At 40.1% G+C, this 144,179-nt stretch overlaps 2 protein-coding genes and 1 long non-coding RNA gene across 8 annotated transcripts; 1 reads left to right on the forward strand and 2 right to left on the reverse strand.

Annotated features, from left to right (window-relative positions):
* The first annotated feature begins 15,161 nt into the window (after positions 1–15,161).
* LOC131704992 (uncharacterized) lies at positions 15,162–108,565 on the forward strand. 2 transcript variants are annotated; one of them, XM_059006832.1, is made up of 21 exons: positions 15,162–15,277; positions 35,490–35,535; positions 37,235–37,458; positions 43,417–43,462; positions 43,821–43,997; positions 50,678–50,901; positions 68,345–68,379; positions 68,936–68,974; positions 72,698–72,729; positions 72,810–72,870; positions 72,964–73,174; positions 94,462–94,590; positions 95,609–95,756; positions 97,310–97,407; positions 97,902–98,059; positions 98,745–98,831; positions 98,931–99,141; positions 102,950–103,078; positions 104,073–104,220; positions 106,337–106,434; positions 106,922–108,565. In XM_059006832.1, exons 2-21 carry the CDS (start codon positions 35,505–35,507, stop codon positions 107,081–107,083), a joined length of 2,448 nt encoding a protein of 815 aa, XP_058862815.1. In that variant the 5' UTR covers positions 15,162–15,277; positions 35,490–35,504; the 3' UTR covers positions 107,084–108,565. The 2 variants fall into 2 exon arrangements, with proteins under 2 accessions (XP_058862815.1, XP_058862816.1); XM_059006833.1 differs by lacking the exons at positions 35,490–35,535; positions 37,235–37,458 and having other exon boundaries at positions 15,181–15,277.
* Positions 15,272–16,025, reverse strand: LOC131705001 (uncharacterized). The gene is made up of 3 exons (XR_009310114.1): positions 15,971–16,025; positions 15,856–15,928; positions 15,272–15,758 (listed from the first exon to the last, which is right to left on the reverse strand). It is a non-coding gene; the product is annotated as an uncharacterized LOC131705001 (long non-coding RNA).
* A 13,072-nt stretch (positions 108,566–121,637) lies between the features above and the next one.
* On the reverse strand, positions 121,638–137,868 carry LOC131704997 (galactose-specific lectin nattectin-like). Of its 5 annotated transcripts, none has more exons than XR_009310111.1 (7): positions 134,887–137,868; positions 132,309–133,625; positions 128,381–128,505; positions 124,945–125,085; positions 124,718–124,832; positions 124,390–124,501; positions 121,638–122,631 (listed from the first exon to the last, which is right to left on the reverse strand). XR_009310111.1 is itself a non-coding variant. In XM_059006845.1 (7 exons), the coding sequence occupies exons 2-6, from the start codon at positions 132,364–132,366 to the stop codon at positions 124,497–124,499; spliced, it is 444 nt and encodes a 147-aa protein (XP_058862828.1). In that variant the 5' UTR covers positions 132,367–133,625; positions 134,887–137,868; the 3' UTR covers positions 122,646–123,028; positions 124,390–124,496. The 5 variants fall into 5 exon arrangements, 4 of the variants coding, with proteins under 4 accessions (XP_058862827.1, XP_058862828.1, XP_058862826.1 ...); XM_059006845.1 differs by lacking the exon at positions 121,638–122,631 and adding an exon at positions 122,646–123,028; XM_059006844.1 differs by lacking the exon at positions 124,718–124,832.
* Positions 137,869–144,179: the final 6,311 nt, after the last annotated feature.

Consider the following 144,179-nt stretch of genomic DNA (forward strand, 5'->3'; position numbering starts at 1 on the left):
AGCTGAAGTGAAGTACAATAGCCTACTGCCCACCACTTATCAAGGTTCAAATAAGTTAGGAAAAGCCCATCTTGTTTAAAACGTTTCACATTTAAGGATAAGAGTGCCTGCATTGTGCCCAACATGTCTGGTGATTAAGGGGTTTGTTGTTCAGGCTGCCTCAAAACGGTTTTGAAATTCTATTGCTCTCGATTTTTTTCAACTAAGAGTAATGCCATGCACTGTCTTTTTGTGCCATAACTGTTTTGGCAGTTCAGAGATGGATAATGAAGAAAGATTCAGAGATAAGTGGGTCGAGTTTGAAGGAGGAGTGGAATAAAGTACTGGCCTTAATGGTTCAGTTGAAGCACTGCACACAGTAAGTTTGAACATGCTTTTAAACCAGTATTTTCACCAGCAGTAGACTACCACTAATTACATCCTAAAGTTGACATCCAACAATAACATGTATTGTGTGAATGTTTATCCTGAAAGGTAACTGAATGAATGTCACAGGTGTACAGCGATTTCCTTTTTCCCTGCAGGAGACACAGTTTCAGGAGGTTTTTTCATCTCACTGCAAGAATGTCCACCCTAAGGCAGCCAATTACATTAAAGAAAACTGGATTACATGTGGTCAGATGTGGTCGTCCTTTGGAAGGCGGTTCTTCCATGAGGACAGTGAAACAAATAATTTAGCTGAACGGTAAATAATTGTGAGAGTACTGCTGTCAGAACTTTTGGTTTGAGATTAATATTGCTAGTTGATTGTAGCCTTACCTGAATGCTGTGAAATATCAGTTTGCTGGACGTTTGACCAACCCAAGGGCAGAGAAGGAGTCAACAGGTCTGAGGGCAGCTGAGGAACTTCTACAAAATGGCTGGATAGAGCGATGTCACTGGATGGATGACTACAGCTGCCTTGTACCGTCAACCAGCAGAGAAAACTGGTGGTACACTGTGGTTCTTCCAGTGTACACTTGTGAATGTGTTGCAGCTTCTAATGGAGGTATTTTGTTTCTTCTCATCTGCATATTATTGACATACATTCATTTTATGAAGTGTGTCCATGTGAATACAGCCTTGTTTATTTACAGTATATATACACAATATGTATTGTAACACAGCGGGAGGGGGTTAATCCTCCCTGCCTGGGAAACATGTGCGAATGCACATTTGTTTTAATTTAATTGTTCTGCTGTATTGTTTAATTTAATTTGTTAATTGTTTTATTGTTTAATTATCCCCTGCATCTGGGCGGTAATTGTAAATTAGGACCAGGTGCAGGGTATAAAAGAGAGTCGGTTAGTTTGCTCAGGGCTGCTTAGGAGAAGGAGGGAGAAGGGGTGCTCTGCTTCCAAGCAGTCACTAAAAGGACAAAGTAAGTTTTAAGAACAGAGTGTGTTTGGTGTTTAGCGGGTAAACGGCGTAGACGTCCTGCTGTTTAGTTGAGGTTCTTGCGGGTTCAGTTAGTGCTCAGTAGAGCTAGGTTTATTTTGTGTTTTGTTTATTTTGTTTGTGAATTAAAAATAGCGCAACAGCGCGTGAAAAATCCATTCTTGCGTCCTGGGTCTGATTTTAAAGGGGCAACACAGTATATAATTTTATTTTCATTTTCATGTTGCACAAAAATGTAACTGTAGCATTGTTCATAGGTCTTTGCACATCCACATTGCTTTGGAAGCTGCAAAACAAAAGGGTCTTGACGTGGACTCCATGCAGAAGAGACTTGTCCAGGAGTTGCTTCAGCAGGGAAAGACTTCCCAGTGCAAAGACATGGTCTTAGTTGAGAGTTGTTTTTCAAATGTGTTTAGCTGCATTGATGTTAAGTACAAAAAATGTTCCTGCAAAAAAAAAAATATACAATCCTAAAATAAAATTGTTTTCCGACTGTTAACAATGCATGCAAATTCGAATTAGCTGCAGAGGGGGAAAAAAAATCCACTGCTCACATGCTACTACAAGCCATCTTAACTCTATTAGACCATCTCTGGAGCGAAGCCTTGCTGATGATTTGTTTCTCTTGGTTCAGGATGTCCCATATTAATTCAAATACTCTACTTATCACCCCTGACCCCATCCCATGAGTGGCCAGGTCAAATTGGCCAGTGCATTCTTGATAGCGTTGCTCTGATTTTGTTGAGGTGATCACTACAAATAAAATACAAAATAATTTAATTTCAGTTAATGACAGAATTCAATAGGAGGATATGAAGCACAGAGAAAATTGACAAAAGGAATTGAAATCTTAAACCAAAATATGTCCCCGTGAATGTAGTTACTTGTCATTAACAACAAAAATATATTTGTATAAACAAACCTTAACCTGATGACAAGTATTATTAAAGTATGTCGTAGCTACTGTACCTGGTTTCCATCACATTGGCAATGTGTTGAGCTGTGGGAGCTCCTTTGGGGACCACCTTCTTCACCACCTCCTCCACTTTGATGTACTTCGATGCCAGCATTCCTAGGTGATCCGACAGGGCACTGGCATCCCCTGACATATTGACTTTTTGTAATCAAACCACTTAAACATTGAGAGCTAAGGCTGAGAACAATTTCAGCCTAGCTATCATGCATCAATAAACTGATTTCCAAAGGAAAGCAATTATTTTGGTTTTAATATTTTAAATCCATTGATCCATTACTTAATATAGGTCTAATCAGAGCCTTATATACCTAAGGCTCTGGGTCTAATACAAGAATTAGCCAGTTTGCATTTAGGGCCTACCATTTAGCAAACGCTGTTATCCACAGCGAATTACAAATAAGACACAAGATATATGTTTACAATTGCTACGTCTTAGATTGATTACATTTAGCTGCTTTCCATTTTTATACATTACCAATGAAAGACAAAAGTTGAAAGCATTTATGTTGTATTTGAAACACAATGAAATTAATAAATAAATTGAAGGGATCCACAAATGTAGTTTTCTTTATTAAATTCTTACCTTCTGTGATACGACTGAGGGTAGTCAATACCCTGGTCGATTTTCCAGGGACTAACTTATGTTTACCCAGCTGCTCTTCTAGAGATCTTCTTTTCTCTGGCTCCCTACTCATTCTAATGTAACCTGTTAGAGATTTCACCGACATTGATTCAGGAGGAGAAATTCTCCTGATTTCTCCCACTGTTATCACCTTCTTTATGGCTCTTCCATTTTTTAAGTTGGGGTCCAGAAGGGAAATCACCTCGGCAAAGGTGAACTGGTCTTCATCCTGGACTCTTACTATTTCTGCCTGCGCCTGCTCCTCCGTTTCTGCCTTTCTGCTACCTTCTTCACAATGTTCCCTGTCTTTTTTTTGCTTGTAAGCTTAGCTTTTTCCCTTCCCTTCCTTGCCATAGCTTTTTCTACTTCTTTCATCTGAGAAAGAGCTGGGCTCATGTTCTTCAAAAAAAAAAAGACACTGCAAATGTGATACTGTACTTTACAATTAATTTATTACAAACACATTTATTAAAAATGTATCACAAACTTACAAGTGTCATGTCAGTGCCATAAACTGAGACCAGGCGTTGTGTATATCAAGCATCTCAGAGTAGGAGTGCTGATCTAGGATCCAGTTTAGCACATAATGAATAAGGTTAGGATATAGCCTTGGGAAATCAGATGCTAGATCACTCTGAGATGCTTGATACATACAGACCCAGATCAGAAATATAAAGACCCTATAAAGTCTCTGTGCATGTTACGACCCCTTCAACTCACATCGGGTTGCACGAGGGCACTTCTTAGTAACATTAGACTTGCTCTAACACCGGTTGCAATAGCACTTCGATGTATTGGCACATGTTCAGATATGATCTGACCATTTTCTGTATATACTGCTGTTCATGTGAACTTATGCACTGTTGTATATTGTTGTGTATATATAGATATATTTCTATAATATAAATGTTGTACATTTTTTGCACGGTAAGTCGCTCTGGATAAGAATGTCTGCTAAATGACTAAAATGTAAATGTAATAAAACGGGGTGATGTTAGCTAACGTTAACGAACAAACTCACCTGGATAAAAAGGAACAGCAACACAATCTCAGGTCAGAACAGAGAAAAGCGATTTCAACACTGATGCTACTAATTATGCTCATTATTTGGGATATTATTTAATCTAACGTTAGCTAACGTTACCCAGTTGACCACATTAGCTAGGTACCGGTGGTGCTTGCTAGCTGGCTAGATAACACTAGCTAGCTTCTAACATAAGTTAGCTAATGTTACTACTTCAACTTATCCGGGGGACGACTAACGTAGCAAGATATGTACAAGCATTGTTAGGTCAAGTCGTTTGTTTTTAACGATACTACTGCTAACTCACCTGTCCTCTCATTCGCAACTCGACTTGCTCTCAAAAGCGCACTCTCGTTTGGCAATGCGTTGGCTGATGACGTTTCCAGCTCATTTTCTATTGGCCAGCTGACCACGTCAATCAAACAACGAATTTTCAGGCAATGCGATCCAATCTGATCTGGTAACCGCGGCTACGGGCAACTTCATCCTACAGCACTGGAACCCACTCACTCAGTCAGTACTGATAATGGTGTGCTGCGCAGCGCCATGATGCTCCAACAGAGGGGACAGATGGAAGGCAAAGCGAACTTTTCATTTCCCTAAAGAAGAAAAGAAATGTAGGGAATGGGTCAGGAGTATCAATAGAGCAGGATCAGATGGTGTGAAGCTCTGGATGCCTGGCTATACCGGGATCCAGGCTATGTGAGGTCAGTAATGTTAGGCCCTATAGTTTATCCGCTTGCCGATCACTTTAGTACTTCCATCCAAATAAACAGATACTGTTATCGTCCCACACATGACTAAGAAATCCCCTTCCCCCGCCCCTAGTTTTCAATAAACCTTGTAGTTCTATTTGAATATCGAATATAAAACTATTTACCTACAATCTGATTGATCGCAATACGAAGAATAATTATTAATATCTTTATTTATTTTAGCGCCCTTAACAACAGACACGTTACTATATTGTTTGTTTTCCTTAATGTGTGTGTGTGTGTGTATATATATATATATATATATATATATATATATATATATATATATATACAGCTCTGGAAAAAATTAAGAGACCACTGCAAAATTATCAGTTTCTCTGGTTTTACTATTTATAGGTATGTGTTTGGGTAAAATGAACATTTTTGTTTTATTCTATAAACTACTGACAACATTTCTCCCAAATTCCAAATAAAAATATTGTCATTTAGAGCATTTATTTGCAGAAAATGACAACTGGTCAAAATAACAAAAAAGATGCAGTGTTGTCAGACCTTGAATAATGCAAAGAAAATAAGTTCATATTCATTTTTAAACAACACAATACTAATGTTTTAACTTAGGAAGAGTTCAGAAATCAATATTTGGTGGAATAACCCTGATTTTCAAGCACATCTTTCATGCGTCTTGGCATGCTCTCCACCAGTCTTTCACATTGATGTTGGGTGACTTTATGCCACTCCTGGCGCAAAAATTCAAGCAGCTCGGCTTTGTTTGATGGCTTGTGACCATCCATCTTCCTCTTGATCACATTCCAGAGGTTTTCAATGGGGTTCAGGTCTGGAGATTGGGCTGGCCATGACAGGGTCTTGATCTGGTGGTCCTCCATCCACACCTTGATTGACCTGGCTGTGTGGCATGGAGCATTGTCCTGCTGGAAAAACCAATCCTCAGAGTTGGGGAACATTGTCAGAGCAGAAGGAAGCAAGTTTTCTTCCAGGACAACCTTGTACTTGGCTTGATTCATGCCAAAGCTGCCCGATTCCAGCCTTGCTGAAGCACCCCCAGATCATCACCGATCCTCCATCACATTTCACAGTGGGTGCGAGACACTGTGGCTTGTAGGCCTCTCCAGGTCTCCGTCTAACCATTAGACGATCAGGTGTTGGGCAAAGCTGAAAATTGGACTCATCTGGGGGTGCTTCAGCAAGGCTGAAATTGGGCAGATTTGTCTTTGTGAAGGACGCATGAATCAAGCCAAGTACAAGGTTGTCCTGGAAGAAAACTTGCTTCCTTCTGCTCTGACAATGTTCCCCAACTCTGAGGATTGGTTTTTCCAGCAGGACAATGCTCCATGCCACACAGCCAGGTCAATCAAGGTGTGGATGGAGGACCACCAGATCAAGACCCTGTCATGGCCAACCCAATCTCCAGACCTGAACCCCATTGAAAACCTCTGGAATGTGATCAAGAGGAAGATGGATGGTCTCAAGCCATCAAACAAAGCCGAGCTGCTTGAATTTTTGCGCCAGGAGTGGCAAAGTCACCCAACATCAATGTGAAAGACTGGTGGAGAGCATGCCAAGACGCATGAAAGCTGTGCTTGAAAATCAGGGTTATTCCACCAAATATTGATTTCTGAACTCTTCCTAAGTTAAAACATTAGTATTGTGTTGTTTAAAAATGAATATGAACTTATTTTCTTTGCATTATTCAAGGTCTGACAACACTGCATCTTTTTTGTTATTTTGACCAGTTGTCATTTTCTGCAAATAAATGCTCTAAATGACAATATTTTTATTTGGAATTTGGGAGAAATGTTGTCAGTAGTTTATAGAATAAAACAAAAATGTTCATTTTACCCAAACACATACCTATAAATAGTAAAACCAGAGAAACTGATAATTTTGCAGTGGTCTCTTAATTTTTTCCAGAGCTGTGTATATATATATATATATATAATCACACACAGTCACCTCCAAAATTATTGGGACCCTTGATAAAGATGAGCAAAAAAGGCTGTATAAAATAAACAACAGGTAATGAGCTATATTTTATGCTCAAATATATGGGAAAAGCATATTCTTTTATTCTAATACAATTGCTCAGAGAAAAAGTTTCTTATTAACAAGGTCAAAGTGCCGCGTATTTGTTATTGTTTTGTATTTATATTTTAAAAACTTCGTGAGGATGTGTGGCTGGTCAGCTACTGATTATTTAACTAGCTGACAGTCATGCATCCTTACGAAACTCGTGCAGACTGTGGCCGAGGGGTAATAAGATAATTAACAGCTAGTTAACCCCTCGGCCAGAGTATAAGAACCTGCAGCTGTCCGTGCTGCGGGGTAGAGTGTACAGAGGAGAGTACGGGGAGCGGAGAGAGAAAACAAATTAAAAACAACTGCTAAGTATCGTGCTGGTGGTAAAACCAGCACGCTTATTTGTTTATTTCTATTTGTTTGGCCAACGCGCCTTTTTGTTTTGTTTTTTGGTCTGTTTAAATCTTTTGGTTTATTTATTGAATAAATACGCTGAGCGCCGTAGCGCTGCAGCTTCACCACTGCCATTCCATCCGTTCATTGCCTTTGTTTACTTCCTGGTCCATGACATCACTACCCACACGTCACTGCAACAACAGCTCGGCCACACACCTCTAAAGATTTTCATAAATCAAACAAATTAAATCTGCATTAACTTTCTACTTCTTTAAGTTCATCTCAGTCTTAAGGAACTGTATTGTGGCCTTCCATGGCTTCCTGTTTCACTGGGTTATAAAAATGAGGTAACACGCATATGAAATTCATTTGTCATCCATCACCATGGGGAAAGCCAAAGAACTCACAAATGAAAAGAGACAAATGTTTGTTGACCTTCATAAATCAGGCAATGGGTATAAAACAATAGTTAAAAATATACCACTTACCACTATTAGGGCAATAATTAAGAAGTTCAAAACCACTGGAACAGTAGTAAGCTTGCCTGGTAGAGGACGCAAGTGTATCTTGCCCCCACGCACAGTGAGGCAGATGGTTCGGGAGACAAAGGGAAATCCAAGGGCCACAGTTGGAGAATTACAGAACTTGGTTGCATCTTGGGGTCACCAAGTCTCCAAATCTACAATTAGATGCCACCTCCATGCCAATAGGCTATTTGGAAGGGTCGACAGAAAAAAGCCTTTATTGAGAGCAACCAACAAACGTAAGCGCCTGGAGTTTGCTAAACGGCATTGGCACTTCGATTGGAACCGGGTACTATGGTCAGATGAGACAAAAATAGAGCTCTTTGGCCACGCACACCAGCGGTGGGTTTGGTGTCGAAAGAAGGATGCATGTGTAAAAAAGAACCTCATACATACTGTAAAATATGGTGGTGGATCTTTGATGTTATGGGGCTGTTTTGCTTCCACTGGTCCTAGGGCCCTTGTTAAGGTCAACGGCATCATGAACTCTACCCAGTACCAGGACATTTTAGCCAAAAACCTGGTTGCCTCTGCCAGGAGGCTGAAACTTGGCCACAAGTGGATCGTCCAGCAAGACAATGACCCCAAGCACACATCAAAATCCACAAAGAAATGGTTAATTGACCACAAAAGCAACATTTTGTAATGGCCATCTCAGTCTCCGGACTTGAACCCCATTGAAAACCTGTGGTTTCAATTGAAGAGGGCAGTCCATAAGTGCAGACCGAAGGATATCAAGGATCTGGAAAGATTCTGTATGGAGGAATGGTCTAAGATCCCTCCCAATGTGTTCTCCAATCTCATTAAACATCATAGAAAAAGACTCAGTGCCGTTATCCTTGCAAGGGGAGGGTGCACAGAGTACTGAAAACAAGGGTACCAATAATTGTGAGACTTCATTTTTTTTGGAAATAAATTTATAATTTGAGAAATGTGTAATTTTGGTTGATTCCATTGAATCATTAATAAAGTCAAATGTATTCCACATGTTGGAAAATTACAATATAGCTCAGTACTGGCATTATTTATTTTATATAGTCTTTTTTGCTCATCCATATATATGTGTGTGTGTGTTTTATCTTTTGTTGTTGTTGTTGTCACAGTTTAATAGCCCTGGGGGGCTCCTTCTCGATGCTGTTCCTGATAAGAATCATGCTTCTCGAATATTGTCTAGCTCTACCAGATCTACCAAAGCTAGTCAACAAGCAGCAGAACAATTACTATCAATTGTTGAATTCAAATGATAATTCTTACCATCCTGTGGAAAATGAAGTTGCTCAGGTAACCACTGCTTACATTCTGGAATTGCATGCTGTTACTTCTAGATAAGTCTAAATCAATAAAGGAAATTATTTTTATAGGTTCCTCAATTGAAAAAAGTAACTTCTGGGTAACATTTCTTTTGTGAAATACTTTCCAAAAACAATATTTGTGTGTGTAACAGGGCGAGGAGCCCTGTAAAATGTATTATTTATTTATTTTTTGAACGGGGTCTCCCCCTCCGCCCCTGTGTTATTTTGTATTTGTTTGTTTATGTATTTATTATTCATGACGGCGAGTCGCCGTGTGTTGTTATTTCTGTATTTAGTTATTGTATTTAAATGACGACGAGAGCCGTGCGCCGTAGGTTTTGTTTTATTTAAGTGTGTTCTAGCAGAGTCGAGATTGGTGCTCGTCCTCTGCCAGGAATAAATTAAAAACCACGTGCAGAAGGTGGCCATCTCCCGAATTAAGTGATTTAATTTGTTGCTAATCGGGAGATGGACACCTGCATAAAAGCCTGCAGCTCGCTGCACTCGAGGTGGGTATTGGAGCGGAGAGCGCGAGCGAGAGAAAAAGAAACTAAAAGAAAAAACGTAAAGGATCAGTGAAGGCTATTGCCCAGCTTGATCGTGTTGTTTGTGTTTGTGATTATTTTTGTTTAACATTTTTATTTTCCTCTGTGAGCAAGTGTTTTGTGTTAAAACGCCGCCGCGTCTTTTCCTGTTTGAATTTTTAATTGATATCGATATTAAATGTTTTTATTAACTGCTGTTGCCTGTATTGACTGTTTTTATTAATTATTTTGTATTTGCTTTGTCTTGAAACTATTGTAAGGCGCTATATGAAATAAAGATGCATTATTCTAAATATATAATTGAATTTTATGGCCTGTTTAATACCTCTACCTGTTTAATGCAACTAATGAAATCGCACTTTGTGGTTACTGTGATTATTCATAACCCTTTTTTTAAAGACTTCAAAAATTAATAATAAATAACAAATGAAGAGAATGTGTGTGTGTGTGGGGGGGGGGGGGTATCATATAGAGTGATGAAGATGTTTCTCTTAATTTATTACAAATACTGTACTACTTTTTGTTTTGGTGAAATGAACTGTTGTGAACTTAAAGCCCATGGTGAAAAAGGATTTTAGTACTGCTACTACCCTATTGCAGCCATTCTCAAACGGGACCATGTATACATTACACAATCACACAAAAAGTCTAGTGAGAAATACAAACATTTACAACATCATCTAATTGACAATTCATGTATTATTTTTTAAGAAAAATATCTGAACGGTAAAATTCCATTTCTTGTCCTTAAAATCAATATACCCTGACTGCGTAGTAAAAGTATAATAATAATAATATAAAGTTTGTTTTATCCATTGTTTTTATTTCCCCGTTAGCTGTTCTGTGTAATGTAAACCTTTGATTTTTACTATTTCAGTTATTTATGTGGATGAAATTTGTAATTAATGGCAAGAAACATTTCACCAGGACAGACGTTGATAGGTAAAAGCATTGCAAGTTTTTGACAAAGTCCCGCATAAAAGATTAATTCTCAAACTGAACGCAGTAGGGATTCAAGGAAATGCATGCACATGGATTAGGGAGTGGTTAACAGGTAGAAAACAGAAAGTACTGATTAGAGGAGAAACCTCAAAATGGAGCGAGGTAACCAGTGGTGTACCACAGGGATCAGTATTAGGTCCTCTGCTATTCCTAATCTACATGAATGATTTAGATTCTGGTATAGTAAGCAAACTCGTTAAATTTGCAGACGACACAAAAATAGGAGGAGTGGCAAACACTGTTGAAGCAGCAAAGGTCATCCAAAATGATCTAGACAGCATTCAGAATTGGGCATTCACATGGAAAATGAAATTTAATAGAGAAAAGTGTAAAGTATTGCGTGCGGGCAATAAAAATGTGCATTATAAATACCATATGGGAGATAGTGAAATTGAAGAAGGGAACTATGAAAAAGACATAGGAGTTTAATGTCTTCATCTAGACAATGTGGGGAAGCTATAAAAAAGGCTAACAAGATGCTCGGATATATTGTGAGAAGTGTTGAATTTAAATCAAGGGAAGTAATGTTAAAACTCTACAATGCATTAGTAAGACCTCACCTAGAATATTGTGTTCAGTTCTGGTCACCTCGTTACATAAAGGATATTGCTGCTCTAGAAAGAGTGCAAAGAAGAGCAACCAGAATTATCCCAGGTTTAAAAGGCATGTCGTATGCAGACAGGCTAAAAGAATTGAATCTATTCAGTCTTGAACAAAGAAGACTACGCGGCGATCTGATTCAAACATTCAAAATCCTAAAAGGTATAGACAATGTCAACCCGGGGGACTTCTTTGACTTGAAAAAAGAAAAAAGGACCAGGGGTCATAAATGGAGATTAGATAAAGGGGCATTCAGAACAGAAAATAGGAGGCACTTTTTTACACAGAGAATTGTCAGGGTCTGGAACCAACTCCCCAGTAATGTCGTTGAAGCTGACACCCTGGGATCCTTCAAGAAGCTGCTTGATGAGATTCTGGGATCAATAAGCTACTAACAACCAAACGAGCAAGATGGGCTGAATGGCCTCCTCTCGTTTGTAAACTTTCTTATGTTCTTATGTTCTTATGTTCTTAAGTGCACTCTCAAACGCGCACTTCTGGGCTCCAGACTAGAGCTCCATTGTTAGCCCCGCCCATTTTGTGACATCATTGTCCTATCCTTATTTATATAGTCCTAGGGATGGACTCGCATAACAGTCTCGCGTTTTGATTGGTCCATTTGTGTCACATGAATATGTCGTCACACCAGTGGGAAACATTGCGATTAAAGAGAGAGATAGAAAGAGAGAGATCTGCTTTCCACAACCTTTCAATTAAAATATAATATGGTATTTTGCTGTATTGATATAACAAACTATGGGTTATTAGTTTAATTAATTATCAAGTTATGCATGAATGTAAGAATTGGCTTTCTGTGGTGGTGTACTTCATTTCTTTCAAATAGCATATTATTATCGTTTGCGTGATATATTTTAATATAAAATGTATACACTATTGCAGTTTTGTTAGAGGATACATTAGTTTATCTCTAATATAATCACAGTTTTACATATAGACTGCCCCTGTTTTCATTTACGTCCCAAATTCTGGACCGCTTTGCTTTTCAGAGAATGTCCCAAATTCTGGGCCGATTTGCATTTTCGAATTCAGTCCAGTTTTTGGGACTCAGCTGACAGCCGAGTTTCTAAGTCATGCATGCACAGTTTACCACAAACCACCATGCAACCCCTGCACGCAGACACCACTATGCAACCCCTGCACGCACACACCCACCATGCAACCCCTGCACGCAGACACCGCCATGCAACCCCTGCACACACACACCACCATGCAACCCCTGCACGCATACACCTAGCTATACATTCCTTGAACAAAACTGATTGCTTTACACTCACTGTAAAGAAGATGTTGTCACTACACTACATTCCGCTTGTTTCATAAAATAAGTACATTCTGCCTGGAGAAGCACATAATAAATGCAGAATTAGCAAGAAACAATAGAGAGATTCATTAGGTGTTTGAATTAAAAAGGGCGCATGTGGCAAAATGGTGAGTGGATACAGGTCAGTGCAGTGCAGGTACGAATCACACAGACAATTACTAACAGGTGCAAGGGTGTTTATTGATAAATTACAATGTCCAGAGCCTTAAATGCAAATACCTGTAAATAATAATGTTGGAAGTGATTACAGCGGCGTGTATTGCTTCGGTTTTTGTAAACTCCCACGGGTTTGACCCGCAACCAAAAGGTCTAGTTTTATCACCCACACAAAGACACAGACACAGACACAGTTCCTAAGGTGTGTGATTTAAGTGCTTGTGGTGAAAAGACAGTACGTTGTGAAACAGGGAAGTGCTGGTGTCCGGATTTGTTGCTGGCCTGCGGCTGCAGCTCCGGATAGTGTTAGTAGTCTTAAAACGACACAAACAGAACAATGTTACAAGACAGACTAACAAATACAACACTCACGGTTCTCACAAATTGCAGGGTTTCCTTTTGGTTCTTTCTAACCATTCACAAAGGAACAGATCAAGTACGCTACCCCCTATTTATACCCTCGCTCATGACCCCTAGGTTAACGAGCGCATCCGCTCCTCCAATCCTCAGATGCCACACCGTTCACCGTCTGTGTCATTGAGTTTGGATACCATAGCTCCGTCCCTCTCCTAAATGACCGACTTCCACCTACCCTACGGAATAAATTGTCGTGCCATTTAATTAAGGGTACTCTGTTCCTCTTACACCGTGCCCTCACAGGTCAAGAGGGAGATCTAACACCAAGAATCATTCGATCTCCGTCACAGCGCAATATAAATCTGGTGATATGGAACAATGAATCTGCTAGCAGGGGTCTCCAATCCTGGTTGAGGAGGGCCGGTGTCCCTCCTGTTTTTTGTTCCAACTGTACCCTAAATTACTTAGTAACAAACGCGTGCGCTAGGAGGCTGAAAATTGCTACAGAGCACCTGTAGTACATGAATCCAGAAGCACCTGTCCTCAGGTGGCACAAATCACACTATCGTCTTATGCTTAAAAGCATCACTTTTAATGCATATTTCTGGAACAGAAGCACCTAAAACCACCATTCAAATGGTTCTAGACTCACGGGACCAGCCTGAATGTAACATGCCCGGTTCCGTAGCAATTCTTTGCAAAAAATATTTTCGGGTGTTCATCACCATTCATGTCTATGGCAGTGTTAAAAAACACATTTTCAGTCATATCTCTTGAACCAGTGCACCTAAAACACTGTTCGAAGGGTTCTAGACTCAGGGGACCAGCCTGAATGGCACCTATAACCGTGTGACTCCTTGTACGGGGGCCCCGTGGGGCCCTGCCACAAAAAAATCAAGTTCCTAACTCCCACAGAACCTTAGATATGCCCCGTCAAAAATGTCCAAAAACTACCCTTCTCTGGGTCATATCTCCATGACCCCGGGGCCTAGAACCCGGGTTGAACTTCCTAGGGTCATGTTTGGGGGCCCGCCTGTTTTCAAATGCTACATTTTCAACAATTTTTCAGATTTTCATCATGATGTCGTGTCAAGGTTGGATTTCCAATAGCTTTTGAGCTCCAGATTGACATGTGGAGGGATCGACAGGTGGACCCCCGTACCAATTTTCAAGTCTCGGGGATCCCCGGAACCCGAGATATAGCACCCTTGAAAATGGGAAATCCCATTATAAAACACCTTCGGGGCAACGCTTGAAATGCTCTTTGTATGACTTGCAGTGACTGAGATACACACTGAGACATACAAACACACACACAGTCTCAGTGTGTGAGTGTGTCTTGGTCACTTCAAATCATACAAAAAGGATTTCAAATGGAACAAAGCGATCAAAAAAAGGCGCCAAGTCAGAAGCAAGAATTGTGTGTATCTTGGGCCCCAGCACCTTTCCAAGTGTGCCTATTTGCTTGACAAGATTGGCCTAATTGCTTCTCCTAACTTGGGCTTTTATGTTTGATATCACCCCTTTAAACGGCTGTTGCGTATAATGATAATTGATGGACATTACAAAAGCAAATGAGATGTCCTTTTTTTTGTTATACCATGTTCCTTCTCAAAAGTGTTTTAATATTAGCCTTTAATAAAGGAAAACGACTGCTTTAATTAATGTTCATGTATGTATTTCATTGTAATAAGAAATACGTTTATTGGGGCTGAATTCGAAAATGCATAATTTGGGACGTTATCTAAAAACCAGAGTGGCCCAGAAATTGGGACGTAAATGAAAACAGGGGCAATCTATATGTAAAACTGTGATTACATTAGAGATAAACTAATGTATCCTGTAACACAACTGTAATAGTGTGGAAGACATATATTTGATATTAAAATACATCGCGCAAACGATTATAGATATGCTATTTCAAAGAAAAATAACACCACCACAGAAAGCCAATTCTTACATTCGTGCATAACTTGATAATTCATATAAAGTAATAACCCACAGTTTATTATATTAGTACAGCAAAATGCCACATTATATTTTAATGGTAAGGTTGTGGAAAGCAGATCTCTCTCTCGCAATGTTAGAAATGCCTGCAAGCTTTTCCACTCGTGTGACGACATATTCATGTGACAGACATGGACCAATCAAAACGCGAGACTGTTATGCCGTTCCATCCCAAAAACCGGGCCTGCGTCATACCTCGTTCTGGAGCTAGTCGTAGTAGAACGCATTGCAATGGCTTTCTGTGCGACGAGTGCAACTGCTCCGGTTAAAAAACACAGGTATTAAATCACGCAAATAGTGGAAGGTAAGCGTTCACTGTTTATATTAAAATTGCAGTATGGTTTTGAAATAATATCGATTTATATACTTGTGTTCACGTAACACTGCAGCTTCAGGTCTGATTGGCAGGATATGTGTATACAAGAAAATATCTCCCTTTCTACATTTTTCTAGCAACATGTAGACTAGCGTCCCCTCGGCTTAAAGCACCTGAACCTCATGTGCACTTGCTGCTTTTTCCTCTGCTGTTACTGCCAGTGAGATGACAGGACACAGTAATTAAGCACACTAGATGAGAAGTGTAGGAGGTGTTGGAATTTAAACACTTCCATGTTGTGTGACGCTTGTTTCTGCACCTTGTCTCGTGGTTTGAAAGCTTTGCACTCTGTCGTTGAATTCTTCTCTCCTGAGTTCTGAGAGCACAGTATTTAGAAAGCTTGACTTCCCAGAAGCCTTAGGGTGTGGTTGGTGTTTTTTTTATTTCTTCTTGAAGTTTCATGTAAGCACTGTAAAACAAGTGAAAATGAAAAGAAATAACAAACTTTAAAAAGCTCAGTCTTACAAATATTTCAGAAAATACAAAAATAAAAAAACGGATCTTACTCATCACTAAATTCAACTTCACGCCATGGATTAGTGAGAAGTGGTTTCGGTTTCGGTTCTGGTTTCGGCGGTTCTGCAAAACAGGGAGAGATACATAAATACGCACATGATTTACCTCTTGATGGCGATCCTCCCATTGCAGCAGACATTGCGATGAGGATATGTATTGTGGAAAGTGCTCCGAGGTTACAGAAGTAATGATGAAATTAAAGAAAAACAAGAGATATGAAGCAGGCCCAGTCTTGGGGATGGAACCGCTTAACAGTCTCGCGTTTTGATTGGTCCATGTGTGTCACATGAATATGTCGTCACACCAGCGGGAAAGTTTGCAGGCATTTCTAACATGGCGATCAGAGAGAGAGAGATCGAGATCTGCTTTCCACAACCTTTCAATGAAAATATGTAAAATATTTATATGAATTATCAAGTTATGCACGAATGTAAGAATTGGCTTTCTCTAATGGTGTACTTTATTTCTTTCAAATAGCATATATATATATATATATATATATATATATATATATATATATATATATATATATATATATATATAATTAGTTAATGTGTGTGTGGAAAAACTACATTGCACTGAAATAGATACATGAAAATTAATTAAAGCAGTCGTTTTCCTTTATTAAAGGCTAATATTAAATCACATTTTTGAGAAGGAACATGGTATTCCAAAAAAAAGGACATCTCATTTGCTTACGTAATGTCCATCAATATATAGTGAGGGGTAGGGGTTTATCAGAATTTCTGGGTTTAAGAGACCAGTGCCCTTCAACAACTTAAAATAAATCCTATTGTATTAGTCAACATTTTCCTTATCTATTCCTGATAGTTTATAGTGTAGGTCGGGTTTTCAACCTTTTTTTGAACCTGTACCCCTTCTATTTGGAGGTTTCAGCTCGAGTACCCCTTTACAATTTTTGCTCAACCCCCCCTCCCCCCATTTGGGTGACAAACTGCTGGGTTAGGACAGAAGAACAAATGATTATTATTAGTTTATTTAGCAGACGCCTTTATCCAAGGCGACTTACAGAGACTAGGGTGTGTGAACTATGCATCAGCTGCAGAGTCACTTACAACTACGTCTCACCCGAAAGACGGAGCACAAGGAGGTGAAGTGACTTGCTCAGGGTCACACAATGAGTCAGTGGCTGAGGTGGGATTTGAACCAGGGACCTCCTGGTTACAAGCCCTTTTTCTTTAACCACTGGACCACACAGCCTCCTATACAAACAGTAGGCTTCATTCTTAAAACTATTAATTACAAGTATTTGGCTGCACGTAATTAAAAAGACAAGTATTTGGTAATTCTTTGGAAACAGTCGTATTCGCTTTCTATTCAGTAAAGTTAGTATAAATAATACAAAATAGTGTGCACTGTAAATGTTTTTTTTTACGTTGACATTTACTTACTATCTCCGCATAATTGTGTGCCATTTAAAATGTTTACCTCAAGATAAAACTATAATAACTACTAACAATGATAAACGTTTTTATTAAAGCCAACATAAAAATTATCCAAAGGGATTTGGTATAACTTTCTGTCACTTCGCACTTTCTGTAGACTCTTGTGTTTTCTTCCTTTGTTTTGCAAGTAAGTAATGTATGCATTTCATCAAACACCAAAAACAAATTCAAACCGCCGCTATTGCTGTTAGGAACGCACTTACTGTGACGTCATGTATATTAAACGATTTATTGATATTTTAAAATGGACTAGCCGCACGCGTCGCAGGCAGAAAAACAAAAAAAAACAAATTGAAGACCGCAGGCACTTTTATCCACGCATATTTGTTACAGCACATTCGATTTTTAATGACAATTAACCTGTTTTGTCAACATGGAAATATACCAGGGAACGCACTTATTGTGACGTCTGTGTCATTTTATATTAAATTATTTATTTCTATTTTAAAATTAAACATTTGCCTGCAAAAAAAAAATCTTTATATAAAGAGAAAAAAAAGTCTGGTCGGATTTGAAACTATGACCTTCAGTTTGCAAGCGTGTTGTGTTAACTGTCAGTGCTACACGATTAGTTGAGACAAGCAGTATTTTGAAAGATGAAGTCAGCCACCTGAGAATTCTCCGGACTTTGTTCGAGCCATCATTCTTTTTCATCCTCATTATGAGATTTTGAGCTGGAGCTCTGAAAATGTTTGGTATGGTGAAGGATAGCCTGCATATTTGGTACAAAGTAAAACATACCTAAATAAATGCATTAATATAAATATTTAAATTAATAGATAAATGAATACATAGACATTTATGTATTTATTTATCTTGATCTTTATTTATTTCGTTTTCACTATCATAAACAATGACAGTACTGTATGAAATGAAAGTAAATATTCAACAGTTCTTGTTCAATTGTATATTAGTTAAGATTTCTTTACATAAACGTTGTCATGCTTTCGTATAGTTTTACTTTCAAATTAAAAAATATATTGTAACGACCCGGACAATTTCTTTGTTGCAGGACTTGTTGTTTGTTCAGTTTGTCTCGTCTGTCTTTTATATATGTTACATGTAGAGAATGGGGAGAATGTGTGTTGTTTACTCTTTGACGTGATTTGACCTTTTTTTTCCCCTTTTAAGAATTCTTACTGGTACATGTTAAGAAATACATTTTCAATAGTTTGTTTACAAAATACAGTACTAATATGAATTATATACAGTATTTCTTTGTATATAAATGTTTAACATCTTCCGTTAAATGGACTCACAATTAAAGCAATGTATATGACATATTTGGTATAAAAGTATCATAACTTTGTACGGGGATTAAAAAAAACTTGTTCTACGAAGCGTCAGTAACTAGAATCTGTAGATTTCCTGTAAAATCAGCTTCAGCGAGTGACAGCTAAACGGTTAAGCTAAGGAGACTCCACTAAAAGGACTACGCTGTGCAATCCTACTTGCATAACGATTTCTGTTCAGTTTTCAAGTTGCCTAAAATTACAGGTAGATGGATGCTATTTGCAATTATTGTGCTTTTAAATGTTATAAATGATGATGGTTTCCATGACTTCCTATTAGTAAAATAATAAATGTAGCATAATGCACTCTTAACGGTAAAGGCATATTTTATGTAAGGACTGGGAATCGCCAGCCTGCTTAATTGTGTTAAACTGTATTACAGTATACTGCAGTTTTGATAGACCAAGGCTGACTGAGAAATAGCGGTATGTCGGGTTTGGTCTGTGGAAAAGATGGCAACCCTAGCGAGTACTACTTCCTAAACATGAACACGTTACAATATACTAACTAAATGAACAGATCAAGCTCATTATGATAGTTTGCAAAATTAGATGAAAACTTTCAATACAATCGGGATACATAATCATTATTTACAACATCTTGTTCCTCTCGTTACTTATTAAAACTAACTTTATTATTATTATTATTATTATTATTATTTATTTCTTAGCAGACGCCCTTATCCAGGGCGACTTGCAATCGTAAGCAAATACATTTCAAGTATCACAGTACAAGTAATAATACAATTAAGAGCAAGATAAATACAATGACTTTGGTTCAAGCAAGTACAAGTGTGACAAAATACAATTCAATAATACAGCAGATAACAGTGTCAGTGATAGTTACATCAGGATATGATTAAATACAAAATACTACAGATTAAACACTTGGCAGATTACAGAACTCTGAAGTACAGGATTAAATGCAGTAAAATAGGAGGCAGATAAGAGCAAGTAAAGCGCATTTAAGGAAGGGTGGTAAGTGTCCCAGGGGAAAAACAGAGGAGTTCTACAGGTGCTGTCTGAAGAGGTGAGTCTTAAGGAGGCGCCCGAATGTGGTCAGGGACTGGGCAGTCCTGACATCCGTTGGAAGGTCATTCCACCACTGCGGAGCGAGGGTGGAGAAGGAGCGGGCTCTGGAGGCAGGGGAGCGTAGAGGAGGCAGAGCCAGTCTTCTAGTGCAGGCGGAGCGGAGAGGTCGAGTGGGGGTGTAGGGAGAGATGAGGGTCTGGAGGTAGCTGGGTGCAGTCTGGTCAAGGCATCTGTAGGCGAGTACAAGAGTCTTGAACTGGATGCGAGCGGTGATATACTACTAGCAAATGTTGTGAAATGGAAGTATAAACTTCATGGTATGAGCGCTAATGCGTCTGCCCTGCAAGCTGCATCAGAAGCATGTCTTGGGTTTAATTCCCACAACAGGGTTTATATTGCAAACTTATACAATTAAATGTGTTTTATTTATGTGTAACAAACACATTTTTAATGTGAAAAAATGTAGTTGATATGAATGTTCAATAAAAGTGCCATACATACTTTTGCACACATAACTTTAACATGCATACTGTTGATGGAAGAATATGAAATCATGATTGAATTTGGATATGTCAATTACATTATGCTGAATCAATTACTCGTTCTTTCTGATCAGGGTAGGATCAGCCAGGCAGAATATAAGAAGGAAAATATAAACTAGACCACACTACTATGTTGGGCAATGAACATCGTTTTATTAAATACAGGTGGTAACTATACTTAACAAACAGGGCAGATCTAGAATACACAGTCACGGCATGCGGTTTGTACTGTCCGTTAATTAAAACAATAACTAAACACAGAATTACAATTTAAAACTAAAGGGCAGTGTGGCTCAATACTTGCACAGAGACAGGGCTCATGAAAAATAAAACCAGTACAGCCCATCTCCAGCACTCCTCTAAAACCCCACCCAGAAGAGACTGTCCTGCGCTACCACAGAGAGTACCTTGTGCCGTCAAAGCCCCAGAGAGAGAGATAGAGCCCCGTGCTGCCAGAGGCCCAGAGAGGGTGCCCAGTGTCGCCAGAGCCCGAGAGAGAGAGAGAGAGAGCGCCCAGCATCACCAGCCTAGAGAGAACACCTCACGCCGTGGCTGCAGCACCCAGCCCTAGCCAAGCCGGGTTCCGAGGTTGCTGTTGGGGCTGTGCTAGCTAGTCTCTGCCTTGCTGTGTGGAGGGGGACAACGGTCCCAGAAAGCCCAGCCAGGAGAGGACTGATGTCCAGGACTGGCACGGAGGTCTGGGATTGGTGGCTGCCCTGGAGCCCCGTTATGCGGCCTAGCCCCTGAAGTGGTCATCACGTTGCGTCGCCCTCAAACGTGCCACCAGGACCCATCCGTTGCTGTCCTTCGCCCTGGTAACCACACAGGCTGCCACACCAGGACCAGGTCAGTGCTTCCTGAAGCGTTTGAGTGGGGGGCAGTGTTGAGGCGGGACAATTTGGGACTGCTTGGGACTGGACGCGGGGGGGGGGGGGGGGGGGTGGTGGTGGTGGTGCAGGAGTGAGAGTTTATTGCTGTGAGTAGTAGCGCGTTTTGTGTCCAGGCAGTGCTGGTGCACTGTCTGGGGCGTCACGTGCACAGTGCAGTTGTATGTAGATGGGGGTCTGTGTTGGCTACACTATGATTTGTGGTCGGTTCCGCCAACCAGCTGTTTGTGTGGGACAGAGGGTCTAAGCAATTAGACCATGTGTGTGTGAGCCAATAGGGCTCAGGGGGGATCACTATTTAGGAGCTGCCTCCATGCAGCTTGGGGTCGTGTTGTGGTTTTCATGTAGCTGTGTGTCCTGGTGCTGTCTATCTGAGCTAAACCCTTTAAGAGAGCGTCTATTTGTCTGCTGTTCAAACGCTTCAATACAAATAGCAGTTTTCAGTGCTTTAAACTGCATCCTGTGCCATCTCCATTTCTTCCTGCTGCGGACCTGATACGCTGCCACAAAAATATATAGCAGATTGTTAAGTATCTGGAATGTGAATTGAATGCATTGATTGCTAGATTACTATTTCTAGTAATCGGATAAGGTGATAAATGACAAATGAGTACCGGGTGCTCTTAATAGATCTAATGAGTCCTGCTTTCAATACGCTCTGATGAAGACAACATGTCGAAACGCGTCAGCGTACCTGTTTTTACCTTGTTTTAATGAATAAAGTATGAATAATTGACACACTTTTGGGATGTAGACTTTTATTTAGCGGGAGTTGCTGTCTTTTCTCTTCGGCGGTGGCAACATCTAAGTGTTTCCTATTTAACGTTTCCTGGGACGAAGCACCTCGTGTCTGATTTAAATGGACTGAAACATCTCTGTAGTGCCGGCATCTATATTTTCTACTAATAATATTTATACACACATACATACATACATAAATACATACATACATACTGATGCACAAAAGAAGCGCAACACTCGGGTCTAATGGATTTAATCAAATATTTTAAACATAGATACCAAACAAAATCACAGAAAATACAGTTCAAAGAATCATGATAAGTTTTCAGTATAAAACTTGACACACTGTCAAAATGAAAACATTACAAAGTTAGTATGACCTCCCTGAGCATGAACACAATCCTGGCAGTGTTGACGCATAGACCTGATCAGCCTCTGGATAGACTACTGTGGGATGTTCCACCGCTTTTCCTGTGCAGCTGCATCCAGCTGGTGAAGGTTGGCTCACCGGTTGGCTTGAACAACGTAACCGTCCTGGACCGTTGTGGTGACCCTCTGCCTTCCAGGACGTGGCCTGTCTCTCACAGAGCCGGTTTCCTGGTTTCTCAGGACTAGTCTGCCGATTGTTGAAGCAGAACATCTCATTTTCCAGGCAACCTTCTTTCATTTTGGCAATTAACTAAAATCAAATCAGGCACAATAAAATGATCAGATCAAATGCATGAAAAACACAAGCCAAGTTAGTAGAAGCAATTGGGGCAACATTGGCCCCCACTGCTTTGTCAGTTGTGCCTATTTGCTTTGTGACGGGCAAGGTAAACAGTAGCCTAGTCTGTTGAGAGTTAAGATGTGAATCTGTGCGGAGTAGCGGTTATGTAGTTGGAGTGAAAGTATGACTAGTTAGGGCTCAAATCTTGCCATATACATATATATAACCGCTGTGCTACACAGATTCACATCTTAACCCTTTCAGCAGACTTGGCTACTGTTTACCTTGCCCAGCACAAAGCAAATAGGCACAACTGACAAAGCGGTGGGGGCCAAGGTTGCCCCAGTTGCTTCTACTAACTTGGCTGGTGTTTTTCATGCATTTGATCCACGTTTTATTGTGCCTGATTTGAGTTTGATTAAGAATCTGTATAAATAGCCATTCAAAAAGATATGATTTTAATTAACGCTTGAGTAATGAAGATCACCTGGTTGCTATGGGCATGATTGAAGGTGGCCTGTCAGTGAGAGAAGTTGCCTGGAGAATGTTCTGCTTCAACAATCGGCAGACTAGTCCTGGGAAACCAGGAAACCGGCTCTGTGAGGGACAGGTCACGTCCTGGAAGGCAGAGGGTCACCACAACGGCCCAGGACCGTTACGCTGACTGTTGCGTTGTTCAAGCCAAGCGGTGAGGCAACCGAGACCAGCCAACCTTCGCCAGCTGGCTGCAGCTGCACAGGAAAAGCGGTGGAACATCCCACAGCAGTCTATCCAGAGGCTGATCAGGTCTATGCGTCAGCGCTGCCAGGTTTGTGTTAATGCTCAGGGAGGTCATACCCAATACTAACTTTGTAATGTTTTCATTTTGACAGTGTGTCAAGTTTTATAAATAGGAAACACTTAGATATTGCCACCGCCAAAGAGAAGACAGCAACTCCCGCTAAATAAGTCTACATCCCAAAAGTGTGTCAATTATTCATACTTTATTCATTAAAACAAGGTAAAAACAGGTACGCTGACGCGTTTCGACATGTTGTCTTCATCGGAGCGTATTGAAAGCAGGACTCATTAGATCTATTAAGAGCACCCGGTACTCATTTGTCATTTATCACCTTATCCGATTAGTAGAAATAGTAATCTAGCAATCAATGCATTCAATTCACATTCAAGATACTTAACAATCTGCTATATATTTTTGTGGCAGCGTATCAGGTCCGCAGCAGGAAGAAATGGAGATGGCACAGGATGCAGTTTAAAGCACTGAAAACTGCTATTTGTATTGAAGCGTTTGAACAGCAGGCAAATAGACGCTCTCTTATTAAAGGGTGTAGCGCAGATAGACAGCTCCAGGACACACAGCTACATGAAAACCACAACACGACCCCGAGCTGCATGGAGGCAGCTCCTAAATAGTGATCCCCCTGAGCCCTATTGGCGCTGAGCACTCTGGCGATGCTGGGCTCTCTCTCTGGGGCTCTGGTGCTGGCAGCATCGGACACTCCCTCCTTGGCGGCATGGGATACTCTCCCTCTGGCAGTGCAGGACACTCTGGCAGCGGCTGTGGTCTCTGGCAGCGACTCGACAGCCGCCTGGATGAACCTCATCCCACTCCCTCTCTGAGCGCCGAGGCTTCTCCTGGCACCACACCCCCAGCTGTGCTCTCTCCCACTCATCCGGTGCGGGGCTCTCTGATTCGACGGGTGGTAGGAAGACAAATAGGAAAGAAAGAGCCGCTGAATTTAAAGGTGTATCTCCCTGCCTGCGCTTTTGGTCTCCATTTTGTCATGTATGTGTTTTTAAACTACTATTTTAAAAGGCATTGGGGTTTTAGAGGAGTGCTGGAGATGGGCTGTTGGATTTTATTTTTCGTGAGCCCTGTCTCTGTGCAAGTATTGAGCCACACTGCCCTTTAGTTTTAAATTGTAATTCTGTTTTTAGTTATGGTTTTAATTAACGGGCAGTGCAAACCGTTTGCTGTGACTGTGTATTCTAACTCTGCCCTGTATGTCAAGTATAGTTTACCACCTGAATTTAATAAAACGATGTTCATTGCCCAACATAGTAGTGTGGTCTAGTTTATGTTTTCCTTCTTATGTTCTGCCTGGCTGATCCTACCCTGATCAGAAAGAACGAGTAATTGATTCAGCATAATGTAATTGACATATCCAAATTCTATCATGATTTCATATTATTCCATCAACAGTATACAACAAATACATACAATAGAAACTGTCAACCAATATATATGCATGTTAGTTATGTGTGCAAAAGTATGTACAGTGCCGTATTTTCCCCCTGTCTGATTTTCTGCATTTTTGCATATTTTTGACACTGAATGTTATCAGATCTTCAACCAAAACCTAATATTAGATAAAAGGGACCCTGAGTGAACAAATAACACAAACATTTGATACATATTTCATTTATTTATTAAAGGTTATGCAACACCCAATGCCCCTGTGTGAAAGTAATTGCCCTCTTAGACTCAGTAACTGGTTATGCCACCTTTAGCAGCAATAACTGCAACCAAACGCTTCCTGTAGTTTATTGATTAGTCTCTCACAGCGCCGTGGAGGAATTTTGGCCCACTCCTCCATGCAGAACTGCTTCAACTCTGTAATATTTCTGGGTTTTTGAGCATGAACTGCTCATTTCAGGTCCTGCCACAACATCTCAATGGGGTTTAGGTCTGGACTTTGACTAGGCCATTCCAAAACTTTAAATTTCTTGTTCTTCAACCATTCTAATGTAGACTTGCTTGTGTGTTTCGGATCATTGTCTTGCTGCATGACGAAGCTGCGCTTCAGCTTCAGCTCATGGACGGATGGCCTGACATTCTCCTGTAGAATTCTCTGATACAGAGCAGAATTCATGGTTCCTTCAATGATGGCACGGCGTCCAGGTTCTGATGCAGCAAAGCATCCCCAAACCATGACACTACCACCACCATGCTTGACCGTTGGTATGAGGTTCTTACTGTGGAATGCAGTGTTTGGTTTTCGCCAGACATAACGGGGACCATGTCGGCCAGAAAGTTCCACTTTTGACTCATCTGTCCATAGAACATTGTTCCAGAACTCTTGAGGATCATCCAGGTGCTTTTTGGCAAACTTGAGACGAGCATTCATGTTCTTCTTAGTGAGCAATGGTTTCCGCCTTGCTACTCTGCCATGAATCCCATTTTTGCCCAGTGTCTTTCTGATGGTGGAGTCATGAACACAGAGAGGCCTGCAGATCCCTGGATGTTGTTGTAGGGTTCTTTGTGACTTCCTGGACGATTTTACGCCTTGCTCTTAGAGATTTTGGCAGGATGGCCACTCCTGGGAAGTGTCCCAAACTACTGTCCCAAACTTTCTCCATTTGGACAGTATGGCTCTGACTGTGGTTTGGTGGAGCCCCAGAACCTTAGAAATGGTTTTGTAACCCTTTCCAGACTGATAGGCATCAACAACTTTTTTCCAGAGGTCTTCAGGAATTTCTTTTGTTCGTGGCATGATGTGCCTCTAGAACCTGTGTGCTGACAACTTCACTCTGATGGTAAGGGCCAAAGTTAGTCAGATTTATATTGGGCAGGGCTGGCCCAAATCAGGCCTGGTTGTTAACCAAAGTACTCAAACAGCTGACCCAAATTATCCCTTTAATTGGGTTGAGTTAACTAGGGGGGGTAATAACTTTCACACCTGAAGATTGCATGTTTGATTACCTTGCACACCAAACAAATGAAAGAAGCACCAAACTTTGGTGTCATTTTTTCTCTGACTCCCTCTATGTACTAATACAACCCACAAAAAATCTGATCAAATACAATGTGAAAAATGTGCAAAAATGCAGAAAATCAGACGGGACAAATACCTTTTCACGGCACTGTATGTTCAGTAAAAGTGCCATTCATATCAACTACATTTTTTCACATTAAAAATGTGTTTGTTACACATAAATAAAACACATTTAATTGTATAAGTTTGCAATATAAACCCTGTTGTGGGAATTAAACCCAAGACATGCTTCTGATGCAGCTTGCAGGGCAGACGCATTAGCGCTCATACCATGAAGTTTATACTTCCATTTCACAACATTTGCAATTAGTATAGCAGTAAAGTTAGTGTTTATAACAAGTAACGAGAGGAACAAGATGTTGTAAATAATGATTATGTATCCCGATTGTATTGAAAGTTTTCATCTAATTTTGCAAACTGTCACAATGAGCTTGATCTGTTCATTTAGTTAGTATATTGTAACGTGTTCATGTTTAGGAAGTAGTACTCGCTAGGGTTGCCATCTTTTCCACAGACCAAACCCGACATACCGCTATTTCTCAGTCAGCCTTGGTCTATCAAAACTGCAGTATACTGTAATACAGTTTAACACAATTAAGCAGGCTGGTGATTCCCAGTCCTTACATAAAATATGCCTTTACTGTTAAGAGTGCATTATGCTACATTTTATTATTTTTACTAATATGAAATCCTGGAAACCATCATCATTTATAATATTTTAAAAGCACAATAATTGCAAATGGCATCCATCTACCTGTAATTTTAGGCAACTTGAAAACTGAACAGAAATCGTTATGCAAGTACCTTACATACTGTTCACGCTGTGCTCCTCTTTGCACAGCATAGTCCTTTTAGGAAAAAAATATATGAAAGCATGATGATGTTTATGTACAAAAATCTTCACTAATATACAACTCAACAAGAACTGATGATTTATTTTCGTTTCTTACAGTATTAAATGTCATTGTTTATGAGAGTGAAAAATAAATAAATATCAAAATAAATACATAAATGTCTATGTATTCATTTTTCAATATTTATATTAATGCACTTACTTACTTTTACCAAATATGTAGGCTATCCTTCAGCATAGCTAATTCTCAGAAATGATGTTCTTTTTTTGTCCAGGGGGGACCACAAATAGCGTTATTCTCATCGACCAGTATAGAGACAGGAATCGTACTTCCTTGTGCCAGTAGGGACCACAATAACCGTTCACACTTCCAGGAAACCAAAAGTTTCCAGAGCTCCAGCTCAAAATATCAGAATGAGGAGGATGAAGGATAATGGCTCAAATAAATCTCAAAAATAGTCTGGAGAATTCTCAGGTGGCTGATTTCATCTTTCAAAATACTGCTTGTCTCAACTAATCGTGTAGCACTGACAGCTAACACAACACACTTGCAAACTGAAGGTTGTAGGTTAAAATCCCACATATGCCAGACCTTTTTTTTTTCTTGTCACAAGAAGCACAAGCGTGTTTTGGTGTGTCAGCCGAGCGTTGCGTGTAAGAAATTGCGAGTGATACTTTTTGAGAATTGATGCTCATCGTCATTGGGATGCAAATGTGGTGTAGTCAGGTAAGGTTTACAAGTGGCATCATAGTGTCTTCATCACCTTCTTCTAGGGCTTTTGGCAAAGACATTATTTTCCGGTACACTGTGACCACAGTATAAATATTGTCAACAAATTTTCTTACATGAGGAAAATGGCAGCCGAGTGTATGGAGGTAGCGAAATGATGACTTACAAGTGCTCCCGGACATGTAGCATGTAATGTGATGGCCAGCTTTGTTGGATGTGTGAAAAACTTCATTGTCACAGTCATCAAATTTGTTCATAAATGCATGTGCATGTTTTGGGTCTGCTGAAACAATGCTGTCAAGACTGTTGAGTACACAAGGAAAAGATCAGTATTGGAGTCACTTCGACAGATGTTTTCATGGCATTGCCTTATGTGTAAGCATTGTTTTTGCTTTGGTTGCTCTCGTTCATCACTCTTGTCTTCGTCTGGCAGTACCTCGGCTGAGCGTTGTTTTTGAGGTTTTTCGGTGGCACGTCAGGAAAAATCTGGTCTTGTCCTTTTTCATTCATAGGAATTAATGACAAAAGAGTAGTGTCTTACATGGCTTCCCAAAAGTAGGCCTCTGTGTTTGATGTGTGTTGACTTGTGCCACATCTTATGCCTGCCTTTTGGGAGATATTTCCCTTATAGCTATTTTACTAAGAAGGGCATCTGTTTTGTTTTGTAATGCAACAAACTCTCGGACTAGACTACTATGCATTTTCACTAAAACCTGGAGAGAGAGTTCAAGATATGTTGCTGTCATGAGTTTGGCAGAAGGACTCCTGTCTTTCATTCTTCACAAGTTGTTTGATGTAATGTTGTTTTTGGAGATTGAGACTATTTCTATTTATTCTGTAGGTTATTTTTTTGACCCTGTAAGAAGTGTTGTGGCTTTGTCTTCTATTATCTCTGTAAAACAATGTTCTCAGCATAATGTGCCCTGGATGAGGTTTTCTTTCTCTGTGGGTTCTGATGGTACTGTTTTTTTTTTTAGTTCTTTGTAAGCGAGCGTTTGTAGCATATATAGTTTTTTGGCCTTGTTTCTTTTTGGCTCTGGGTCGTCACTGTAATGTTGTTTTAGCTTTGGCTGTGGATTGTCATGGTAATGTTTCCTCTGCTGTTCTAGCTTTAGCTGTGGGATATGTAGCAGGGCTGATGCCCTGCACAGGGAAAATGTGTGTTTTTTGTGGGTGTTTTAAACTGTTTTGGTGTTATGTACATTTAATTAATTAATTAATTGATTGTTTGAAAGCCAGAAGCTCCGTGGGGACAACCTACCTGTTGTGTTTGTTCGCGGGGAAAGGCAGCGTGTGATTGGCTGTGCCGATACCTAACCAGCAGGTGGGCGTGTCCCGGCAGAGTTGCGGTTAGTTTAAAAACAAGCCACGGAGGTTCTTCTGGGCTGCTGAAAAGCCACAGGACTCGTGACAGTCTGCTGGGCTGCTCCAGGAGGATTGGAATCCCCCTGGTGAAATACAGGAACTGAAGACCGCTGACGGCTGGGTGTTTAACCAGGGTCAGGGTGGCAGTGTTTACAGAAGAAACTGCAACCGCTGGGGGCCGAGTGTATATCTGGGGTCGGGTAAGAGCAGGGACTAGCTCCAGGATTTAATGCCCGCCTGTATAGTGAGATCACAGCGGGTTTCCTGTTTTAGTGAGAAGCGCTAGCCGTCTTCACGGCACCTTTTATTTGTAGTTATTGTTTTATTTTTGCCTTTTTCTACAGCGTGCTGTATGTCCTCTGTGCGCTACCTTTGTTGGTAGCATCACATGACTGGTTCTGTTTATGTATGTATGTTTGAATCAACACCAGCCGTCCGTGTCTCTCCCATTCATCCCGCAGCGGTACCCACGCACATGACAGGTTTCACCTGTAACAGTTTTCATGATAACATTTCCGCTGCTCTTCTCTCTTTGGCTGAGGGTTGTCACGGTAACGTTCCCGCTGCTCTTTTCGCTTTGTCTCCTGGTGCCGTTGATCCTGTTTTTGCTGCTTTTGTCTTTGAGAGTGTGGATTCCTGATGGCTGTGTTCTAGCTGTTGTCTTTGAGAGTGTGGATCCTGATGGCAGTGTTCTAGCTGTTGTTGCTTTGACTCTGGGTTCTTACGATGATGTTCCTGCTGCTGTTTTCGCTTTGCCTCTGGGTTGTACTGAAAGCAGTCTTCTTGCTGTTGTCTTTGAAACATTGATGGGTGTGTGTGGCAAAGTGGTGAGTGAATACAGGTGAGTGCAGAGCGAATATAAGACAGACAATGATTTCCAGGTGCAAGGGTGTTTATTGATTTAATTAACAATGTCCACAGCCTTATGGCGAACACCTGTAAATAATAATGTTGGAGTGATACAGTGGCGTGTATCGCTCAGTATTTGTAATTCCCTGGGTTTGACCTGTAACCAAAAGTCTAGTTTTACACATCAATACTAAACACAAAACACCAAACACAGTTCTCAGTGATAGTGAATACGTGCAAGTGGTGTAATACAGTTCCCTGTGAAATGCAGGGGTGAAAGTGATGTCCGGGTTTATGCTGGCTTTCGCTACAGCTCCGGATCGTGCAACTGGTAGTCTATTAAAAAACAGACGACAGTTAACAATACACTAACAAACACAAGACAAAACTCACGGTTCACGATACAGCACACAGACTCCTTGCAGGTTTTCAACAGTAAGCATTTACCAAGGAACAGATCACGTATGCGAAGTCCCCTATTTATAGTCTCGCTCATGACCCCTAGGTTAACGAGCGTATCCGCTCCTCCAATCCTCAGATGCCACACTGTTTACCGTCTGGGTCACTGAGTTTGGATACCGTAGCTGTGCCCCTTTCCTAAATGACCAACTTCCACTTACCCTACGGAACAAATTGTCATGCCATTTAGTTAAGGGTACTCTGTTCCCGTTACACAGTGCCCTCACAGGTCGAGAGGGAGATCTAACACCAAGCACCATTCGATCTCTGTCACAGTGTGCTGTTGTAGTTTCATTTTTTGTGGCTCTGGTTCTTGACAGAGTCATGCTATCTTGCGCTCTTTTGTGCTTTTTTGTGCATGGGAATGACAAATAGGAAGTTTGGCCTGTGGCTCATGGCTGATCCTGGTGCTGTGTTTGATTGACTGGGTCATGGTGGTACTGGTCAATGGGCTTTGGTCGATCCAGCAGTGTTTGATAGACTTGGGCACAGTGGTACTGGTCAATGGGCTTTGGTTGATCAGGCAGTGTTTGATGGACTTGAGCACGGTGGTACTGCTGTAGCAGTTGTTGGTCTTGCTCTGGTTCCCAATGTGTTATTGTACTTTCTTGAACTGAGCTGCTTGTTTTTGGTGACTTACTGTTGGTGTGCAATTATCTTTTCCCTGTTTGTGCTTGTGACATGCTGAGTGGTGTGGTGCAGTATAAAGTGAATGTCCAGACTGAATTCTCCCAATAACAAAAAGGTTTTAATAATTAACAAACAAAAAGATCATAAAGTAAATCCACTTGGAAAAATAATAAGCCGCCCCTGTACCAGCGATGGTAACGGGACAAAACTCAATAGCATCCACGCCAAAACAAAAGTAAACAAAACACACGCCAATAACCACAGTCCTCCGTGCACGAAAATGTGCTCTTCTCTTCCAGGGTTTGTGGTGCATGCGCTGTGCTGTGAAGTGCTGTGCGACGAGGGGCGTGCTCTGGGGTAAGTGCTGGCTCGCTGGCTACAGCCTCCCGTCCTCCTGCTCCTCTGTTAACACACAAACAAAACACGTAATCACAAGAACACAAACATCGGCTCCGGCCGGTCGCTCTACTTTCTCGGTGCAAGGGGAGGTACTGACGTAGCTGCTTCCCCTTTGTACCCAGAAAACTCCTCCCTGTAGTCAACGCGTCGCCATTGTTTCTCCCATAGAGGGCTGCCCCGCAGCTGACTGCAATGGAATCGTCCTGAGTACTTGCAGATACGTGCCCCTCCTAATATGGTCACCTTCCGGTTTCCACCTACCACCGAGGTGGCAAATCTAGGAGGCAGCATACCCTCACCTTTACACAGCACCCTTTCTAGTTGGGAGGGAGATTTACAGTATTGACCCTTTCTCTCTCTATCACAGTGCTGCATACAATACTCATGTCTTTGTTTTATTTTGGCTTTTAAGGTAAATGGCTGATAGTAGCAGTGTTTCAGACCGTTGGAAAATTAAAAGAAAATATCATAGTTAATATTATGAATGTCTATATTCATATGTACTTCAATGTGTGTGTGTGTGTGTGTGAGTGAGGGGGAGGGGGGGGGTGGTGGGTTTTTTTTTTTTTTGGTTAATTTTAGAATGTCCAATTATTTTACCCCATTTTATCCCCAATTTGGAATTGCCAAATATGCAACCCGGCTCAGCACTGCACCCCCACACTCTCAGGAGAGACGAAGACAAGCACATACGTCCTCCGAAATCGGTGCTATCGTCTGAATGACAGTGTTGCAGCCCTGCAGATGCCCGGCCAGCCACAGAATGCACCAACCCCTTCTCCAGAATGCAGTATAATATGACATTGCAATATCCGATTAGAATGGAGCACAGTGAATAGTGATAGTTATTTGTACTTGGTGTATTAGAGGGCTGCTCCTCATGGAATTGGTGTGGAATTTAGAAATCAGTGAAATTTAAGCCTTTGCACAAAACTAATGGATTCGAACCCGGGACATGTAGAATCCAGTACAGAAGCGCTACCTTTTACGCCATTTACACCACGAGAACACAAAAGTTGCTCTTAAATGCATGTGTGTTACTTGGTGCTGCAGTTTTTAACCAGTAACAGACTTTTGTAAATTAATTATGCGATATCCCGAAAAGTTTTGATGTGATTTTGCAAACTAAGAGAACCGGGTACACGAAACGAACACAACAGAAAATGCACGAGAGACAAAAGCATCAATGAACAGGTTCAGCCTATGATTCAACCTCTGCTCAGCCGGTCCCGCGTCGGTTACGTCACAGGCGAAGCCTGCGGCCACGTCCACAAGCATACATACATACATGCATACATGCATACATACATACATACATACATACATACATACATACATACATACATACATACATACATACATACATACATACATACATACACATATATATATATATATATATATATATATATATATATATATACATATATATATACACGCACACGCACACGCACACGCAGCAGCAGCAGCAGGTCAGAGCTCCCCCATTACAACAAATACCCCCACCATTTACAGCCAGACCAGTGACACGCAATGTAATGTAATGTAAGTCAGGAATGAACCCTGGTCGTGCAGATTCCAGTACAGACGCGCTACCTTTATGCCACGAGAACTAACACAAGAGTTGCTCTCAAATGCAGCACCAAGTACCATGTGTGTTGCTTGGTGCTGCAGTTTTTAACCAGTAACAATTAACAGACTTTTATAAATAATTGATGTATTATCCTGATTACCCATATATTATTAATAATAACAAGAATAATCTTTATTTTATAAAGCACCTAAATGTACGCATCTCAAAGTTCTGTACAAACACAAAAAAACACAGAGAACCATATATACATACAGCATATTAAAAGTTTTCATCTGATTTTGCAAACTATCAGCTTCATCCATTCTTTTACATTACATTTTATTTGGCTAATGCTTTTATCCAAAGTGACTTACAATTAGTATTTTTTTACATACAAATCCTGGTACCCATTTATTTCTTTGCAGATGCCCTTATCCAGGGTGACTTACAACTGTTACAAGATATCACATTATTTCACATTATACATACTGTATATCACATTTTATATACACTACCGGTCAAAAGTTTTAGAACACCTCCATTTTTCCAGTTTTTATTGAAATTTATGCAGTTTAATGTCTCAATGTACTCTGAAATTAAAGCATAGAACAAATAAACAATTGGAGATAAAAAAGAAATCATGGAATCGTTTTGTTTAACAAAATTTAATCTAAATTTTTGACTCAAAGTAGCCACCTTCTGCAGATATAACAGCCGAACACACTTGTGGCATTCTTTCTACAATGGAAATCAAATATTGTTCGGAAAGTTCTTCCCAACACTGTTGCAGAAGTTCCCACAAATGTGTTGCACTTGTAGGTTGCTTTGCTTTCACCCTTCTGTCCAGTTCATCCCAAACCAGCTCGATGGGGTTTAAGTCTGGAGACTGTGCTGGCCATTCCATGATTTGAAGCCTACCGTCTTGTTCTTTTCTTCTAAGGTAGTTCTGACATAGCCTGGAGGTATGTTTTGGGTCATTATGTTGCTGTAGGATGAACCCCTGACCAACTAGGCGTATACCAGAGGGTATTGCATGGCGCTGCAAAATGCTGTGGTAGCAGTTTTAGTTCAGGGTGCCACTCACTCTGTGCAAGTCGCCGACTCTGGATCCAGCAAAAGAGCCCCAGACCATCACGCTTCCTCCTCCATGTTTGACAGTTGGTGTCACACACCGAGGAACCATCCTTTCGCCTACTCGACGGCGTACAAAAACCCTGCGTGATGAACCGAAGATTTCAAATTTTGATTCATCGGTCCATAAGACCTTCTTCCATCTTCAGTAGTCCACTGGCGGTGCTTCATGGCCCAGGCAAACCTCTTTTTCTTATTTTGCCATCTTAGCAATGGCTTTCTTACTGCCACTCGACCTGTCAAACCTGCAGCTCGAAGTCTTCTCTTCACAGTTGAAACTGAGACTTGCTTAAGAGCGTGTAGTAACACAGTCTGTTCCAACACTGCTTTTATACAGACAGAGGGTTTGTAAGTAATCAACAAAAGTTGGGACACCTGTAGGAATTGTTAGCATCAACTTTTCAAGGCTCAATTTACTTCCATTGCTGCAGAACAGCTGTAGGTTGTTAACCCATTACTTGTTCCCTGAAAAAGGCCTTTTTGTATAACTCTGAAATGTACATTATTTTTCAGTTTTTGGTAACCTAAACTTTTTTTTTTAACCTCTGGCAGTTTACCGCTTACCTTTGTACCATTTCAGGTTATTCACTGGACTTGAACTGCTTAAATTTCAATAAAAACTGGAAAAATGGGGGTGTTCTAAAACTTTTGACCGGTAGTGTGTGTGTGTGTGTGTGTGTATGTATGTATGTATGTGTGTATATATATATATATATATATATATATATATATATATATATATAAATAACATTTTTTACATACAATTACCCATTTATACAGTTGGGTTTTTACTGGAGCAATCTGGGTAAAGTACCTTGCTCAAGGGTAGAGCAGCAGTGTCCCCCACCTGGGATTGAACCCACGACCTTCCGGTCAAGAGTCCAGATGTACAAGTAGAGTTGGTAATTATTTTAGTTCCGTACAGTAATATAGGGCAGTATTTATGTCTGATAGAGACATTTCTAAATAAATTGACTGACAACGTGAGTTGCCGCTCAAAAGATAGACAACGAAACTTAATTTTTTTAAATACTGCAGAAAACATTGACCAGTCTTTATAAAAATAGCGACGTAGCATTTCACATGAATGGCATCTAGTTTAATTCAGTAGTGTTAAGAGTTGTAATGTTCTTATATTCTTAAAGATTAACATTGAGGGTAAATGCAAAGTTTGTGTTTTTTCTTTATAGGAGAGGAAGAACAAAATGGCATGGGTTCAAACCAGAGAGTTTAAAGGTAATGTCATTTATATGTACTTCATAAAATAAAACTATATTGGGTGTGTTTTTGGAGTAGCTGGATTCAGCTCTGTAAATGTTCCCTTCTTGTCTGATCAGAATCAAGCCCAAATTCAAGGGCAGGTGGAGCGCTGACTCAGGAATAGAAACATCCTGGAGATATAATAATAAAACAAGAGTCAATTCTGAGGATGTAGATAATTGACCAATATACATCTCCCTGGCTGAACATAATAGTAAAAGGTTTGCACTGACATTCCAAAACTGTCTTTTCTGTATGTTCATGAATTTACCCGGGTTTTTCATGACATTAAGAGTGCACTGAATAGTGCTGGAAATATCAGTAAGTATATTAACCATGTTAATTGAACATCTCTTTAATAAAGCTGCAAAATGCATAACCATACCTGTCACATAGCTGAACTGGAAATGGATGAGCCTCTAATATATTACATTTTTTGAAGTTTCATATCCAAGGCTTTCAAATCCTTGTTATTGCCTCTTATTGGCAAATTATTGCTAGAAACAGGTAAACAACAAGACAATTTTTTATTTGTACAGATGGCACAAGACAGCTACCGTATTTCAGTTTGAAAATCGAAGCCTCTCATTGGCTGAACAGGTTAACGGGTAACAAGGAGGAACACCGATCTCCCCGATGTGGAAGGGGAGGGAATGGGATTGCTTGACAGTTTGCAAGTGCAAGCATCGAATGGCTAAAAATCACATCGAATGACAAAGTGCACACTGAATGGATAAAAGACATTGAATGTATAAAGCTCATATTTAATGTTTGATGCTAGTTTTTAACATTTGACTGTTTTATTTAACATTCAATGCTTGCATTTAATATTCAATGTTGAATTTATTATTTGATGTTGAAATTTAACATTTGATGTTAAACTTTAACATTTGATACATTAATTTAATATTTAATGCTAGTATTTATTATATGATGCTAAAACTAAATATTCGATACTTGCTTAAATTTAACATTTAATTAATTCATTATTTAATTTGTTACTTTTACCTCCCATAGACATATACAGTAAAGCATGGTTTATTTAAATTACAGGTACTAGTATTTAATTTTATTTTTTAAAAGCTCTGTACCAGCATAGTGTATGATGAAGCAAATAAAGTAGCTTTATATCAATCCAGGCTGTCTTTCCAATACAAATGCAGTACCTAACGTGGGTATTTGATTTAATATAGATTTATTTCTACTGTATTGAAGTCAATCTCGGTACCAGCTCAACAGTGGCACCAGCCAGATTTAATTGAATTTGCAGTTATTGCTGCTAAAGGTGGCGTAACCAGTTATTGAGTCTAAGGGGGCGATTACTTTTTCACACGGGGGCATTGAGTGTTGCATAACTTTCTTTAATAAATAAATGAAATATGTATCAAATTTTTGTGGTGTTTGTTCACTCAGGGTCCCTTTTATCTAACATTTCGGTTTTGGTTGAAGATCTGATAACATTCAGTGTCAAAAATATGCAAAAATGCAGAAAATCAGACGGGGCAAATACTTTTTCACGGCACTATACATACACATCAAATCAGATATGCTTCACACTCATTTATTTGTCAATGAAGTCAAAATGTTATAGGGTCGGATATGTGAGTGCTGACTGTAGAAAACGTGGATGGGTTGTACATTTTTTTAATTAAAAACAAGTTCTGTTTTGTTTAAGATTCCTATGCTGCTGTGGTTGTATTCAGGAAATTAACACCAAATGAAAAACCAGACTCCAGTGATCTCTACTCCACACCCCGGCCCTTGGAGATCCCTGATGGGTTACTCATCGTTGAATGCTACTGGTTTGAAAATGACTGTAAGCAACAACAGTGTGACTGTGAGGAAAACGAGAAGTCTGTGAAGAAGCTTGTTCACTTAATAAAAGGAGAGCTGCAAACAGTAAGAAGCTTCAAATACAATTGTCATTCTTTATTGTTTGATAAGTCTGTGTTTAGGAGCTGCTCTGCTGTTCTAGCTGCCTGCAACAGACATTATATTGTCTGATCTGCTTATTCTATCTTTGGTTAGGTGAGTTTAGATAAAAGGGTAATTGGAAAGGGGCTCAGGAGGCTGAGAAATAAAGTATATATAAGTCTGTAATATGCTTTTGCAGAAATCAGCATGCAGGGTTTCTACTGGATGTTTATCCCATTTTGTGTAGTCTTGTTGACTGACTGGACCCCACACCTCACTTCCATATAGTACAATGGGCTGGATAACACTGTCAAATATTTGTATCCATATTCTAACAGGTGTATTTATTTTATAAAGCCTCATTTTGATGGCATAAAAAGCTCTGCAGGCTTTTTCTTTTAATGTATTCATGGGGCAGCAGTGTGGAGTAGTGGTTAGGGCTCTGGACTCTTGACCGCAGGGTTGTGGGTTCAATCCCTGGTGGGGTGACACTGCTGCTGTACCCTTGAGCAAGGTACTTTACCTAGATTGCTCCAGTAAAAACCCAACTGTATAAATGGGTAATTGTATGTAAAAATAATGTGTAAAAAAGAATGTAATTGTATGTAAAAATAATGCGATATCTTGTAACAATTGTAAGTCGCCCTGGATAAGGGCGTCTGCTAAGAAATAAATAATAATAATAAAATAATATTCACTGCCGGGTTAAAGCTCCCTGATGCATTCATGGTCATGTCTAGGTTTGTATATTGTGTGGTGTGTTCTAGGGTGGAGTGGTGTAGAGTGAAGAGGTACCTGCTTCCTTGAGATCTGGCCTTTTTTTGGATGATCATCATTTTGGTATTTTTCATGTTTAATGTCAGGGCCCAGGTCTGACAGTACTGCTCTAGCAGTGACAGGCTCTGCTGCAGCCCCTGTTCAGTGGGCGACAGCAGGACCAGGTCATCTGCGTAGAACAGGAATTTCATTTCTGTGTCGTGTAGAGTGAGGCAAGGGGCTGCAGACTGCTCCAACACCGTTGCTAATTCATTGATGTAAATACTGAACAGTGTTGGACTCCAGCCCTGTCTCACTCCACGACCCTGTTTGAAGAATTCTGTTCTTTTGTTGCAAATTTTTATTCCGCACTTGTTTTCTGAGTACATTGACTTTATTATGTCGTAAACCTTACCCCCTACACCTCTTTGTAGAATGTTATAATTTAAACCTTCATGCCAAATGGAATCAAATGCTTTTTTAAAGTCTATAAAACAAGAGAAATGGTCCTTTATATTTTTGTTGTACATGTTTGTTGATTAGGGTGTGTAGGGTGTAAATATGATAAGTGCAGTAATTTGGTAGGAATCCAATCTGACTCTTACTCAAGACACGGTAAGGAAGGCCAGTATTCAGGTCGTGAAGATACTGCAGAATACCTTCTCCAGAGTACTGCTTGCACAGATGCCTCGGTAGTTGTTGGGGTCGAATTTGTCTCCACTTTTGTAGATTGGGGATATAAGCCCTTGGTTCCAGATGTCAGGGAAGCAGCCTACATTTAGTACCAGGTTGAATAAATTCAGCAGGGCCTCCTGCAGTTTGGGGCTGGTGTGTGTGTGTGTGTGTGTGTTTATATAATATATATATATATATACACAGACGTGCTCAAATTTGTTGGTACCCTTACAGCTCATTGAAATAATGCTTCATTCCTCCTGAAAAGTGATTAAATTAAAAGCTATTTTATCATGTATACTTGCATGCCTTTGGTATGTCATAGAATAAAGCAAAGAAGCTGTGAAAAGAGATGAATTATTGCTTATTCTACAAAGATATTCTAAAATGGCCTGGACACATTTGTTGGTACCCCTTAGAAAAGATAATAAATAATTGGATTATAGTGATATTTCAAACCAATTAGTTTCTTTAATTAGTATCACACATGTCTCCAATCTTGTAATCAGTCATTCAGCCTATTTAAATGGAGAAAAGTAGTCACTGCTGTTTGGTATCATTGTGTGCACCACACTGAACATGGACCAGAGAAAGCAAAGGAGAGAGTTGTCTGAGGAGATCAGAAAGAAAATAACAGACAAGCATGGTAAAGGTAAAGGCTACAAGACCATCTCCAAGCAGCTTGATGTTCTTGTGACAACAGTTGCAAATATTATTAAGAAGTTTAAGGTCCATGGAACTGTAGCCAACCTCCCTGGGCGCGGCCGCAAGAGGAAAATCGACCCCAGATTGAACAGAAGGATAGTGCGAATGGTAGAAAAAGAACCAAGGATAACTGCCAAAGAGATACAAGCTGAACTCCAAGGTGAAGGTACGTCAGTTTCAGATCGCACCATCCGTCGCTTTTTGAGCGAAAGTGGGCTCCATGGAAGAAGACCCAGGAGGACTCCACTTTTGAAAGAAAAACATAAAGCCAGACTGGAATTTGCTAAAATGCATATTGACAAGCCACAATCCTTCTGGGAGAATGTCCTTTGGACAGATGAGTCAAAACTGGAGCTTTTTGGCAAGTCACTTCAGCTCTATGTTCACAGACGAAAAAATTAAGCTTTCAAAGAAAAGAACACCATACCTACAATGAAACATGGAGGAGGCTCGGTTATGTTTTGGGGCTGCTTTGCTGCGCCTGGCACAGGGTGCCTTGAATCTGTGCAGGGCACAATGAAATCTCAAGACTATCAAGGCATTCTGGAGCGAAACGTACTGCCCAGTGTCAGAAAGCGCTGTCTCAGTCGCAGGTCATGGGTCCTCCAACAGGATAATGACCCAAAACACACAGCTAAAAGCACCCAAGAATGGATAAGAACAAAACATTGGACTATTCTGAAGTGGCCTTCTATGAGTCCTTATCTGAATCCTATCGAACATCTATGGAAAGAGCTGAAACTCGCAGTCTGGAGAAGGCACCCATCAAACCTGAGACAGCTGGAGCAGTTTGCTCAGGAAGAGTGGGCCAAACTACCTGTTAACAGGTGCAGAAGTCTCATTGAGAGCTACAGAAAACGTTTGATTGCAGTGATTGCCTCTAAAGGTTGTGCAACAAAATATTAGGTTAGCGGTCCCATCATTTTTGTCCATGCCATTTTCATTTGTTTTCTTATTTACAATATTATGTTGAATAAAAAATCAAAAGCAAAGTCTGATTTCTATTAAATATGGAATAAACAATGGTGGATGCCAATTACTTTTGTCAGTTTCAAGTTATTTCAGAGAAAATTGTGCATTCTTTGTTTTTTGTGGAGGGGTACCAACAAATTTGAGCACGTCTGTATGTATAATATATATAATATATATATATATATATATTATACTTTTTCTCAGTTTTTTAAATACAAAAATTTTAAATACAAAACAGTAAATAATGCCAAATGGGACTGGTTTAAATTTGTGTGTTTAAGCCTTTTCTTATATATATATATATATATCAATCCTTATTGTTAAAAGCACATTAGCATATGCAAGACGGGCGGATCTGTTGTTAAAAGCACATTAGCATATGCAAGACGGGCGGATCTGTTTTTTTCAGCTGGGTGGCGACAGACGTTTTGCTGGGCGGCCAGCCCAGGTGAAAAGGCCTGGGGAGAACCCTGTAATGTTTCCACTGCTGTTCTAGCTTTAGCTGTGGGATGTGTAGCAGGGCACTGGAAAATGTGTGTATTTTGTGGGTGTTTAAACTGTGCTTTGGTGTTGTGTGTATTAATTAAATTTAATTAATTAATTAATTAATTAATTAATTAATTGTTTGAAAGCCGGGCGCTCCGTGGGGACAGCCTAGCTGTTGTGTTTGGTTGCGGGGAAAGGCAGCGTGTGATTGGCTGTGCCGATCCCTAACCAGCAGGTGGCCGTGTATTGGTGGAGTTGCGGTTAGCTTAAAAACAAGCTGCGGAGGTTCTTCTGGGCTGCTGAAAAGCCACAGGACTTGTGACAGTCTGCTGGGCTGCTCCAGGAGGATTGGAGTCCCGCTGGTGAAATACAGGAACTGAAGACCGCTGACGGCTGGGTGTTTAACCAGGGTCAGGGTGGCAGTGTTTACAGAAGAAGAAACTGCAACCGCTGGTGAGCGAGTGTATATCTGGGGTCGGGTAAGAGCAGGGAATAGCTCCAGGATTTAATGCCCGCCTGTATAGTGAGATCACAGCAGGACCTCCTGTTTTAGGGAGCAGCGCTAGCCGTCTTCACGTCATCTTTTATTTGTAGTTTTTGTATTGTTTTATTTTTGCCTTCTGTACCGTGTGCTGTATGTCCTCTGTGTGCTAACATTGTTGGTAGCGTCACATGACTCTTCTGTTCATTAATGTATGTATGTATGTATGTATGTATGTATGTATGTATGTCTGAATCAACACCTGTAACAGCTCTCATGATAACATTTCCGCTGCTATTCACTCTTTGGCTGAGGGTTGTCACGGTAACGTTCCCGCTGCTCTTGTCGCTTTGTCTCCTAGTGCCGTTGATCCTGTTTTTGCTGCTTTTGTCTTTGAGAGTGTGGATTCCTGATGGCTGTGTTCTAGCTGTTGTCTTTGAGAGTGTGGATTCCTGATGGCTGTGTTCTAGCTGTTGTCTTTGAGAGTGTGGATTCCTGATGGCTGTGTTCTAGCTGTTGTCTTTGAGAGTGTGGATTCCTGATGGCTGTGTTCTAGCTGTTGTCTTTGAGAGTGTGGATTCCTGATGGCTGTGTTCTAGCTGTTTTTGCTTTGCCTCTGGGTTTTACTGAAACACTGAGGCATGATGGGTGTGCTGTTGTAGTTTCATTTTTTGTGGCTCTGGTTCTTGATAGAGTCGTGCTATCTCCGCTCTTTTGTGCTTTTTTGTGTATGGTAATGACAATTAGGAAGTTTGGCTTGTGGCTCATGGCTGATCCTGGTGCTGTGTTTGATTGACTGGGTCATGGTAGTACTGCTGAATGGGTTTTGGTCGATCCGGCGGTGAGCTTCTTGTTTTTGGTGACTTACTGTTGGTGTTCAATTATCCTTTCCCTGTTTGTGCTTCATATAATACTCATGTCTTTGTTTTCTTTTGAATTTTAAGGTAAATGGCTGATAGTAGCAGTGTTTCAGACCCTTGGAAAATTAAAAGAAAATATCATAGTTAATATTATGAATATGTCCATATTGTTATTCAAAGTAGTTTAATCTGCAATTTTATTGGCAATTCCAAAATGGCACAAAAGAGCGGAGATAGCATGTCTCTAATAGAGACAAATACATTTAGAAATAAATTAACTGACTGTGAGTTGCCGCTCAAAAGATAAAGACAACGAAACTTAATTTTTTACAATACTGCAGAAAACATTGGCCAGTCTTTACAAAAATAAAGAGATGTAGCATTTCATATGAATGGCATCTAGTTTAATTCAGTCGTATTAAGAGTTGTAATGTTCTTGCATTAGGGTTGCCACCTTTGAGATACAAAAATACCGGACGCCCTATCCCCTCCTATTGTCGTCTTCTTCATTTGTCTCTGCCATTGTGACTAACGTTACAGTAAGCTACGTAATAGTTTCGCGCTTAGCGTTACAGTATGCTACGTAATAGTTTCGCGCTTCTTCATTCAAAGGGCTGTCAAACTTAACAGCAGCGCGCATGCTCATACCCGATAACACACAGCGGTGAGCACACAAGAAAAACATCACGGTACAGCGTTTTGGTGGCTTACGTTGTTACCTCAATTCTTTCTGGTGCATTTACACACCGCTGTGTTATAGTATTTGAATTTCACTCATACAAGCACAACATGTTATATTAAATTGTTTATTGTAACACATTTAAGAACATATCTAATAGATTAGAATGCTTAGAATTACCGGACATCTTCCAAAAAAAACGGACAGGGGGTCAAAGTAGATAAAAATACCGGACAGTCCGGTAAAATACCGGTGGGGTGGCAACCCTGTCTTACATATTCTTCATGATTAGCATTGAGGGTAAATGCAGTTTTGTGTTTTCTTTATAGGAGAGGAAGAACAAAATGGCATGGGTTCAAACCAGAGAGTTTAAAGGTAATGTCATTTATATGTACTTCATAAAATAAAACTATATTGGGTGTGTTTTTGGAGTAGCTGGATTCAGCTCTGTAAATGTTCCCTTCTTGTCTGATCAGAATCAAGCCCAAATTCAAGGGCAGGTGGAGCGCTGACTCAGGAATAGAAACATCCTGGAGATATAATAATAAAACAAGAGTCAATTCTGAGGACGTAGATAATTGACCAATATACATCTCCCTGGCTGAACATAATAGTAAAAAGGAAAGTATTACAATTATTAAAAGGAAAGGTGCGGAAAGGAAATTGGCTGTGCTGTAAGAAACTTTTGTACATTTATATCAATCGGCTATTTCTTTTTGTTTCTGAATTTTAGTGTGTGAACATGGAGGACGAAATACAGAGATCTGTAAACAATTTACAAGGAAGATTGAAGAAAAAGGAAATTTTAAAGTATCAGTTCGCACTGACATTACGTCTTTTCTCTATGTTCATGAAGTTACCCGGGTTTTTCATGACATTAAGAGTGCACTGAATAGTGCTGGAAATATCAGTAAGTATATTAGCCATGTTAATTGAACATCTCTTTAATAAAGCTGTTAAATGCATAACCATACCTGTCACATAGCTGAACTGGAAATGGATGAGCCTCTAATATATTACATTTTTTAAAGTTTCAAATCCAAGGCTTTCAAATCCTTGTTATTGCCTCTTATTAGCAAATTATTGCTAGAAAGAGGAAGCAACTGAACACTTGTTTATACAGCCACTTTAAATAACACAACCTCCCCCTGCAGCGAAAATGTAAATTCAATTAAATCTGGCTGGTGGTGCCACTGTTGAGCTGATACTGAGATTGACTTCAATAGAAATAAATCTATATTAAATCAAATACCCAAGTTAGGTACTGCATTTATATTGGAAAGACAGCCTGGATTGATATAAAGCTACTTTATTTGCTTCATCATACACTATGCTGGTACAGAGCTTTTAAAAAATAAAATGAAATACTAGTACCTGTAATTTAAATAAACTGCTTTACTGTAAATGTCTATGGGAGGTAAAAGTAACAAATTAAATAATGAATTAATTAAATGTTAAATTTAAGCAAGTATCGAATATTTAATTTTAGCACCATATAATAAATACTAGCATTAAATATTAAATTCATGTATCAAATGTTAAATTTCAACATCAAATAATAAATTCAACATTGAATATTAAATGCAAGCACTGAATGTTAAATACTACCACCCAATGTTAAATGCAACAGTCGAATGTTAAAAACTAGCATCAAACATTAATTATGATCTTTATACATTCAGTGTGCCTTTCATCCATTCGATGTAGGCTTTATCTAGTCAGTGTGTCTTTTATGCATTCGTTGTGCACTTTGTCATTCGATGTGGTTTTTATCCATTCGATGCTTGCAATTGCAAACTGTCAATCAATCCCATCCGCCCCGCCCGTTCCCACCCCTTCCACATCGGGGAGATCGGTGTTCCTCCTTGTTACCTGTTAACCTGTTCAGCCAATGAGAGGCTTCGATTTTCAAACTGAAATACGGTAGCTGTCTTGTGCCGTCTAGAAATAAAAAAATGTCTTGTTGTTTACCTGTTTTGTGTGTAGAAATTTGCACTATGCATTTTTTATATCATTTATACGACTTTCGTGATCATTTACTTTCAACTTTCAAGTTTTGAAATCGAAAAAATATATAAAAAATAGTCTACTTTGAAATCGGCACAATCGTTTATAAACAGGTAGATTGCATAGTTAATACATTAAGCATTCATTATTCAAAGATTGTTTTAACTGCGCATGTCAAAGACGTTTTTAATGAAAACAAACTAGAACTGATTTATACACATCACAAAGAAATCATGCCGTCCTGTCGAAAAAGTTAGTAAATGATTGCAAAATGCAGCCGACAACTGCTGCGCGTGCACATCACTCGTATTTTATCACAGAGACACGAGCAAAAGAAAAATTAGATGTGCCTGTAGGATGATCTCATTTTACGCATGCGCAATTAGCCAGGGGATACAGATTTTTGAGGGGATACTGAATTGGTTACAACACCTGTTAACTCACGAAGTAACTCAGAAATGACTTCAGATAAAACTTCCACCAACGGGCCGTTCGCATAAATTCTGCTTGCCTCTGAATTAATCAAAATACTTCAAAGCCACTCTAAAATGTACAAAACGGTATCATCACTGGTATTAGTTTCTAGCATATTTCTCGCTAGAATAATTTTTTGTCGAGTCTAGTTCTGTAGCTGGGTCGCTACGTCGGGCCTAGCAGCTTCAGCCATGTGAACCTAACAAAATAAAATAAACGTTGTAAAAAAACCCACAAGCCTTAATAACGTTATTTAATATGCACATTTTTACACACAAAACAGGTAAAACAACAAGACCCTTTTTAATTTCTACAGACGGCACAAGACAGCTACCGTATTTCAGTTTGAAAGTCGAAGCCTCTCATTGGCTGAACAGGTTAACAGGTAACAAGGAGGAACACCGATCTCCCCGATGTGGAAGGGGAGGGAATGGGCGGGGCGGATGGGATTGATTGACAGTTTGCAAGTGCAAGCATCGACTGGATAAATACCACATCGAACGACAAAGTGCACAACGAATGCATAAAAGACACATTGAATGTATAAAGATCATATTTAATGTTTGATGCTAGTTTTTAACATTCGATGGTAGTATTTAACATTCAATGCTTGCATTTAATATTCAATGTTGAATTTATTATTTGATGTTGAAATTTAACATTTGATGTTAAAATGTAATATTTGATACATGAATTTAATATTTAATGCTAGTATTTATTATTTGATGCTAAAATTAAATATTTGATACTTGCTTAAATTTAACATTTCATGAATAGTCATTCATTATTTAACTTTTGTTACTTTCACCTCCCATATATGTCTACCTTTACCATCAATAAAAAAAAAACAGGATATTTGTGGGGTTCTGCATTTTTGCACATTTTTCACATTGTATTTGGTCACAGATTTTTTTTTGGTTTGTATTAGTATATAGAGGGAGTCTGAGAGAAAAAATGACACAAAAGTTTGGTGCTTCTTTCATTTGTTTGGTGTGCAAGGTAATCAAACATGCAATCTGCAGGTGTGAAAAAGTTATTGCCCCCCTAGTTAACTCAACCCAATTAAAGGGATAATTAGGGTCAGCTGTTTGAGTACTTTGGTTAACAACCAGGCCTGATTTGGGCCAGCCCTGCTGTCCCCTGATAACACTGTTACTCCTGCTGCCCTGTCCTCTCTCTACGTCCTGTCCCATACCCCGCGTCTCACCGGACGGGGAGGTGGGACGGGTCTTCTCCTCTCTCCCTCCTTACTCTTTTCTGTCCCCTCCGATCTCACCTCCCTCTCTGTCACTACCTTTGAATTTCATGCAGTCCAACTAACCTCTCCCTGTCAACTCCTGCTCATTGTTCTGTACCGCCCCCCTGGGCCTCTCACTCACTTTCTGGATGAACTCGACTATCTACTCTCCTCCCTCCCCTCTCTGTCTACCCCGACTGTCCTGTTGGGTGACTTCAACATCCATCTCTCCAACCCCAGCCACTCTGCTGGATTCCTCCCTCTCCTTCACTCCTTCGACTTCTGTCTCTCTCCGTCCCCTCCTACCCACAAAGCTGGCCGTCAACTGGACCTCACCTTCTCCAGGGCCTGCTGCCCCTCCAACCTCTCTGTCACCCCCCTGGACCTCTCTGATCACTATTTCATCTCTTTTTCTCTGTCTCTCCCCCCTCTCCCTGCTCCTCCTACCCCCACTGTCACCTCTCGCCGTAACCTCCGCTCTCTCTCCCCCTCTGTCCTTGCCTCCACTGCTCTCTCTCACCTCCCTCCTATCGACTCCTTTTCACAACTCTCCGTAGACTCTGCTACCTCCACCCTCTTCTCCTCGCTCACCTCTTCCCTCGACTCCCTCTGTCCCCTCACCTCCCGACCTGCTCGCCCCTCCCCTCCCCATCCCTGGCTCTCCTCTGTGCTCCGCTCGGCAAGAATCACACTGCAGTCTGCTGAAAAGAAATGGAAGAGAACCAAACTCCCTGCTGCCCTAGACCTTTACCGCACTCTCCTCTCCTCCTTCTCCTCTACTCTCTCCTCTGCTAAATGTGCTTATTTCCAATCTGTAATCCAAGCCTCCACTAACAACCCACGTAAACTATTCTCTACCTTCTCCTCCCTCCTAAACCCTCCCCCCCTCCTCCTCCCTCCTCTATCTCCCCTGACGACTTTGCCTCCTTCTTCTCTTCTAAAATCTCAGATATCCGCAAACTCTTTAACACCTCTCCCTCCCCCGCACCCCCTCCTGCTCCAACCCCTACACCCACTACATCCCCTACTAACTCGCCCTCCCTCTCCACCTTCTTGCCCCTCTCAGACTCTGACCTCTCCTCCCTGCTCCAGGGTCACAAACCCACCACGTGTGCCTTGGACCCCCTCCCCACTCACCTCTTTCAAGCTGCTGCTCCTGCTCTACTCCCCTTCATCTCCTCCCTCCTCAACACCTCTCTACTTTCTGGCATCTTCCCCTCTGCCTTCAAAAAAGCCTCTATCACTCCCCTCCTCAAAAAACCTACCCTTGACCCCACCTCCCTCCAGAGCTACCGTCCTGTCTCCCTCCTACCCTTCCTCTCCAAAACCCTCGAGCGGACTGTACACCGCCAGCTCTCTGCTTTCCTGTCCAACCACTCTCTGCTTGACCCTCTCCAATCTGGCTTCCGCTCTGCTCACTCCACTGAAACCGCCCTCCTGTCTGTCACCAACTCCCTTAAGTGTGCCCGAGCTGCCTCTCTCTCCTCTGTCCTAATTCTCCTCGACCTCTCTGCTGCCTTTGACACTGTTGATCACTCTATTCTACTATCATCTCTTGCTGACCTGGGGATCTCTGGCACTGCTCTGGCCTGGTTCTCCTCCTACCTCTCCAACCGCACTTACCAGGTAACCTGGCGTGGAGCAACCTCCACACCTCACCCTCTCTTAACTGGAGTCCCCCAAGGGTCAGTCTTGGGTCCTCTCCTGTTCTCTCTCTAAACCCGCTCCCTGGGCCCCCTCATCGCATCCTACGGTTTCTCATACCATTTCTATGCTGATGATGCTCAGATTTTCCTCTCCTTCCCCACCTCTGACTCCACCATCTCCTCCCGTATCTCTACCTGTCTGTCTGCTATTTCCTCCTGGATGCACTCGCATCACCTCAAACTCAACCTCTCTAAATCTGACCTCCTTTTCTTTCCCTCCTCCTCCCCCTCCTCTGATCTCTCTATCTCTGTTCCTCTGGAATCTACCACACTCTCTCCCTCTTCCTCAGCTAAGAACCTTGGAGTCACCCTGGACCCCTGCCTCTCTTATTCCCAGCACATCTCCACTCTGGCACGCACTTGCAGATTCTTCCTGAGCAACATCCGAAGAATCCGACCCTTCCTCACCAACTATGCTACCCAGCTCCTGGTCCAGGCCCTGGTACTCTCCCGCCTAGACTACTGCAACTCCCTCCTGGCTGGCCTCCCTGCGTCTGCCACCCGTCCGCTCCAGCTCATCCAGAACTCTGCCGCTCGCCTGGTGTTCTCTCTACCTCGCTTCGCCCACGCTACTCCACTACTCTGCTCGCTCCACTGGCTCCCGATCACCGCTCGCATCCAGTTCAAGACTCTTGTACTAGCCTACAGATGCCTTGATCAGACTGCACCCAGCTACCTCCAGACCCTCATCTCTCCCTACACCCCCACTCGACCTCTCCGCTCCGCCTGCACTAGAAGACTGGCTCCACCTCCGCTACGCTCCCCTGCCTCCAGAGCCCGCTCCTTCTCCACCCTTGCTCCGCAGTGGTGGAACGACCTTCCTACAGATGTCAGGACTGCCCAGTCCCTGACCACATTCCGGCGCCTCCTTAAGACTCACCTCTTCAAACAGCACCTGTAGAACTCCTCTGTTGTATCCTGGGACACTATCACCCTTCATTTAAATATGCTTTATTTTGCTCTTATCTGCCCCCTATTTTACTGCATTTAATCCTGTACCTCAGAATATTGTAATCTGCCAAGTGTTTAATCTGTAGTATTTTGTACTTAATCATATCCTGATGTAACTATCACTATTTAATCATATCCTGATGTAACTTTCACTATTATCTGCTGTATTATTGAATTGTGGTTTGTCACACTTGAGAATTATTGTATTTCTTGTTTTTACTGTATGACTTATATTGTAACACTTGAATGTATTTGTATTTGCTTGCGATTGTAAGTCGCCCTGGATAAGGGCGTCTGCTAAGAAATAAATAATAATAATAATAATATAAATCTGACTAACTTTGGCCCTTACCATCAGAGTGAAGTTGTCAGCACACAGGTTCTAGAGGCACATCATGCCACGAACAAAAGAAATTCCTGAAGACCTCTGGAAAAAAGTTGTTGATACCGATCAGTCTGGAAAGGGTTACAAAGCCATTTCTAAGGTTCTGGGGTTCCACCGAACCACAGTCAAAGCCATACTGTCCAAATGGAGAAAGTTTGGGACAGTACTGAATCTTCCCAGGAGTGGCCGTCCTGCCAAAATGTCTCCAAGAGCAAGGCGTAAAATCGTCCAGGAAGTCACAATGGCCTAGTCAAAGTCCAGACCTAAACCCCATTGAGATGTTGTGGCAGGACCTGAAACAAGTATTTCATGCTCGAAAACCCACAGATGTCACTGAGTTGAAGCAGTTCTGCATGGAGTGGGCCAAAAATCCTCCACAGCGCTGTGAGAGACTAATCAATAACTACAGGAAGCGTTTGGTTGCTGTTATTGCTGCTAAAGGTGGCGTAACCAGTTAGTGAGTCTAAGGGGGCAATTTACATTTTCACACGAGGACATTGGGTGTTGCATAACTTTCTTTAGTAAATAAATGAAATATGTATCAAATTTGTGTTATTTGTTCACTCGGTCCCTTTTATCTAACATTTCAGTTTTGGTTGAAGATCTGATAAGATTCAGTGTCAAAAATATGCAAAAATGCAGAAAATCAGACGGGGCAAATACTTTTTCATGGCACTATACATACACATCAAATCAGATATGCTTCACACTCATTTATTCGTCACTGAAGTCAAAATGTTATAGGGTCGGATATGTGAGTGCTGACTGTAGAAAACGTGGATGGGTTGTACATTTTTTAAATTAAAAACAAGTTCTGTTTTGTTTTTAAGATTCCTATGCTGCTGTGGTTGTATTTAGGAAATTAACACCATATGAAAAACCAGACTCCAGTGATCTCTACTCCAGACCCCGGCCCTTGGGGATCCCTAATGAATTACCCATCGTTGCATGCTACTGGTTTGAAAATGACTGTAAGCAACAACTGTGTGACTGCAAGGAAAACGAGAAGTCTGTGAAGAAGCTTGTTCGCTTAATAAAAGGAGAGCTGCAAACAGTAAGATGCTTAAAATATAATTGTCATTCTTTATTGTTTGATAAGTCTGTGTTTAGGAGCTGCTCTACTGCTCTAGCTGCCTGCAACAGACATTACATTGTCTGATCTGGTTAGGTGAGGTTAGATAAAAAGGATAAGGATACAAATTGGAAAGGGGCTCAGGATGCTGAGAAATAAAGAATATATAATGCACATCAGCAGTCCCAAAGGTCCTGTTTAACGCCAGACAGAAAGCAGAGTGACATTTCTTTTATTCACTGCTTTCATGCGATCTGGCTGGCTGTTGTACAAGGTAATGTGCACAGATTTGGGCTGCTTTTCTGTAACATGCTAATCAGACACTAGTGCTACAGTATGTAGATCTTCTCTGTAACTGAGCTGCAGTGACTCACTCAATCAATGTGTTAAATATATGGCAATTTATCAACTTTGAGATATATATATATATATATATATATATATATATATATATATATATATATACAGTATATATACATGTTTGATATATATGGATTGATAGCAGTAGTAAAGGTGATACAGCGAATGTCACTTTCTAAGCCACGCCCCTTTCGATTGGTTTATGACCCCCAAGCCCTGCCCCTTTTACACATTTGACTGATTTATGGCCATAGGCCCTGCCCTATTGGTTGATTTATGACCATAAGCCCCGCCCCTTTCAACACATGAGAGATTTATGACCGTTAAGCCCCGCCCCCTTTCCCATGCCTTTTTGAATGATTTATGACCCTTCTGTCCCGCCCCTTTTTTCTGACATTAACCGGATATCCGTCAAAAAAAAATGGTGTGTGTGTGTATTTCTCTTTTGGCAATGCTTGAGTCACTCCGAAATAATAACCTTGGTTATTAACAATCAGAGAGTCCCTAAACACAAAAAAGAGATTCATCAGCAATATATTATAACATATTATACTGAAAATTAACCCGTGGTTGGATGAGGAAAACATGTACTGAGCCCCTACATTTCCCCCGGTTTTAGGGTTGTGGTAGGTGCTGGAGCATTCCCATAATAAACCTGGTAAAGGCGTTTTATCAGACACTATCTGTCGGTTGATTTTAATATTGCAGCAGTCTTTATTTTAATATTACATCATACTCTAAAAGCCTTTAAAAAGTTATTTTAGAAGATAATAAATGTTAGCACTACATTCTTTGGACTAATAGGATGATTTTAAGACCAAATGAGACGTAATTAGGAATAAGGATATTTTTTTTTCTGTTTAAAACTGAATATATATGGGTTTAACTTATAGGATTGATTAGCACTTCCACATACTGCCCCCTGGCGGTTGCTATTAATATTGCATCTGTCTCTATTTATTTTCAAATTAGTCTAAAAACCTATTTAAAGTTATTTTAGCAGATAATAAATAGGCTAATACATAGAAAAAGAGAAAAAAATAATAAAAATATGTAATACTATAGGCTATGACACAGAAAAAGAATCAAAATATGTAATATAGGCTATGACACAAAATAAAATAATAAAAAATATGTAATATTATAGGCTATTACATAGAAAAAGAAAAAAGAGAAAGAACAAAGTGTGTGCATTTATCTTTTGACAATGCTCAAGTCCCTCCAAAACAATAACCTGGGTTATTAACAATCAGAGAGTCCTTAAATATATAAAATAGTTTCATCATCAGAATCATATAAAATAATACACTGAAAATTAACCCATGATTGTGTGAGGAAAAATGTACTGGGCCCCTACCTTTTTTCAGGTTTTAGGGTTGTGGTAGGTGTTGGAGCATTGCCATGACACATCTGGTTCTGCATAATGGTTGATTTTAATATTACAGCGTACTCTAAAAACCTATTTAAAGTTATTTTAGAAGCTAATAAATGTTAGCACAGGTTTGAATTTTTCAGTTTTAAGGTTGTTGGAGCCTTCCCATAATACACCTGGTTCAGCCGTTCTACATAATGGTTGATTGTAATATTACAGCGTACTCTAAAAACCTATTTAAAGTTATTTTAGAAGCTAGTAAATGTTAGCACTACATTCTTTGGACTAATAGGATTATATTATGACCAAATAAGACGTAATTAGGAATAAGGGTCGTCTTTTTCAGTTTAAAACTCAAGATATGTTGTAGGGTACATGTAGGATTGATTAGCAGTTCCACATACTACCGTCTGTCAGTTGATTTTAATATTGCAACTGTCTCTAATTAGTTTCAAAATATAGTCTAAAAAAACCAATTTAAAGTTATTTTCAAAGCGAAAACCCCCATTTTTAATAGAAATAATAGTCTTTATAGATAGTTTCAACAGGATGCTGCTACAGCCGCTGTTGAGGTTTCATGCCCGAGCTTGCCCCCTCTACGCTCCATTGTCTGTAAAATGATCCATTGTATGTAAGGATGTAATGTCTAGACCTGTTATGGGTAATGAAGCGTTCAGTGTACTGTATTTAAATTTGTTAGCTGTCTCTTTAAAAAAAAAAAAAAAAAACATTCGATTGTAAGGCTGTAATGTCTAGACTGTTTATGGCTTATGACACATTCAGTTTACGTTATTTAAACCTTGCTCGATGTCTCCTTTGAAAAAACTCCACTTTGGATAAAACTCTGCTGCCTACCTGAAGCCTTGACTGTCTGAGGCTGCTTTTTAACTTCGCCTGATCTGCGCTGGAAACAATTGCATCTCGTTCTAGACCCTCACTGTATTGTGTGCTTTGACGCTCAAAAAGAATGGAAAACTTCAATAACAGTTAGGGTAAGTGCTTTTATTTTAAATGTATCTAGAGGTGATTGTTTAAAAATGTTAATCTTTTTTTTGTTATTGGTTCTCTTCGTATGGATGCGGTTTTATTTGGTATGTGCTAAGAATCATTCCAAGACGACCGCTGCGTTTTCTTTTAAATGTATCTAGGGCTTTTCTTTAGGGATGCTTGTTTATAAATGTTTGATTTCTGCATGCTATATGCTTTAATATTGTGGGGTGTCATAACCCTTAATTACGAAAACTCCAAAACTATTAAATCTCTCATCTCTGAAAGATTTGGTTCAGAATTTCGTGAGTCCTGATCAAGACACCCCTCCTGAAAAAATCTTGATCAAAGGGACCCAAATTCACAGAAGTAAAAAAGAGTTTCAGCTAGAAAATAGACCACTTTTCAGATTGTGTACAATAAGAGAGTATTGAAGTCTGACTACACCATGTTGCCCTATGGATACTGAAGGAGGTTTCGATGTACATCTTTCCATCCCCTTTTGCAGCGATCATATCGGAACCCTCTAGTTCAGGGTTTAGATTTATGACCCTTATGTCCTGCCCCTTTTTTTCTGACATTAACCGGATATCTGTCAAAAAATAGACCAACGCTAAAAATGGCGTCTGTTGTACCCTAGTTTATATAAGCATTATGTAATATTATAGACTATTGCATAGAAAAAGACAGAAAGAAGAATAAAGAAGGGTGTTGTAGTGTTAAAGGATATATTTTTAAAATAAAAATGTTACAATTACAAATCGACAGGAATTGAACCTGTGAGGGTTGTTCACCAGTTAGATCTTAAGTCTAATGCCATAACCACTCGCTCGGCCACGATAGTCACCCCCTGAAACAGTCTTAAGGCTTTAGAGTAGGGTAGTGTTTTTGTATTTTAAAAACTTTTTTGAAAAACTTCTATTTTGGGTTGTTTATAAATGACGTATGTATATGAAAATGTAATTTAGAAAAATGTGAAAATCTTGTTTAATGCATTACTATGAAAGGCAATGTCCCCTGTTTATGCGTCGTTTAAAGTATCCAATTTTTGTACTATACAATCACCGCATTTGTTTGACTTTTTTTCTGAAGGGATGACTCTTCAGCAAATGAAATGAATTTATTACGATGTTTCAAATCCAGGGGGGTTTGGAGGCCGACAGTCTCTACAGAGAGTTCTTAGGGAGGAGGGGTGTAGGGTTAGTGATAAGGATATAGCTGAATGGTTATCTGAACAAGACACTTACACCCTACATAAACCCTCTAGAATAAACTTAAAAAAAAAACGAGTATTTGTATCTAATATTGACGATTTAATGGCAGGCTTGTGTCATATTGAATTCAGCACTAGCCTCTTTGGCTGTCAATCATTTTAAAATTGTATAAAGACGTCGGGTGGAGGAAGAGAGAGGATGGTCGTAGGAAGTGACGTAATAGTTGAAGCAGTGAGCGAGCGAGAATGCAGTATAGCAATAAGTCGTAATAGTTTTGTTTGTTTGTTTGTTTTTGGTGTTAAAACTAATATATGAAATATAGCTTTGACACCACAGATGTTTTTTTGTGTATTGGAAACTCGTTGGGACAGGAACTATGTCAAGTCAACGATTGAGGAATAAAGTGGCGAGTGATTTGAAACGTGCAGGACCAGTGAAGACGCCAACGCGGTTTGCAATGTCGAATACACAAATAGTTATTTAATGCGTGGAGAGCAATCCATATTGAGTGTTTTTTGTTTTTTTTTCAAACAGTTGAAGCTGCGGGTAGTGGTCTGTTGCACGAGTCAGTGAAAGCAACGTGGAGTCTGCTTGTTGTTTTAAAATAGCAAGACTAAAACCTGGAGTTTTCCATACTGCTGTATTACTAGCAAGACAAACCTGGAGTTTTCCATACTGCTGTATTACTAGCAAGACAAACCTGGAGTTTTCTGCATATTGCTGTATTACTAGCGAGACTGAAACTTGGATTTTTTTTTTTGTTTTGCTTTGGTTTTTTTTTGTTTTTTGTTGCCTACTGGATTATTGTGGAGTTGTCCTGCACGTGTATTTGAGGAGGATGGCTGACAACTGTAGCGGGACTTAACCAGTATTATGTATGTTCCCGTCGTTTTTGGGGAAAATGACTGTTTAGATCCATGTCACTTCCTTTCTTATTTTGCTTGATTTTATTATAGCCTTTCGGTCATTATTACTGTTACATACCTTGATGCAAACTATTTGTTTGTTATCTGTATGTTGGTATTTGGGTTGTTGGTGTAATGACTTGAAAAATATTGCCTGTTTTGACAACTAGGTATATCTATGACCAGATTTAAAGAAAGTGTTTGATTATTTTCATACTAATGTATTTTTTTTTCTTTATTTAAAACTGTATTAACTGTTTTTTTGCATATGAATCAGTTAAACTGAATTGCTGTTTGCACAACCTGTGATATGGATAGTTTATGAATGTTTGTTGTATTAATGGTATAAAATTGGTTCTTTGCATATGAATCAGTTAAACTGAATTGCCATTTGCTCAATATGTGATATGGATGGTTTGTGAATGTGTTTGCTGTGTGTAAAGAACTGCATCTGAGGAATAACCATAGTTAATCCGTTAGGAGGGCTCAATATGAGTAATTTAATTATTACCATTTAACTATAAAAAATCGTATTGGCTATTCAGTTTAATTGCTTATGCTATGCTTAGGATGATGCGGAGACCATGTAAATTGAGAAATATACAATTGTATGTTTCTTAATAGATGTGTTATCAGTAATTGGGAACTAATTGAGTACTAAAGGTGTCGAGGAAGAATGCTCTTAAATGTGTGTTTTGTGTAGTGTCAAAAATAAGTGACAGTACTGGTTATGGAATAAATGTTTATTTAAAACCCTATTCTTAAGTTATCAAGAGTCAGTTGTAATTTTTATATTGTAGGGTCGCGTAGGTAGAAACTTGGTTTTGCTACAAGGTCCGAGTAACGAGTTGTGGTTTTTTTATTGGGAAGTTTATATATACTTTCCTGGCACCCGAACTTTATTATTAGGCCAATTTCGTTACAGGCTGATTTAGTAGATATGTCTAGTCTGTGAAAGAAAAATAACAGCAACAAGTTTATGTTAACATGCATAGATGTTTTATCCAAATTTGCATGGGTTCAACCTCTAAAAAACAAAACAGCTGTGTGTGACAAAGGCTTTCAAGAAAATCCTTAAGTGGTCGTTCACCCAAAAAATTGCAAACTGATAAAGGTAAAGAATTTTTAAACAAGGCCTTTCAAAACGTGTTAAAAAAAATATAGTATATCGCACTTTACCACTGGTAATGAATTAAAAGCCTCTATTGTTGAAAGGTATAATAGGACCCTAAAGACTAAAATGTGGAAATATTTTACAGCCTTCAACACTCATAAGTATTTAGATAAGCTAGAAGAAATGGTTCGCTCTTATAATAATTCTTACCATAGAAGTATTAAAATGAAACCTTCAGAAGTTAATGAAAACAATTCCTTTAAAGTATTTAAGAATCTGTATACTAAGGAATTTCCGTACAAACCACCTAAATTCAAGTTTCAGATTGGGGATGCTGTTAGAGTATCAAAACTAAGGGTCCCATTTATAAAAGGTTACGAGCAGACATACACGGATGAAATTTAATATATCTGCACGATTGCCTAGGAAACCTACATAGGCTGAAGAATTATGATGGAGATGAAATGAATGGGACCTTCTACGAGCTTGAATTACAGAAGATAAAAGGCTCGGAAGATAGACTGTTTACGGTAGAGAAAATCTTAGCCAAGAAAAAAGAAAAAGGTAAAAAGTATTGTCTTATAAAGTGGAGGGGGTGGCCGGACAAATTTAACAGCTGGATCAATGCTAAGGAGTTGCAGGATATTAAGGGGACTCCATCATTGTAGGTTTCATTACACCAAGTATACTGACAAGATGGATCAATCCTCCTTTTATGTGACTCTACCCAGTAACACCTCAAAGGATATATTTCCAAAGAACACTATAGCCGATTTTACTATACGGTTATCAAAACCTGTGAATCTACAAGGAAAATGGGAAGCTGGATTAGCAGAGATCCAATACCCTTATACGTGGGAAAATATAAGGGATACAGAGAATAGATTTTTTACCCGTAATATAGATACGAATGTTAAAACAGTATTTAAAATAGCCGCCGGTTATTATGATACCATAAAGGAATTAATAAATGCTATGAATAATGCTTTTAGAGATTGATTGACAGAGTTATTATACAAAGCTGTAGAAAGAAAAGTTTATATACTTGGAGATGCCAAATTGTACCTGTATACAGAGGGTCAATTAGGAAGGATCTTGGGGTTCTATGACTCCCGCCTAGACTACTGCAACTCCCTCCTGTCTGGCCTCCCTGCGTCCACCACCCGTCCGCTCCAGCTCATCCAGAACTCGCCTGGTGTTCTCTCTGCCTCGCTTCTCCCACTAAACCACTGCTCCGCTCACTCCACTGGCTCCCGATCACCACTCACATCCAGTTCAAGACTCTTGTACTAGCCTACAGATGCCTTGACCAGACTGCACCCAGCTACCGCCAGACCCTCATCTCTCCCTACACCCCCACTCGACCTCTCCGCTCCTCCTGCACTAGAAGACTGGCTGTACCTCCTCTATGCTCCCCTGCCTCCAGAGCCCGCTCCTTCTTCACCCTCACCCTGCAGTGGTGGAATGACCTTCCTACAGATGTCAGGACTGCCCAGTCCCTGACCACCTTCCGGCACCTCCTCAAGACTCACCTCTTCAGACAGCACCTGTAGAACTCCGCTTTTCCCTCTGGACACTTTATCACTCTTCCTTAAATGCGCTTTACTTGCTCTTATCTGCTCCCTATTTTACTGCATTTAATCCTGTACTTTAGAGTACTGTAATCTGTAAGTGTTATTTAATCTGTAGTATTTTGTAGTTAATTATATCCTGATGTAACTATTACTGACACAATTATCTCTCTCTCTTTCTCTCTCTATATATATATACACACACACATTTTCTTTCTATAAAAATATAGAATCACATTTTTTTTAAAAAAATATTACCGTAGTAACGGTGGTACTGAACAATGGAGCATACAAAATAGTAGCCTGCATTATAAAATTGTAAAAAGCTTCCACACCACTACTGCAGTCTATGTACAGCAGCTATTTTATAGATATGAGTGATTACATAATGGTGTAACTTTATGAGGGATTCTGTCTTCCTTTTAAGAATTTAAATATTCCTATGTGTAAACTTTTGGATGAGCAGCGTATAGGAAGAGTGTAGGCTGAACTTGGGCAAAGCAGAGAGGAGTTGCCCTTCGATTCCTCCTAATTATGAAAAGCTGTTTTAATAACGCAGTTAGATTTATTTTTTAACATGAATACAACTGTCCAGGTAGGTGACCATGAAAGCTTTTGAGACTCGGGAGCTGTAATACTAATACAAAAAAAGAAAGAAATTCCCATCCGAGGAATTTTTTGGCAAATCAATTTTGCTATACAAGACACGTTTGTTAATCTTTGTGAAAAATATAACTTTTTTTTCTAGATTAGGATGTATTGTCCATTTTACAGGACTTCATAAAAACAACACTTATATAATTTTTTTTTTTTTTTTTTAATTTTATTAGTATTACAGTTCCCGAGTCTCAAGACCTTAGGTAATGAAAATACATTTTCCCCTACTGAAGTGCACACGTCAAAGCACATTCACCGTGTAAAAACATGCAACAATGTGGATGGAGACATTTGCGGAACACCGGTCACGTTAAATTTGACTTGACTGTTCCGTTTACAAAGCGGGGTGTTCACTGGGAGGACCCTACCATCACAGCAAACGGTGCTATAAATACTGTATAATCAAAAGCTTTCATGGTCACCTACCTGGACAGTTGTATTCATGTTAAAAAATAAATCTAACTGCGTTATTAAAACAGCTTTTCATAATTAGGAGGAATCGAAGGGCAACTCCTCTCTGCTTTGCCCAAGTTCAGCCTACACTCTTCCTATACGCTGCTCATCCAAAAGTTTACACATAGGAATATTTAAATTCTTAAAAGGAAGACAGAATCCCTCATAAAGTTACACCATTATGTAATCACTCATATCTATAAAATAGCTGCTGTACATAGACTGCAGTAGTGGTGTGGAAGCTTTTTACAATTTTATAATGCAGGCTACTATTTTGTATGCTCCATTGTTCAGTACCACCGTTACTACGGTAATATTTTTAAAAAAAAAATGTGATTCTATATTTTTATAGAAAGAAAATGTGTGTGTGTGTGTATATATATATATATATATATATATATATAGAGAGAGAGAGAAAGAGAGAGAGAGAGATACCCAAAAGTGTACAAAGACGACAGCTTCCACGGTCCAGGATCACAGTAACTGAGTAAATGTTCATCCAAACGGAGATCTGATTTATGTCTTTCCACAACCAACACCCGCCCACTTATCTATGTCATTTCCATTATAGGATTTGATTTGTTTGGTGTTTTTTTTTTTTGTTTGTTTGTTTTTTTTTTTTAAGATGCAGGCGGTTTTTTGTGTTTGTACACACATTTTAAGATGCAGGCGGTTTTTTGTGTTGTGTTTTTTTTTTTGCGTTTTTTTTAATTGCAGGTACACATTTTTTTGTTTGTCTGTATTTTTTTTAATTTGCTTGTGTTTTGCACTTCAGGGCCACCGTAAGCCGCCGCTGAGAGAGCTTATAAGGAGGGGTTTTATCCTGCAGACATTAGAGCAGGATTTTACACTTTGTATGTATACACCGATATAATAACCCATCAAGCAGCGGGTGATAGCTATGTCCCCCTTCTAAGATGTGTTCCTATTAATGGATCCCCCAATGAAATAGTCACAATAACTTACGACAGACCTCATTATGTGGCTGTCAGTATGAATAGTTTTGACACTATAACTTTGCAACTTAAGACAGATCAAAACAGTCTTGTTCCATTTTGTTTTGGGAAGGTCATAGTGAAGGTACACTTCAGACCTGTTTAACAGTCTCTTTATATATAGTTGAAAAGAATACAAAAATGAGGGTCTACAGAGATTCTAACCCTTATATACAATATTACAAAAATCAAGCTGGAAATGGGATGCCCGGGTTTACCGGGGCTCCGGTAATGTACAGGGCTGGGATCGGGCGTATATTCAGAGGGCTTTTTAGAAAAGCTATGCCTTTACTTAGAAGAGGTTTTGATATAGCTAAACCTCATTTAAAGTCAGCGGCTAAAAATTTTGTGAAGGATGTGGTGTCGAACGTGATAACGTCCTACTCCACTCACAATCATGAGGAGCCCCAGTCAGGGTCAGGATTAATGGTGATGTCAAGAGGCTATAGAAAACAACGTCCCAGTCCTCCAGGAACAGGAACTCGAAGCCGATCCTGTAAAAGGGCTAGACGAGCACCTTCTAAAGCATTAAGCAGCTGCTCGCGGAGGAAGAGGGCTGTTAAAAAAAAAAAAAAAAAAAAAAAAAAAACGAAGGCTCGTCGTAAAAAGAAAACAACTAGAAACATATTTTAAAACATGGCTCTAGTTCATCATTTATTTTAAGAATGTTGTTGGATTTATTCACCGTACCTTATACCCAGACAACTATAGATAAAAACCTTTATGTTGAAATACCACCGCTCTCTGCGCTTTCGGACACTGCCCCTCTTGAATTTTATATTGCAGGAAATGGGGAGGATTATCTGGATTTAAATAACACTCTTTTAAGGCTCACTTGTAAAATCACAAAAGCAGATAACACTGATCTAGATGTCAATAGCCATGTAAGCATTATCAACTATCCTATAGCTACAATTTTGTCACAAGTAGACGTTTCCTTAGGTGAGAGATTAATTAGCCAGAGTAGTAGCACATATCCTTATAGAAGTCTTATAGAAGTCTTACTCAATTATGGTAAGGACACCCTGGAATCTCAATTTTCAGCAGGGCTGTATTTTAAAGACACCACCGGCAATATGGATGTTGGAGATCCTGCAGTGGCAAACAAAGGTTTAAGACAAAGATGTGTTTATACCCGAAGAAGTCACGTATTTGAACTTTTAGGACCTTGTGACAGAGATCGAATGATTCTTGGTGTTAGATCTCCCTCTCGACCTGTGAGGGCACGGTGTAAGAGGAACAGAGTACCCTTAATTAAATGGCACGACAATTTATTCCGTAGGGTAGGTGGAAGTCGGTCATTTAGGAGAGGAACGGAGCTACGGTATCCAAACTCAGTGACGCAGATGGTAAACTGTGTGGCATCCGAGGATCGGAGGAGCGGATGCGCTTGTTAACTTAGGGGTCATGAGCGAGGATATAAATAGGGAGGTAGCGTACGTGATCTGTCCTTTTTGTGAATGGTTAGAAAGAACCAAAAGGAAACCCTGCAATTTGTAAGAACCGTGAGTGTTGTATTTGTTAGTCTGTCTTGTAACATTGTTCTGTTTGTGTCGTTTAAAGACTACTCACACTATCTAGAGCTGCAGCCGCAGGCCAGTCTTTGTGTTTTGTGTGGGTGATAAAACTGGACTTTTTGGTTGCGGGTCAAACCCGTGGGAGTTTACAAAAACCGAAGTGATACACGCCACTTAAATCCATCATTATTATTTACAGGTATTTGCATTTAAGGCTCTGGACATTGATATTAATCAATAAACACCCTTGCACCTGTTAGTATTTGTCTGTGTGATTCGTACCTGCACTGCACTCACCTGTATCCACTCACCACTTTGCCACAGACCTCTACATTCTGATATTTTTTTTTCAAGAAAAACTCATGTTAAATGGTCTTGATGTAAAAATCAAAATGATTAGGGCTAGTGATGTAAAGTACAGTGTGTAAATTCCTGCCAGGCTTTTAAAAACAAATGTCTTAAATGTTAAATAAAAACACTGTTTGAGACAATAAATCCTTAAACAATATCCTTTTTATTGAATGTATTAATAAAAAATCAACAAGCATATTTGACACAAGCATATGGACATAAAAAACACACATTGAAAATACACAAGAAAAAAGATTTACAAATTAATAGGCTTCCCAGTCTTTTTTTCTCCTTAAGGGGTGTCATTTTAAAGGCATGCATACGGCTGCGGGTCTGGGTATTACGGACCACAGAATTAGGGATATTTATGTGTGCTAGACCCCTAGGAATTTGTCCCAACCTGCGGGGGCCCGACGATCAGTAACATTACTGACCCCTATGGCTGTTTTAATTAAATCAACCATGTGGGACCCTCTCACAACATTACCCCTTTAAAATAAACTCTCCTTTATCATTCCATGCCGTAGTACTAAAGTTCTGGGTCATGGCATGTAAAATAAATTCAGCATCCCTCTTAGATCTGTGAGGGACTGTGACAGGAATGGCTAGTGGTGACGTCAGACCAGAAGAAGGCACAACAAAAACAAAAGGTACGGTGCAGTGGCGCGGGCGCCGTTTTATTTAAAGCAAACAAAAATAAAATAAATAAACAAAAATAAACACTGTGCTCACCGAGCAAAATAAAAGAGTAAACAAACACAAATCTCGCACACAAAATCAACAATAAATAATAAATAAACCATACAGGTCAGGCTGGGCAGTCGCTGTCACTGTTCCTGTATGTTGTAAATTTAGTTTCGTTTTCACGCTCTCGCTCCTACAACACCCACCCCGATCTAGAGAGCTGCAGGCTTTTTATAACAGGTGACCATCTCCCGATTAGCAACAAATTAAATCACCTAATTCGGGAGATGGCCACCTTCTGCACGAGTTTTAATTATATACCATGTGGATGGGGTTTCCCATCCACATTACTAAACAGTATAAAATAAACAAACGGCTATGCCGTCAAAATACAAAACAATAACACATACGGCGCTTGCCGACATAAATACAATACAATAAAAATAATACAAAATAAATACACTGCACAGGGGCGGAGGGGGAGACCCCGATCTAAAAATAAACAAAACAATGTACAGGGCTGCTCACCCTGTTACAGGGACCCTTCTCATAACATAATCCTCTATCTGAGAAACTTTCTCTTGAGCAGTACTTTGACCATCTTGAGGCTGTGCCTGGGGTCCAGGTGTATTATCAGTGACAGCATCATTAGGAGGGGTTAGTATTAGTCTCTTTTTCATCCTGTTTAATCAAGGTCAGATACCTTTGTAAAAAAGCTGTATATAGTTTAATTTTTCATAACCGCTAATATCAGTTCTCAGTAACACGCATTTCATATCATTATCAAGGTGACTTTCCATGGCTTTTCTAATAGGTTCAGGAGAAGTGGAGGGGCCTTGTCGTAGTCTGTCAATCTGTTTTTGGGGGACGAGGTACATTTTCTGAGCATTCTCCATACTTTTAACGTCTTGCAGTTAAAAGATCTGATAAAAAAAGGTATGGCAATCCCTAACAGACCCTAAAAACCCTCCTTTTTGGTTAACTGTTTTTCTCTTCTTTTTTAGAGGTTGTTTCTTATTTCATAACTTCTTTATTACGCCCTTTTCTTTTTGAAGTCTTTTTAATTGGGAGTTGGTCAAAGGAATATTCCCCCTTAAAGTGTTTATGGCTATTTCAACAATAGATTTGATAAGATCATCAGAGGCCTCTTCTTCTCTGGGGAGAAGAGCCGCTGACTAACCTTTTTAAGAGGGGGAGGTTTCTTTTTATTCTAGCTGACATGTCTGCTGTTGATTAAAATAATCTTTTTAAGCATCTACAGCACTTTATAACCTCTTAGCTTTAGGTTTTTTCATATTATAGGTGGCAGGCCAATTGGGTTGGAACAAACCTGTTTGTAACCGATAATCTTCAGGGGTCTGTGCTTTTAAATCTACCAAGAGATAACCGTACGGTTGTTTTGTCGCATCTTCAAAAGCTTCTAAAAAGAAATTAGAGTTTCGAGGGTACATCTGACTCGCTAGGGTGTTAATCTGCAGCTTGTCTCTGGGATTTTTAAAAAGAATCATGTAATTAGCATTTAAGTTTATGGTACGACTCATTTTACCCTGAAAAAAACAACATTTTGTACTAGATATAATATACATAAATTCCTATGGTGCGTGTATTTTGTAAAGGCTTTCTGTATTTCATCATTTTCACTAGCCGCCTCCATCAAATCATCGATAATGATTAAATTGACTTTGTTAGGGGGGAGTAAGGAATCATCACAGAGAGGGGGGGGGGTATACCTTCAACAGATTTTAAATTGGGAAATTTACAAGCTAATTCATCGTATAATTTTTGCCAGCAGCTATAACAGTATATTATATTCTCAGGAATTTACGACAGAATCTGTGAAGAGTTTTCTAAGTTTTTTTTTCACAAAAAAGCTTTTCCCTGATCTAGAGGGTCCCAATATGATTGCAGCAAAAGGGATGGAAAGTAGTCAGACTTCAATACTCTCTTATTGTACACAATCTGAAAGGTTTTCCTGTGTGGTCTATTTTCTAGCTGAAACTCTTTTTTATTTCTGTGAATTTGGGTCCCTTCGATCAAGATTTTTTCAGGAGGGGTGTCTTGATCAGGACTCTTGATCAGGACTAATTAAGGGTTATGACACCCCACAATATTAAAGCATATAGCATGCAGAAATCAAACATTTATAAACAAGCATCCCTAAAGAAAAGCCCTAGATACATTTAAAAGAAAACGCAGCGGTCGTCTTGGAATGATTCTTAGCACATACCAAATAAAACCGCATCCATACGAAGAGAACCAATAACAAAAAAAAGATTAACATTTTTAAACAATCACCTCTAGATACATTTAAAATAAAAGCACTTACCCTAACTGTTATTGAAGTTTTCCATTCTTTTTGAGCGTCAAAGCACACAATACAGTGAGGGTCTAGAACGAGATGCAATTGTTTCCAGCGCAGATCAGGCGAAGTTAAAAAGCAGCCTCAGACAGTCAGGGCTTCAGGTAGGCAGCAGAGTTTTATCCAAAGTGGAGTTTTTTCAAAGGAGACATCGAGCGAGGTTTAAATAACGTAAACCGAATGTGTCATAAGCCATAAACAGTCTAGACATTACAGCCTTACATAGAATGTTTTTTTTTTTTTTTAAGGAGACAGCTAACAAATTTAAATACAGTACACTGAACGCTTCATTACCCATAACAGGTCTAGACATTACATCCTTACATACAATGGATCATTTTACAGACAATGGAGCGTACAGGGGGCAAGCTCGGGCATGAAACCTCAACAGCGGCTGTAGCAGCATCCTGTTGAAACTATCTATAAAGACTCTTATTTTTATTAAAAATGTGGGTTTTAGCTTTGAAAATAACTTTGAAAATAATAGGTTTTTTTAGACTATATTTTGAAACTAATTAGAGACCGCTGCAAAATTAAAACTGCTAATCAATCCTACATGTACCTGTGACGGTGCAGTGGGTGTGGATGTGGAACAGACCTCACAGAGTCACTTATAGAGGTGAACTTTATTAAAAGGGAAACACAGTCCAAAGCAACAAAAATACAGATCATAAGTCCCAATAGAGCAAGTCCCTCTCAGCTCTTTGGGTGCACTTTTGGGGTGGTGAAAAGTGCAGGTGCTCAGGTGCTGAAGTGTCCAGTTCAGTTGTGCGGGGCGTGTGATGTCCAAGGTGACGAGTGCTGGCAGTAGTGCGGCAGCTCCTTGACATCAGGGATCACTCTGACCCCGGTCCTGACGATAAACAAAACAAAAACACAAACAAACAAAACAAACACACAGCTCCACAACCTAGGTTTAGTATTACCTCAAAAGCCCCGCACTTACAGAATGACAGCCCTTATATACTAGGAGACTCCACCGCATGATCAGCGCGACACGGCACACCTGCCAGTTGTCTAATGCAGCACAGCTGATCACAGTAATCTTGTCCCCTAATATGGTCATTCCGCCCTGCACCAAGATGGCCGACTTCCTTTTCCGCCCCTCTCTCCAAGCCGGCCCATCTCTGAACAGGCGTGCAAGTACCTCTGCTTAGCGCCCTCTTGGGTCGGCAGCTCAGATCCTCACGCTCCCTGTCACAGTACCCTACAACATATCTTCAGTTTGAACAGAAAAATACAACCCTTATTCCTAATTACATCTTATTTGGTCTTAAAATAATCCTTAGTCCATTATGCAGAACCAGGTGTGTTGTGGGACTGCTCCAACACCTACCACAACCCTAAAACCTGAAAAAAGGTAGGGGCCCAGTACATTTTTCCTCATACAATCATGGGTTAATTTTCAGTGTAATAATTTATAAGATACTGATACTGATACTCTTTTATATGTTTAGGATCCCTCTGATTGTTAATAACTAAGGTTATTGTTTTGGAGGCACTCATGCATTGTCAAAAGATTAATGCACATACTTTGTTTTTGTTTTCTATGTAATAGTGTATAATATTATATAATGTTTATATAAACTAGGGTACAACAGACGCCATTTTTAGGGGTGGTCTTTTGGAGGATATCCGGTTGATGTCAGAAAAAAAGGAGTGGGACATAAGGGTCATAAATCATTCAAAAAGGTGTGGGGAAAGGGGCGGGGACTATGGGTCAAATCACTCAGAGGTGTGGAAAGGGGCGGGGCTTGTGGCCATAAATCAATCAGAATGTGTAAAGGGGCGTGGTTTAGGGTCAAATACATCAATGTTTGATATATATGGATTGATATTTGATATATATACATCAATGTTAGATATATATGGATTGATATTTGATATATATATATACACATTAATGTTTGATATATATATACATCAGTGTTTTTTATATATATGTATTAATGTTAATTATATATATATATATATATATATATCAAATATCAATCCATATATATCAAACACTGATGTATATATCAAATACCAATCCATATATCAAACATTGATGTATATATCAAATATCAATCCATATATATCAAACATTGATGTGTGTGTGTGTGTGTGTGTGTGTGTGTATATATATCAAAGTTGATATATTGCCTGTTTGGCACCCCATATAAATACTACACTGGAAATAGAACACATCTACTGTAGAATATAAAGTAATATAATTGTAATTCTCATGATGAAATGTACAATGTTTCTGTGAAAACTTCTGTAAGTTAGTGGGTGTTATCCTGTATAGTTAAGGATCAGCAGGCTAAAGGAAGGGTTCTGATGGTGTTGAAGATTGACGAGAAGTTCTCGCACAACAGAAGTCCAAAAACCAGTTTTTATTTATTTGAAAAAAATCTTCACAAAACAGAGAGATCTCCTCAGGACCACAGCTAGTGTGGTTTAAAAGCAAGGGACAGTCAAACTATTTACAGGCAAAACAAGAAAACAAAACAAAAAAATAAAATTATTAAATGCATAGAGCATGCATTCAAACTGGCCTGTAAGAGAAAAAAAACTAGTAGTCACAGCACCCTTACAGCAGCAGTAGTTCCCAGTCCTATTCATCAATGGGCACACACCCCTGCAGGTCTAAATACCAAGGTGAACACACGCGTGCACACGTTCTTTCTCATGAAGCCATGCAGCCAACAATACGAGAAGCTGCCACTCAAAAGAAAATTAAACTTAACTTTTAAAACACTGCAGAAAACATTGGGCAGTCTTTACAAAAATAAGGAGATATAACATTTCATATCAATGCTACCCTTTTCCCATGCAATATCCCATGGTCTTCAATTTTGTTAAAACACTCAACTTTTCCCCTTTTTTTGTTTCCTATACAAGGACACGGACAGCGGGTCCCCTAGCAGCAAGTCAGGGTAAGTACTATTAGGTTTTACTTACGCTTTACTAACACTGCTCCACAGCAGCCTAGAGCAGCAATAGTTCCCAGTCCTTTACAGTAACAATATTATACCCAAAACACCAAATAATATAGTTTTATAATTTAGTAAGTGAATGTCAACAAGTGGCAGCATTTACATTCCAATGATTAGTTTTTGTAGGATATTTATAAGTCAGTATAATGACAATTTGTTGCATGTGGTAAGTGCAGACCGGTTTGGGAAAGATGCTCTTCCGAGGATTCCTCAGGGAAGTATGAAGTAGAGATGTGTGACGTACTGGAGTTTAATGGCACATTTGAGGGAGTATGCGCCAAGGTCTGGGTACAATCCATCTGCAACGTGTCATACAGAAGCTGATGAATTCAGAACCTTGCCAGGGATCTACTTCACTCAGAGAGTTTGCTGAGAGAAACGGAGATGAATTTTGCAAAAGATTCATCCTCGTTTTTTTCTTTTGATGTATCTATATGTTTTAGCCTGTCTAGCAAAGCTTCTTCCACAGGATCTAAACTCTTTCTCTTCTTCCTAGCTGGTTGCTCATCCTGGGATTCAGAAACCTCTGGAACAGGTGCGTAATCTAGCTGACCTACAGATGCACTTTCTGTGTTGCTGCAAATACTTTCACTCTCTTCAGCATTGTCTGGTGGTGCTGGGTTTTAAAATAACAATAATAACTTCTTCACAGCATAGGCTACTTGTAATAAAATAACAATCTTAAGAAAAAACATTGGAAACAAAGGTTTCAAACTTCATTGTTACGTCATAAAGTACAGTATATTATTACTTTTAACTCAAACTGAATAATACTGAATAAGACATCAACATGATTGTATCTATCAAACACGTATAACAATAAGTTAGCTTCAAGCTCATCTGTGAATGAATGTGTAATTATATCTAGCCTCTATATACAAACTTATATGGCAATATGTCATGAAATAAATCTGTGTGTTTTTATTTTGTGACAAAGAAATTAAAGCTAGATGGGATAAAGATTCTCTCAAGCTAGAATTATTTTCGTTCACGTCAACGTATTTGTTTATTTCTTATTACTCCTACTCCTTAATTCCTTATGGCAAGCCTGCATATACTGTACTTGTTTGATTTATTTATTTCAATACATACCTCATCATCCTGCTCTGGCACATTTGAATCTGTGTCCCTGTGTTTGATAAATTCGGATAGGCAGCTCAAAAGTTCAATATATTTCGGTGTTTTCTTACTTCCAGGGGCGTCCCCACTCTTTCCCCTCATTTTTTTCTTATTTAGCATATCTGTCCTGTATATACATCCATGTCTCCCTACAGAAATGGAAGTAAAAATGTCAACTTAACGATTTGATGCGCGCGTCTACGCCTTGCGTCTCACACATCTCAAGACGCGCACCAATTATTCTTCGATTGTACCGCGAGTAGGTTGCGTGTTCTGGACTCTGAATAGCCCTTAATGCTGCTGCTGCTCTGCTGACCTGTGAGTGCAGACTGTTCCCGCACGCTGCAGACCTGGATGAAACACAAAACCTCTCTGGTTGTCTTTTTAGAGTTTTATAAAGAACAAACAGCATACAAAGATTACGAACACAAAGTCTAGTTTCAGAGTTGTGAGGCTCTGAACATAACAGTTCATGTGAATTACAGACAGCGTGTACGGGTTCAAGATGGATGGTAGATTCTGAATAAACTACAGACAAGGAAACCCCCTTTTTATACAGATCCTAAAGAAACCCCCCATGCACATGAGACTCTGGAGACTGACCCAGTCATTCTAGAACATCTGGTTCACCTTAACAGGGTACTTGTTTTTCTCCTGCTTTGTCCTGTTAATCCTCTCACCTTAGCTGCTCCTAGCTAAGTATGTCCAATCCTATGTTAAACATATCTACCCCATCCGATACCGATGTTCCAGAGGACCCCAACCATACAGATGCCTATTCTATATGTGCACCACTGGAGATTTGTGCTCCAGGGAACCATAAGCTTAGCGAGCTGAAAGGCCCTATCCTTGTAGGAAAGCAGACTGTCCTGTATCTGTAGCCCCTACAACTTGCACCAGGAATACACACAAAAGAAGCTGCTTCCAACCTTAAACCCCTGTCTTCTCCTGGCCCCTGCCTCTAGCTAGCCCATTTTTACAGGTATTCTTTTTCACATAATTAAACAACAAATAACATTTGTTATTTCTTTAAATATATATGTGGCCCAAAGCCACAGGGCACAGCAGGTAAAAGTTTTAATGGTGAGACTTGGTGAAGTAGTAATAGCAAAATAGTTATTTATAAAAAGCACACCAAGCAAAAAAAAAAAAAAAAAGTTTGGGTTTTCAAATAGATTGTAAATAAAATAGGTCTGGTCATGTAAGAAAAGTTCAATTTGACTGCCAATACAAAAAGGATGAGTTGCATTCACAAGGTGAAATAATAAAGACACGTCTTACACATGATTAAACCCATTCCATCAGAGTGAGAGAGAAAGAGAGCTAACAGTGAACATAAAACAGTAAATCAAATAAACAAAATAGTATCAACAAAAATATAGTGTCAACAAAAATTAGTGGTGTAACCACTGTATTATAGCAGTTAACCATTTTTCTTCTAGATTCAGAAATAGACTGGCGGAATACTATAGTTTTAATTTTTACTAATTCAATTGCAACACACAAGTGGGATTCTTTCTGGTAACAATTTTTTATTACCTTAAAACAAAAATATGGCAGTTGTCAAAAAATAAAATCTATATTCTCATGTGCAGTGTGACGGACTGCTCAGGTGGTGATGTCAGACCAGGAACTAGACAGACAACTGAATGGTGATTGAATGCACCAATGCGTGGATTTAATTATAAATGAACAAATAAAACAGTTGAACAAAACAAAAACACTCAAAATAAATGGTACAATGGCCAAACAAACAGACAAACAAAACACTGACCTCCAACAAGTAGACTGGGCTTGGTGTAGGGCTGGTGTAGACCCAGCACGTGTAGCATTTGTTAGTAATTTATTTATATTTCTCCCGACTCTCTCCCGTTCTCTCCAACCTCAAGAGTGATTTGTGCATCTATATATATACACACACACACACACACACACACACACACACACACACACACACACACATCTGTGCCGGGATTCAATTACTAATTAATCACTCACTTGAATCTCAGCACATGAACTAATGTGTGCACTTCCTGTGCTTCCATACAGTTACCCATTTTAATCAGCATAGCCCCATTACATCCCGTGCAAAAATACATATACACCAACAATAAACACACCACATACAACATATAACACAAATTACACACAGGGGCGGGGCACTCTGCCACATATCCCCCCCCCCTTTGTGCGCAGCACACATGGCCGGCCACTTCCCCCTTAAAAGCCCCAAATCCCATAGTCCTGAGCCAGAGACACAGAGACCTTAAGGGCTCCATGGGCGGCAATGTTCCCCATACCAATGCTGACAGCTTCCAGGCTGGCTCCACCAGCAGAGTTAATTCTGGCAGCAGAAAAGCTGCTAAGGGCACTGCTGTCAGCGGAAATGCTGACGGTTGGGAGAGTTCCTCCTCCCGTGGCACCACTAGCAGTGGAAATGCTGTCAGTGGCAGTGCTGTCAGTGGAAAAGCCAACGGCTCCCCGGCTGGCTCCTTTAGCTGGGGCAATTCCTGCAGCGGAAATGTTGCTAATGGCAATGCCATCGGCAGAAATGCTGACAGCTCCAATACTGGCTCCTCCAGTCGGGGCAATTCCGGCAGTGGAAATGCTGCCATTGGCAACGTTGGCTGTGTTACTGCTGGCAACGTTACTGCTGGCAACGGCACTGCTGTCAGCAGACGTGCTGACGGAGGCAGACTCCAGCAAATGCCACAGCAAATCCAGAACTTCCTGCAGTGCAAATGCTGCTGCTGGTTATAGCAGATATACAATTTACACAGTACACAGCATTCAATTCCACAGAACAAAAAGACTCAACCAGATTCCCAGTTTTGCTTGATATATCCTAGGATATTTGAATTCAATAGTACTACTCGGGTTGAGTCTAGACCATAGCACGCAGAAACAAAAAAACGTAGATCTCCACTTCAAACGTCCTTTCGGGTTCTCTGATTGAAATTCTAAACCAACGCAGCCAGATTCCTGGCTCGCCATCTCAAATTTCAATTGTAAAAAAAATACAAATGGAGTTAAAAACCTAAAATGTCTGCAAAAAATCTGCCTCTTAAATGGGGTAGGTTTTATTTTTCTTTATTAATTATCATCGTCTTTTTCTATTTTGTTTTTCTCTTGGCAACAGTGTTCAAGGACAGTCATCTGCTCCGACAAGAAGTAAGTCATATTAAAAGCCTCATCTTTACCACAGAAAAAACAGAGCTGTGCGTATTTATGTATCTCTCCTTGTTTTGCAGAACAATCGAAACCGGAGCCACTTCTCCCTAATCCATGGCATGATGTTGAATTTAGTGATGAGTAAGATCAGTTTATTTTTGTATTTTTTGAAATATTTGTAAGACTGAGCTTTTTAAAGTTTGATATTTCTTTTCATTTTCACTTGTTTTACAGTGCTTACATGAAACTTCAAGAAGAAATAAAAAACCACCAACCACACCCTAAGACCCCCACAACAAATATTCTTATTTCGGGCAGTGTGGGTTCCGGAAAGTCAAGCTTTCTGAATTCTGTGCTCTCAGAACTCAGGAGAGAAGAACTCAATGGCAGAGTGGAAAACATTCAAGCCGTGAGACCAGGTGCACAAACAAGCGTCACACAGCATGTAAGTGTTTAAATTCCAACACCTCCTACACTTCTCATCTAGTGTGCTTAATTACTATGTCCTGTCATCTCACTGCACTCAAGCTTGTGGCAGGCAGATTTAAGTACCATGGGCAGGTGCGATTTTTTCCTGCTGTTGTAAGCGGGGTAATGGTTTAAATGATCCGAGTAAGGGGGCGTTGTAGAAAGTCACCGCATCGTCAGCCAAAGACTGGGGAGTACCAGTTATAGGGGATGACGAGACACATTCCGCGGGTTTTAGAGGATTCAGGTGCTTGAAGATTAATATTAAAACTGATTAAGAAATAGTCAGCGTGAGATATCTGAGATGGAGAGATTGGAGAGGTTAAGTCCTCTGGTGATGAGCAGATCCAGGGTGTGTCCACGGATGTCAGTGGGGACGTTGACAGATTGAGAGAGCCCAAGACAGTCCAAAATGTGATGAAGTCAGCCACTAGAGGTGAAGAAGGCAAGTCGACCATTAATGTTGAAGTTTGTCTATATATTACTTGCTTCCTTAAAAAAAAAAATGATTACGTAACATTGGGATTGCAGGGGCAGGGGTATAAAGCTAGCACTGTTGCAGGACGGGAAAAAAAAAGACGACGTGCGCAAGGTGTGTTGCGGGAGATATGGTTGAGCTGAGCAAGAGAGAGACAGAGAAAGAAGAAAGTTTTGAAAATATGGCGGCACGCTACTGAGGACAAGAAGTTTAGCTGTGTTTTGTTAGTTTTTGCAAGTATAGCTGTTGGATGTTTTACAGAAAAGAGTAAAGAAAAATAACGAACTATTCGAGTGAGCTGTGTTGCAGTGTTGCGGTGAGAGCTGTGGCTGGAGTGCGTGTGGAACCTGGGGAGACGTGTTGCTGCCGAATTTACATCGGGTTTGAGAAAATAAACTTTTGTTTATAGTTTTCCTGATATGGACAATTGCATTTATATCGAACTGTCTTAACTATTTCATGCTGATTCTTTATTACGGTGGAAAAGGAGAGCGTACTACTAGTTTTATTGCTCTTAAACTAATGGACATTTACTGCGATTTGTTCTAAACACAGATGCACTTTATTTCTGTTTCTTTCATTTCTCCTGCTTCTTTGGATAAACGTGCTGGAACTCTTGTGCAGCATTTAATTAATATATTGTTTGTTGGATTACATGCTCTATAATTGTAAATTGTTTTCCTGTATTGCAATGCATTGCAACCTTATTAGTTATGCTATATAGTTTTATTATTTCTATATTTGCATAGCATAAGTGCGCCATTGACTCTAGTTTTATCGACTATTGCAAGTTAAGAATAGTGTCAGTTAAGGACAAATTATAAACAATATAGCATAATGGATGGTCTTTTCTAAATCATGATTAATTGATCACTTAATTTTGAAATCTAAATGCTACTTGTGATTTTAAATTGGTGGTTTGAGACAAATCAATAGTTAACTAATTTAATTGATGATTAACTAATCTATTATATATGCTAACTATTTAATTAAAATGTTATGTGCAGTATATTTATTAGCTACTTGCGTGCAATATGTGTAACAAGTTTAAGTCTGCAAATATATGTAACTTATTTGAGTGCAATATCTAACAATGCTGTGCAATATATTTGTTGTTGGTGTTCGTATAACCAATTAATAGTGTGATTGGTCAATTGATGTAATTAACTAGTATATTTCTTTGTTAGTTTACGGTCAGTAACCAAGAGGCCTGCTTGTTACTTGTAGAGCGTAATAAATGCTTGAGGATTGCATGGTTCCTCAATGCTTCTTCTCCTAGCTGTTTACCTTTTTCTGTCCTGTTTGTTAATTATTTATTTATTTCAATTACACAGTTATTATTCCCTGGGTATATATAGGGTGTAGTGGTGTCACATATGGAAAAGTGAATTACTATGTCCTAGTAGCGGTTTGGTGACAATTAAATATGGTAGATTATGCATTTGCCTGGCACCCCAGATAGCCAACCGTTACAAGTTACCTAGGAGGAGTATTTTGTCAGTAGAAGTGCAGACAAGGGAGAGAAATTAGAAATTCCGAAAACTCAGCAATAAAAGCAGTTATTCTTTGGTGGACGGTAGATAAGTGACGGACGTGGGAGAGGAGAGCTTGATTACGAGATGCTCAAATGAAGAAAAGGCTGGTAAAGAAAGAACTGAGGAAGTGAGCACAGATTTAGCAATAACAGCAGTGCCCCTACCTCGGCCAATGAGGCGAGGCTTGTCAAAGAGGAATAGCTATTTGGGGTGGTTAGATGTAGTAAGTGCACATCGTTTATAGAGTGCCGGGTTTCAGTTAGACAGAGAAGATCAAGATTAGCATCAGTTACAAGTTCAGTAAGAAGCAGAGATTTGTTAGTCAGAGAATGACAATTGAAAAAGGAGATTTTAAAATTTTTAGCAGGCAGTTTAGGGGGAGAAGGATGTAGTAGTGGTATCTGGAGCAGGTACTTACCAGTGTTTATTCTAGGAGAGGAGAAAGAGTGAGCATGCTTTGTCCAGGTGATCCAGACGTTAGGTGTCAGAGTAGGAATGAGGCCTCTAGTAGCCATTGGGAGAGATTGGGGAAAAGATCCTCTCTCCACCTGTCCTCACTCTGACTGCCACAGCTCAGACTGCCCTTGGACGTGTGGTCCTTAGACTGGCTGGCGTTCTAAGACACTGTTTGCCAATTTATATTGTCCTACCGGTCTAGAGCTGGTCCAATTTCCACACTATCAGAATTGACTTCAATCAACCACAGCTCAAACAGTTTAGAAAATGTATTACTACAAACAGCAGTGGATGTCATTACAACAACTAACTAGCATTTAGACTCACTTACCAATCTGTAACAAACTTACCTAGTATAAAATAACGAAACACCTAGGTCATAGGAGTATACTGACACAGAGGATAAAACACCAAATACTGCGGCCCCAGCAAGTAATTCAGTACAGCATAAAACAAGGATTTCACGGGAACCAAGAGAGTAAACTTCAACAGGATCTGTTTATTATATACTATTAGCAAATATAGCAGTAATGAAATGTGTGTACATGGAGAAATCAGTGTAGTAGGACTTAAACAGTATCAGAAAACTTTCAAGTATAAACCACCCTTTCAATGTTAAATAAACCAACCATTGCAGCTGGTAGAAAAGATACATTTATATATCATGTGTTTTAATAGCTACATACATCATATTATTTATTATTATTATTATTATTATTATTATTATTATTATTATTTAGCAGACAAGGTGACTTACAGAGATTAGGGTGTGTGAACTATGCATCAGCTGCATAGTCACTTACAATTACGTCTCACCCGAAAGACGGAGCACAAGGAGGTTAAGTAAGAACATAAGAAAGTCTACAAACGAGAGGAGGCCATTCAGCCCATCTTGCTCGTTTGGTTGTTAGTAGCTTATTGATCCCAGAATCTCATCAAGCAGCTTCTTGAAGGATCCCAGGGTGTCAGCTTCAACAACATTACTGGAGAGTTGGTTCCAGACCCTCACAATTCTCTGTGTAAAAAAAGTGCCTCCTATTTTCTGTTCTGAATGCCCCTTTATCTAATCTCCATTTGTGACCCCTGGTCCTTGTTTCTTTTTTCATGTCAAAGAAGTCCCCTGGGTTGACATTGTCTATACCTTTTAGGATTTTGAATGTTTGGATCAGATCGCCGCGTAGTCTTCTTTGTTCAAGACTGAATAGATTCAATTCTTTTAGCCTGTCTGCATACGACATGCCTTTTAAACCCGGGATAATTCTGGTTGCTCTTTGCACTCTTTCTAGAGCAGCAATATCCTTTTTGTAACAAGGTGACCAGAACTGAACACAATATTCTAGGTGAGGTCTTACTAATGCATTGTAGAGTTTTAACATTACTTCACTTGATTTAAATTCAACACTTCTCACAATATATCCAAGCATCTTGTCTGCCTTTTTTATAGCTTCCCCACATTGTCTAGATGAAGACATTTCTGAGTCAACATAAACTCCTAGGTCTTTTTCATAGTTCCCTTCTTCAATTTCAGTATCTCCCATATGATATTTATAATGCACATTTTTATTGCCTGCATGCAATACTTTACACTTTTCTCTATTAAATTTCATTTGCCATGTGTCTGCCCAATTATGAATGCTGTCTAGATCATTTTGAATGACCTTTGCTGCAGCAACAGTGTTTGCCACTCCTCCTATTTTTGTGTCGTCTTCAAATTTAACGAGTTTGCTTACTATACCAGAATCTAAATCATTAATGTAGATTAGGAATAGCAGAGGACCTAATACTGATCCCTGTGGTACACCACTGGTTACCTCACTCCATTTTGAGGTTTCTCCTCTAATCAGTACTGTCTGTTTTCTACATGTTAACCACTCCCTAATCCATGTGCATGCATTTCCTTGAATCCCTACTGCGTTCAGTTTGAGAATTAATCTTTTATGCGGGACTTTGTCAAAAGCTTTCTGGAAATCTAAATAAACCATGTCTTATGCTTTGCAGTTATCCATTTTCAATGTTGCATCCTCAAAAATGTCAAGTAGGTTAGTTAGACACGATCTCCCTTTCCTAAAACCATGCTGGCTGTCTCCCAGGATATTGTTACCATATAGGTAATTTTCCATTTTGGATCTTATTATAGTTTCCATAAGTTTACATATAATAGAAGTCAGGCTTATTGGTCTGTAGTTACCTGGTTCGGTTTTGTCTCCCTTTTTGTGGATCGGTATTACGTTTGCTATTTTCCAGTCTGTCGGTACAACCCGTGTCAAGAGACTGTTGCATGATCTTAGTTAGCGGTTTGTAAATAACTTCTTTCATTTCTTTGAGTGCTATTGGGAGGATCTCATCTGGCCCAGGTGATTTGTTTATTTTAAGAGCTCCTAGTCCCTTTAACACTTCTGCCTCTGTTATGCTAAAGTTATTTAAAATTCGATAGGAACAGGTCGGACATGTTGTCCATGTCCTCCTTTGTAAAAACCTGTGAAGTAATCATTTAATATATTTGCAATTTTTTTTCTTCATCTATGATTTTACCATTTGTGTCTCTTAGACATTTAACCTCCTTTTTGAATGTTCTCTTGCTGTTATAATATTGGAAGAATATTTTGGAATTGGTTTTAGCCCCCTTAGCAATATTGATTTCTATCTCTCTCTTGGCCTTTCTAACTTCCTTTTTGACTTGTGTTTGCAGTTCCAAGTACTCTTTCTGTGTGCTTTGTTTTTGATCCCTTTTAAACACTCTGTAATGTGCCTTTTTTCACTGAATATTTTTTTTAATTGATCTGTTAAACCATTTTGGCCATTTTGTTTTAGATTTAGATTTGTCTACTTTTGGGATGTAATTGTTTTGCGCCTCTAGTACTACATTTTTAAAAAACAGCCATCCTTTTTCTGTGGATGTTCTCTCTATTTTACTCCAATCTACTTCTGTTAGTCTCCGTTTCATACCTTCATAGTTTGCTTTTCTAAAATTGTAAACCTTAGCTTTAGTCATTACTTTGGGGGTTTTAAAAAATATTTCAAATGAGACCATGTTGTGGTCTGAGTTTGCCAATGGCTCTCTGACCTCTGTTTTAGTTATTCTGTCTTCATTATTTGAAAAGACTAAATCAAGGCATGCCTCCCCTCTAGTCGGTGTCTTGACAAATTGCGTTAGGAAGCAGTCATTTGTCATTTCCACCATTTCAATTTCGTCCGTCGTGCCCCCCATCGGGTTTTCCCATTTTATATGGGGGAAGTTGAAATCCCCCATTAGTATGGCTTCTCCTTTTCTACACGCATTTCGAATGTCATTGTATAACAGATTATTTTGCTCAGCATCTGAATTTGGCGGTCTATAGCATGCTCCTATTATTATGCTGTGGCAAAGTGGCTGGTAAGGGGAACAGGTGTAGCGGTGATGCGATGCAGGAGTGACAGGCAGACAACGGTAATTTTGTGAATAAGTGTTTATTGTGCTGTTTCCAGGTCTGGCGACCATCAAATAATAAATCCCCGGCAGTACACAACAATGTGTAAAGCGCGGGGAGCGTGAATAATACCACACAGTCCTGAACAGAAAACAAAGGCACGGTCACCAGTCCTGGGTGAATTCAAACGTGCAGGTGCTCTGTGCAGTGGTGCTCCGGATAGTGCTTTCGTGGCGACAGCTCCGGAGGTGTGCTTTAACTGTCTAGTGGTGCGAAAAAGACAGACAATTACAGACAGACAGAAATAACACACAACACGTAACACTTATTTCTCTCTTATATTTCTGAGAGCTCCTCTCTCAGTCCTTCTCTCCTCACGTTAACCCAAACGAAGGAAAAGAACAGCGTTACCCTGGCCCCTATATGTAATCCCGCATGATATCTAGGTAAACGGTTGCAGCTGCCTTATTACTTGCAGCTGCCCCTCGTTTACCTGTCAAATCAATACGGTCTTACAACAGAGTCTCGCATCCTTCCAGGCTGACCCACTTCCCGGTCCCGGAAACGAACTGTCAGGCCAGCCCTTCCAGATACTTCTCCTCCCGTTCTTTAGCGCCCTCACAGTTCGGGAGGAAGATTTATCACCAGAACTCATTGTATTTCTGTCACATATGCCACCGCTCAGAGTGGAGCCGAAGGAACACTCGGCTAAATCTACCTTTCCCATTGCTCCCCCCTCCCGGGAAAAATAATCCGCATTTTGGTGGTCTTTCCCCGCACGGTGTACCATATGGTACATGAAGGGCTGCAATGCCAGATACCACCGAGTTATCCGGGCATTGCTGTCCTTCATTGTGCTTAACCACTTGAGTGGGGCGTGGTCTGTGACCAGATCAAATGAGTGTCCCAGCAGGTAGTATCGTAAAGAGTGAGTAGCCCATTTAATGGCCAAACACTCTTTTTCGACTACGGAGTAGTTACGTTCCCGAGGTAACATTTTTTTGCTCAGGTACAATATCGGGTGTTCTACTCCAGCTACTTTTTGGGACAAGACTGCACCCAAACCTACATCCGAGGCGTCGGTGTGGAGGATGAATCTCTTGGTGAAATCTGGGGTAATAAGAGTGGGGGCCTGGCAAAGTTTACGCTTAATCGTATCAAACGCCCCCTGACACTCAGCTGACCATTTAATTAAATTTGGAGCACTCTTTTTGGTGAGGTCGACTAACGGGTTAACCACTGTGGCGTACTCGGGGATGAAGCGGCGGTAATAACCGGCTAAGCCCAGTAGTGACCTCACCTGAGTCTTGGTTTTGGGGATCGCTGCATCAACCAAAGCCTGGATTTTGGTGACCACAGGTCTCACCCTTCCATTTCCCATTAAAAATCCCAAATATTGAGTCTCTGTTTTGGCAAACGCACATTTTCTCAAGTTCGCTGTCAGCCGGGCTGCTCTTAGAGACTGAAGAACGGCTGCAAGCCTAGCCAAATGCTCTCGCCAGGTGGAGCTGTAAATCACCACATCATCAATATACGCTGCTGCATATTCATGATGTGGGCGTAAAACCTGGTCCATCAGTCTCTGAAAGGCAGCGGGCACACCATGTAGCCCAAATGGCATGGTTTTAAAGTGGAACAGCCCTTCTGGTGTTGAAAATGCGGTTTTCTCTCTGGAGCTGCGGGTTAAAGGGATTTGCCAGTATCCCTTCGTCAGGTCCAGAGTGGAAATAAACCTCGCTTTTCCCAGTCTGTCTAAAAGCTCGTCGACCCGAGGCATGGGATACGCATCGAACTTAGCAATAGCGTTTACCTTTCTGAAATCCACGCAGAAGCGGTTGGTGCCGTCCTTCTTAGCCACTATGACAATGGGGCTGCACCACTCGCTCCTGGAAGGTTCAATCACCCCAAGCTCGAGCATATCCCATACCTCTTTGCGCACGCCACTTCGTCGACTTTCCGGGATCCGGTACGGTCTCTCTCGCACTGTGACACCTGGTGGAGAGATAATGTCATATTCAACTAAGTTTGTTCTGCCGGGCACGTCAGAAAAAACATCGCTGAACTCCTCAATAAGCTTACGCAGCTCTCTTTGCTGATCCGGAACCAACTGTTCCCCCATTGAAATCGCTCTTGTGCTCGGGGTCTCTGGACAGGGGCCTAAATCATCCTCCATATTGCCTGGGGCTATAAATAAGACCTCCCTTGCCTGCCAGGGCTTTAACAAATTAACATGGTAAATTTCACGTTCATTCCGGCGATCGGGCTGTCTAATTTCATAATTTACTTTCCCTATAGCCCGAATCACCTCATACGGCCCCTGCCATTTAGCACACAGTTTTGATTCTGATGAGGGAAGTAGCAGCATTACCTTGTCCCCTGGTCGAAAGGTTCGAATCCGTGCATTTTTGTTGTAATGCTGCTGCTGTCGGTGCTGAGCCGATCTGAGGTTGTCTCGGGCCAAACGACCGACCAAATCCAGGCGATCTCTTAGTAGGAGCACATACTTCACTACATTTTTAGACGAGCCTTTGTGCTCCTCCCACCCCTCTCTCAGCAGGTCGAGAATGCTGCGAGGCTGCCGGCCGTACAGGAGCTCAAAGGGGGAGAACCCCGTTGAACTCTGCGGCACTTCTCTCACCGCAAAAAGGAGGTAGGGAAGAAGCGATGCCCAATGTTTCTGCTCTTGTGTTACAAATCGCCTCAGCATCGACTTTAAGGTCTGATTAAAACGTTCAACCAGACCGTCCGATTGTGGATGATAAACGGACGTCCTGATGGGACGTATTTTCAATATTTTGTACACCTGCTGTAACGTATTGGACAGAAAATTGGTCCCGTGATCGGTCAGAATCTCCTTGGGGATCCCTACTCTAGCCATAATCTGCGCTAACTCGGTGGCTATTGCAGCGGCACTAGTGGACCTCAATGGAACTGCCTCCGGGTATCGCGTTGCATAATCCACCACCACTAATATATGCGTATACCCGGAGTCAGAAGGTAGCAAAGGGCCCACTATGTCCATTGCAATGCGTTCAAAAGGAGTGGAAATAATCGGCAGTGGGACCAAAGGGGCGGGGCGCACTCGACCCGGCGCTACTCGCTGGCAGTCTGGGCATGTGGCTACATATCTCGACACATCAGTATGAAGACCTACCCAATAGAATCGAGCAATATCCGTTCCCTCGTCTTCTCGGCTCCGAGGTGCCCCGCAAAAGTGATATCATGCGCCAGCCTCATGACCTTGGTCCGACAAGACGGGGGAACCAACAATTGTGTTACAGGCTGTCCTGTGCCCGCAGCTAGGTTTACCCAATATAGTAATTTCCCCTTGATACTGAAATGTGGATATACTAGCGCCCCAGCGCCGTCAACATCCTTACCTTCAATGGACCGGACCTGTCCCCAAGCGTGCACCAGTGACGGGTCATTATGTTGGCCCCACACTAGGTCCGCGCTTGAGTACCACGGGTCCGGTACATTGAGAGGGGCTGGAATAACCTCTGCTCTAGTCGGTCCAGTAACCTCGCTCTCTCGGTCACACTGCGTTCCCACTCCCTTCGACTGGCGTTTGTTACCATTGCAGCACTCTCCCACCAGACCCCAGCCTTGTCTCACAAATGCTCCCTCCCATTTCGCGGTCCGTCTCTCCTTATTTGTTTTTCTAGGATGGAAAAGAGGGGAAAACATTTCAGTGTGAAAAGGAAACACATCACCAATTCGTTCCTTTTTTTTTCTGCCACGTTTACGTGTGTGGCTGAGACTGCCATTATTTGCATCAATTCTTTGAATTTTGACCAGTCTCGGCCCAGAATAACTGGGTGTGGCAACCTTTCCGCCACCCCGACTACAAGGTGACGTTTTATCGGTCCTACCGATAAATATACTTTTAATGTGGGGTATGCCGTTGTGTCTCCATGGATACAGGAGATGGCCACCTGACCTCGTGGCTGCCACGACACACCACCCAGGAGAGCTGTCCTAATCAAAGTCTGCTCACACCCTGTGTCCACTAATGCGTGGGTTTTCACATTCCCTAACACCACATTAATCAAACAAGGCCCCTCCCGACCATTTTCCCCACGCTTACCAGTTTCAGGTGCCCAATTGCACGCGGCCACGTCACACTCCATGGCAGCGGGGCATGACCTGGCCAGATGTCCCGGCTGGTGGCACCTAAAACAGATAGGAGGGACAGAGGGGGCATAGGTCAGAAATCTGTCCCGCTGCTGGTATGGCAACGGGGCAGGGGCAGCACCTCTACCCCAGCTGGGGGCCAACCTTGGTCTCCATGGGGGGGAGGCAAGGGGGCCCAATGGGGTCGGTGCTCTAGGAGGTCTGGGTCCCTGGAACGCGGGGGGTGGTGGTGGTGGTGGTGTTGGAGGAGAGGGAGGGAGAGGTCGGCTGCTCCGAAGGGCAGGGGCCGACAGGATCCCGATCCGGGCAGAAGTCAGGGAGTCCTCGAAATCTTCAGCCAATTTGACCGTCTCCTCCAGGGTGTCGGGGTTGTGGCGCCGTATCCACGCCTGGGTCTCGGCGCCGACCACATGGCAGAACTGCTCTACCACAATGGCTTCCCCCATCTGCTGGGCGGTCTTCTTCCCGGGGGTCAGCCAATGCACCATGTGGTCGCACAACCGCTCTGCAACCACCCTGGGGCGTGTCTCCGGGGCTCTCCGGTACTCCCTAAACCGCGCCCGGTGGGTCTCTGTAGTGATGTTCAGACGGCGGAGGATAGCCTGCTTGACCAGGTCATAATCGATGGCGTGATGGTCGCTCATGGCTTGGTAGGCTGCCTGAGCCTCCCCAATCAGGCAGGGTCCCAACTGGCTGGCCCAGAACTCCCGCGGCCAAGCCGCCGCGGTAGCCAGCCGCTCGAACGCCACCAAATACACCTTGGGGTCATCCTCCGCCGACATCTTCATTGCCCGTGCCTTCGGGGGCGACATCAGCGGTGTTGTGGTAGGGGTCGTCGCTGCGGCAACGGCCAGCCCTACCCGTTCAATGAGCGCTGTGTAGCGCTCCTCCCTCCTCCTCTCCTCTGCGTCGCGTCTGCTCTCCAGCGCCTGCAGCAACTCCGCCAGTGCGTTGCGATCCATGATGACACCACGTGTGGCAAAGTGGCTGGTAAGGGGAACAGGTGTAGCGGTGATGCGATGCAGGAGTGACAGGCAGACAACGGTAATTTTGTGAATAAGTGTTTATTGTGCTGTTTCCAGGTCTGGCGACCATCAAATAATAAATCCCCGGCAGTACACAACAATGTGTAAAGCGCGGGGAGCGTGAATAATACCACACAGTCCTGAACAGAAAACAAAGGCACGGTCACCAGTCCTGGGTGAATTCAAACGTGCAGGTGCTCTGTGCAGTGGTGCTCCGGATAGTGCTTTCGTGGCGACAGCTCCGGAGGTGTGCTTTAACTGTCTAGTGGTGCGAAAAAGACAGACAATTACAGACAGACAGAAATAACACACAACACGTAACACTTATTTCTCTCTTATATTTCTGAGAGCTCCTCTCTCAGTCCTTCTCTCCTCACGTTAACCCAAACGAAGGAAAAGAACAGCGTTACCCTGGCCCCTATATGTAATCCCGCATGATATCTAGGTAAACGGTTGCAGCTGCCTTATTACTTGCAGCTGCCCCTCGTTTACCTGTCAAATCAATACGGTCTTACAACAGAGTCTCGCATCCTTCCAGGCTGACCCACTTCCCGGTCCCGGAAACGAACTGTCAGGCCAGCCCTTCCAGATACTTCTCCTCCCGTTCTTTAGCGCCCTCACAGTTCGGGAGTAAGATTTATCACCAGAACTCATTGTATTTCTGTCACATATGCCCTTTGAATTTGTGTCCATTATTCTGACCCATATTGATTCTACATTGTTTTCTTTGTCCAGATTGAACACCTGGGCGTCAAGACTATTTCTTATGTATAGCGCTACCCCTCCACCCTGTCTTTCCTGCCTGTCTTTCCTATATAGTGTGTACCCACTAATATTATATTCGTCTCCATCACTCTCAGACAACCAAGTTTCTGTAACACCTATCACATCGTAGTTACTTGTTAGTGCAGTAGCTTCAAGTTCTAACATTTTGTTTCTGAGACTTTTAGCATTAAGATAAATACATTTAATAGTTGTCTTACCTGAGTTGTTGCCCTTGTTTTGATGTGGTGTCCCTTCTGTTTTTTTGTTTTCTCCCCCCTTCCTTTCTAGTTTAAATGCTTCTGGACCTCCTGAAGGATCCTTTCTCCGAGTAGATTGGTTCCCTTTCTGTTTAAGTGCAGTCTGTCCCACCTGTATAGATAGTCCTTGTTGTAGAATGTGGTCCAATGTTCAAGAAAGGTGAAGCCTTCCTGTGTGCACCACGATTTCAGCCATGCATTTTGATTTTGTATTTCCAGCTGTCCATATGGTCCTTTGCAAGGCGCCGGCAGTATCCCAGAGAATACCACAGTTTTGGTCTTGTCTTTTAATTTCCTTCCTAGCTCTCTGAATTTGTTTTGCAGGGATCTTGGCCTGTCTCTTCCAATGTTGTTTGTACCGATGTGGACGACTACTACTGGGTCGTCTCCTATTCGTTCTAGGAGCCTGTCCATATTCTCAGTGACGTGCTTGACAGAGGCTCCTGGAAGGCAGCACACTGTTGTAGTAAGGGGGTCCAAACTGCGAACTGAGCTTGCTGTGTTTCTCAGTATGGAGTCCCCAACAATCATGACTTCCCTTCTTTTTGCTGCCTGGCCAGCACAGTTTATAGGGTCCTGGATGTTGTTCCTTTCATTGTCTTGATGTTGGTTTTGGTCATCTAAATGTTGAAGTGGCGCAAATTTGTTGGATGTCTGGATTTCAGGTGGTTGTGTTTGACGAAGTTTCTTTTTTTCCCTGCTTCTGCCTATCTGAACCCAGCTGTTTCGACTCTCTTCCATCTCCCTGGTGGCTTTCAGTCTGCTAGGGGTGTAGACTTCCATGAATTGTGGGTGTGTCAGCTCCTCAAGCTCCTGTTGCTGTCTCATTTCCTCCAGCTCCTTTTCTAGCAGGCTTAATCGCTGAAGCAAGTCCTGGATCGTGCGGCACTTTACACACACTTGGTTGAGCTCTGTTGGGTTTTCTCGGATTTCCCACATCATGCAGTTGTCACAGATTACTGGTTTGAAGACCATTTTTTTGGAAGTTTAGTGTAGCTTCTGCAGCTGTCAACCTGCTTTCAAACTGCTTCTAACTGCGTCGTACTTGTCCACTCGTACTTCTCACACGATGTCGCTTCCACACGCTGTCGCTGGGAAGCCTGGCTGCCTTTGTGTTTGTGCTGCGGGCTCCGCCCCTCCCCCGTGTCCCAGGATGCCGCGGGATTTGAATCAGCTGCTCAGAGTTTGAGCTTGTTATCAGAAAAATACACGCAGCTGCAAGGCTTTAAGCTGCAATGTTTTCTGATTTAAAGCAACTCCAGATTTAAAGATGTAATTCCTCCTTTCTGCTTCTAACTGCGTCGTACTTGTCCACTCGTACTTCTCACACGATGTCGCTTCCACACGCTGTCGCTGGGAAGCCTGGCTGCCTTTGTGTTTGTGCTGCGGGCTCCGCCCCTCCCCCGTGTCCCAGGATGCCGCGGGATTTGAATCAGCTGCTCAGAGTTTGAGCTTGTTATCAGAAAAATACACGCAGCTGCAAGGCTTTAAGCTGCAATGTTTTCTGATTTAAAGCAACTCCAGATTTAAAGATGTAATTCCTCCTTTCTGCTTCTAACTGCGTCGTACTTGTCCACTCGTACTTCTCACACGATGTCGCTTCCACACGCTGTCGCTGGGAAGCCTGGCTGCCTTTGTGTTTGTGCTGCGGGCTCCGCCCCTCCCCCGTGTCCCAGGATGCCGCGGGATTTGAATCAGCTGCTCAGAGTTTGAGCTTGTTATCAGAAAAATACACGCAGCTGCAAGGCTTTAAGCTGCAATGTTTTCTGATTTAAAGCAACTCCAGATTTAAAGATGTAATTCCTCCTTTCTGCTTCTAACTGCGTCGTACTTGTCCACTCGTACTTCTCACACGATGTCGCTTCCACACGCTGTCGCTGGGAAGCCTGGCTGCCTTTGTGTTTGTGCTGCGGGCTCCGCCCCTCCCCCGTGTCCCAGGATGCCGCGGGATTTGAATCAGCTGCTCAGAGTTTCAGCTTGTTATCAGAAAAATACACGCAGCTGCAAGGCTTTAAGCTGCAATGTTTTCTGATTTAAAGCAACTCCAGATTTAAAGATGTAATTCCTCCTTTCTGCTTCTAACTGCGTTGTACTTGTCCACTCGTACTTCTCACACGATGTCGCTTCCACACGCTGTCGCTGGGAAGCCTGGCTGCCTTTGTGTTTGTGCTGCGGGCTCCGCCCCTCCCCCGTGTCCCAGGATGCCGCGGGATTTGAATCAGCTGCTCAGAGTTTCAGCTTGTTATCAGAAAAATACACGCAGCTGCAAGGCTTTAAGCTGCAATGTTTTCTGATTTAAAGCAACTCCAGATTTAAAGATGTAATTCCTCCTTTCTGCTTCTAACTGCGTTGTACTTGTCCACTCGTACTTCTCACACGATGTCGCTTCCACACGCTGTCGCTGGGAAGCCTGGCTGCCTTTGTGTTTGTGCTGCGGGCTCCGCCCCTCCCCCGTGTCCCAGGATGCCGCGGGATTTGAATCAGCTGCTCAGAGTTTGAGCTTGTTATCAGAAAAATACACGCAGCTGCAAGGCTTTAAGCTGCAATGTTTTCTGATTTAAAGCAACTCCAGATTTAAAGATGTAATTCCTCCTTTCTGCTTCTAACTGCGTCGTACTTGTCCACTCGTACTTCTCACACGATGTCGCTTCCACACGCTGTCGCTGGGAAGCCTGGCTGCCTTTGTGTTTGTGCTGCGGGCTCCGCCCCTCCCCCGTGTCCCAGGACTCCGCGGGATTTGAATCAGCTGCTCAGAGTTTCAGCTTGTTATCAGAAAAATACACGCAGCTGCAAGGCTTTAAGCTGCAATGTTTTCTGATTTAAAGCAACTCCAGATTTAAAGATGTAATTCCTCCTTTCTGCTTCTAACTGCGTCGTACTTGTCCACTCGTACTTCTCACACGATGTCGCTTCCACACGCTGTCGCTGGGAAGCCTGGCTGCCTTTGTGTTTGTGCTGCGGGCTCCGCCCCTCCCCCGTGTCCCAGGATGCCGCGGGATTTGAATCAGCTGCTCAGAGTTTGAGCTTGTTATCAGAAAAATACACGCAGCTGCAAGGCTTTAAGCTGCAATGTTTTCTGATTTAAAGCAACTCCAGATTTAAAGATGTAATTCCTCCTTTCTGCTTCTAACTGCGTTGTACTTGTCCACTCGTACTTCTCACACGATGTCGCTTCCACACGCTGTCGCTGGGAAGCCTGGCTGCCTTTGTGTTTGTGCTGCGGGCTCCGCCCCTCCCCCGTGTCCCAGGACTCCGCGGGATTTGAATCAGCTGCTCAGAGTTTGAGCTTGTTATCAGAAAAATACACGCAGCTGCAAGGCTTTAAGCTGCAATGTTTTCTGATTTAAAGCAACTCCAGATTTAAAGATGTAATTCCTCCTTTCTGCTTCTAACTGCGTCGTACTTGTCCACTCGTACTTCTCACACGATGTCGCTTCCACACGCTGTCGCTGGGAAGCCTGGCTGCCTTTGTGTTTGTGCTGCGGGCTCCGCCCCTCCCCCGTGTCCCAGGATGCCGCGGGATTTGAATCAGCTGCTCAGAGTTTGAGCTTGTTATCAGAAAAATACACGCAGCTGCAAGGCTTTAAGCTGCAATGTTTTCTGATTTAAAGCAACTCCAGATTTAAAGATGTAATTCCTCCTTTCTGCTTCTAACTGCGTTGTACTTGTCCACTCGTACTTCTCACACGATGTCGCTTCCACACGCTGTCGCTGGGAAGCCTGGCTGCCTTTGTGTTTGTGCTGCGGGCTCCGCCCCTCCCCCGTGTCCCAGGACTCCGCGGGATTTGAATCAGCTGCTCAGAGTTTCAGCTTGTTATCAGAAAAATACACGCAGCTGCAAGGCTTTAAGCTGCAATGTTTTCTGATTTAAAGCAACTCCAGATTTAAAGATGTAATTCCTCCTTTCTGCTTCTAACTGCGTCGTACTTGTCCACTCGTACTTCTCACACGATGTCGCTTCCACACGCTGTCGCTGGGAAGCCTGGCTGCCTTTGTGTTTGTGCTGCGGGCTCCGCCCCTCCCCCGTGTCCCAGGATGCCGCGGGATTTGAATCAGCTGCTCAGAGTTTGAGCTTGTTATCAGAAAAATACACGCAGCTGCAAGGCTTTAAGCTGCAATGTTTTCTGATTTAAAGCAACTCCAGATTTAAAGATGTAATTCCTCCTTTCTGCTTCTAACTGCGTTGTACTTGTCCACTCGTACTTCTCACACGATGTCGCTTCCACACGCTGTCGCTGGGAAGCCTGGCTGCCTTTGTGTTTGTGCTGCGGGCTCCGCCCCTCCCCCGTGTCCCAGGACTCCGCGGGATTTGAATCAGCTGCTCAGAGTTTGAGCTTGTTATCAGAAAAATACACGCAGCTGCAAGGCTTTAAGCTGCAATGTTTTCTGATTTAAAGCAACTCCAGATTTAAAGATGTAATTCCTCCTTTCTGCTTCTAACTGCGTCGTACTTGTCCACTCGTACTTCTCACACGATGTCGCTTCCACACGCTGTCGCTGGGAAGCCTGGCTGCCTTTGTGTTTGTGCTGCGGGCTCCGCCCCTCCCCCGTGTCCCAGGATGCCGCGGGATTTGAATCAGCTGCTCAGAGTTTGAGCTTGTTATCAGAAAAATACACGCAGCTGCAAGGCTTTAAGCTGCAATGTTTTCTGATTTAAAGCAACTCCAGATTTAAAGATGTAATTCCTCCTTTCTGCTTCTAACTGCGTTGTACTTGTCCACTCGTACTTCTCACACGATGTCGCTTCCACACGCTGTCGCTGGGAAGCCTGGCTGCCTTTGTGTTTGTGCTGCGGGCTCCGCCCCTCCCCCGTGTCCCAGGACTCCGCGGGATTTGAATCAGCTGCTCAGAGTTTCAGCTTGTTATCAGAAAAAGTGACTTGCTCAGGGTCACACAATGAGTCAGTGGCTGAGGTGGGATTTGAATTGGGGACCTCCTGGTTACAAGCCCTTTTCTTTAACCACTGGACCACACAGCCTCCTTGTAGTTTCTTTAACCGGGTTTAAGCGTGTTCTCTATGGAATCCATGGTCCATTTAGAAGGACTGTTAATTGCAAACCATTACTACAGAACATTGTTGCATAGATTAAAGAGGAAAGGAAACAGAAGCAAACTAAAGATATGCCTCTAAATAATTAGACTGCTTATTCAAAAATTTACACGGCTGCACATTACATCCATACAGAAATAGCTGCACATCAATGTTTTAGTCCCGGTCTTACAGCAAAAAGTACAAAAAAAAAGTCCAATACAGTTCCCAAAAAATAACAATATATCCAATAAAATAACAAAAAGAAAAGCACTCTTCAAACAAAAACAGAATGGCCATTCAAAAATATATATTTGTAATATACAATATCCAGCAGAAATAAAAAAGGATTGATCTCACCCGGTCACAGTGAATCCGCTGTGTAGCTCCTCCTGTTCAATTCAATTATTATTGAATTGTGGTTTGTCACACTTGAAAAAAAAAAATTATTGTATTTCTTGCTCTTATTGTATGACTTGTATTGTAACACTTGAATGTATTTGTATTTGCTTGCGATTGTAAGTCGCCCTGGATAAGGGCGTCTGCTAAGAAATAAATAATAATAATAATAATAATTATCCCGCCGGGAATCTCATCAGGTTGAAACTTATTCTTGGTCCATAGCAATTGAACAGCGACACAAAGCAGCAAAATAAATCAAACCGAGGGGTTGTTAGAACGGCACGTGAAACAAAAGAGCTGCATGCTAGTATAACTGCATGTTTACAGAGCTATTCTTAGTCCCAACACATACTGAAAACACTAGGGAAAAAAAGTAAATGCGTCCGACTAAACACAAAAATAGCTGCGTGCAAAACACAGGCTAACACTTTTATAAGGTTTTGGAAACTAAATGCGTTTTCTTTTTTCACACAAATAGAAGGAACAGCCAGCCCCATACCTGGCTTTTTTGTGCTTTTATACCTTACCAGTAACAAGCTCCCAAAAGAAAGGAAGCTCTGCCCCCAACTACGGATAGCAGACGGGGCCAAATACAACAATGCATAGCCAAAAATTTTCCGTATTAACCCTAATATAATATGATCGTAAAACATGAATTATACCACATGGCAAAGGAGTTTAAAAAAACTCGGCAACAACAAAAAGAATATATGGAGCTGAAAAAGATGCATTGACAGTGAACTAGACTGCCTGGCCAGGCTTACTGGCGTTCACTTCAGAATGTGCAGGTGCTGCGCTTCTTGCAGCACATTGTGTGGCGGTGGCTGAGTGACGTCAGCCCTAAAAAAAATATCTCAGAAACAATAGCAAAAACGTTTGTTTCAACAGCACAAACCAGCACAAACGAATGATATATGACTCAACGTTTGTGCTGTTTGTAGGGGGGCCAACTTCACAGAGCTCTGTTATTGCTCTGAGCACACTCTTAAACTCAGGGGAGACGTTTAAGGAGGACAGAGGTGTTTTAAACTCCTGTAAGTGGTTTTGTTCATGCACTAGGCTTACAATATGTCTAGACAACTTTTTGATAATCAAGAAAATCACAGACTCATCTGATTTGAAGTTTTTATCGAATCAGAGCAGTAATAGTGCTCCTTCAGTTTATTAAATGCTTAATAATGGATCAAGTGGTTGCAAGCCAGTTTGGATCCCTGCTAATCGGCAATCTGGGCATTTCCAGTGCCTTTACAGGGTTAACAGCATTAATACTTCAATACAGCAGTACAAGTATGGTTATATGCTTAGCCGTTAGACTAGCCATGCAAAATTCTAAAATGCCCACCGCTAAATCCTAAAACATCCAATATATCACTCTCCAAAGGTCAAATATAATTCCTATACCTTCTACCAATGCATCAATATAAATTAGAAATAATTTAAAACTTGTTCTTACTTTCTGCTATATGGGAGTGTAATTGTAGAATACAATGTAAAAACAAGAGCTGTCTTCAAAAGTGTGACAGTCTGGCTGAGTGGTGTCGTCAGAACCAGGAAATGAATAACACAGACAGCTTGCGCCGGTTTATTGTAAAATAAAAGGTTTGAACAAAACACAACACGGCACTTGCGGCCAAAAATAAACAGACAAACAAAACGAACAGACACTAACAAACAGGGACGAACACTAAACAAACACGTACCACGTAGCAATTGCTTCTTTTTATTTCTATCCTCACTCTCTCCCGTTCCTTCGCCCTGAACACACAACCCTAAGTGAATGAAATGTGCATCGATATATACAATTGTGCTGGGATTCAATTACCAATTAATTATTCACTTGAATCCCAGCACGTGAACTAATCTGTGAAAACCCCGTGCTCACATATTAAGTACTTTAAATGCACATGAAGTGAAGTGAAATCCCTGTGCCTAAATATAATTATACATTTTAAATAACTCGTGCTACACACACCCATTTAGATCACGTGCAGCAACTACAATACACCAACATTAACACACGCAACATACAACATAAAACACAAAAATACACATTGCCACAAAAAGGCAGAGACTTCTGAATACTTCTTTAAAAACTATGACTTCATCTTTTCAAGTTAATTAAAATGAGATGTCTGCTTTGACCAAGGTTACAGGCTTTCACACTCAATAGTCTTCATTAATTTAAAGATAGGGGAGACCCTATTTTTAAGTTTGACCAGCTTCCAAGAGTGTATATGCACTAATAACAAAGGCACACAGACAAGCTTTTTTTCTAACATTAACCTTGTTAGCTGGGCTCCCATCTCTGTTATCATTCCCATCATCAGTGGGAATACTTCAAATAAATTAAGCTGTTTCTATCAAAGAGCCATCCATCTCAGCCAGCATCATGTCACTGTGAATTTGGCGCATGGAAATTTAATATTTTATCAGGACATTGTTCCCCTTTTACACTCATAAAGCCTCACCCCCTTTCAGTGCAACGCTGTTACTATTTCTCCTGTTACTATTCCACCATTATCTGAAATGACTATTACAACTTCACGTGTGCCCCACTACAGTGTGAGTCTTGAACCATTTCAAACACACAGTCCAGGTCTTGCAGTAGGCAGGATATGAACTACAGTATGCAACAGTATTGCTCTGCGGTCACCATGATTTTAGAAGTTGAAATGTTATCAAAGAAAATTCCTTTTCAAATTATGTTTAAAATACGTGAAAAGTCTGTCCTGGGAGCTGTCTTGGACTGACTCCCGGTAAATAAGAGAGAGTTGACAGGTCTGAGGTGAGGGTTTGCGTTGTAAGGACAAGACGTGTGGTGATACCGGACCTAAAGCCTCCAGGAAATAAGGATTAGTGCCAGCCACTGTTTTCTAGGGTTCTATTTTTGTTTTGTATATTTTTCTAAAATGTGTGTGATATATAATTCTATTGTGTGCTCTTGCTTGTGTTTAGGTCTGTAAATCGAGAACACTCGATAAATTGTGAAGTCTTGCTTAAACTGAGTGTTTGTCTGTTTTGCTGCATAGAATAAACCGAGGTGTTTCCAGTCCAGTTTTCGGGCGCACGTTTCCCTTCTCTCGCAGGTGTGGGGATCTGTAGTGAAGGGTGTTGCTTTGTTTATTTTTATTCATTTATTTTTGGTATTTATTACGTATGGTTTGCATGATTTATTTTGCATGGTCTCTTTCTTCATTTAGGCACCTTTTGGATGGGCGGATCCAGGGGTGGGGAGGGTCCTGGGGGTCCGGACCCCCCTCTTTCGTTAAAAATGTCAATATATTGTTTACTTTAATGGTATGTTTCGTATCAGGTACCCCCCCTTCATGACAGTCTGGATCCGCCCCTGCTTTGGTGATAGGAGATCTGTGCCTGACGTGTCTCTAACCCACTCCTTTCATTTTTGTCTATGGTTCTGAAGTGAACCTGCATAACAGTTTTTTTTTTTAATTTGTAACTCATAATCCACCATATATGTGTTTTATTTTTAAAGAAAACAAAAAATAAACTGTTTATGCTAAATGCATTCTTTTGTTAAATGGCACTTTTGTAATTTATGTCTCGCTACTTGTTAGCACTTCTTGTTAAAAGACCAGATTGAGTTCCTTCTGCTCTATATTTAACCTGGGGGTGGCGCAGTCGAGCAAGTTTTGTAGCACTTTATGTTAATTGGGTTTTCTGGGTTTGAGTGTTAATGTTCCTATACCTACAGCATGCTACAAATAACATCAATGCATATGCATAATAAATATGATCATTGTATCATTTCTTTGCAGCTAAGATGCCACAAATTCAATGACAAGATCAAAATCTTTGATACAGCAGGATTTGAATTGGAGAAAACAGTAACTACCATGATAATATTAAAGAAAATCATAGATGGTGAAGTGGCTGAAGGCACAAAGGTATGTAAGTAATGTTAATGCAATGATGTGTAAAAGACTTGTAGAAAGCATTTTGAAAGCGCATTGGCTCCTTTGAGTGGCTCAGCAGCTGTAACATCATTGAATACTATTTTTACACAGCGTGATGCAATACAAGTGAATACAGTTCTCTCTTCCATCATTTACAGTGGCATACAGAAAACAAACACACCATGCATTTCCAACTAATGCTTTCAATTGTACTAAAACTGTGTGAGTTAAAACCACAGCAATTAACCATACTGTAGGGAAAAAATGATGAAAACTGAAAAACAATATTGGTAAAAGTCAAAAATATGTTTATTGGTGTAATACAAGAATAGAACTATTTGAAGAAAGCAGAGACAAATGCTCTGGGTCATAGTGGATGGAATCTGTGCAACAGACAATGGCTGCAATCACTTTTTAATAATATAGAACGTTCCCCTATAATGACATCATTTGAGACCCTGCCCACCTAAACCTGTGTACGTGGCCAGACCCCAAGCCTGTGTTATCTCTGAGATTCTCCCATCCCCCCATGCAACCAAAACAGAGCAGAACAGAGACCTTTTCCAGAAATGCCCATAAATGGTCATATCTGCTCTCAATCTAGTCAGACTGCATTCCAAAATACTCCACCTAAACTCTGTGCTCAGTATCTCTCCATTGAAAGTACCACACATACAATGTATTAATATGGACTATCAAATTTCCTTACAATACTTAATATGTCAGTTAAAGCACTCCCTCTCAGTAAAAATCATAAATCACAAACATGCAATTTATTATTAATCACCGTGATCATCAAGTACATTCATTCCCAGCAGGTCATTTTAATAGACCCCAGTCTCTGAATAGCTACTCTGCTTCCCAATGCATATAGATGACTAACTGGAGGCATTAAAAAGAAAATTGTAATAATCTCTTTTAAAAGGGACTTTTCTTGGTAATATTTTAAGTGTCTTTTTTTAGAAATGGTAAGTGTTTTCTAAAACTTATTTTTGTTTTTATTTTTTAGTTTGATGATATTCTGAAAACAAAAAGCTCAATGGAAGGAGACAAAATCCACTGTGTTGTGTTGGTTATATCAGTTCATACCGATGAAACTGTGGACCCAGCCTTGATTCGGTGTTATGAAGAAATCATTAGAATGCTCAGAGAGACTGGTAATATATCATTAGCATTGTGTGTGCCAATTTCTATCTGTGTGTGTGTGTATTTATATACTTTATATACTCGATATACGATATATATTGTTTTTTGTTTTGTTTCTTTCCTCCTTCTCTTGCTTTCTCTCTCTCTTGTATATATTATGTATCCCTGTCGCCTCCACCAGGTAAACACCTTCACTTGTTGAGAATAGAATAAATACTGTGCGCTAGCTTCAGACTGTTATCATGTGCAATTTGTATGCTAATTAGAATTTGTACGTGCTGTATTTTTGCATCTAATTAGTAAATAGTAAATCCATCCCTAAGTGTGTCTCTTGTTTATTTACATTGTAGTTACCTAATAAACGTCTGTGTACTTACACAATTACAGTGTCCATAACTACAATGTACTTGATGCAAGTGCACAATTGTATCAGAAAAGGGTTCAGGTTAGGTGTGTTAGGGTAAGGTGTAGAGTTATGATTAGGGCTGATGATAGGATGATGTAGGGTTTGGATTATATTATGCATACATGTAAGTACACATGCATTGCTACTAAGTATCTACTACATAAATACACAGTAATTAGAGACACTTCATGTAAAGTGTTATCACAGTTAGACACCCTGTAAAGACTAACAGGATCTTAAAACTCGCTTTAAACAGACCCAGACCAAAGTACTGTAAAACCCTTAAACCACACCTTAAAGAACACCACAGTTTCTCATTTCCCCAAAAATTGTTTTAATATATCTTCTGCAGTGGTCGTTACCTGAAGATAACTTACCTTGTGTTTGGTTAAGTGCTCCTTCCTTCAGCTCACTGTGGTAGATTATCTAGCTGGTAATGACTGCTGCGTTGAACATTACTGCTTAAATAGGTCTGGTGGAGAGTCCCCGAGTGGCTCATCTGGCAAAAGCAGTACCGCACGGCGTACAGGATGAGTCCTACAGAGCAGGTTCAAATCCTGCCTGTGCGCAGTTAGCCGGTCTGCGCTGGGGACTCCAAGGGGGCGTTGCATTGGCTCTGACGCTCCCAGCGGATTAGGAGGGAAAAGCCAGCAGGGACTGTCTCTCCTCATCAAGCCACAGTGAACTCTACAGGCCAGACAGCTGGCCAGCCTGGGCAGAGATCTGCAGGGCAGGCCTTTATCCTCCAGAGGTCGGTACCTCGCTGATATCCGCTCTCGATTTGCTGGGTGTGAAAAGGAAGTTGGCTTGGTTGTGTGATAGGAGGATACCCACCGAACCTTCAGATCTGCTGCGCTGTGTGGAGATCGCTGTTCGGTGAGGAGAAACGATAATAGTTGAAGATTCCAAATTAGGGGTAAAATAGTTGGGCACTCTAAATTAAAAAAAAAAAAAAAATCGGTCTGTTTTCAGTGATCCTGATTAGCATTTTTCTTGGGTAACCCCTCCTACAGGGGTGAAGGAACATTAGGTTGTTGATGATTAGTGTTAATCAAGTCTGTTAAATAAGATGATTGACCTGAAACATGATCTTTTTTTCTATCCACTATCACACTATACTCTATATAATAACAACACTTCTAATGTATCACTTTTCAGGAGTACCATGCCAGCTGCTTGTTACATTCGTTGATGAACTTTTCGAGAAGACTGAGGATTTGAAAAATCTGTACAGGAGAAGAGATATAAAACAAAAGGTGAGTCAAAACAATATCAACATGGATTGTAACATACACTAATAAAATCCAGGGCTCTTCAAGAAGATTTAGTTTCCAAGAGTCCAAGTAGCACTAGACCTGAACTGATAAATGGGTGATTATTATATATATTTTTTTCAAGTAAACACTAGATACAGGAAAGAAGAACTGTATGAAGATAAAATCATTTCTTATAAACATCAACTGATTTTGGTGAAATGCAGTAAAATCAAAACGTCCAGAAAACGGTCATCCTTTGTGGATGGGTCAAGGTCAACCCAAATGTTCAAGTGTTTATTTTTAATACAACAGCGATTGTTTGTGTGGCAATAAAACAAAGAAATATAGAGAAAGAAAAGCTGTAAAATAAAACTGAAAATCACTGTGGAGTATATCTGGAGGACATCAAGTACAGCATGTTTCACACGACACATGCAGCAGGCATTGAAATGTGCTGTTCTTTATAAACTAATACTTTACTCATTCTCTTTCAGATTGAAATGTTAGCAAATGAGATGAGAATTTCAATGTGCAACGTCCTTGTGGTTTCAAACTATTTCAAGGAGATGAAAATTAACCAAATAAAAGGAACACTGCTGTTGGAGGCAGTTGGTCAAATGCTGATGGCTGCAAAACCCTTTCAAGAGAGAATGTAGAGTATCACCTATCACACCTGAAGCATGCTGAGTCCATTATTCAATTGGTTAATTAATTGCTAATCGGAGAATAGTCACTTGGTATATAGGGAAGTTGATTCCTTTGTTTGGAGAGAGACTGGGAGCAGCAGGAGGCTGTGGTCCCAGATACAAGAAGTATCACCCAGTCAGCGCTATCACAGAGTTGCTTTTTGTATTTATGAAAATTCAAATCATACTCTTTGTACACTTTGTTAAATCCATTTCTAAAATGCCAGCTTTGCATAAACAGAAAAAATGTCAATAAGCAGCTTTGAATTATTCAGCATTTAATCTACTGTTTAATCTATCATTTTATGAACAAAATTATTTAAAATACTCTACTTGAGTACTCTTGTTTAAATCTAGTTCTAACGTCAATTAATGATCTTTGAATTAATCAGCAATAACCTTTGCGGCCGATAATTTGATTATTTATTTATATATATATATATATATATATATATATATATATATATATATATATATATATATATATATATATATATATATTACAATGCATGTAGAGTTTGTTTTTCTTTAATTTAATCATTACTTATGTAAACGCAGAGAACAACATGCCTTAAGATCTGTTGCAGTGGGAGGACAGTCATCTGCTCTGGCAAGAGGTAAATCATATTAAAAGTCTGATCTTTACCACAGACCAGTGCCGAGACCAGTGCCAAGACCAGAGCCGAGACCAGAGCCACTTCTCCCTAATCCATGGCGTGAAGTTGAATTTAGTGATGAGTAAGTGATCAGTTTTTTTATTTTGGTATTTTCTGAAATATTTATAAGACTGAGCTTTTTAAAGTTTGACATTTCTTTTCGTTTTTACTTGTTTTACAGTGCTTACATGAAACTTCAAGAAGAAATACAAAACCACGAACCACACCCTAAGGCTTCCACAACAAATATTCTTATTTCAGGCAATGTGGGTTCCGGAAAGTCAAGCTTTCTAAATTCTGTGCTCTCAGAACTCAGGAGAGAAGAACTCAACGGCAGAGTGCAAAACATTCAAGCCGTGAGACCAGGTGCACAAACAAGCGTCACACAACATGTAAGTGTTTAAATTCCAACACCTCCTACACTTCTCATCTAGTGTGCTTAATTACTGTGTCCTGTCATCTCACTGGCAGTAACAGCAGAGAAAAAAGCAGCAAGTGCACATGAGGTTCAGGTGCTTTAAGCCGAGGGGACACTAATCTACATGTTGCTAGAAAAATGTGGAAAGGGAGATATTCTTTGGAGAAAGTGACATGGAAGCTACAATTTCAAGTAACTTTGTTGCAAGCAACTTAAAAGGATTTTTTGATTTTGTAGAAGCAACATTACACATAAAATTATTCAACCAATGAAAGTTGTGGGGAAAAGTCATGTGACTACCTGCTTCACTGCAAAATAAAAACAAATGGCAGAGAAAAAGTGAAACCGATGTGGACATGGTCAGGGAGACTCTCCTTATGGTTTTGTTCAGGATGGTATATATTAGAGGTCGACACGGGTACCCAGAAACCCAGATAAATTACCCGACGCTACCCGGGTCTCGTTCTACTATCCAGGTTTACTGATATGAAAATTTAAAGAAAATGTAGAAAATTGACAATACAGTTGTAAGCGCTGGTCTCTGGTCATCATAATAAAGACAACGTTAAAACAAGCTTTTAATGTCAGCAGGAAGGGATTAACTGACAGGATATCAATGTTTTACAGAAAACAATAACACTTACACAGCGAGTGGCAAGTACACCTCAATAATAATAACAGCGGAGACTATCCTCTCAGGAACTAAATCGGAAAGAAAACATCCCAACAGTGCTCTACAGTGCAACTAATTTGGTCGCACATGTGATTAAACATTTGCTTGTGCGAACATAAATTTTAATTTAGGCGCACGTGTGCCACTAGAAATTCCTAAAGGTTGACTATAAAAAATAAACGTGTTTCTTTTTTTTTTTAACCTGAAATTATAAAACATTACAAAAACAAAACAAAACACATCTACACTGTCATAGCTCAATCAAATGTAGTTTATTGGTGTCCGCAACCCACTGTTAATCACACATTTATTATTAATGTTAATCACACATTTATTATTAAAACTACAAATCCCATACCGCGCCAATTTCACTGATTTATCAGTGTGATGGCTACTTGTTTCCAGACAGTTTGAAAACTTGTCAAATCAAGATGAGGAAAATAACAAATTATTTTCATGTGATTGGAGAAGTTTCAAAAGAAAACCGCGATGAACAAAATTCAGATATGTTGGCATCCTTTAAGAAATGAGCAATGAAGGCATTTATTATTATTATTATTATTATTATTATTATTATTATTATTATTATTATTATTATTATTATTATTATTATTATTATTATGTTTCCAGTACTGAAAAAGGTTACACAAATCTACAGATCTGAAAGGACTAAATATATGTTTAAATATGTATCATGCACTTAATATATGTCTTGTTCTTTTTTAAAATCATCACCCGAAAAACATCCGGATGGCCGGGCATTTTTCACGGCGGGTATCCAATCCCGGATTTTTACCCGTGCCGACCTCTAACATACTGTATATATTAATGTCACAAGATGAAGTGGAGCTGCATTAAAAAGTTTGACAATTATTATTATCTTCCTTGAATGACCCAATGGAAAATAGTTAGACACTTGCTTAGAAAATATTTTATTTTAAAGTTCCCAAGTTTTAAAGTCGTTTGATACAACTTAATAGTAAATGGCTAAAAGTCAGTGGACTGTCGGTCCCAAAGTTTCTTAATGAGGGTCAAAACACAAAACACTTCTTCCCACACTCCGACTATTTACGAAACAGTTTAGAATGAAACACTGCAGGTATTCACAGCACAGAGAGTTTACTCAATTCCGCTGTGTGGCTTGTCACCTCATTAACTGGTCATTTAGGACAGTGGTGCGCAAACTGGGGGGCGTGGAGAGTCACACAGGGGCGCAAGTATGACTAAAGGGACAGTTCTGTAAATAAATTATATTTATATATATATATATATATATATATATATAATATATAATTTAAAGGATAGAACATTTTAAATAAATACATTAATGACAGCTAATTAGGCCAAGTTCTTACCTTTCAAATGAGCCACTGACGATCACTTTAGTACTTGTAGAACCTGAGAAATTATGTTTGAAGTGGTGAGTGTGTCAGTGAAACTGCAGTGAACAGTGGCAACAAGTGTATATAAAAAAAAAAAAAAACACTAATGTTTTAACAGGCATTTTTTTCCCAGATTTAATGTAAATTGCATATTTTTTCCTAGAAAACACATTCTTAAAAGTCGGAGTGTAAGCCAAATCAAACTCATCAATGGGCATGGGTTTGCATGTTAAGAGCTATGCACACCGGACATGAGCTTGCGAATCAAAAATAATTAAAACTATCGATTTAAATGGAGTAATGCACAACACAAGCGAAGCGAGTAGCGCGAATGAAGCAAGCAAATAATGAAATACATTTGTTTCATTTGTATTTTGCTACGTGCTGTTCGCGTCGCAATGGACCAATCAGAAATAATGTCAAAGGTAGTGGCTGTCGGACTATCAGTGTCTCGCTCACGCAGAGATTACCTAAATACTGAAATATATATTCTGATGTGGAACTGCGGTCACCATGATTTTAGAAGTTGAAATGTTATCAAAGAAAATTCCTTTTTAAATTATGTTTGAAATACGGGAAAAAGTCTGTCCTGCGAGCTGTCTTGGAGAATGGTGCAGAATAAAACTGATTCCCGGTAAATAAGAGAGAGTTGACAGGTCTGAGCTGAGGGGTTGTGTTGTCAGGACAAGACGTGTAATTTGAGTTTGACTCTGTGTGTGATGTATAATTCTATTGTGCGCTCTCGCTTGTTTAGGTCTGTAAATCGAGAACACTCGATAAATAGTGAAGTCTTGCTTAAACCGAGTGTTTGTCTGTATATTCTGCATAGAATAAACCGAGGTGGTTCGAGTCCAGTTTCCGGCGCATGTTTCCCTTCTCTCGCAGGTGTGGGGATCTGTAGTGAAGGGTGTTGCTTTGTTTATTTTTATGTATTTATTTTTGGTATTTATTACGTATGGTTTGCATGATTTATTCACTTTGATTTGTCACGTTTTAGATTCTTTGGAGCACGGCTTTTTCTAGCTTGTATTAACGTTTGTTTTTTCTGTTTTGTTTGATTGCTGCACGGTGTGTTTCTTTCTTCATTTGGGCACCTTTGCATGGGCGGGGCGGGGCGGGGTCCAGACCCCTCCCCCTCCCCCTCCCCCTCCCCCTCCCCCCTTTTCATTAAAAATGTCAATATATTGTTTACTTTAACGGTATGTTTCCTATCAGGTATCCCCCCGTCACGACAGTCTGGATCCGCCCCTGCTTTGGTGATAGGAGATCTGTGCCTGACGTGTCTCTAACCCACTCCTTTTATTTTTGTCTATGGTTCTGAAGCGAGGCTGTATAATATTAATCTCCATCTAGTGGCGCTTGGAAGTTTTGCACGTGTTCTGATTTTTTTAATGTTTGTAACTCATAATCCATTCTAAATGCATTCTTTTGTTACTTGTAAAAAAAAAAAGTTGCACTTTTGTAATTCATGTCCACTAGTTTTCATTTAATTGAAAAGTGTTTGTAATTGTCGGAATGTGGTTAAGTACTTCTTGTTAAAAGACCAGATTGAGTTCCTTCTGCTCTATATTTAACCTGGGGGTGGCGCAGTCGAGCTCGTTTTGTAGCACTTAATGTTAATTGGGTTTTCTGGGTTTGAGTGTTAATGTACCTATACCTATAGCATGTTACACATAACATCAATGCATACACATAATAAATATGATCATTGTATAATTTCTTTGCAGCTAAGATGCCACACATTCAATGACAAGATCAAAATCTTTGATACAGCAGGATTTGAACTGGGGAAAACAGTAAAGGCCACAATAATATTAAAGAAGATCATAGATGGTGAAGTGGCTGAAGGCACAAAGGTATGTAAGTAATGTTAATGCAGTGATGTGTAAAAGACTTGTAGAAAGCATTTTGAAAGCGCATTGGCTCCTTTGAGTGGCTCAGCAGCTGTAACATCATTGAATACTATTTTATCACAGTATGATGCAATACAAGTGAATACAGTTCTCTCTTCCATCATTTACAGTGGCATACAGAAAAACAAACACACCATGCATTTACAACTAATACTTTCATCTCCTTTAAAATTCAAGAAGTAGATACAACTTTCAAACAGCCTTAACTTTTTAAATTTTTTAATGTCAGGTGTAGCTTGATCTTTACACACACACACACACACATCTTTGCATCATGGTTTGTTGTTTTTTTCTGGGGGGGGGGGGGGGGGTAATTCTCCCCATTTATTACTCTGAAAGAAAACACAGCTTATTTCAATTGTACTGAAACTGTGTGAGTTAAAACCACAGCAATTAACCATACTTAATAAGTCAGTTAATTTATTCATTTTGTCAACAGCTTGTATCCTGTTAACTAGCAAGGATATATATATATATATATATATATATATATATATATATATATATATATATTGAGCAAGGTACTTTAGCTAGATTGCTCCAGTAAAAAACCCAACTGTATAAATGGTATAAAAATAACGTGAAATAATGTATAATGTGATATCTTGTAACAATTGTAAGTCGCCCTGGATAAGGGCGTCTGCTAAGAAATAAATATAATAATAATAATAATAATAATAATAATAATAATAATAATAATAATAATAATAATAGACCATACTTAAGTCAGTTCTTTTATTCCTAGCAGGTCATTTTAATAGACCTCAGTCTCTGAATAGCTACTCTGCTTCCCAATGCATATAGATGACTAACTGGAGGCATTAAAAAGAAAATTGCAATAATCTCAGAAAAAGGGACTTTTCTTGGTAATATTTTAAGTGTCTTTTGAGAAATGGAAACTGTTTTCTAAAACTTATTTTTGGTTTTTATCTTTCAGTTTGATGATATTCTGAAAACAAAAAGCTCAATGGAAAGAGACAAAATCCACTGTGTAGTGATGGTTATATCAATTCATAGCGCTGAAAATGTGGACCCAGCCTTGATTCGGTTTTATGAAGAATGCATTGGAATGCTCACAGAGACTGGTAATATATCATTAGCATTGTGTCTGCCTATTTCTATGTGTGTGTGTATATATTTTGTAAACGATCGGCCCTCGCTCGGGTTCGTTGCCCCTTTAAAAACACGACCCAGCACAACAGAAGTGGATTTTTTAAGCGCTGACGCGCTAATTTTTTAATAAACACAAAATAAAACAAAAACACACAAAATAAACACCTAGCTCTTTTGGAGCACTAACTCGACTTTCAGGAACACCCTGACTAACGCGGGACAGCTACGCTGTTTACCCGTCCTTCCCAAAACACCGGTTTGATACCGCACTTACTTTTCCTTTGGCTACTCGGAGACAGCGCACCTCTTCTGCCTCCTTCCACTCAGCAGCCTCGAGCAGACTGCCTGCTCTGCTTTTAAATCCCGCACCTGGGTCTAATTCCCCAATAACGCCCAGGTGCGGATGATAATTAATAATAAAACAATTAAACTAAACAATACAATTCAACAAATTAAATGAAACAATAAATCAACACAATACAAACAAAAAGGTGCATTTCTCTCCCAGGGAGGTTTTACAACCCGCTATCTCACAATTTATATACTTTATATACTCTATATACAATACTGTTTTTTTTTATTGTTTCTTTTCCTCCTTCTCTTGCTTTCTCTCTCTCGTATATACTATATATCCCTGCCACCTCCACCAGGTAAGCACCTTCACCTGTTGAGAATAGAATAAATACTGTGCGCTAGCTTCAGACTGTTATCATTCCCAATTTGTATGCTAATTTGAATTTGTACATGCTGTATATTGGAATCTAATTGGTAAATAGGGCGTGACACACTGGGAAATACCGCACGCAGCAATCTCCATTTACCACCACTAATCTGTCCAATTTACTGCCACTTAGCAAATCCATCCCTAAGTGTGTCTCTTGTTTATTTACATTGTAGTTACCTAATAAACGTCTGTGTACTCACACAGTTACAGTGTCCATAACTACAATGTACTTGATGTAAGCGCACAATTGTATCAGAAAAGGGTTAAGGTTAGGTGTGTTAGGGTAAGGTGTAGAGGTATGATTAGGGTTGATGAGATAGGGATAGGATATTATGCATACATGTAAGTACACATGCATTGCTACAAAGTAGCTACTACATAAATACACAGTAATTAGAGACACTTCATGCAAAGTGTTATCACAGTTAGACACCCTGTAAAGACTAACAGGATCTTAAAACTTGCTTTAAACACACCCAGACCAAATTACTGTAAAACCCTTAAACCACACCTTAAAAGTACACCACTGTTTCTCATTTCCCCCAAAATTGTTTAAATATATCTTCTGCAGTGGTCGTTACCTGAAGATAACTTACCTTGTGATTGGTTAAGTGCTCCTTCCTTCAGCTCACTGTGGTAGATTATCTAGCTGGTAATGACTGCTGCGTTGAACATTACTGCTTAAAATAGGTCTGGTGGAGAGTCCCCGAGTGGCTCATCTGGCAAAAGCAGTCCCGCACGGTGTGCAGGATGAGTCCTACAGAGCAGGTTCAAATCCTGCCTGTGCGCAGTTAGACGGTCTGCGCTGGGGACTCCAAGGGGGCATTGCATTAGCTCTGACACTCCCAGGGGGTTAGGGAGGGAAAAGCCGGCAGAGACTGTCTCTCCTCATCGAGCCACAGTGAACTCTACAGGACAGACAGCTGGTAAGCCTGGGCAGAGATCTGCAGGGCTGGCCTTTGTCTTCCAGAGGTCGGTACTTCGCTCAGTTTCTTGGGTGTAAAAAGGAAGTTAGCATGGTTGTGGGATAGGAGGATACCCACTGAACCTTCAGATCTGCTGCGCTGTGTGGAGATCGCTGTTCAGTGAGGAGAAACGATGATAGTTGGAGATTCCAAATTAGGGGTAAAATAATTGGGCACTCTAAATTTAAAAAAAAAAAAATCTGTCTGTTTTCAATTACCCTGATTAGCATTTTTCTTGGGTAACCCCCCCTACAGGGGTGAAGGAATATTAGGTTGTTGATGATTACTGTTAATCAAGTCTGTTAAATGAGATGATTGACCTGAAACATGATCTTTTTTTCTATCCACAATCACACTAGACGCTATATAACACAACACTTCTAATGTATCACTTTTCAGGAGTACCATGCCAGCTGCTTGTTACATTTGTTGATGAACTTTTCGAGAAGACTGAGGATTTGAAAAATCTGTACAGGAGAAGAGATATGAAACAAAAGGTGAGTCAAAACAATATCAACATGGATTGTAACATACACTAATAAAATCCAGGGCTCTTCAAGAAGATTTAGAGTCCAAGAGTCCAGGTAGCACTAGACCTGAACTGATAAATAGGTGATTTTTTTTCTTCAAATAAACACTAGATACAGGAAAGAAGAACTGTGTGAAGTTAAAATGATTTCTTATAAACATCAACTGATTTTGGTGAAATGCAGTAAAACCCAACCATCCAGAAAACGGTCCTCCTTTGTGGATGGGTCAAGGGTCAACCCAAATATTCAAGTGTTTATTTTTAATACAACAGCAGTTGTTTGTGTGGTAATAAAACAAAGAAATATAGAGAAAGAAAAGCTGTAAAATAAAACTGAAAATCACTGTGCAGTATATCTGGAGGACATCAAGTACAACATGTTTCACACGACACATGCAGCAGGCATTGAAATGTGCTGTTCTTTATAAACTAATACTTTATTCATTCTCTTTCAGATTGAAATGTTAGCAAATGAGATGAGAATTTCAATGAGCAACATTATTGTGGTTTCAAACTACTTAGAGGAGATGAAAATTAACCAAATAAAAGGAACTCTGCTGTTGGAGGCGTTTGCTCAAATGCTGATGGCTGCAAAACCCTTTCAAGAGAGAATGTAGAGTATCACCTGTCACACCTGAAGCACGCTGAGTGCAATTGGTTAATTCATTGCTAATCGGAGAATAGTCACTTGGTATATAGGGAAGTTGATTAATTTGTTTGGAGAGAGACTGGGAGCAGCAGGAGGCTGTGGTACCAGATACAAGAAGTATCACCCAGTCAGCGCTATCAAAGAGTTACTTTTTGTATTTATGAAAATTCAAATCATACTCTTTGTACACTTTGTTAAATCCATTTCTAAACTGTCAGCTTTGCATAAACAGAAAAAAAATGCCAATAAGCAGCTTTGATTTATTCAGCATTTAATCTATTGTTTAATCTATCATTTTATGAAAAAATATATTAAAAATACTCCACTTGAGTACTCTTGTTTAAATCTAGTTCTAACGTCAATTAATGGTCTTTGAATTAATCAGCAATAACCTTTGCATTATATGCTGGAAGTTCCTTAAACAGGTTTCTTATTAATAAGAGCTGAAACAGCTTGCAGATACTCTGCAATAATGTAAAAGACTGGGGAAAATGAAGAATGTAAATCACAGGTGGACATGAGTCTTAGTTTTCATAACATCATAAATGAAATGTGAATGATGTTTTTTTGAAATAAATAAATAAAATATGCCTTTGTTTCCTATTTACACAGCACTCATGTTTGCTGTTGCTATTGTGTTGTATTGTATTGTATTGTATTGTATTGTATTGTATTGTATGGTATTGTATTGACCAGTCTGTCTAATAAGGGGGCTCATTCAAACACCTTTCAAATGTATTAACTTCAGGATGTTCACATTACTAACCACTGAATTTGAAAATCCCATCTCATACATTTCCCATGTACTGTAATATAGCTTCCCTTATAAAATGGCTTGGATAAATTAAGTGCTGTGATTGGCTGAACAAAATCACATGACTGTGTGGTAATAATTGTCTTACCGCACGGCTATGACATCACAGACCAACAGACTTACCTGATCTATTAATATTACTATGCCTTAATTGTAACAATGATCTAAACAGTGTTTCTGTAGGTAAAAATGTCAACATACAGCTGAAACAGCATTTAAATCACTCAACAATCTTTTTTTTCATCTCTGTCACTTAGAATTACAGAAAAATTGGCAAATATACTGTGGTATTTATTTAGTCAGAGAACAGAACAAAGAAAACTCTGAGGCAAAAGACATCTGAGAAATCACCACGCAAGTCTCACTCTGCATGTAATATATACAGTCACCTCCAAAATTATTGGCACCCTTGATAAAGATGAGCAAAAAAGGCTGTATAAAATAAACAACACAGGTAATGAACTATATTTTATGCTCAAATATATGGGAAAACCATATTCTTTTATTCTAATACAATTGCTCAGAGAAAAAAGTTTTTTTTATTAACAAGTAATAAAACATTTTCTCAAAAAGATAGGTGTCAGAATTATTGGCACCCCTAAATATTCTTATAAATAAAATTTTAAAAAAATTAAATCTGCATTAACATTCTACTTTAAGTTCATCTCAGTCTTAAGGAACTGTATTGTGGCCTTCCATGGCTTCCTGTTTCACTGGGGTATAAAAATGAGGTAACACGCATATGAAATCCATTTGTCATCCATCACCATGGGGAAAGGCAAAGAACTCACAAATGAAAAGAGACAAATGGTTGTTGACCTTCATAAGTCAGGCAATGGGTACAAAACAATAGCTAAAAAACTAAATATACCACTTACCAGTATTAGGGCAATAATTAAGAAGTTCAAAACCACTGGAACAGTGGTAAACTTGCCTGGTAGAGGACGCAAGTGTATCTTGCCCCCACACACAGTGAGGCAAAGGGAAATCCAAGGGCCACAGTTGGAGAATTACAGAACTTGGCTGCATCTTGGGGTCACCAAGTCTCCAAATCTACAATTAGACGCCACCTCCATTTTTGGAAGGGTTGCCAGAAAAAAGCCTTTATTGAGAGCAACCAACAAACGTAAGCGCCTGGAGTTTGCTAAATGCCATTGGCACTTCGATTGGAACCGGGTGCTATGGTCAGATGAGATGAAAATAGCTCTTTTGCCACGCACACCAGCGGTGGGTTTGGCGTCGAAAGAAGGATGCGTGTGCGGAAAAGAACCTCATACCTACTGTAAAATATGGTGGTGGATCTTTGATGTTATGAGGCTGTTTTGCTTCCACTGGTCCTGGGGCCCTTGTTAAGGTCAACGGCATTATGAACTCTACCCAGTACCAGGACATTTTAGCCAAAAACCTGGTTGCCACTGCCAGGAGGCTGAAACTTGGCCGCAAGTGGATCTTTCAGCAAGACAATGACCCCAAGCACACAGCAAAATCCACACAGAAATGGTTAATTGACCACAAAATCAACATTTTGCAATGGCCAGCTCAGTCTCCGGACTTTAACCTCATTGAAAACCTGTGGTTTCAATCACTGGCGCCAGCTTCGTGGGTGCTGTGTGTGCTCGAGCACCCCCAAAAATTATTTATACAAGTGTTACTAAACACCCCACGAAAACACACAAAAATGTAATAAACCTAAAATAGCAACAATGTACAATTGGACGAAAAATCATGTGAATACAAGCACTTTTCTGTGTACTCCCGCAGATTGTGCAGGACCTTCGGGGAGGGGTTAACTGTCATTTGACTAAATTATGGTTCAGCGATTGGTCGTTTTTTTTATTCCTCTCCTTATATAATGTCAGTGATGACCTATAGTAGAACCCGGACTCTTCGATTTCCCGAGAGGGGTGTTCAATTTCACTGTATGAATAGTAATCGGTTGTTCATTAATTTAGTCAGAAAAACAGAACACAAACCATTTGACTGATTTTACTTTAAAAAAATTATAAGTATTTATATAGCAGTCAATCCATTTCCTACAACTTAAAATTGAGGTCCTTAGTTATAAACACCCCTTTGTTGTTTGCAATTGATTTGTCTGCTAAAAACGTGTCTGCTCAAAACGCATCGTCAACGAACAAATTTAACTTTGGAGTGTAGCTAATGTTTTTGTAAATTCGTAATAAGGAAAACAAACTCAAAAGAAAAAAAAGAAACCCCGGTATCTGAGTTTAATTTGACAACTGACAACAACACAAAGCGATCTGCTAATGAGCTAAACAATGATGAGAAAGCCAGCATATGCACCGGAGCAAAACCGAAGAAAGGCCGAACATTTCAACAAAAGTGGATATCAAATTTCACGTGGCTCAAATTTGATGATGGAAAGGTGTTTTGCAAAATTTGTGACAGATCTAATTTTTTTAATTTGCTTAAGTTAAGGGGTGAAGATGTTCCTGAAATAAATCAATGGATGCAGCGAACTAACTTCAAATGGCTGTCACATGAAGCGACAAACGAAATGCTTATGATAATGTATCAGGATGTGCTGAAAAAGGTGCTTAAGAACATTCAGAGCTGTGAGTTTTTTTTTATTATGATTGATAAAACTGCAGACATAAGCACCCATGAACAAGTTTCTGTTTGTATTCGTTGGGTCAGTGAGAGCTTGGATATTCACGAAGACTTTATTGGGTTCTACGAGACAGCTAAAACAACAGCAGAAGAACTGTTCAACATTGTCAAAGATGTATTAACAAGGTGTGGCTTGGATTTAAAAAGGTGTAGGGGACAGTGCTTTGATTGGGCTAGTAATGTCTCGGGCATAAGAAATGGAGTGCAGGCTAAAGTCCGTGAAATTGAACGTCGCGCGACCTTTGTACATTGTTTGGCTCATTCCCTAAGTTTGGTTGTTCAGGACTGTGTTGTAAATGTACCAAACTGTAGGGATGTGCTCAATGAAATCAGGGAACTGATTAATTTTGTAAGCGCATCTCCAAAACGATTAGCAATATTTAAAAATCTGAAACAATCGGATACACACAACCTGCGACCATTTGCACCCACTAGATGGACCCTGCATGCAGCAAGCTTAAAATCAATTACCGATAACTACAGGGAGTTACTGGAATTTTTTCAGATGACTGCTGAGCAAGATCGCACTGAAGTTGGTGCCAAAGCTAATGGATTTTGTTCAAGACTGGAGACATTTGCTGTGTACTTCATGCTGCATCTGCTTTTGAAGTTATTCTCTCATGTTGATGCTGCAAATACAGCTTTGCAAGCCAGTACTCTGAGCCTCCAGCAAGCATCTTCAGTTATTGAACACTTGAAAACCACCATTCAGTATCTGAGGAGCAGTTTCGATACATTCTGGTCAAACATAAAAGAACTGGCAAATAATCTGAGCACTGAAGGACCAGTCCTGCCCCAGAAGCGCAGAGTACCAAAGCGGTTAGAATCAGCTCGTGGAGAGCAACACACATTTAGCACTGCAGAAGATTTCTACAGGTGACAATATTTTGAAGTTTTTGACAATGCATTGGCTGGCTTGCATGAGAGATTTGACCAAGAAAGCCTACATTTATTACTGCAAGTCGAGAAATTTGTGATTGGGGAAGATTCGGGAGAAATACTTTGTCAGTTCTATGGAAGTGATGTTGAGAGTGCTGTATTAACTTCCCAACGCGATATGATGTTGGACACTGTGCAAGCCCGCCAGACCTTCAGCGGCATGAGAAACTTACAATACATTGTGTCATTCTTTAAGGCGGATTCTACACTTTGCATTATGTTTCCCGAGCTGTTTAAACTAATTCGACTAGTTCTAACAATACCAGTCACAACCTGCACCAGCGAGAGGTCTTTCTCTGCACTATGTCGCCTAAAAACTTTTCTTAGGTCTACAATGACCCAAGCAAGACTGAATAGCATTGCGGTGCTCCATATTCACGGAGAGTCAGTTCCAGTGGACCTTGTAGATGTTGTAAACGACTTCATCAGCAGAAGCACTGTGCGAAGGAACACATTCTCCTTGACATAAATATAAAGGTGAGAAATGTTGCATTCTTTTTCTTTTACCGGGGGGGGTTGAGTTATGTGTTAGGTTATGTTTGTATGTTTTGAGATTAGCACCCCCAATCATTTTGAAAAGTTGGCGCCGTTGGTTTCAATTATTATTATTATTATTATTATTATTATTATTATTATTATTATTATTATTATTATTATTATTATTTATTTCTTAGCAGACGCCCTTATCCAGGGCGACTTACAATCGTAAGCAAATACATTTCAAGTGTTACAGTACAAGTAATACAATAAGAGCAATATAAATACAATGACTTTGGTTCAAGCAAGTACAAGTGTGACAAAATACAATTCAATAATACAGCAGATAACAGTGACAGTGATAGTTACATCAAGATATGATTAAATACAAAATACTACAGATTAAACACTTGGCAGATTACAGTACCCTGAAGTAGAGGATTAAATGCAGTAAAGGCGCATTTAAGGAAGGGTGATAGTGTCCCAGGGGAAAAACGGAGGAGTTCTACAGGTGCTGTCTGAAGAGGTGAGTCTTAAGGAGGCGCCGGAATGTGGTCAAGGACTGGGCGGTCCTGACATCTGTAGGAAGGTCATTCCACCACTGCGGAGTGAGGGTGGAGAAGGAGCGGGCTCTGGAGGCAGGGGAGCGTAGAGGAGGTACAGCCAGTCTTCTAGTGCAGGCGGAGCGGAGAGGTCGAGTGGGGGTGTAGGGAGAGATGAGGGTCTGGAGGTAGCTGGGTGCAGTCTGGTCAAGGCATCTGTTGGTGAGGAAGGGTCTGATTCTTCGGATGTTGCTCAGGAAGAATCGGCAAGTGCGTGCCAGAGTGGAGATGTGCTGGGAATAAGAGAGGCAGGGGTCCAGGATGACTCCGAGGTTCTTAGCGGAGGAAGAAGGAGAGAGTATGGTAGATTCCAGAGGAACAGAGATAGAGAGATCAGAGGAAGGGGAGGAGGAGGGAAAGAAAAGGAGGTCAGATTTAGAGAGGTTGAGTTTGAGGTGATGCGAGTGCATCCAGGAGGAAATAGCAGACAGACAGGTAGAGATACGGGAGGAGATGGTGGAGTCAGAGGTGGGGAAGGAGAGGAAAATCTGAGCATCATCAGCATAGAAATGGTATGAGAAACCATAGGATGCGATGAGGGGGCCCAGGGAGTGGGTGTAGAGAGAGAACAGGAGAGGACCCAAGACTGACCCTTGGGGGCAAGACGGGGGGTGAGAGAGGGTGAGGTGTGGAGGTTGCTCCACGCCAGGTTACCTGGTAAGTGCGGTTGGAGAGGTAGGAGGAGAACCAGGCCAGAGCGGTGCCAGAGATCCCTAGGTCAGCGAGAGATGATAGTAGAATAGAGTGAACAACAGTGTCAAAGGCAGCAGAGAGGTCGAGGAGAATTAGGACAGAGGAGAGAGAGGCAGCTCGGGCAGACTTAAGTGAGTTGGTGACAGACAGGAGGACGGTTTCAGTGGAGTGAGCAGAGCGGAAGCCAGATTGGAGAGGGTCGAGCAGAGAGTGGTTGGACAGGAAAGCAGAGAGCTGGCGGTGTACAGTCCGCTCGATGGTTTTGGAGAGGAAGGGTAGGAGGGAGACAGGACGGTAGCTCTGGAGGGAGGTGGGGTCGAGGGTAGGTTTTTTGAGGAGGGGAGTGATAGAGGCTTTTTTGAAGGCAGAGGGAAAGAGACCAGAAAGTAGAGAGGTGTTGAGAAGGGAGGAGATGAAGGGAAGTAGAGCAGAAGCAGCAGCTTGAAAGAGGTGAGTGGGGAGGGTGTCCAAGGCACACGTGGTGGGTTTGTGACCCTGGAGCAGGGAGGAGAGGTCAGAGTCTGAGAGGGGCAAGGTGGAAAAGGGGGGTGAGTTAGTAGGGGATGCAGTGGGTGTAGGGGTTGGAGCAGGAGGGGGTGCGGGGGAGGGAGAGGTGTTAAAGAGTTTGCGGATATCTGAGATTTTAGAAGAGAAGAAGGAAGCAAAGTCATCAGGGGAGATAGAGGAGGGAGGAGGGGGGAGGGTTTAAGAGGGAGGAGAAGGTAGAGAATAGTTTACGTGGGTTGTTAGTGGAGGCTTGGATTACAGATTGGAAATAAGCACATTTAGCAGAGGAGAGAGTAGAGGAGAAGGAGGAGAGGAGAGTGCGGTAAAGGTCTAGGGCAGCAGGGAGTTTGGTTCTCTTCCATTTCTTTTCAGCAGACTGCAGTGTGATTCTTGCCGAGCGCAGAAGAGAGCCAGGGATGGGGAGGGGAGGGGCGAGCAGGTCAGGAGGTGAGGGGACAGAGGGAGTCGAGGGAGGAGGTGAGGGAGGAGAAGAGGGTGGAGGTAGCAGAGCCTACGGAGAGTTGTGAAAAGGAGTCGATAGGAGGGAGGTGAGAGAGAGCAGGGGAGGCAAGGACAGAGGGGGAGAGAGAGCGGAGGTTACGGCGAGAGGTGACAGTGGGGGTAGGAGGAGCAGGGAGAGGGGGGAGAGACAGAGAAAAAGAGATGAAATACTGATCAGAGAGGTCCAGGGGGGTGGCAGAGAGGGTGGAGGGGCAGCAGGCCCTGGAGAAGGTGAGGTCCAGTTGACGGCCAGCTTTGTGGGTAGGAGGGGATGGAGAGAGACAGAAGTCGAAGGAGTGAAGGAGAGGGAGGAATCCACCAGAGTGGCTGGGGTTGGAGAGATGGATGTTGAAGTCACCTAACAGGACAGTTGGGGTAGACAGAGAGGGGAGGGAGGAGAGTAGATAGTCGAGTTCATCCAGAAAGTGAGCGAGAGGCCCAGAGGGGCGGTACAGTACAATGAGCAGGAGTTGACAGGGAGAGGTTAGTTGGACTGCATGAAATTCAAAGGTATTGACAGAGAGTGAGGAGAGATCGGAGGGGACAGAAAAGAGTAAGGAGGGAGAGAGGTGAAGACCAGTCCCACCTCCCCGTCCAGTGAGACGCGGGGTATGGGACAGGACGTAGAGAGAGGACAGGGCAGCAGGAGTTACAGTGTTATCAGGGGACAGCCAGGTTTCAGTGAGAGCAAGGAAATCAAGAGAGAGTTGGGAGGCAAAGGCAGAGATGAAATCAGCTTTGTTAGCAGAAGAGTGACAGTTCCAGAGTGCACCAGAGAGTGTGCGGGAGGGGGGAGAGGCAGAGGGATGAGGTTAGAGGGGTTAGAGGAGCAGCGGCGGAGAGAGGGCAGAGGACAAGGGCGAGAGGACAGAACAGGGATGTGAGAGACAGTCATAGCAGGACAGGCAAGACAAAAGGCACAGTAGGAGCAGTGGGGTGGAGGGTACAGACCTGACTAGTAGATGGCTTCTTCCAGAGCGCTGTTAGGTTTGGATCTAATCAAACAGCATCTCAGCGCAGGCTTACCCTTGCTGGACTCCCACAGCTAGACTCCCGGCTCTTTTGTTGAGGCTCTTCGGTTTGCTGGCGCTTCTTGCTGGCGCCGAAATAGGCTGCTTGATTAAATGTTACAACTGCATGGCAAAAGAACCAACTAAACTGTGTAGAAACCAATCAAATAGCAAATCAACTTCTAATCAATTTAACCACTCATCTGGTTCTAATCACACACTAACTCAGCTAATTCAAACACCACCTTACAATGTTACCAAATGTAGGTAGTTTAAAATTACTTGAAGCAAGAAGAGGGCAGTCCATAAGTGCAGACCGAAGTATATCAAGGATCTGGAATTATTCTGTATGGAGGAATGGTCTAAGATCCCTCCCAATGTGTTCTCCAATCTCATTAAACATTATAGAAAAAGACTCAGTGCCGTTATCCTTGCAAGGGGAGGGTGCACAGAGTACTGAAAACAAGGGTACCAATAATTGTGAGACTTCATTTTTTTTGGAAATAAATTTATAATTTGAGAAATGTGTAATTTTGGTTGATTCCATTGAATCATTAATAAAGTCAAATGTATTCCACATGTTGGAAAATTACATTATAGCTCAGTACTGGTATTATTTATTTTATAGAGTCTTTTTTGCTCATCTTTATCAAGGGTGCCAATAATTTTGGAGGTGACTGTATATGTGAAGGGTGTAGCTAACACCACTCCTTCATGTTCTATTGGGTCCCACATTTTACTCTAAATCATACTCATCAAATCATACATATCAGTACTGCAAGCTACAACATTAACTGTACTGTACTAGGGATCTGATATCCATTAACTGCACTGTACTGTAGATCTGGGATCCATTAGCTACAGCACAGTCTAAATAGCTCACTGTTGTCACTAAGGGGGCAATGGTAGTACAGTGCAGCTGCAGTGGGGAGAGGCTGGTAGAATGGGACCACAGTGTACTAACTGGAATCTAAATGCAGAGACGCCAAGCAAAACAATCCTCTCACCTCCTATTGTCTAAATTAACATCATCACTGACCCCTCTCTTTAAAATCCACTATCTTACATCTTATTAGCTGTATTAACATGATCACTGGTCCCTCCCTTCTTTAAAATCTCTTACCTGCTATGGACATGTGCGCTTTTATGAGTTTGCGTCTTTCTCCCTCCATTTCACATTCCCTCTCTCCACTGACGAGCTGGGTTAGATTGCCGTACCAGCTTTTTCCACAAGGGGGAGACAAAGATACAGCTCTTTCGACTGTGCTGTAGTTAATGGAGCTCAGATCCCCAGTACAGTTAATGGAGCTCAGATCCCCAGTACAGTACAAGACATTCATTTTTTATTTTGTTTTGTATTGACTTACATTTACATTTATTTTGGCTCATGCTTTTAGTCAAAGCGACTTACAGTACCCATTTATACAGTTTTTTTTTTTTTTTTACTGGAGCAATCTGGATAAAGTACCTTGCTCAAGGATACAGCATCAGCAGTGTCTCCACCTGGGATTTGAACCCACGACCCTCCGGTCAAGAGTCTAGAGCCCCCCTAACCACTACTCCAAATATTATTATTATTTATTTCTTAGCAGACGCCCTTATCCAGGGCGACTTACAGTCGTAAACAAAAATACATTTCAAGAATCACAGTACAAGTATTAATACAATTAAGAGCAAGATAAATACAATCACTTTGGTTCTAGCAAGTACAAATATATGACAAAATACGATTCAATAACAGAGCAGATAACAGTGTCAGTGATAGTTATATCAGGATATAATTAAATACAAAATACTACAGATGAAATGACACTTGACAGATTACAGTACTCTAAAGTACAGGGCTAAATGCAGTAAAATAGGGAGCGGATAAGAGCAAGTAAAGTGCATTTAAGGAAGAGTGATAAGTGTCCAGATGGAAAAGAGGAGTTTCTACAGGTGTTATCTGAAGAGGTGAGTCTTGAGGAGGCGCTGGAAGATGGTCAGGGACTGGGCAGTCCTGACATCTGTAGGAAGGTCATTCCACCACTGCGGAGCAAGGGTGGAGAAGGAGCGGGCTCTGGAGGCAGGGGAGCGTAGAGGAGGTAGAGCCAGTCTTCTGGAGTAGCTGAGAGGTCGAGTGGGGGTGTAGGGAGAGATGAGGGTCTGGAGGTAGTTGGGTGCAGTCTGGTCAAGGCATCTGTAGGCTAGTACAAGAGTCTTCAACTGGATGCGAGCGGTGATCGGGAGCCAGTGGAGTGAGCTGTGCAGTGGAGTTGCGTTTGAGAAGCGAGGCAGAGAGAACACCAGGCGAGCAGCGGAGTTCTGGATGAGCTGGAGCGGACGGGTGGCGGACGCAGGGAGGCCAGCCAGGAGGGAGTTGCAGTAGTCAAACAGTATATGCACTACAGTGTGTTAAACTCCATGTTGTAATGTTGGACTGAGCGTCCTACAAGTGCTGCTCTGATTTCTAACCTAATAGAACTTCTGATGCTGCATATAGATTGTGTGGCAGAGAAGGGGGAGGAGACAAATTGTAGTGCGAGAGGGTTTGTAGGACTATAATTCCCAGAATGCCCCGGGACTGCAAGGGAACTAGGAAGCACCTGAGGCCAATGCGCTTCTTTAGTGTGACGTCACATCCGCTGCTAGGTGTTTCTAAACAAGCAGGTGAATCAATGGCAAAAGGCATTAGTGCGTTTTAAAACCTCTGTAAATTAAATTGTAAGACGTCATTTTTTAATGTAAGTCAAACGAGAGTAAACAGCATGGTCTAGTGTTGTGCTGCAGACTGCAACCACCATTCAGAAACTTCCTGAGAAAGAGAAAACTGCAGTTTCGTTACGTCGATTTGATGTCTTGCTGGTCCCTAAATGGCAAGACATGCCGTTTTGTAGGAAACTGTCCGAATAATAGGATACTAATAAAAAATAATCATTTTATCATGTTCGTTGTTATTATTATATTACTGTATATTGCAGAGATGAATCACAATTGTTAAAATGCACTGCAGAATAATACATCGGTGTCAGCTAGTCCACGTATCTTTCATTAATCAACTACTAGAATTCTTGTTTAAAAATACATTTTAAATCATTTATATTTACTTTACACATAAATTATAATAAAATCAGAGCGTGAATTTAGCGAGAAGCTTGCCTTGACATTGTAGGTTTGAAACTGTTTTGGTTTTTAAGACACTTTTAACTGTAGTTAGGGTGGACTGAATTACATTGTAACTGTAGTTAGGGTGTACTGAATTACATTGTAACTGCAGTTAGACTGGACTGAATTACATTGTAACTGCAGTTAGGGTGGACTGAATTACATTGTAACTGCAGTTAGACTGTACTGAATTACATTGTAACTGCAGTTAGGGTGTACTGAATTACATTGTAACTGCAGTTAGACTGTACTGAATTACATTGTAACTGCAGTTAGACTGTACTGAATTACATTGTAACTGCAGTTAGGGTGTACTGAATTACATTGTAACTGCAGTTAGGGTGTACTGAATTACATTGTAACTGCAGTTAGACTGTACTGAATTACATTGTAACTGCAGTTAGGGTGTACTGAATTACATTGTAACTGCAGTTAGGGTGGACTGAATTACATTGTAACTGCAGTTAGACTGTACTGAATTACATTGTAACTGCAGTTAGACTGTACTGAATTACATTGTAACTGCAGTTAGGGTGTACTGGAATTACATTGTATCTGCAGTTAGGGTGTACTGAATTACATTGTAACTGCAGTTAGACTGGACTGAATTACATTGTAACTGCAGTTAGGGTGGACTGAATTACATTGTAACTGCAGTTAGGGTGTACTGAATTACAATGTAACTGCAGTTAGACTGTAGTGAATTACATTGTAACTGCAGTTAGGGTGTACTGAATTACATTGTAACTGCAGTTAGACTGTACTGAATTACAATGTAACTGCAGTTAGACTGTACTGAATTACATTGTAACTGCAGTTAGACTGTACTGAATTACATTGTAACTGCAGTTAGACTGTACTGAATTACAATGTAACTGCAGTTAGACTGTACTGAATTACATTGTAACTGCAGTTAGACTGTACTGAATTACAATGTAACTGCAGTTAGACTGTGCTGAATTACATTGTAACTGCAGTTAGACTGTACTGAATTACAATGTAACTGCAGTTAGACTGTGCTGAATTACATTGTAACTGCAGTTAGACTGTACTGAATTACAATGTAACTGCAGTTAGACTGTACTGAATTACATTGTAACTGCAGTTAGACTGTACTGAATTACAATGTAACTGCAGTTAGGGTGTGCTGAATTACATTGTAACTGCAGTTAGACTGTACTGAATTACATTGTAACTGCAGTTAGGGTGTACTGAATTACATTGTAACTGTAGTTAGGGTGGACTGAATTACATTGTAACTGCAGTTAGGGTGTACTGGAATTACAGTGCAGGGATGGAAATAAGACTCCTATTGCACAGCAGTGTCACCTATTTCAGCATACAAGGTAAATTACCTTGTATGTTGGAGTGATATAAAAGTTTGTAAGCATTATTCAGAATGAACCCCCCTTGCTTACACTTGTTACTGCACTTTTGTTTGAAAATAATAAGTGTTTGATGGTGTGAAAGGGTAGCGTTGCCGCCGCGTCTGACTGGCGGTAGGAATGACGATACGGAGGTGGAAGATTGCAGCTCAGCTGCTCCCAGTCCTCTCCCTCAACTAACCAGGGAGCTTTATCCCAGCTCCTGATTCATACACACTGGGGCTAATCAAGCTTGTAGTAAAACCTGGAGTGGATGGAACTGCTATGCAATAGGAGTTTTCTTGTCATCTCTGCAATCTAATTGTAGTCTGACTGTAGTTACAATGTAGTTCCAGTACAGTGTAGTCTACTGATATTAAATTGCATTTACAATGCAGGGATGCAAATAAGACTCCTGTTGCAAATCAAAAACACAGCTGTGCTATCACAGTGCAGAGGCAGGGAGCAGGGAGCACAACCTGCTGCTCCCAGTCCTTTCCCTAAACCCTCGTCCTGGAGCACCCCTGTGTCTTATGGTTTTTGTTCCAGCTGAGCCCTCAATTACTGTACTTAATCGAGCCCTTAATTGAACTAATAATTTGCTTAATTAGACCTTTTTAATTGTTTTCAAGTTGTAAGTTTTTATAGGTAACTTTAAATCTGCAACTATTTAGAGCTGAAAACAATTAAAAAGGTCTAATTAAACAAATTTAGTTCAATTAAGTAACTGAGTGCTCAGCTGGAATGAAAACCAGAAGACACCCTGCCCTAAACTAACCATGGAGCGGTCTCCCAGCTCCTCTTTCATACCATGGGACTGGGCGTAATTTATCATCAATTAATCAGTTAAGAGCTGGCCACATTCTGAAACTAACATTATTTACAGGTGCAGGGCTTCATATATTTACATGAGAGCTTTCTAAGGGTTTATTGCAGCTGGTGCAAGTAGGCAAGGTCTGTCCTGGGGAGAAGCAATGTGGGGACTTGTAAGTATAAAGCTTAGGTGTTTTTCTCAGGGAGGGTGAGAGAGGGGTCAGGTTGGGGTTATTGAGACCTGCTGGCTTTTCCTGTTGAATCAAGCTGGAAGTGAAACCTGGAATTAAACTATTGTGCAAAAGGAGTTTTTTTTTGCCATCCCTGCAATGTAATTCTAGCACAGTCCAGTCTAACTGCAGTTACGATGTAATTCCAGTACATTCTAGTCTAGTGATAATAAACTAGTTACAATACAGGGATGGAAAAAAAGACTGTGATATATCACAGCAGTTTGATCCATTCCTTATTTCACTATGAGTTTAATACGACACACCTGAACTTGCTACCTGTACACACGGAGGCTGATCAAGCTCCTAGTAAAACCTGGAATGGGTGAAACTGCTGTGCAACAGGAGTCTTATTACCATCCCTGCACTAGAATGATTTAGTTAGCACCATGTATTTTAATAGGGGGGTGGTGGGGGGGCAGGATCACCCTCTTTTGATTTCACTGCTTTTGCCAGTCAAGGTATACAAACCCTGTTCTTTCTTTTAAGAAATTCTGGTTGAAAAATTCAGGCACACAATGATTTGAGATGCTTTAAAAAGCTTTATTGCATAATAGGCTTTGCAAGTCCAAACTGCGATACAGTGTAGAACCTCACACACACACACACACACACACATATATACACGAGTACTTGACATGGTTAGCTACAGTGCACAGGTCTGACACGTGCCGCTTCGAAAGAAAGCAAAGGAAACCCCCGCAACTGACAATTTATTGGATACAAAAAGAACATTAAAAAAACAAAGTGTTTCAACTTCGCATTGCCTTCATCCAAGCTGAAATGTGATGGGGGGGGGGGGGGTTAACCAATAAAGTATTTTTTAATATACTGGATTGCTTTTTTTAAATGTTGTTATAGCTTTTCTGAACCAATCAGAATTACAGAATGCCAAGACAAAAAACATTATAAATCCTCTGAAAATTTAGATGCTGCATTACGTATATATACCTGGATTCTGCCGAGTCAACACCCCGGGGAAAACAAATTGCTCAGCAGAGATTATAAAAAACAGTGCATGGGGTAGTGTGAGATAAATGAGAATTGAATGCCCCCACGGCCTTCGCCCTCTGGGTTAATGTAACATCCCGCCCCTCGGGTGGGCATTCTCATATCACACACTACCCCGTGCATTATTCTCTATATATCATATTTGTAAAAGAAAAAAATATATATAATAAATAAAATCGAGTAAATGAAGACAGATTGCGGTAATGAAATATAATATAAAACAGGGTTTAACGGTTGAATTAAAATGAATCGAAATCCAATCGTACCGATTAGTTCAGTTCAGTTCCGTTCCATTGTAAGGCCATGCAGCCATTTAAGGCTGATAACTTGGACTGCAGTCACCCTGTCGTTGTTAATAGCCTAGTGATCTATGAAACAGATTTTACAATGCAGGGCAAAACCTTTAAGTCAAGCAGATGAATATTTCAGCTACTGGTGGTTTCGAGTGTCTTGAAGCTATGAATTAAACATTGTAATCTAGGGCTGGTTTCACACATTCTGATTAGTATTACCGATGGTTTCACAGAGCCTTACCTAATAAATGTGCACACTGCTGTATCATGTAAAGAAAGTATCGTGACTCATCGATAACGTGGTGTATTCTTACTCCTCCTATTCTACCACTGCAGGACTATTTATTTATTTATTTCCAACAAGCAGAAAGCGGTAAAAGCGCTGTTATCATCCTCCGTCGCCCCTCTTGTCTTCAGCCTCGATGGTGAAATTTGCAGACGAAACCCTGCGGAGTAGTGCAGCTCAGGTCGTTCCAGCGTGAGACATCTGCAGGGGAAGAAGTCAAAGCACAGCTAGCTCTGGGACAAGTCAAAGCACAGCTAGCTCTGGGACAAGTTACTGAAGAAATCTTTTCACAACTCATTTGAAATACTGGTTAAATCAAACTGTCCAATAGAATATGATTAAGGCTGTATTTGTTTCACCGTTGTCACGGATATCATGATTTCCATGTAATATGTTGTTCCCTGTGAAAATTCCCATTTCCAAAAGAATAGTGTACATATAATAAAATGATATCACTTAAAAATAAATACAGGAAACGCTTGCCTTATACACTACCTGTTAGACTGCTTCTAGGAACCTGGCAGCCGGTTTAGTTTGCTTCCTTCCAGTAAATGATTGAACACACACTGCACAGAGCTGCACGATTTCTTTAAAACGTCTTCAATGAAAAAGACACCAGCTGCATCAAAAATCTGAAATATTTCTGCTAAAGATTTGCTCTGTCCAGTCCAAGGGAACAATTCACATGTCTATTGTTATTTTTACATGCATTTATGTTTTTTATTTTGTTTGATAATTCACTGATGGTGAAAACAGAATGCCTTTAAAAGGTGGATATAAAATATGAAATATTTTACAATTTTGCATTTATTGTTTTCAGGTAAGCCTTTAAGTATTTAGGAACATTTGTTGTATAATAACACTAAAGAGAAAATGATCAAAAAGTTATTTTTCTGCTTTAATAAATATTATGTTTAATTGTGAAATATCTTGAATGACCTATTTTAAGACCATGAAATAAGCGATTTTTTTACATCCCTAAATATGGTATATTATAATATTCTATGTGGTGCTGTGCAGGGATGGAAATAAGACTTCTATTGCATCACACCCATATAGAAAGAAAGTATATTTTAAATATATTTAAGGAATTTTATTATTCATATTTTCATACTACAAAAAGCTGCCCATTTTGGTGTATGAAATATATGGATCATATAATTCCTTATATATATTTTCTATGGCCAGTTTCACATGAGCTTGATTAGCCACAGTGCGTACAGGTAACAAGCTCAGGTGTGTCTTATTAAACTCTTAGTGAAACCAGGAATGGATCAAACCGCTATGCAATGGGAGTATTATTTCCATCTCTGCTCCAGTCCACAAGAGGTCAGTGTGGCTAACTTCGAATAAAATATTGTAAGCATCATAGACCCACTAAAATTATTTATATGGCCTCTGAAGGCTTTTAGAAAAACGAATCTACATTCAATACTGGAACATTTGAAGACACTGAGAAACACTTCTAGTCGTTTCTCATTGAAATTACACTGAAAACAATGAGAAAGACTTCTAGTCAAAACATTTGCCATTGAAATTACATTGAAGATACTGAGAAAGACTTCTAGTAGAAATGTTTGTCACTGAATTTATACTAAATACAATGAGAAAGACTTCTAGTGGAAACATTTGTCATTGAATTTACACTGCAGAAGAAGAGAAAGACTTCTGGTGGAAACGTTTGCTATTGAATTTACACTGAAGACACTGAGAGACTTCTAGTGGAAACATCTGCCACTGAATTTACACTGGAGATGCTGAGAAAGACTTCTGGTGGAAACGTTTGTCATTAACTTTATTAAGCTTCTTTTAGTAATTCGAAATTCAGCACTATTGCGTATTCAGTAGTTGTGGATGCCCTCTAGAAGCCAACAGGACTTTAGAATCTTGAAAGTCACTTTAAACTGCGACATAAAAGGACAGACACCAGGGGGCGCCTGGCTTCAGAAAGACACTCACTGTATTCGGTGAAATGAACACAATCCTCGTTGCTTTGCCAGTTGTCAGGCTGGTTTGATGCCCAGTAATTATAATTCCATTTTGTCCCATCAGACCATATGAAGAGGTTAGTCTGAGAAAAGAAGAGAAAAGACAAATCAAATGTGGCTAACTGTTTTTTTTTTTTTAAGGAACGACAGCCTGCACTCAGAATGGAAGCGCTCCCGGGACATACAGTAATCCTTTTGTAGCAGATGTTCCTTATTAATTTATTTTTTTCAATGCAGCACAGTAGCAATTTTGTGGTATATATTAAAAAAACAAAAACATATTGACTATTTTGACTTACTGTTATGGTGTGTAAAAGGGTGACAATCCTCGCTGCTGTGCCAGTTGTCAGGCTGGTGTGCTGCCCAGTAATTATAATCCCATTTTGTCCCATAAGACCATATGAAGAGGTTAGTCTGAGAAAAGAAAAGACAAATCAGATCAACATTCAAAGAATAACCAGGGATGGAAATAAAATCCCATTCACGCTGCTGGGCCGCCCCATATTTAGGTTTCTGTGACCTTTACCTTGGGAAACCTGAGCCCCCCGATCCAGCCTCTTGGGTTCGAGGGGCTCCCTTGCCGCACAAGATTAAAGACCAAGTTGTTCTCCCTTGAACTGTGGATTGAAGCCAGGTGTCCTCCACACCCTCGATTTCTGCAAAACTCCTACAGATAGAAGAAAAAACAGAGGAACTGAGCTTCCCAAAACATTTTGGCAAATTCATATTACATGAAACTAATTCAGAAATAAAAACACAGCTATGTCTGAAAGTGTCTGTAATGCAAAAATTTAGTATGACCACTCTTAGCATCAATAACAGCTTTTTCATCTTTTTGGTGTTGTATCTATGCACTTTCTCAAAATCTCTGGTGTAAAGAAGATTCAAGCCATGTTAAACCACTTTCTGCTTTAATTAGGCATCTTAAACAACCTCTAAAAAGTCTCCTGCATTTTACCACTTGTGGCTCTGTGTTCCTTTTCTCTTCCCATTTGAAATGAATTGCATGTATGGCTTATTAAAGTCATCAATATAATCACACAGTCAATAATTTGTCTATTTTGACAATTTACCAGGGCTTTGGTTTGATTTCTGCACAATGAATCAAAACTACATAAGCAATGGGGTGTTCTAATAAATGTGCACACTACTCTATACATATATTATTATTATTATTATTATTATTATTATTGTTATTATTATTATTATTAGCTGATTAGCAGACAATTTTATCCAAAGCGACTTACAGGGACTAGGGGGGAAACTATGCATCACAACTGCTGCTGCAGAGCCGCTTACAATAGGACCTTGGTTTTACGTGTCAAAGTGATTTGCTCAGGGTCACACCGTGAGTCAGTGGCGGAGGTGGGATTACAAGCCCACATATATTATATTTTCAGAAACATAATATAAATAGAATAATGGCTGGCTCAGTATATATATATATATATATATATATATATATATATATACCTCCTAAAGTCCAACTTCCACTGACTCAAAGTGGCAGGAGGGTGACAACGGGTTCTCAAGATGAAGTACAGCGGGGTCCCCTGACTCTGGCAGGTTCAACCATGCTGTGAAAGCTTGAGTAACATACTCAGCCAAAGTGGAAGGGGCACTCACCAACCTGCCTGGCCAGTGTGGTGAGTTATGGCCAACCACCCCATGATGAAAGCACAGACAAAAACATGGCCCTCATTCCCAGGAGGCTGGATTGCCACCGACCAAAGCAGTGGCCAGTTAGGCATGAAGGCAGATGGTGCTAAGAACCACAATTTTAGGCTGCCACAGAACACTGACCCTGGCCACGTACAACTGCAGCTCTCTTCAGGTGAAGCAAGACTTCAAGAGTTGAAAGAACTTGGAAGAATCAAGTGGGACATAGTAGGACTAAACAAAGTATGGTGAAAAGACTAAGGACTAGTAGAACTCAAGTGGACATCTTCTCTTCTAACAAGGCACTACAGATAGACGAACAGGAGGCGTTGGATTCATTGTCCATAAGAGAATCAAGAATAACGTAGTAGAGATTGACAGCTCATCAGAGAGGTCCACAAGACTGATAGTCAAAGTTTCAAGGAAGTATGAACTTCAGGTCATCCAAGTATATGCACCAACAACAAGCTATTCGGATGAAGTTGAAGATTTTTATGAAGTACAAAAACTACACAAAAATGGGAAGAGCCATATAAGTTCATCATCGGTGACTTCAACGCCAAAATAGAGGACGAGAATTCGGTCAGCAAAGTTGGACATGGCGACAGGAACGAGAGGGGCGACAGACTAATCGAATTTGCAGAGAACAAACCCACAAGATATATACAACATGACAGGACAGACACTGCAAAAAACAATAATAAAAAAGCCGCCCGCATTATCATTAAGGTGAACTACACCACTGCTAACCATAAAACCATGCATCAGCCACTTACTTTCTGCCGTCTCGGAATCCACAGTGACAGCTGACCTGCTCCCTTGCAATAGTTATAGTGATGTCACTTAAGAACAAACAAGCTCACTAACATTTACATGTGAAATCCAGGTTTCCATGCGAAACTGGGCATGGATTTTCCCGTGTTTGTCGTCATTTACACGTGTAAATGAGATTCAACCTGTCCCTCTCTTTGGCTGTTTTTTCCATCCACAAACCTGATTTACACGAGTAATTCTCCCAAACGTGCACGCGCATCACCATTTCACGTGTAAATTGTCCAGCATGGAAACCCCATGAAGCTTGAAGAAGTCAATAACTACGCATACTTAAGACAGTTAGTTTTGGCAACTGAGAACCAAATGTGCGAAATCAACAGAAGAGCAAAAATGGGCTGGAGTGCCTTTGGAAGATTAAGCATGTTTCTGAAAGGGAAACTACCCTTATGCCTCACAAGGAAAGTCTTCATCCAATGCGTGCTGCCAGTGCTAACTTACAGATGTGAAACCTTGACCCTCAATGTAAAAATGACTCAAAAATGATAAACGACTCAATGGAGTATGGAAAGATGCATGCTGGGAATAACAAGAAGAGACAGGAAAAGGAAGGAATGGATAAGAGCACAAACAAAAGTATGCAATGTTATTATAAGAGCAAAAAAACTGAAACGGCAGTGGACCGGCCATGTAGCAAGAAGAACAGACCATTGCTGGATCCCAAGAGATATAAAGAGACCAAGAAGAAGGCCTCCAGGAAGATGGCAAGATGAAATTAAGAAACTCGCTGGAGCAACATGGATGAGGGATGCAGAAGACAAGCTTTTGTAGAAGAATCTTGGGGATGCCTTCATCCAGCAGTGGATTTATCAAGCAATAGCTTTCTTGAGAATTCCAGCCATTTACCACATTACTTGTTATATGTTGACAGTCACCGGTAAAACTTAAGATTTACTCGATTTGAACTTTTACCTTAACATACACACACACACACACACACATATACATCTCTCTCTCTTTCTCTCTCTCTCTCGCTCTATATATATATATATATATATATATATATATATATATATATATATATAAAATAGAGAGAGATATGGAAGGGTGGAGGCAAAGGTTGTTCAGCTCACATAGGATTGTCCAGACAAGCTGAAAGCAGCTCAAAGCTGGGTAAAGGCAGATTTCAAATAAGAACTTGATATTGGAGAAGCAACAGAACCCAGAACCATTGAGAATGACTGGAGCAGAACACTATTAAATACTAAGGAGAAGTGTAACTTTAAAAATAAATAAAAACAATAAAATGACATTTAAAGCTAATTAAGCACAGCAGTGCTTCTCAACGTTTGCATTTTCATGAAATCACTGGCTACTCTACATCGCTATTATTAATAATAATAATAATAATAATAATAATGCTGGTAAATAAATTGTGTTGAAACAAATTTGCAGACACTTAAGCTGTACTGTAGTATTTGCTGACTGCAGGGACAGACAGACAGACAGACACACAGAATCAAGATTCTTACATTGACACAATAAAAAGACAGAGGCCCTCGGAAGTACTGGTAACATGAGTGTCCAATTTTGGTGCAGTTGCTCAATCCTTTGCTGTCACACGTCTCAAATTTCTCTTTTGGGAGAGGTCCACAGACTAAAAGAGAAAAACATTGTTTGTGTTATCTTAAAAGTCTACCTCCTTATTTCAGGGCTCTGGCAGAAAGGATTGGGTTATAAGGCTGTAGTTTTACGCCCTCAGGATTCTGTTAATTTGGCTGGTCTGAGGGTCAAAACACATCATCAGCATCATCTGGTATGTGGCTGGGGGTGTGGGTGCAGTTGCCCCCCCAGATTTGTCGTAGGTCTATATTATTCTCCATTATTTTTCCGCTTATTGACCCCCCCCCCCCCCCCAAGACATGTTATTAGCATAAAATGAGACATAGTGGAAACTCATTTTCGAGTTTGTTATAAACCAGCGCCGTGCTTTTAAAAATACCTGCATTACACATAGTGTATAATTTATTTGAAGAAAAAGAACAGTGTTGACAAAGCCCTGCGTTCTCTCATTCATGATGCTATTTGGGGCAGTGGTGCTGTTTGACACAACTATGCTATTTGACACAACTTTGCCCCCCCCGCCCCGCCCCCCCCCCCGGATCTTCTGAAATAACGCCTCTGAAACACATCCGAGAGAATTTTATCTTTTGCTCATCAACTGCCGAAGACAGTTGAATTGTTTCCACCACAGTATGAAGATGGAATGATTTCATCTTTCTTTCTCTGGTTATAAAGATCGTGTTTGGGGAATTGCTTAGAATCTGCTGCCAATGCTTCTCCTCCTTCAATCCACATTAACAAATAGATATATATCCTACTTTTCCTGTTCTTTGATCTCTGTAAGCTAAGGTTTACAAAAGGGTAAAGGGCAAGACGTGGGTTGGATAAATGCAAGCGGGCCTCTTGAATAAAGTATACTGGGTTTATTGCTGGAAACGGCTTTCAAGCAATGACATGCCAAACTCACTAATAACTGGGTTAAAACAGCTCCAGTCAAAACGTCAGCAAAATACTAGTGTAATTCTCTTCATAGGTAATACTAGCAGTTTTCAATACGTTAAGAAATTACTTAATGGTACAAGTTCAATGGCACGTTTGTTTTTATAAAAGTAATCATTCTCAATGAATAATAGAGTTATTTATCCAACAAGGATAAATAAATCTGTATCACACCTGTACACTGCTGAGTTGTGTTTTATCGTGTTGCCTCTACTTGAGAATTTTACAATTTTTGTTAATGTCTATTTAAACACAACTGTGGTTTCACTATTAAAAGATGTACATTAAAAGCAGTGATTAAAGTGAGGCGGTGTGAACCGGTAAGAAAAGAAAAACTGACAGTATAGCATACCAGCAAAAGAAATGAAAAAAACTAGTGGGAAAAAAATATATAAATGTTATACTGCAGCAAAACACCCTGCCCAGACCTTTACTTTCAAACAAACAAACATTGACTTTAGTGTCTCTCGTAGCACATGCTTCACCTCCGGTCATGCCCTTGTTCTCCAGAAGCACTTACCCTGTAGGGCACTCAGTGCTGCCAGACCTACGATAATTATTGTATTTATATGATATGTACGAGACATCATTGTAAAAGTGGCCAAAATGTACTATAATTCAGGAAGGTCCACAGAGTACTCGCATTTGAAGAAAAAAAAAAATCTGATAATTTTATCATCTTCTGTCATTGGGAGTAGGGATGGGATGGCATAACATTTCCACGGTATGGCAACCTTAAAAATAAATCCCACGGTAACCCTAATATCACGGTATAAATCATGCAAGTTATAAAATGAAGCAAATACAACACAGCTGCATCAAACATGGATTTTATTTATGGTTTGCACAGTTTGCAAGTTGTGCTTTTGCAAGTGCCACCCCAAGCACCTATCCGCAGACACCCATGTTATATTATTATATTATTATTATTTGTTTATTTAGCAGACGCCTTTATCCAAGGCGACTTACAGAGACTAGGGTGTGTGAACTATGCATCATCTGCAGAGTCACTTACAACTACGTCTCACCCGAAAGACGGAGCACAAGGAGGTTAAGTGACTTGCTCAGGGTCACATAATGAGTCAGTGGCTGAGGTGGGATTTGAACTGGGGACCTCCTGGTTATAAACCTGTTTCTTTAACCACTGGACCACACAGCCTCCTTGTACATACATTATCTCAAGGTTAGTAGCTATTTACAGCAATATGATCCTATTAAGGACGAAAAAAAAAAAGTTTATATTTGCGTGCTCTTAAATTTTGGGATGTATGATCATTTTCATGAAATAGAATAATTTTGAGGCTCCAATACGATATTTTCAGTTTTCAGATCTGGCAACACTGTCTGAGGTCATCGTACCCGTGAATTTTAGACATTACTTATGTGTGTTGGAAATCGTACCAGTCAAATCCTACTAATACGTTTCGTGTTGAATTTCATCTGTTTGATTTTTGTGCAATAGTTTTATGGCGTCAAAATGAAAAGAGAAATCTAGGCCAACCAAAGCAATCTGCTGAGCTATAGTATCATTGAGTGATGATTCCGACAGTTTGTACCACACAAAAACACCAGACCTGATTGGTGCTTGTAATGCTTCAATTTGCATATTCCCAATTAACATTACAAGAGCCAATCAAATTGCGTTGTTTTTAGATTTAGCTGGCCAGTTAAATACTTAGCTAAATGTTAAATCTTGTTAAGAGATTTAATATTTAGTTAAATATTTAGCTAAATGTTAAATCTTGTTAATTGATTTAAGATGAAGTTAAATATTTAGCTAAATGTTAAATCTTGTTAATTGATTTAAGATGAAGTTAAATATTTAGCTAAATGTTAAATCTAGTTAAGGGATTTAATATTTAGTTAAATATTTAGCCGAATGTTAAATCTTGTTAAGAGATTTAATATTTAGTTAAATATTTAGCTAAATGTTAAATCTTGTAATTTGATTTATACATTATATCTGAATGTACACATTTAAAAAAATATTTATTTATTTTCACAACTTTTATAAATCTGGGGAAAAAATACAAGATTTAAGATTTAAAAATACATATATACATATTTTAACATGTCTTATATTATATATAATATATATACTCTCTTGTCCCTTTATTTTTGATGGTTGCATAAAATTCTCTGAGATATTCATTTAAACTCTTCGTGTTTTCCTCAAAGTTTGCGGTTGTATTATTTTCCTTTAACCAGTCTCGAAAAACAGTGATTACCCAAGCTTTGTTTTCTGGTATTTTTTTCAGTTCTTTCTATTTCAGTTCAATTAAGTCGGTGTTGGGTAATGCTCCCATGTCTAGCACTGCTTGTACTTGTGCTGATGGTAGGTTTTTCGTTTGTCCGACAGTACTTCTCTCTGTATTAAATATAGCGACTACATCATCTCAGAGGTGCTTGTATTTTCGGGGATGTTTTGAGTTAGCCATTCCTCAATTGACATTTTATTAAAAAGGTTGAAATTTACTTTAAACAACATTTTGTTAATAGCTGATGGAGTGATCTTGTTTGGTTTGTTTTTGTGATGCGGTTACAAAGATTCTAAAGGCATATATCAGGGATTATATCCCTCTAGCTCAACCGTATTTAGAATGCGTGGAATCTTTCCATTGAAGTATATATATATATAAAAAGGTCTGTTTTCTGTAGCCTGATGACAGTAGTAGGAAAATAATTAAATGTTATGAGCTGCAATAAATCCTTAATTATGAATGTGTTATTTTATACAGTTATAATAATAATAATAATAATAATAATAATAATAATAACAAAATAAAATGTAACTTTATAATTAACTGCTCCAGAGTTGGTACGGCAGTAATGAATTAAAGAAAACAAATAAGTGTCCTGTTTTTTTTCACTCTGAAAGTCTGGTAGCTCTTTGCTTACCGAAAGCCAAGGTGAGTGTCAAACTGCAAAGCAGACAAAGAAGAAAAGCAGCCTTCATTTTGCTTCTTCACAGGACTGGGGAGAAAAGTGGACATTAAATCAAAGGTTATTGATGTTTGGTTTCAGTACTTCCAGATCATATTTTGCAAACCTAAATATTATGGTTATGTTGAGCAGAGTTCAACTTTCACCCCACCGTCACGCTGCACCAAATAAAAAAAAGGATCTCTATTGGTGTTTTCATTGGAGTGTCATCCCTGAGGTTTCTACTGTCACTATTTCCCTACGGTTAATATTTTGTAAATTTCTTGGGGGGGGTGGGGGGTGGTTGTGCCAATTTTGATATGATTTCACAGAAGCTTTGTACTTGTATGAGGTTCTAAATAATTCTAATAAATTTGCACTCTACTGTATATTTTCAATCAGAATTATAATGGGCCATCTGCAAAGGGTTAAAGATATTGTAGCTGACATAATAATGCTATAAATCTTGCCTGTCCTGCACCTCTCACTACACAGGTCTCACATGTGCAGCTTTGAAAGAACCACATAACACACATGGATTTTCATTTAAAAAATGAACTCTGGTACTAAACTAGGTTTAGAAACTTAGTTTTGTTGCATCTTAACGAAAAACAACTAGACTAAAATGAATGTGTTACGAAGGCATGTTGAAGGAACTGAATCGATTCCGACTGGAGCCATAGTGGAGTTCAAGTGCATTTAAATGCAAATGCAAATACCTGCAAATCTTACCAACGCAAATGCAAATACAAATAGATGCATGTACTTCAGTTGCATCTAAATACAAATGCACAACTGAGACTTTGCAAATGCCTTTGACAGATTATACAAATGCATTTGTCAAAATATATACTGGAAATCCTCAACAATAATTGCAAAAGAAATGTAATCAAAACATGGACGCTTTTCTCTATCAATTCAAACGACTCCCTGTTATAACAAACTCTTTTAAGACTCACCTTCAACACCTGGGTGAGCTCCACCCTGCTTACAATTGCTTGGCGACATGCACTAATTAATTGATGCTGTTAACTCAAGGGAACTATCAACAGTTCCTAAACTCAGGGTCGCAAATCCTGTAAATATCGACTGTGATCAGGATCAAGTAAATTGTAATTGTTTTACTTTTTATGCTTTTAATTGTATTAATGTGTTTTTTTTTGCATTATTATTGTATTATCTATTTTTGTCCTGTTTTGAATATCTCTTTTGCTATTGATTTTTTAACATTATTTCTTGCCTCGTTCTCTTGCCAGGACCCCCTTGAAATTTGAGATGTATATCTCCAGGGAGCTGGGAAAATAAAGAAATCTGAAGATTTGAATTTTGAAATTTGAACGGGACGCTCGTAAAGGTGCTTCGGTATTAATCTGCTGTTCTTTTTCTGATTCCCCATTGAAGACCAATCTCTTATAAAATACTGATGGTAAAACCATAGGAGATACCAACGTTTCAATATCAGTACAGTATTTCTTACCTGGGGTGGGCCGTCCGACGTTCTTTCAGTGTGATTCTCGACAGCAGATCATGGCTGCCTCCAAGCCAGCCTTTTTATACCCTAATCAATGAGGAACTTTCAAACTGCCTATTCATGAAAAAAACTCCACCCACCATCTCAAGACTTTTTGAACACTTCCAAATAAGGTAAACCACTGAAAATCCAACAGCTGAAATGTTTGTTGGCTCGACTTTGTTTTCTTGTAGTTTGTACCAGAATACAAAACTTTTCCTGTTGGTAGTCATGCTAGCTACACAACTGGGGCACTTTGCATTTTTTGTATTCATGATACTACTAGTTCCTAAAGGAATTAACCAAGGGTTCAAAGTTTGCCATGTCTGTGCCATGGTCCTCATTTGAGGACAGGCTATTTTGTAATTTTTTGGAGCAATTTTTTAAGTGGCATCTACCTGTTATTTTAATTTTCTCTTTACCTATATTGTTATGATAACTTACATTTTGTTAAGTGCAAAAGTCTAAATGTAACTGTTAATTCTGCAAATAGAGTAGAACCTCATAGTTCTGAACACCTTGAGAATGGAGGTTGTTCGTACATCTGAAAAGTCAATGACTCTGAAAATGAGTTTCCAGTGGTTAATAAATGTGTACAGCCTCAATCTGGAGAATAATACAAGGATACAGCACAGTAATGCAATACTCATTGTTATAGTTTTAGGATTTTAAAGGATTCAAAACGATACTATACATTTCAGAAAGGAGACACTAAATGATACAATAAATTAATTATTGAATTAACAATGATATATTTATGACAGTGCAATAACATGAAATGCTTTGATCCATACTATACCAGCTGAACTAGGAAAATCTGAAAATAATTTATAACTAAGCCAGCAGGCAAAAAAGTGGCACACAAGGCCACCATCCCCCTGGACAAGGCATCCTGCAAGGTGGAGGCAGGGGAGGAGGAGGTCAAAAGAAATAACAGGGAACAAAGGAGAGAGAGCTATTTATGTGGAAGCAAATATGTATATAATTGGGGGTGGAGTCTCCTTTCAGAAAAACAACCAAGGAAAAAGGCTAAATTTAACTTACCTTTGAAATCGTGACTGAGGCAGAAACACAGATTTAAACATCCAGGAAAATACGAGTTAATGTAGTACTTATATTTATTTTATTGTTATTATTAAAATGCATTTTTGTAGCTTGCGGGGTCATTCAGCCTCCTTTGGCTTGGAAAAAAAAAACTGTGTTTTGTTTAAAACATAAAAGTCCCAAGTAAAATTGCCTGCACTTGCTTTGAAATCTGCCACAGTGGTGAAGTGTTGTCCAGGTTTGCTGCTGGCCTTAAGCGACAGCTCCGGATCGTGTTAGCCGTCTAACAAGAACAAACAAGTATAATTAGACATGACAAACAAACAAAACACTAAACACTCATGGTACGTTTTTGGTTCTCCTTTTGGTTCGCTCGCAACCATAACAAAGGAACAGATCGCTTAGCCACGTTCCCTTTTGTACCGTCAGTCACGCCCCCTTGGTTAGCGAGTGCAACCGTTTCTCCTCCAATCCGCGGTTGCCACATCGCTTCCCTTCTGGAGCGATGACTTGATGTACCGTAGCTCCGCCTCCTTTCTAGATGGCCGACTTCCACCTTTCCCTGGAATGAATTGTCAGACCATCCAGTCCGAGGCACTCTGTTCCCTTTACACAGCACCCTCACAGGTCGTGAGGGAGATTTATAACCAAGATTCATTCTTTCTCTTTTACAGAGACCTATGAAAAAGTTTGTCGATACAATAATATCTTCATCTAGACAATGTGGAGAAAGCTATTAAAAAGGCCCAACAGAATGCTTGACTATATAGTGAAAAGTGTTGAATTTAAATCGAGGGAAGTAATGTTAAAACTATACAATGTATTAGTAAGACCTCACCTAGAATACTGTCTTCAGTTTTGGTCACCCTGCTACAAAAAAGACATTGCTGCTCTAGAAAGAGTGCAAAGAAGAGCAACCAGAATTATTCCTGGTCTGAAAAGCATGTCATACAAAGACAGGCTAAAGGAACTAAATCTGTTTGGTCTTGAACAAAGGAGACTACGCAGGGATCTGATTCAGGTATTCAAAATTTTAAAAGGTGTAGGCAATGTAGACCCTCAGGACTTTTTTTACCTGAAAAACCGGGGGTCACAAATCGAAATTAGGTACAGGGCTATTTAAAACAGAAAATAGAAGGCACGTTTTTACACTGAGAATTGTAGGAGTCTGGAACAAACTACCCAGTAAAGTTGTTGAAGCTGACACCCTGGGATCCTTTAAGAAGCTGCTTGATGAGATCCTTATGTTCTTATTTACTATGTGTTTGAGATTCATAGCTGGCGTGAGTGTTCAGTGGACTGATTACAGGAGCACGTCTAACCTGACTGTCCTCAAAATAGGACGCTGGGAATATATGTGAAAATTACCAGTGCAGTCGATGCTAACAGGTTTCAATGGGAATATGATTTTAAAATAAGTATTTTTTTCAAGCTTATCACGAATTTCACGATTTCTGTGAAATTTACCCATTGATGTGTATTATAAACCTGCTTGGAAAAATCCTGCTTTCTGATTGGTTAGCTGCGTTCTATCAGCCATACGTTAATCCCACATAACCTTTCAACGCAGATGCATCACCGAAAGCTTTGAATTTAAATTCAGACGCCATTGTTCTACGAAGTGTCTCCAGGTACGACGCGCTGGCAAAATGCACCGTATTATTCCCGTAAGTGGTCACATGTGAAGCGGAGACCACGTGACGTGGGTGGGTTGGGAAGTGTGTATGAAGATGTATTGTATATTTGTTAGTAACTAGCTCTGTAAAGATGAAGCAGGAGAGTACAGCGGGTGTTTTCTTTGTGTGGGGGAGCCTGCCGAGAGTATTCTGGAGATTGCTTTCGGAGAGAATTTGATGATGTAATGATGTTCGATATTGCCTGAAACGTATGTAAGGGATTATTTTTTGTATCGTATAACATGCAGCAGGTGTGATGGTAAACAGGAGCCCCTTACCCGCTGTCCTCTCTGGTGTTGTAGAGGTCTCGGCAGCCTGGGTTTTTGTGTAACAATGCAGCTTGAACACGTGGTGCCTCCAGGGGAATATAGGTTCCCCCACCTTAACTCTCCAGCTGTATTTCTGAAGAGGTATTGTGCAGCAACACAGTCAATACTTCACTTCAATATTATAATGACCCCAAAACCTTTTTTCCTATAGTTAACTCAGAATATCATTTAGCTATACAGGGGAGTATTACTGTAGTAATAGTATTAACAATTATACACAGCTTAGCATATATATATATACACACAAATTACACAACAATAGTATACTATAACAACAATGATTGGGTTTATTATAGTAATATAGATTATATTGCTAAATAAATGCAGTTCAGCTTAAAGGGCAACAAACATTATAAACTAAAGAAAAGGGTGCTATTCAATCTATATCCCTCCCACTGTACACATGTATTGTTTGTTGTATTTTTTACAGTCAATGTTCCTGTTGTGCAGAACTAGTTCTGTGTTTTATTTCGTTGGCGTACTCTTATTTTCCACGAGGTTTGTGAATGTCATTGACTTGCAGGTTGAATGTATTTTACGTTATTAAACTGTCGTTCCTTCTTTTTTGTTTTTAGCTGCCAATTATTCATTCCAATCAAACGTAATTTTCCTCAAATGTACAATACACTTCCAAATATATTTTCTCACTATTCACAGAGGAATATCCCGCAATTCAAACTGACCTGAGATCTGTTTCTCTTTTGTGGCGAGCGTGGGCCAAGCTGCAGGGTCGGCCGTCTAGTCTGCAGTCAACGTGACTGTCCCGTGCCAGGCGGCGTGCAACGTGAGCAGTGTCGTTTTATTCAAACTGGTGTTTTCTTTTTCATTTGTAGATGCATCCAGCGATTGGATACTAGGTATTTACAGATTTATTTAAACTGTAATAGTTTTGACAGTGAAAGCGTTGCTCCACCGTCTGTATTGGTTCTTTCCGTTTATTTTCTCCCGATCAGCTGCCAGGCGTCTATTTTCAGTCTCGGCTCCTCCTTTTCTCACGCTCTGCCCAGCTCAAATTGAGAGGCACACCCTGCCCAGGCGTCATCACAGGCAGAGGCACAGATTCCCTGCGGTCCTAAAGAGCTCATTCACTCTACCGTAGCTATACAAATAACCTGCTTTGTTGAAGGGGGTTACACGTACAATGTTGACTGCTTTTTCAGGCGATATTGATTTTTATAGACAGTCAGGTGACCTTTTTTCAAACAATGAAACACTTAAATAAAAATCCAAGGTTTCATATATATATCTTCATCAATTACAGGGCATAAAATTACGTACGTCTCGCAATCTTACCAGCCACACCTCGCGGCAAAACAGAACTGCGCTACAAAATTACTACTAGTTTTTGACCGAAACAATAAAACATGTGGAGACATTTCGCAGGGGTTAGTAAGCCTGCTGAAAATAGGAAACGGGTATTCTTATTATTCTTCTATATGTCGCATTGTCTAATTTTAGCTGTTCTAAAACTACAAACTTTACATCATTTATGCCATGTCCTTGACTGGTGAAGAGCTATTGGTTCATGCATTTTTTTTATTTCTAATTAATGAAAGGTGGTTCTGAATTATTTTATATAAAGTAGTTCCAGTCTCTCCAACATATTTTATTTTGTCACATTTTTCACAGGCTATTCCATAAACAACATTGCTATTTTTAAAGTAGGTATTAGTCAATCAAATATTGAATAAAGTGAGGGAAAGATATTAGGTAATGTGTATGGTAAATAGACAGACAGACAGGCAAGACAAGAGAGTAATAAGTAGTGTAAAATAACAGAAATGAAAAAAGATTTGAAAGTAAAATAATGGTACAAGGGACTTTTTAACAGTGTTGAAAGTGTAAACATTTTATTATTTTAGTTGGAAATGTACATCCATCAGTGATGAAAACAATATGTTTATTTTGGTAGGATTTGATATATTGATATTTACATAGGAACAAAACTACAATGTTATGAATGGTTGAAAAGGTACATATGCATGTCAGTGCTAAAGGGTAGTATACTAACACATTTTAATGCTAAAAAGTGGTGTTATGAACTTAGGCCAATGTAAGCCATTTGTAAAGCATTAGATCTCTTCATAAAAGGCCATATACATGCCCTCTGCATTTCTTGGCCATGGTTTGACTTCAATAAGTGCATCATTTGCATGCACCCATTTTCCAGTAGCACCCACAGCAAGAACAGACACATAATGTCCTGAAGTAACACCCTGTCTTTGGTGTATGATAATGGAAGATAACTGGTAATTCCTGTTGTCCACAGTAATTTTGCTCTTATGCACAGCAGTAAACTTGGCATTGTGTTGCTTTGTAACGGTCTTGTCTGGTTTGGTTTCCCGAAAGGATTGATTTCCTTCAACTTCCGTGAAGCATTCTAAACTTTATTGAAATCCACAATGTCTTCCCAAACAGTTTTGGACTTTCGAATTTCGTTGGGAATATTTTACATTGACAGTTGCGTGATAATAACCCTCAACGGGATGTGGTTGGCCAGGAGATGCTACATGGACAGTTGCACATAGTAACTCTCAACGTGCTGTGATCGGTCTGGAGATTGCTGAAATTGTGGTTGTGGCTGTGTCTCTGGTTTCTGATGTGTTACTGTAGTTGTTGTGAGTGGGCTTCATATTTGTGGATCCTTATCCTGTCCTATCCTGTTCATGTAGTATTTATGTTGTTGTTTTCTTTGTCGTTTTGTTGTCAAAGGCATGATGGTTCCAGTGTTTCAGGTCCCCTGTATGAACTAAATTGTAATCATTAATATTATTATATGAGTATCCATAAGCATAATGTGATATAATCAAACACAGGGTCAAATGCATTTAGATTTAAATGCAAATGACTGCATGTATTTGAAATTCTGAATTTGCTCAATGCAAATGCAAATGTGATACATTTACTACCAAACTAAATACAAATGCAAATGTGTGACAAATGCTAAATGCATTTCAAATACTTTCCCATACAACATATGTTATTTGACTGATTTATTATCATGACTTTGGCAGAGGCCTTTATCGAAGGTGATGCACAAGGAGAACAGTTTATATAATAGCAACATAAACACAGTAATCACATAGTAATTAAAAATTAACAGGTATGTACCAATATAGGAAGCAAGTTACATAAAACAGTGTTTCCCAATCTTGGTCCTGAGGACCCAGTGTTTGCTGTTTTTTGTTCCAGCTGACCTCTGAATTACTTAATTGAACCCTCAATTGAACGAATAATTTGTCTAAATCAGAGCATTTGAATTATTTTTAGCTCTTAACCCTTTGCAGTCCATTTATTCAGCTCGTGTCAGGCACGTCAGGTCCAATTTATTTTCACACGCGCAGTTAATTTTAGACGCGCTGTTTAAAAGTATTTTTTTTCCACAGTCAAACGGGTTTAAAAGGCCCTGCATATCAACAAAGCACTCACTAGGCATCTCCAGCCCCGCCCCACCCTTTCGTTCGCTATCGCTTTCACATATGCTAAGAAATAAATAATAATAATAATAATAATAATAATAATAATAATAATAGTCGTACATACCGATCAATCATCTTCTGATCACTCGTTTTATCACCAAACTCCTCAATAATGCGATCCAAGTCATTATTTTATTACTATAACATCTCAAAAAAGCTCTGCAAATGTCCGTGATATTCTCTGTGCGCAGATTCAGTAACAGCCAGCTTGTTTCCTTATGGCCGCCCCTATCTGATGCCAGGGGCAAGTATGACTATTCATGAGATACACCTTTTTTTTCAGCTTGTCTCGGCTCCTGTCGCTCCCACTCAGAGAAAAAATGACTAGAAACCCATTTTTTGTGTTTTTTGGATCGGATAGGAATAATTGCAATGTCGGACCAGGTCCGACATAGGACCACAAAGGGTTAAAAGTAAATCAGTTCATTTTTGTTGTTTAATCTACTATTTGTTATTGTAAACAAGTAAAACTCCAAAGAAAAGTTTAAAGTACCTGGTTGTGCCAGGCAGTCTCCCATCCAAGTACCAACCAGGCCTGAAAATTATTATTTTATTTCTTAGCAGACACCCTTATCCAGGCCAATTTACAATTCTGACATTATTTTTTTTGTACATACAATTACTCATTTACAGTTGGGTTTCTTGGTGGACCAATCTAGGTAAAGCAGCAACGTGTCACCCACCTGGGATTGAACTCACAACCCTCCAGTCAGGAGCACAGTGCTCTAAGCAATACTCCACAGATGCTGTAAGTGAAGGATCACTAGTGCCTCGTTGTATAACTATTTTTTTGTTTTTGACATGAAACTTGTACTTTTTATATAGGTATACAAATGCCAATTGCTCTGGATAAAAGCATCAGCCAAATCAATTAATATGACATTTTTTCTGGCTTGCTATTTATTAATACATTTGTAATATAAACATGTATTAATTTCTACATTTATTTCTTTAAAAATATTTATTTCTAAATATATTTATTCCTCTATACATTGATTTAAATTATTTATTTATTTCTACCTAATACATTTTCCCTTTATTTATTAATTAAATGAGGAATATTTTCAAACAGGAAATGGAAAATTTCTAGACTCGAGCAGAACCTTCAGGTTTTCAGCGAAAGCTGGTCAGGCTTGGATTTAAGCTTAAAAAATTAACGCATTTCAACAACAGCACAGCGCAGACTAAGGCCGTGTGCTCTTGAAGGACCTCATGTTGCAAGTTCAAACAACGGTATTTTTTTTTTGTGCGATATGTGCTGTTTTAAAATATAAATAAATTGTTTAATATAAATAGTGTGGATATCAAACTGCTTGCATTCCCTGGTTTATTTTGATGTTGACCAACATGTGAAATCACATGATTGGTAGATTCCAGTTATTTAGCTGAAGGAGAATAACAATTTTACCTTAGTTTGACAACTTATATCTCATTGTGTATAAGAGTGTGACGGGGGACTGCCCCGTCTTTATGAACGTGGTTGGGAAAACATGTGGCTGGAGCCCTAATTGAATAATCAGCAATTATTGATTAATTGGGCTCCAGCCACAGGGGATAAAAGCCAGGGGAGAGGCCCTGGCTAAGGGGAGAGAGTTCTAGAAGGAGAGGAAGATAGTGTTTTCTGTTTGTTTTGAAACCAGTGAAGGCGAATGCCCAGCCTACATTTCTGTATTTTGTTTTTGATGTAGGAAAGTTTCAAACTTTTGATTCTGGTACAGATGGTAATTCTGAGTGATTTAGTTTTGCCGCTGCAACATAGTAAAAACAGCAAAACTCTTTGAGCTGTATAGAGACTCTCGGTAGTTTCAAATAAGTTTTTCTAACTTGTACGAGGAACTACTGTATATATATTGCCTTTTTGTCAGTTTTCACTCCTTCAAATAAGCATGTATATCACCAGGATGCCACAAAACGCAGTGGTGACAATTAGCCTGTAACACCAGCAGAGCAATAAACCACTTCTGTATTTTTGTCACAGGGAGGTGGAATTTGGTCTGTGTGCTCGCGGGTAGTGTTTCAAAATGGACCAGATGTTCAGATAGCATTTGAGGAAAAGGTTAGTTATCAGTCTAATCCAGCATATGAAGCCATTTGTTACATCTAAAAAGTTTTAATTGCATATTAAATTGTTACAATTACTACATCCATTGGATTTAAATTTGTTTTATTACTGATGCTATTGTTTTTATTATCCTTAACTGTAAATAAAATTGTTTAAAATGTATTTATGTATTTATTTAATCAGGAAATTCACCCATTGAGACCACCACCAAAATGTACTAGGGGCAATAATTTAGAAATTAGAAATACAACCAACACAATAAAATGTGCAGTTCAAGCTTGATCAGCAGAATACAGAGATCAGAAAACATAATACATAGGATATCTATTTTTAAATGTAATTGTGAACTGAAATAAATTAGTTTTTTTTTTAATAAAATTATAAATATGTAGCTACAGTGTCGTGAAAAAGTATTTGCCCCGTCTGATTTTCTGCATTTTATCATATTTTTGACACTGAATGTTATCAGATCTTAAACCAAAACCTAATATTAGATAAAAGGGACCTTGAATGAACAAATAACACAAAAATGTGATACATATTTCATTTATTTATTAAAGAAAGTTATGCAACAACCAATGTCCCTGTGTGAAAAAGTAATCACCCACTTAGACTCAATAACTGGTTACACCACCTTTAGCAGCAATAACTGCAACCAAACACTTCCTGTAGTTATTGATTACTCTCTCATAGCGCCGTGGAGGAATTTTGGCCCACTCCTCCATGCAGAACTGCTTCAACACAGTGACATTTGTGGGTTTTCGAGCATGAACTGCTCGTTTCAGGTCCTGCCACAACATCTCAATGGGGTTTAGGTCTGGACTTTGACTAGGCCATTCTAAAACTTTAAATTTCTTGTTCTTCAACCATTCTGATGTAGACTTGCTTGTGTGTTTCGGATCATTGTCTTGCTGCATGACGAAGCTGCGCTTCAGCTTCATCTCACGGATGGATGGCCTGACATTCTCCTGTAGAATTCTCTGATACAGAGCAGAATTCATGGTTCCTTCAATGATGGCAAGGCGTCCAAGTCCTGATGCAGCAAAGCATTCCCAAACCATGACACTACCACCACCATGCTTGACCTTTGGTATGAGGTTCTTACTGTGGAATGCAGTGTTTGGTTTTCGCCAGACATAACGGGGCCCATGTCGGCCAAAAAGTTCCACTTTTGACTCATCAGTCCATGAGTAGTATTTTGTATTTAATTATATCCTGATGTAACTATCGCTGACACTGTTATCTGCTGTATTATTGAATCGTATTTTGTCACACTTGTACTTGCTTGAACCAAAGTCATTGTATTTATCTTGCTCATAATTGTATTATTACTTGTACTGTGATTCTTGAAATGTATTTGTTTACGACTGTAAGTCGCCCTGGATAAGGGCGTCTGTTAAGAAATAAATAATAATAATAATAATAATAATAATAATAACATTGTTCCAGACCTCTTGAGGATCATCCAGGTGTTTTTTTGGCAAACTTGAGACGAGCATTCACGTTCTTCTTAATGAGCAATGGTTTCTGCCTTGCTACTCTGCCATGAATCCTATTTTGCCCAGTGTCTTTCTGATGGTGGAGTCATGAACACTGACCTTAACTGAGGCGAGAGAGCCCTGCAGATCCCTGGATGTTGTTCTAGGGCTCTTTGTGACATCCTGGACGACTTTGTAGAGCTTTTGGCAGGATGGCCACTCCAGGGAAGATTTACTACTGTCCCCAACTTTCTCCATTTGGACAGTAT

Source organism: Acipenser ruthenus, chromosome 34, assembly GCF_902713425.1.
Source record: "Acipenser ruthenus chromosome 34, fAciRut3.2 maternal haplotype, whole genome shotgun sequence".
Taxonomy (NCBI): Eukaryota; Metazoa; Chordata; class Actinopteri; order Acipenseriformes; family Acipenseridae; genus Acipenser; species Acipenser ruthenus.

Bases quoted from the DNA above. Each gene is read 5' to 3' on its own strand.
- LOC131704992 (XM_059006832.1), top strand. From the start codon at position 35,505: ATGGCATGGGTTCAAACCAGAGAGTTTAAAG. The intron at 37,459-43,416 runs GTAAGAAGCTTC...TTTTCTTTATAG, and splicing joins TAAAAGGAGAGCTGCAAACA to GAGAGGAAGAACAAAATGGC. The intron at 72,730-72,809 runs GTAAGTCATATT...CTTGTTTTGCAG, and splicing joins GTCATCTGCTCCGACAAGAA to AACAATCGAAACCGGAGCCA.
- LOC131704997 (XM_059006843.1), bottom strand. From the start codon at position 132,366: ATGAAGGCTGCTTTTCTTCTTTGTCTGCTTTGCAGTTTGACACTCACC. The intron at 124,502-124,944 runs GTAAAGGTCACA...TTCTTTTCTCAG, and splicing joins GGGGGCTCAGGTTTCCCAAG to ACTAACCTCTTCATATGGTC. The intron at 123,029-124,389 runs GTGAGTGTCTTT...TTTTCATTGAAG, and splicing joins TGTTCATTTCACCGAATACA to ACGTTTTAAAGAAATCGTGC.